Genomic DNA, 111,674 nt, shown 5'->3' with positions numbered 1-111,674 from the left:
TCAAACAATTTGAAAACAGCTCAGAATGCATCATACTAGGCGATTTCCAGTCATGCCCAACAACCCACCCATCAGGAAGAATCGGAAAACCAAATTCACTAACCGATCACCTAAACGAATTCATCAGAACATTTAACTTAACACCTATAGATATTACAAATGGTACCGGCCCATCATACACTTATCACCATGCTACGCTACCAAACCAGTCTTATATCGATCATATACTGGTATCGAATAACATCCTAGATAAAATAACAAACATCAACATACTACAACAACACTACCTCAATACTAGCGACCACCTACCCATAGCTTCTAACATGAAAACTGATTTCTCACCAAGCTTCAATCACGAAATAAATGACCCAAACGCCATTCCAAACTACCTATGGAAAAATGACATTTTTGTAAATAATTTCAAAGAAACTGTATCAAAGCACCTATACCGCTCCAAAAACTCAAACATCACCGAAGAGATAACACATCTACATGACACATTAAACAACTGTGCTATTGAAACTTACAATAACCTTAAGCTCTCTGACTTCCATTTCATTAAGACAAAACCGTGGTGGAACAAAGAACTTACAAAGAAAAGGAAAATTTTACAAAAGTGCTTTAATGATTGGAGAGACCGTAACTTTACCAGAGAACCATCAGACATCTCATATAATCGATATCTTCTTGCAAGGAAGGACTTTCGCTCATCATCAAAAAGGTGCAAAAACCAAACAACTACGGATCACTTCATCAATGTAGAGAAAATTAAAACTTTCAAACCACGTTCATATTGGAAACAAATCCGACTCCAAAATTCAAAGGATGACAAATTATACACCATCAACAACAAATCAGACGTAAACGATATCAACCAAGAGTTTAGTTCCCACTTTGATAACCTTCTGAACACACCCAGAACTGAAAACATCAATAACACTATTTCCAACAAAAAACTTCATGAGCTGCTAGCAGACCTTGAAAAGAACAAAACCTCCGACTTCTACGTATCAGCTACTGATGTTGAAGAAGCAATCATGAGTTTGAATAAAAACAAAACCTCCGATCCTTTCAATATCAAAGCAGAACACTTCATTCACAGCATTTCTACCAACATGCTATCCTACATTACACCCCTCATCAACGACATTCTCAATACAACCGATCTACCACCGGCATTATCAACATCGATCATCGTCCCAATTATGAAATCAAGCAAAAAACCAATCCAAGATCCAAACAACTACCGTGGAATCAGCCTGATCCCAATACTCACTAAAATCATGGAGAAACTAATCATAAACAAATGTCCCTCACTGAAAAACCACAAAAACTCTCAATTTGGATTTACATCTGACGCGTCTACCGTCCATGCGGAGCTTCTCATCAGAGACACTATCTCGTATTACAATGCCAAAAACACACCAGTATATATATGCAGTCTTGATGCTGAAAAAGCCTTCGATTGCTGCAACTGGCTACTCCTATTTGAAAAACTGAAAAGCAAAAACCTTTTGCCTGAAACTGTTTTAAAATTTCTAATCAAACTTTACGTCAACAGTGAAGCAGCCACAAGATATAGGAGTAACACCTCTCATCCCTTCCATTTATCACAAGGAGTTCGACAGGGATCGCTCCTCTCACCATATCTCTACAACATTTATACTGAGGATTTAATTGATATTGTACAGGATCTAAACCTTGGAACCTACCTACCTGGAAATATAAACACCTCTATCATTGTATTCGCGGATGATATAATCCTACTCAGCCCAACCCTAAACCAACTTCAAAAGATGGTCGACACATGTACAGATTTTGGATTTCAGAACGGACTCAAATTCAACATATCAAAAACCCAATTTCTCATTTCAGGGAAATCACCGATCGAACACCCCAAACTGTCCCTCAATCACAAAGAAATCCATACCAAGTCACAACTGAAACACTTAGGCTTCAACTGGCAGATGTTCAAAGACAAACTATCGCTAAGATACCACCAAAACTCACGCATTTCTGAACTCTGGGCAACTACAGCATCTCTCACCTCTTGTGGTATCAGGAAAATGCACCCAGCAACAATTGCAACAATCTTTCGATCAATTGTCGTTCCCAAAGTTCTCTACGGCATAGAGATTACAGACTGTACAAATAGTTTCATTGAAAACATAAGCAGACAGTGTCGCTCAGCACTAAAGCATCTCCTCAACCTATCGAAACATAGTAGCAATGATCTAATCAAATACTTCAACCTAGACTCGATCTCAAATGAAATTACTAACCGCCAAATCAACTTGGTACAGCAACTTATGAGAAACCCTTCAACGTCAAAATACCTTCTGACTCTACTAAATACACCCTACGACCTGCGCTCAGTATCAATTTTACAGAATATCTTTGATACATGTACACAGAATAACGTTGACATCATGGATATCCTAATCACCAAAAACAAACACAACAAGCTAAAAACATCCTCTACACTAACAACTAACAAACAAAATGAACTTAATCACTTACTTTCGAACTGGCATATATATGAAAACCGACTTCTACTAAAACAAATTTTAGAATCAAATATTCCTAGGACTTAGTGTTTAGTACATTTTAATTAAAAACAAATCCCTTTCCTTGTGAGTTTCTAACCCCTTTTTCTAATCAACACAATTACATCTCGTTATCTCAATTCTCTAGCCAACGTTGTTTACATTTTTGGTGATTCCCCCAAGATGGTCTCTAGCTTATGTTCCATTGTAGCCTCAGCTCCTTTTTCCGGGAGATTCCCTCTCGGGGAACTCCCCATACGACCTTCTTTTTTTTACAGCGGACGTCTTTTTAGGTAGTCTAATTAGGGCCTTGTCATCCTGTGCGCACGGAACGAACCTACTTATATCATATTCTTATGTTTAAAAACGAAAGAGAAATATTTTACTTTTTAACTGTACATACAAAAAACACTACTTTATTATACATAGCATAGATATTTATATACCATTTCTATTGGTGATAAAAGAGATATCAATAAAAAAAAAAAAAATCCTACCAAAGTTGCGCGGCCTTGAGCGACCCGCCTGGTTTTTACACAAATGACAGATTGAAACTAAAATTTACCGGTTAATTTTGAAAAATATATCAATCGTAAACAAATGAATTGCTAGATTCAATCCGTCATCAAAAATACGGCGCATATTTAAAGGCTTCGATTTTTCTTGCTTGAGAAAGGTTAGAGATTGACCTCTAGCCCTTCGGGCTTGAAACTCAATGGTTGGCACACTCATGAGCGCTATCAGAATCATAAAGACTGGGTCCGAGTTAGAGAGAAAAGACGGTGAATTTGAACTGTGTATGGGGGATATAAACAGAAAGAAATGAATTATTTCAAATTTCAACGATTAACCGATTTGATATGTTGTTACGTCACTACATAATGAATGAGTGAAAAAACGTTAGGCGTCATATTTACAAAGTGAAAAGAGAAAACAGGCATCTTACAGTACATAAATCGTTTTTCTAAACGAGTAACAAAATGTTCAAATGTCATTTAGAATTTCGCACTAAAAAGGTCCAAGTAGTTCAAGATCACAAGTTTAATACAAATGCCAAGTACGATAGATTGAATAAACGATTCTTTGGGTTGGGAGAAAAGACTAAAAAAGGAACCCAAGAATTCTAAGAAGTACCAAAAGAAGAAGCAGATTGGTATGTAACATGTGAAAAAATAAAAAATATAAAAAATCAATATTATCCGTTGATTTTAAGACCCGTGAGACGTTAAAAACGCAAATGTAGATCATTTGTTCATGCCGTAATGTTTCAATCGGTACAATCTGTCAATCAACGTGTTTGTTTCAAATTAAATTCATCAAAAGGTTTTGTTTTGTGGGGAAAATGCCAATTGCTGTCATCAAAAGAGCGATAGCAAGAGCTCAATCAACAATTGGCTGCATCTGTCTGTCTGTTTGTTTGTCGTGTATTGTCCAAACATGACGAGAGGAGCGAGAATCAACTCAAACCCAACTCGTTTACCAACTCTCCAGTTATTTATTCTTTCATTCGCATCGTTAAATTAAATTCAACAAAGAAAAGGTTTGAGGGAATTATTGTTGTTGCTGCTGCTGTTGGTTTCCACCATGGCCACCACGATCACCACGATAATTTCCACGACCACCCTCACGATTTCCACCACGGAAATTTCCACGTCCGCCTTCCCGGTTTCCACGGTAGTTTCCGCTTCCTCCACGATTACCACCACGAGCGCCTCGGTAATCACCTCGGTATTCCTGAAAAAGAAAGAACGTTTCATCAAAGATGAAAATGACAAGAGGTCGTACAAATTTACAAATTTCATAAAGATACATAAATCAGCAATAAAACTAACTAAATTATGAGGATGTTCTGTAATAACGAGAGAGTATCAAAGCTATGAAAAGTGCTATTACCCTGTTTCCACCACGGTAGTTACCAGATCCATCTCTGTTTCCTCCACGACCTCGGAAGCCGCCACCCCGACCTCGACCACGTCCACGACCTCTGTAGTTTCCTCCTTGATGGTTGCTGTGGCCGCTCTCAACTAGAAGAAAAATCAGTTTATTAAGATAAAGTTTATTAATATAATTCAGGGTGACCATGCTTATTTTAGATGCAAATCCAGCTTTTTTGGTCATAAACATCCTTCCCCCCCCGGTATTTTCAGCTTGAAAATGTACCTTTTTTCAGCATTCACCCAAAAAATCCGTACTTTTTTCCAGTTATACAAGCGAGTGCAAAATTATTACCAGTGGATACCGCTTTAAACCTGCAAAAATAGAAGTACCCTCTATCTGAAAATTTAGGTGGAATTTTAGGCTGAAACTTTTTGTGTTAAAAGTACGCTGTCTATGGTTCCTACAAAATGGTTTTTCTCCAATAACTTTTTATAAAAAAGTCATTTTAGACTCAAAATTTTTCCCAGTTTTTCCAGCATGTGTGGCCACCCTGTGATTGGTTATGCTACCAAATCAAAACAGAAAAACCAAATGAATGGGAAATTTCCACATCTAGGGATTTTCAAAAGACCAATACACATATTCCGAAAGTTGAGAAAAAGAGGGAGAAATTAACCAATAAGGTATTGCCTAAGCCTAGAATTGAATCTCCCATGAAGGATCCAATGTCAATTATTTCCTACGTTTATTGCACGGCCCGTCGTTTTCATTCAAACGCTGGATTGATAGTAACATTTACCCCCAGAATTTGAAAAAGTTATAGCTTGAAAGCAAAGAAAGTTCTAGAGTGGGCTTTTCCAGAAAAACAAGTGATACTTTTATGGACCTACCTGGTTATGCATTTAACAAATATAATTGATATCTACGTGAGCATGACCGTTAAACAATCATTCAGAACACAAATAGTGACGATCTATCAAAATTAGTCGTTTGTTTCTTATAAAAAAACGTTTAGAAACCAAAATTTCATGCTTTTGAAATAATCTTTCATATTCAAGACTTCGTGAGCAAAAAAAAACATCCATTTCATTAAAAAATTGAGTAATTTGGCTAATAACATTGATGTATGCTTATTAATAGTGATTCTTATAAATAAAGATGCGTTTTTTGAGCTGAAAATTCTTTTTTCACAAAAATTTGCTTGAGCCATCTTTTACCTACTTTCATGTATAAAATCAGAAAAAAACAATGATCTAATACTTCACAAAGTCCAAAAAACCGTTTTTTAAGCCGTTTTTTGGCCCAAATTTGCCCAAAACTTTTTTTCAAAAATCAGGCTCCGTCACATTTGAGGGTTTAAAGTTATGCATCTTTGTGCAAAAAATCATAAAGAATGAAAAAGCCAATCTCGAGTAAAGCTAATACCTAAGTAATTGATAATGTGCTTAAAAAAATATATCGAACTTCGCCAGTTTTTCTTTAAAAACACGCTAAGCAACCAAAATGTCATGTCTAAACACACATACCCTCTAAAGTAAGCCCTCATGAGCAAAAAAACATCTATCTCATAAAAAAATTGAGTAATTTGACTAAGAACATTGATGTATGCTTATTAATAGTCGAACGTGCGCACCGCACTGGGCTCAACTTCAGATTTTCCGTTATTAGAAGGCCCTGTTGTAATTGTAACATTTCAAATATTTAGTATTAGGTAGCAAATATATTTTGTCCGTTTTGGCTGAAACTCGTCCCCAGGCCCCAAAAATCAAAATTTTCAAAGAATGAAAAAAACACCCCCAGATATTCACCCAAGGAACAAGTGTGCCAAATTTCAGCCAAATCCGACCTTTTTTGAAGTGTCCAGGCTGCCAGCCTCGTTTTGGTGAAAAACTCATCCCCAGGCCCCAAAAATCAAAATTTTCAAAAAATGAAAAAAACACCCCCAGATATTCCCCCAAGGAACAAGTGTGCCAAATCTCAGTCAAATCCGACCTTTTTTGAAGTGTCCAGGCTGCCCCAAAGTTTTAGCCTCGTTTTGGCGAAAAACTTGTCCCCAGGCCCCAAAAATCAAAATTTTCATAAAATGAAAAAAACACCCCCAGATATTCACCCAAGGAACAAGTGTGCCAAATTTCAGCCAAATCCGACCTTTTTTGAAGTGTCCAGCCTGCCCTAAAGTTTTCGGACGGACATACAGACATACAGACATACATACAGACATTCTCAGATTATAGCTCAACTGAAGTTGAGAATAGTGATTCACATAGTCAGGGTTCAGGCAGACCTTCGAAAATAAAATTCCCTGAGTTTCCCTGAATTTTAATCAATTTTCAAAGGTTTTTTCCCTGAGAAATTCCTCATTTTAGCTATTTTTTCCCTGAGTATCAAGCAAACCATAAAAACTAAGCAGAGTCAAAAGAGATGTATCTTTAAACAAAAGGCACACAAATCAAATGGTAAACCTAAGGTAAAAATTAAAGCTACAAATACTGCATATGAATAAACACTTTAATACTAAAAAAACTTTTAAATCTGTTTTTTCCATTCATTCTTCAAAAAATAAAATTCCCTGAGTTTCCCTGAGCAAACTGGGAAAAAAAAATTTTTTCCCTGGGTTTCCCTGAGTTTCCCTGAGTTTTCTGAAAATTTATCATATTTCCAGGTTTTCCAGGTTTTCCAGGGTCTGTCTGAACCCTGATAGATAAACATGCCTTTTTTGAGCCAACAAACTTTTTTTGCAAAAATCTGCTTGAGCCATCTTTTACCTATGATGGTACCCTACTTTCATACAAAAAATCAGAAAAAAATAATGATCCAATTTTTCACAAAGTCGAAAAAACCCGTTTTTTAGCCGTTTTTTTGGCCCATATTGGCCAAAAATTTTTTTTCGAAAATCGGGCTCCGTCACATTTTGGCCACCCACCATTTTGCACCTTTGTACCAAAAATCAAATAATTCCTATGATTCAATCCTGAGAGAAGTTGGTAACAGACGAACGAACGAACAAACACAGGTTAATTTATAGGACCTCCACCGGTGTAGGTCCAAAAATTTAATATGGGGGGGGGGTAGAGGATATAACAATTTTCAGTGATTTACCCCCTGGACAACCTAAATTACCCCCCGGACAGAGCAAATTTACCGCTACCCCCCATGTACGGACATTTTCTGAAAGAGCACAATCATCCATCCCACAGTCAAAACCAAAGCAATCAAAATGACAAAACTTTACATGGCTTCGATGCCCCATAAACCTTTAAAAAGCTTGAAATGGGTTTATAGCCCTGTCTTCACTTCACTTGAATAAGAAAATGAGTATTACTTTGTTGCCAATCAGAATTGTTTGTTTCACCACCTTCAAAACCATCTTCAGCTGGGTTTTGCATTTTTCTTGGAACAAACTCGGGAGATACAGGGTTCAATGGAGCTTCTTGAACAGCTGAAAGTAAAATAATTATCACAATACAAGATAAATTTTCAAAAGTCAATCAACCAGTATTTACTTAGGCAGCACGCATCACATCATCTAAAATATTTCTGTCCCAACTTACCATCTTTTCTTTTTTCTTTTTGATAATCCGTCATAGCAATACAATGACTTCTTTTTTTCTTTGTTCAATGAATGAAAATTGATAATTATCAAAACAACAGCACAAGGACCAGCAAGGACTTCATTTTTTTCTTTCTTTGATTGGATGTGACGAAATTATGTAAATTTATGCAAATTTTGGTTACTCCAAATCTGAGGTAACTCTCGGACGAGAATTTCATACACGATACGCTTAATAAAAAGGATTATCATAACATATGATCATGGTGGATAGAGTGTCAATTACCTGCAGATATTTCTGATTCTCCCATGAACTTGATTCCTTCCTCTTCAGGAGTAGTTTGGACTTCTGGTGGAAGATCAACACCATTTACTGGTTCAACTTCAACTGGTGCAGTTTCAACTACCTATGAAAATTAGGAAATATCCCACACTAAAAATTGTTATGTTATGATGGATCTGGGTAAAGTGAAAAGCTGAAAAATATTTAATTAAGGTAAGTGAATAGATATAAATTTTCAGTGTACTTTTACTTTTAATGGCTGTCAAAATGTTTTTTCCAATTGGCAAAAGGAGCCTTACCCTGATGAAATGGAAGAAAAATGCCATTTTAGAATTTGATCATCTTAAACTAAATTTTCCACAGAAATCTTTGCTTGGGAAATTGAACCATAACTTATGAGGTACCTCTTGAACTGGAGATTCTTCGGCAACTGGAGTTTCTGGTTCAGGCTCTGCAACCACTTCAGCTTCAACTGGCTTCTGTTCTTCACTCAATGCTTCTGTCTCTTCAACAGCTGCAGGGGATTCAGAAGACTCTTTGTCAAAATATCCACATGTTTTAATCTTTTGTAAAATATCGTTAATGTCCTTGTAAGTTACTTCTTCAACAGCAGCTGAGTTTTTGCCTTCAACTAAAGATACAAGATGCTGACCAGCAGTTCTAGATCGTTCGGAAAGCTTCTTGCTTTTCTCTTCACTGGATGCAGGGTTAATAAGTTCATAAATCCCATCTAAGTTTTCGAGTTCAGTCTCAGTTAGTAAACAAGCACCATTAGCTCCGGCAAGAAAATCAGGTCGAACATCTTCAGTCATTTCTCCAAGAATAGCTTGTGCGTCAACAACATCAAAAACATACTTTTGGCTACGATTTTCCAAAGCATCCTTTTGCTCTTGTTTTTGCCTTTTCTGGTCTTTCTTAATAAGCTTAGCGTACTAAAAAGAAAGTAAGAAAAAAAACTTTGAAAGACTCAACATCAACTGAAAGGAGCTTTCAACAGTTTTTGATAAGATTCACAATTTCAGAAGATATCTTTTTTTAAAATGCAATGACAATCAAACCTCTCCTTCCAAGGCTGAAATCAGTTTCCGAACATCTTTGACAGCTTCCAAACCAAAGTCAACAGCTTCTAAGTTTTTGAGGGCAATCTATAAAAATTAGAGAATAGAAAATCATTATGGAGGCAAAGGTGTTAGATTTTAAACCTGCTTTTGAACAAAAAGTTTAAAACTGGGTTATAATTTTGCAAAATAAATCTTTTTACCTTCTGATCATCATTCAATTCCTCTCCTTTGTCAGCTTTTTTCTTTGTTTCCAAAAGTTTGAGCTGAAACAAAAAAGCTCAATGATCAATCAATGTTACTTTAGGTTGCAATGAAATCTACAATACTGAACAATACCCAGGCCATGTTACTTTTAGAAAGGCAAGACAGCGCCTGTTGGTGGCCAAAAAGGGCACTTTTCCAGCTTTTTTCCATTAAAAAGGCTGTTTTTACCAATATCTTAGTAATTTCAGGAGGGGCAGCGTCTGATGACCAGACGCTAAAAGGGCATGAAAGATTTTGAAATGTGCTAAAGTCCCAAGTGGGAAAACCTTCACATTAAAGGTACTTTTGGTTCATGCTACCACTAGACAACAAGAACACCGCAATCAATATAACTCACAAGCTACTTAAAATGTGTATTTTACTACAGACCTATACAAGATTAATCACACCAATCAAACTTTAATTTTTAATTGAGATATGTAAAATTAATCAAACGTTGTTCACAAATTTCTTAAAATATAAAGGGGGGTTGTAGGGGTTCGAAATACCATTTTCCCTTCAATTTTTGCTGAATAATAATAACACCGTCACACCGGTTTGTACAGGTTCAAATACCGGCACAATGACAAAAATAAGGCCAAATACCGTCACAGTCTGATTTTAAAATATTGTTCTCCTGTCTTTTTTTCGTCAAATCCTGTAATACAGTACTAAAAAAGGGCCAATCCCATCACACCATAAAAGTACAAACTCCCCTCAGGCTTCGGCATATGAGACGTGCGATCGCACGCGCACACCTCCACACGCACCCCAAAGGCACTGAGGCGTGCGATTCGCACTAGTAAATATGTAAAATCAATTCAGGCGTGCAATGCATCGCACTTGCAGAAAAACTTCTTTAAAAAAGAATGTTTCTTTCTCAATCTTTCCACGCTTTTCTCTCTGGCATCATAAAAGAAGAAACTCCCTTATTTGCTTGCCTTTTTGCCGAAGAGAAAATTTCTTCGTTAATTGTTGCTGAGTAATTTTTCTTTCTCTCTGGTTATTAGGTCATAACAAATGTTTGGTTCATTGCACATCTTTATTATCTTTAGTAACGAGTAACAAGTGAGTAGCACATGCGAAAAAATTCCTTTTACATTTTACAAGTCTAGACATTTATCTTCTATTTTGAATTTCAAACAGATAGGAATGTAGTTGTTTAATAAAGCGTTTTGATAAACAACTTTTGCATATTTAATTAATATTGTTCAATGTGCACTCACTCTCCCTGTATAACTATCGATCTTTTTAAAGACACCCCCTTCTCACAGACCCGGTGGGATTTTTTCAGCCAGTGGGGGTAAAAATAACGGACTAAAACTCGACGGGGATTAATAATCCCATACTCTTTATTGCTGGGGATTTCAATTCTTTCGTTTTCAAGTCAGAAGATTCAGTGGGGATGGGGATTTTACTTCATATCGCAAAGAGAAACACATTTTTAATCTGATATTTTATGAAAACGCTTTTTCCTCTCGAATTAATTCGTTTTTCTGTTTTATTCAATCTTTGATATAAGAAAGCTTCTATGTAAACTCTTAAAATTATATTAAATGAATCTTTTATACCCTGTCTCACCTTCTAATGAGAGATAAAATAACTAATTTTTATTTAAAACGTTCGCATGCCATCGCACGTCTAAATGGCTCAAAATTTTAATCTAGGCGTGCGACGATCGCACGTCATCTTTTTTCTTATGCCGAAGCCTGCCCCCTATAAAGGTAGATAAAAGAAAAAAGTTTTTAAAATAAGAGACCTTATAGCTAAGGCTACACTGAGCAATTTTTTCAGGCGAAATGAGTGAAAATGAGTGTAGCCAGGTCAAATTCTCTGCGATCTTTTCTGCAACGCCATAAAAAGGCAATTTTTTCAGCAAAAAAGTGAATACATTAACGCCGCTTAAGTAAAAATAGAAAGATTTGGCCCATTTTACGGCCCTTAATCACGCCACGCACGAGCCCAAAAATAACGCCAATAAGGGCCGGCGTAAAAAGGGCCGATTAGGTAAATAGAAAGAGTTGTGGCAAAAGCGAAAGAAGGAATAACAACAAATCTGTTTTTTTTATGAAAAAATCTACAAAAGAATTTACAAGTAATAATGAGGATTCTCTTAAAAATTCATTTAATCAAGAAAAACGTGCAAGTTTTCGTAGTAAACGCTAGTGACGAACGCTACCTTCTTAAAACATTTGTCATAAACCTAAACGAGTCGAATTCTACGTTTATAACGAACGCTTTGGAAAAGAAAGTCGCTCGAAAAGCATTAGTAATAGTCATTGTCAATAGTTTTTCTAATGATTTTCGTGTTCGATTGGTTTTGAACATGTACAAAATAAAAACATTCGAAACTAGAAAACGTAAATTTTGAATGGGATCTCTCCTTCAAAAATGGTGGGGACTGAACTTTTCACCATGTTTTGTTTTCGGAGAACAAATCTCACATACACCCCTGTCTCTTACTCTATTCTTTATCGAATTATGCGTGTTTCAAAGATCACTTTTATCAAATCGCGTTCTTCGAAACTTTTAAGAGTGTTTCAAAGATCACTTTTATCGAATCGCTATTTTCGAAACTTTTAAGAGTGTTTCTAGGATCACTTTTATCAAATCGCTTTCTTCGTAACTTTTAAGAGTGTTTCAAAGATCACTTTTATCGAATCGCTTTTTTCGAAACTTTTAAGAGCGTTTCTAAGATCACTTTTATCAAGTCGCTTTTTTCGAAACTTTTAAGAGTGTTTCTAAGATCACTTTTATCAAATCGCTTTCTTCGTAACTTTTAAGAGTGTTTCAAAGATCACTTTTATCGAATCGCTTTTTAAATATTTCCCGCTTTCCAAAAGGGAAATATTTATTAAAACGGGCTTTCTCCGTCATAATAATTTCCCGTGTCAAAACGCCTTCCGTACACCCTGACCGACGCCTGTTTTTAATTTCACAGCGAAAAATGCATCCAGTGAAATATAAGTAATGTATCATGATTCAAGCCAACTGATAAACTATATATATAATATATGTTACAACTTCCTTACGGATTCTCAAGCCCGGTTATAATAAAACTATTACATGTTAGTAGCAGACCCGACTGGCAATTGTTATGTAGCAGGTTGAAACATGAGTTTTTGCTAGAAAGATGCAGTTTTTTTTTGTTTTCAAGTTAAATCTTTAAAATAAATCAAACTGTGTGGGTTTCTTTACTTCCAAACAACCTACCAATAGTTTTGGAACACTCCATAATAAAGGAAGATGGCTGTTCTTGTGGATTGACTTTCTGGTTACCCCATAAAAACACGATTCAATGTGACATGAAATGTGAAGAGACTTGTTGGTTTTTTGATTTGTTGGTTTTTGTTTGATTTCTTGACTCATATCTCATGGCAAATGGGATAGCAAATGACTTTTCATGTATTGCTTGGCTCTACATATGATACCTCTAACTTTGAGCACCTCCAGAATGTTGAAAAAAGCATTTTATGAGATAAGTTTCGATTGTAATTTTTATGGAAATTTTTAATCGACAGATTTGACTTGGCGTCAGTTTTGTTTGGTTGATAAACCTTTAGCTTCACCATGACCGTGGGATGATTTTCAATAACTTCAATAACTTTTGTTGTTATACACAGTCACTCTACACATGATGACTCCAGTCATGATTGCAGATTGGTATCAGAATGTTGGAAAAAAAACATTTTACGAGAAATTGTCGTAGAAATTATATTGACTTATTTTTACAATTTTGGTGGTGTGGGTTTTGTTGGTTGATAATGTTTACACCGTGGGATCCTGTTAGGGTATCTTGATTGTTGTTTGTTGGAATTGATTACCAAAAAAAAGAGAACCTTTATTTTTTTCATGAACCGTGTGGATGGTTGACATCTTTCTCTAGTCTTGTAAACCAATGCAGTGTCTGTTTTCAAATCTTGAATTCTCTATACCTACTGAACTGAATTGAAGCTCTGACTAGCTCTGTTTAAAGCTATTTAAATGCTTTAAAACTTTGAGGCATATTTTTTTTTGTTGCTATTAAAGATAAATTTTTACTTTGTCGTAATGTAAATTTATTGTTTTAGTTTTTTAGTTTAGTTCATCTGCAGTAGTATTTTTTCAGTAATCCTTAAATCCTGTGAATAAAGTAACATTTAACCAGACTTATTGCCCTCGTTATATTCAAATTTGTATTTTTTTTAGGACTGATAAGTACATATTTTTAAACACCAAAACAAAGCAAACAACATGCCAATTCTTTCTGGACAAATATATATGTATACTTCATTATGTGTGCTTTGATTTCTATTTTAATCAACCCTCTCAACTGCTGATCTTTCAACTATCATTTAGGAGTATAGAATGGGCTTTCATAGTACCATTTTCTCTAAGTATTTTTTACCACTTTCGTGGATTAAAATATTATTTTCTCACGATTAAAGCTCTTGCTAATAAAACGCTAAGATTTTTGAAAATGACTTTTGAAAAAACAATCCAAGGTAACTTTAATCAGGCACACAAAATGTTTGGAGAGACTGCGTGTAAGCAGTGTGCTACTAACACATTTTTTTCAATATGTTGGACAAAAGTTTGTTGTGTTAATATTTGGAAAGATTATGATCTAGATCATTTTTTACAAAGGAGACCCAGTTTTATAAAAATACTGGAATTAAAAGATTTTTGTTAAATTATGAGCTTCCTCGGATTATTTTTGAAAATAATTACTTTGATATCACTGTCATTGGACAAGTTGATTTTTCTGTTGAAATACTTTCTGACAAATATGACATTATTGATAAAAACTTCCTTGTTATTGAAGGCAATTACATCTCAATTTCAAAATTGTATTTGTTTGATTCTCATAGTCGTAAACAAGAACTTGGAGGAACCTTTAGAATCACGTAACTTGTAACTCTCACCTTTCTTTTACTAAGGCTAATTATCCCTTTTTATATATGTCAATAATGACCTTCATTTTTAAGGAAATATTTAGTCGCAATTTTGCGATTCTTGTTTCGAAACTTTTAAGAGTGTTTCTAAGATCACTTTTATCAAAGCGCTTTTTTCGAAACTTTTAAGAGTGTTTCTAAGATCACTTTTATCAAATCGCTTTCTTTGCTTCTTCGCTTTCTTTTTTCGCTTTTTTCGAAACTTTTAAGAGTGTTTCTAAGATCGATTTTATCAAATCGCCTTTTTCGAAACTTTTTACTGATTAAAAACAAATAATTGGCGTTTCTGAGAAAACTGCTTTGAAACTTTTTTCTTGTAATTTTTTTTTTATATTTCGGATTGAGTTTCATAACTCAATCTTGGATTGAGTATTTTTGCCGGTATACGGTAGTTAAAAAGTGCTTAGAAAAATCCCTGTAAGAGCCATTTTTTTAAAGAGTCTTCAGGGTGTGATACCTCACCCGGTCATATCTTTAAGAGACTTCAAAAGCCCACTGAGATTTTTTGAGGCTATTAACTAAACCTACAAAGAAAGCCTTGCTGAAAGTTTCAAAAAAATTTGGTGCTGCCTTAAAAAGATACGCCATCTTGAATTTTGCTCCAGATCTGCCAAAATAGCAATTTTTTTGGTCATTTTAAGGTTACGAAGGTTATTATTTTTGTGGCCAAAACCCACCATTAAACCACTCCAGGTCAAAAGTTTGCTTCAAAAAAGTCAAAAGGACCATCAGCAGCCAGCTAAAAATGCTTCCAAACCCAGATTGCGCAAAGTTTGAAGCCTTCTACAGGAGGTGCTAGAGATTTTCGGGGGAAATTTTTTAAACTCAATTTGATTTTTTCTGATTCCCTACAAAAAGTTCTTACAATCCACTGTAAATCAGCTTTCTAATTTACTTGAATAAAAATTCATTGGCTTTCAAAGTCTGCTCCCCACCAGAGTTCTTGATTTTTAGGATTCAATTTTCGCTTAGTAGCCTATCTTTGAGACACTATTATCTGCAAAACTACTTGAGATATCAAGGTAAAATTTTCAGAGTCTTATTTTCTTGTGTGATAGATCATTTGGTCAAAATTTCATCAAAATCTAAGAGGGTGAGGTATCAGACTTTCTTTATTCTGAAGATTAAAAAAAAGGCTCTTAAACTCTTTTCAGGCGCGTGCAGCGTAATTGGCAACAATTATTGCATTGCACGCACATGAAAAATTGCTCAGTGAAGCCTTAGCTTAACAGTTTGATTAGCTTGGTAATACTAGTCGGATTTCATTAAACAAAATCTTGAGACAATATAAGTTGACACAAACAAGTTGAGGATCTGAGTTTTGATTGATCCTTGAAAAACGATAAGTAACCAGCGCCAAAATTGTTCAGCCTGAAAGTGGAAAGGCTATTATTTTGAGCCTTCACGACAGTCTTACCCAAGATTGGATTTGTCAACGGAGCCACTGCCAAATTTGTTGAACTATTATTGTTGTTGAACTTATCAAACTTTAAATGTTTAGTTTAAGCTGATTGAACTTTTGTCATTCTGTTGTTCTTAGATTAAAGGGGCAATAAGCCACGATGCAACTTCACTTGTTATTGGTCAGCCCCGATGACCCTTCAAGCCCCAATGACCCTTCAAACCCCTTTTTTCCAGCCGTCGCAACTTTGGCGAGTTTGGTTTCCCGATATTTGTCAAAAACAATTCAATATGGCTGCCACGGCGGTGCTTTTTCGTTCGTTCGTTGTTTTCTCTTGCCAGCTTTTATTTATACAATCATTATATTTTGTTGAAGTGGCTTTTAAACTTATAACTAAGGAAGATACAACACTGGAGTTAGATTATTAGGATGTTCTTTTCTTTAAAGTATGAAGATCTTAACTTATTTGCTCAAGTTTTTTCCTGAATTGTGTTGCGAGTTATTTTTTTACCTGCTAGACCTCATTGTTTTGTAGCATGAAAACATATTTTTTCATTTTGGACTTGAATATAGGATAACCACCAACAATTACTGGAATTTGATGGAGTGTATATAATATATCTGGACTTGGAGATAATATTGATAAAGCGTAAATGGAAATTGTTCAAGTATATTAAAGTACTGCTCCTCCTATGTGAATTTGAGAAAGACCAAAGTTTCTTCATCAAATTATTGATGCAAAAATGTTTTTTTTCTAGACTTGCGTTTTTCACTAGTAGTTACATTTTGTTTTTTTGGGCCGACTTATGGAGATAATTATGATGAAGAGTAAATGGAAATTGATCAAGCATATTAAAGTACAGCTCCTATGTAAATTTGAGAAGGAACAAAGTCCTTTATCAAATTATATTGATGCAAAAATGTTTTTTTTCTAGACTTGCGTTTTTCACTAGCAGTTACATTTTGTTTTTTTGGGCCGACTTATGGAGATAATTATGATGAAGAGTAAATGGAAATTGATCAAGTATATTGAAGTACAGCTCCTATGTGAATTTGAGAAAGACGAAAGTTTCTTCATCAAATTATTGATGCAAAAATGATTTTTTTTCTAGACTTGCATTTTTCACTGGCACTGGCAGTTACGTTTGTTTTTTGGACAGACTTGGAGATAATTATTATAAAACGTAACGTAAATGGAAATTGATCAAGTATATTAAAGTACAACTCTTATGTAAATTTAAGAAAGAAGGAAGTTCTTCATCAAATTATATTGACGCAAAAACGATTTTTTTCTAGACTTGCGTTTTTCACTGGCAGTTACGTTTGTTTTTTTTTGGACCGACTTGGAGATAATTATGATAAAGCGTAAATGGAAATTGATCAAGTATATTTAAGTACCTCGCCAAACCGGCGAACTCCGAAAATTAGGTGCTTGATTACCAGCAAAAACGACACCAAATAATTGCCTGCTTAAATTTTGTGTCTTTGATATTGCTTGGAGGGTCACAATTGACCAATTAAAATTTGGCTATTGAACACAATTGAATTTTAACACAATTTCCAGTTTTGAATGATATTCAATTATGTTAAATTGAGATTCGATTTAGTTTCATTGTGCTTGTTGAATGCGTTAAGATTTGACCCAGATGGGATCCAAACCCACCAGATGCAAAAAGATCAATGATTACCAAGCTAGAGCACTATCAAATGCCATTGCTTAGTTGCCAACCGTCCTACATCTCTTGTCCTGAGTTCTGCCCGCATACCTTAGATGTCCCGCATTTTCGAGAGAACTCAGAAATTTGTAAAAATATAGAAATGCTACAAAAAATATGTTTCCACAAGCACAAAGTCACTTCCTCGTTTTTTCTCTTCGCTTCGTAACGGTCCGTCCAATTGCGTGCGTCCGTATTCGATACATCGGATACGCGTTGGACAGAGATGTTAATAGTACTACATGATGAATCATGTCCAGTACACCTAATATATTTATTGAGGCTATTGCTATACAGTATTGCTCCACAACAGTGTTTTTAGAAGAAGATAAACAATTATCTGGTTGAATATTTTGCTTTATTTCTAATTTTGTATTGTTTTAGCCATGCCTATGTCATTTAAGGCCCAAAAAATTTTACTAGGGCGCTCTGCCCCCTAACAGCCCCATTGGGTTCCAAGCCCCCAGCTCAATTTTTCTCTCTCCCTTTGCTCGCTCGTTGTCCCGCATTTCGATTCTCATAAGTTGGCACCATTGGGTGTTTAAGAAAGATAAAAACGGCAATTATTGCTCTTTTCCGAAAACAGCAATTTTTTATTTTATTTTTGTTTTCAACTGGTTTCTGTCAGAATGCAGACTACAAAAATTGAGACATAATGTAAACAGACTTACAACAGGGGTTCTGTTTTCTCCTTCTAGCTGTGTTTCTTTTTACATCTCATTTTAGAACTTTTCATGTTATTGAGCTCTGACATCTTTGCCCTTATAAGGACAGCACATTTCTGTTAACTCGACATTTCATTGTTAAAAAAGTTGCCGCTTTCGGCAATGGTTGCCGAAAAGAGCAATAATTGTTGTTTTTATCTTAAATACCCAACTGCCTGCGTCATCAGAGCATGCCAAAACTCTGTTATTCAACACTCTTTTGTTGATACAGCGCCCTATTCATAAACACAATCACGCAACTTTGTTGTCACTCCCAGTCCTTTTAAACAAGCGCGTTTTGAAGACTTTGACTGTTTGAGATATTATATTCGTCAGATTGTTATGTTTTCAACCATCCCTTTTTAGAGCTTCAACGTGGTGGGCAGAAAACAATCACAATCTGATCTCAGGTTATCCTTACAGTAGAGGGCCATTGGCCCTATGATGGCCTTATGTTATAACTCTTGAGCTCCAACCTTAACCCTAGCTGATAATGATCCTCAAGCCCCCACAATGAGCTATCAGTAGAGTTTTTTCCCAGACTAGCAGCACCTTTAAATATCCAATTTTACCTGGGTTAAGCCAGGGTTCAGTGATAAAAGCATCTCATAAATGTTTAAATCAATATGTGAGAAAAGAACGGGGAAAGGTACCATGTAAGTGAACAGTGGCTTGTCAAGTATTTGTCGTAAGATATTATGATGGATATTAAAGATTATTTAAAAAAAACTTACTCTTCGCTTTTCCAAGTTTCTAAGCTTCTTATCAGCAACAGAAAGGGCAGACTTGATAGGTTCCTGGAGAATATCCACAGTGGCAACCTGTTGTTGAGATGCTTGGGGTTTTGATGAGGCGCTTGGCATTTTCCCTAACCTTTTTTCCACAGTTTTTGATGAATTCCACAAAGTTTCAGCACGTTTGAATCGAAGGCGACGCACATGAGGGGAGATTACATCATGCGAGAAAAGTATTGTGGGATAGATTGAGATGCGCGTCCTTTTAATTTTCCCCGTTTTTCCCGAAATTCCCCGAAATTCCCGAATTTTGCGCGCGAAGTTAATCGGGATGAAAATACAAAGCAGCCTGCTGTTCCAGTCTGCAGTTTACAGAGTAGTTAGTCATGCTCAAAAGGAGTAGGTAAGAAAACTTTGAGTTGTTAGATAGATTGCTAATGCTGATAGAGTTGGTGATTGATTGTTTTCAAATTGATGATTGATGCAAATTATATTTTCTGAATGAACTGAAATTGCTGTGATAGTGTGAAAGAGAGAGAGCTCATGAATATCATGAAGAGATCATGAACAACGGCACCTCATCTTGGATTATTTAGGCAAATGCAACACCCGGGGGGGGGTACTTAGGCAAATGGAGGGTACGGTATGTGCCGCCCTTAAGGGTACCTTTTTTGGACTTCCAAAGTCCCGCTCGCTAAGGGTCGGAAAAATCAGAAAATCAAATTTCAGTCCCACTAAGGGTCGAAAAATTGGAAAATTTAAACTTTTTACCCCCTGAAAGATCGAAATTTGGTCAAAATTGGTCAAATTTGTCCCGCTAAGGGTCGCAAAATTCCCAAAATTTTCCTTTGTTTTCTCCTTTTTAGTCCCGGTAAGGGTCCAAAGTTCGAAAGTCTGGCGTCACCCCCCCGTCAGCTCGCAACCCTAGTACCCCCCCCGGGATGCAACAGTAGTCTTTTGTATAACTAATTACTCCACACTTCAGTGGATGCAAGTAAATTTCTATTTCTATTTCTATTCAATAATTCATAGGGTACATACGTACAATTTCCTGAATGTAAAATAAAATGGTAATAAAATAAAATCTATCTAAATATAATAAAATCTAGAATTTAATAAAAAGGCAACCACTTTGGATTAAGAGGTAATTGAATATTGCAGAAAAAAGAACTTAGATTACTGAGGAATTTAATTGGTTACCAAAAAGAGCTACATGGCTGTATTGACATTGAAAACAAACTAAAAGGCTAAAAATGTGAACGATAAAAATATGTGAAGGATAAAAACAATTCTGAGTAAAAACATTTTATTAACTAATATATAAAACATAAGATAAATTGAAATAAATTAGATTGCAAGGTTGAATTGAATCACGCATCACTGAAAGAATTTTGAAAACTTGATAAGACAAGACAAGATTAATTAACACTGAGATTTGAAGCAAACTTAAGAAAATAATCTATTTGAGGAAGGCCACTAATTTATCATTAAATATATCTAACGACTCAGCATTAACCAGACCAGCTGAAAGCATATTCCATTCTTTGATTGTGTATGGGTAGAAGGAGTAGGTATACCGTTGAATTGCACCTTGGATTGGCTGAAATCGAAGATCATTGCATCTCTGAGGTTTAATGGTATTAGGAGGCATGAACTTGATTCCATGGTGAAACTGGTAGAGAGATGTTAAGCGCTTGACTGTACGCCTCTGCTCCAATGTTTGCAGGTCAAGGTTCTTAATCATACTAGTTGGAGAGGCTTCTCGTTGCCATTGATTAGAAATCCATCTAGCTGATTTTCGTTGTACAGACTCTATGTGTCGATTGAGTTTTAGATTTCCTACTGGGTCCCATACTATTGATGCATATTCGATTATGGGTCGTACAAAGGTTTTGTAGCATTGGAGTTTAACTTCCTTGTCACACATTCGAAGATTTCGTTGCAAAAAATGTCGACAGTTATGAGCCTTTGCAGACGTTGTTGTGATATGTTTGTTGAATGTTAATTTGCTATCCAAGATCACTCCTAGATATTTAGCTGATTTTACCAATTCGAGATTGTAGCCATGGATTGAATATGTTTCTTCAGTTTTTTTGTGTTTATTTGTAAATCGCAGGACTTTACATTTGTCAGCATTAAACTCCATGGACCAGTCCTTTTCCCATTGGGTAAGGTGGTTCATGTCATTTTGCAGATCTCTGGCATCTTTGATTGATTTGATGGATTTGTAAAGTAGAGCGTCATCAGCAAAAAGACTTATCTCTGAGGATGTGACTGCTAATGATATGTCATTTATATATACTAAAAACAGCAGGGGTCCCAGTACCGATCCTTGTGGGACTCCGGATGTTACTTTTCCCTCTGGTGATTCTACGCCTCTAACGAGTACTTTTTGGGTTCGGTTACTGAGAAAATCCTCTATCCAAGTCAACAAGTTGTTTTTGATTCCATAGAAGCTTAGCTTTAAAAGTAACTTGCGGTGACAAACTTTGTCGAAAGCTTTACTGAAGTCCAAAAGTATAGCATCAGTTTGCCCTTTTTCATTCAATATCTTGACTAGATCATTAACAGTTTTTACTAATTGTGTCTCACAGGATCGTTTCTTTCTAAATCCATGTTGTCGGTCAGTGAGGATGTTTTGCTGCTCTAAATGGTTGATTATGTGACTGTGAATTATGTGTTCGAGTGTTTTACATAGTACAGACGTTAGGCTCACAGGGCGGTAGCTTTCAGGGTTTGATCTGCTTTTGTTGTTGCCTTTATATAGCGGAGTAATGGTTGCTTTGCGCCAGTCATCTGGAATTTTTGATTGCTTCAGCGAAGCTTGAAAGATGAGAGTAAGGGGTTTACTTATTATATCAGCACACTCCTTCAAAATTCTGGTGGAAATTTGATCTGGTCCATTAGCTTTGCTGGGGTTGAGCTCTGAAAGTAATTTTTGAACACCATTTTGTGTTATTTCTAATTCACTGATGGGTGGACAGGTATTTCCTTTTATATCTGGTGTTCGGCCGTCATCTTCTGAAAAAACACTCAGAAATTGATTATTGAGGATTTTTGCAATTTGAGTGTCATCAGTAAAAGTATTTCCATTTGAGAGCAAAGAAGTGATTCCGATATTATCCTGCTTTTTCGATTTGATGTAACTGTAGAACTTTTTCGGATTTGATTTGTGTTCTGATAAAAAATTGTCGTTGATAAATTTATCACAAGTTTGTTTACAAGTCAATCTTGCTTTCTTTGCAGCTTTTATGTATTTGTTCCAGTCAGCTGATTGCTTTGTGCGTTTGTATCTATTATATAATCTTTGCTTTTTTCGAACAGCACGTCTACATGATTGGTTAAACCACCGTTGGTTGTATCGTTTAGTTGAATTTTTGCACGGTACATTGCTTTCTTGAGCAGTGGTAATGATATTTTTGAATTTTAACCACAAGTTATTGATCGGTGTATCGGTTGTTTCGTTTTCCAAGAATTGGTCTGACGCTTGTCTTACATCTTGCTTCATCTGGTCGAAGTTAGCACGGTTCCAGAGGTAGATTTTTCGTTGTACAGGTCGCTGTCTTTTAGGGTGGCAATAAACGTCAGCAAGAACAGCTGTCTGGTGATCTCCAAAACCTGGTGTTGGTCTGCAGCTTTCGATGAAGGACGGTCTGTTGGTAATGAGTAGGTCTAAGATAGATTTTTGTCTGGTTGGAAAATTGACAGCTTGGGAAAGACTGTTTATGTCAAATGCCTCAAGATATTGCTCATTCAGTGCTCGAGGGTATTGAGATCCAGTAATTGTGTATGACTCCCAATCAACATCTGGTAGATTGAAATCTCCTCCGATAAACTGAGGGTTTGATTTGAATTTTTTGGACAGGTTGTTTATTGATTGGACAAGGTCATTGTTTTCCTGAATTGAGCTGTTTGGTGATCGATAGCAAGATGAGATGATTATGGGCTTCTGGAATGTCTCCACTTTTACAGCGATTATTTGATGACTGTTAGAAGCCTTTATGGGTTCAGTGATCAAAGATTCCTTTGCGATGATGATAACGCCTCCGTACCCATCATTACGGTCACACCGATGAACAATTTGATAGCCTGTTTTTGGGATAAGCTCAGAGTTAAGAATGTTACAAGATAGGTGTGTTTCAGTCCCAATCAAAATGTCTATATCATTTGTAATGAGATAATTTGAAAGTTCTTCATTTTTGTTGTAAATACTTTGAAAGTTACAGATAACAATTCGAAGCTTACTGACTTTTTTCTTTGGAAGATTGTTTTCAATACTTGAAGCGGAACTGCAAGAAGAGATTGAGGTGTCAAAGAGACTGTTCGAAATATCTGCCAGTGCACAACCTGGACAAAGCCACTCCAAACTCTCCTCGTTAACATGACAATTGTAAATGTAAAAAGTAAAAGTAAAACAAGCAGGAAAATTGATATTACCTATATTAAGAAGTTTTGCTCAAATTGCAATTGGCACGCTATAACATTCTCCCGATCAAAACAAAACAAGAAGAGGCGAAATCAAAGATAATGAAAAGAAATCCCAAATCTGCAAATTTTACAAAAGTGGAACATGCAAGCATGGCCTAAAAGGAAAGGAATGCAACTACACTCACCCTAAAACGTGTCGCAAGTTCACACAACATGGAACAAGGCAACCAAGAGGATGTAACCTTGGAACTAAATGCAAGGACTTTCATCCAAAAATGTGTTTAGATTCCCTTCGGAAAGGAGAATGCTTTTCAGAATCCTGTCGTTTTGCTCATGTAAAAGGAACAAAAAGACAACCTCCAACTGTGAAAAGTAGTGTAGTGCACAATAACAAACAATCAAACAATAACAAACAAGAGCCTGGTCATTTTTTAGATATGATTCGTCTGTTGAAGGAAGAAATTCTGGAAACACTGGGACAGAAAATCCAAGACATTCAATTTCAAGTACAAAACCTACAACAGACTCATCAATTACCTCAACAACAGACTCACCAAATACCTCCACAACAGACTCATCTGATACCCCCACAAGGACTACCACTCAGACCACCATTCCAAATCCCTCAACTACCATTCAACCCAATGCAAACATTCCAGTAGTGAATAGCTTTGCATTTTTTAACATACAAGGGCTTTGTCCACAAACAGTACCCAGCAAAGTTCCCTTTATTAAAGATAATGTTTGTAATGAAAACCAACTTTTTGTTGGATTGTCAGAAACTTGGTTATATAACCATAAAGACGCAGAACTTAAAGTAGAAGGTTTCGCTCCCTTCCGATGTGATTCAACAAGAAAGAAGAAATCTAGAGGCAGATTTACTGGTGGAGTTTGTTTTTATGTCAGGGATGATATTGCAGCTTCATGCGAAAAAATCTATTCTCACTCCTCGCCCAGTGTACAACTTCTTTGCCTATACTCAAGCATCGAAAATCTGGCTATCCTGGTAGTCTACCGACAACCTGACGACAAAGCAAATGGTAATCCTTCAACCGCAAATGATTTTATCATTCCTATCAATGGTGTAAAAAATGCACTTTCAAAGTTAGAAACCGTACCAAATATCATTTTTGGAGGTGATTTCAACCTTCCAAAAGCAACTTGGCCTGAGGGCCTTCCAAAATCAGGATGTACTATCAACGACCGTCTTATTCTAAACTCTTTGAATCAGTTTTGCAACGAATTCTTCATGTCACAATATATCGATTTGCCGACACACAAGGACGGAAATACATTAGACCTTGTTTTCACTAACAACGAACAAATAATACACAGCTACACAACAGTACCTGTATTGCAAAGCACATCACATCACAAAATTGTACTTGTATCAACAACTCTGAAAGTTCAAAACTCCTTTCTGGACGACGATCAACAAGAGCCACGCACAAAATTCAACACACTGAATTATTTTGCTGATGACATTGATTGGGAAACTATTAAAGATGATCTCAAATATGTCAACTGGCCAAGTGAGTTCGATACTGAAGACCCAGATGTTATTTTGGAAACCTTCAACAACATGTGCTACAGAATATGCGAAAGCAGAGTTCCCGTGAAGGCCAAGATCATATCAAAAACGAAATCAAAAGCTGAGAGATACCGTCACTCTCTTACAAAAAGAAGAAGAAAAATTACAAAAAAACTTTTACACACCAACTCCAAATCCAAGAAAGACAAGATAAAAGATGAACTTTTACAAATTGAGAAAAAACTTCAAAAATCTTTTAATGAGTCAAAGCGTCACGTGGAAAGCAAAGTGATTGACTCAATTAAAAAGAATTCAAAATATTTCTTTACCTATGCAAAAAAGAAATCGAAAATTCGGTCTAATATCGGACCCCTATTGAATTGCAATGAAGAACTTACACAAAGAAGCAAAGAAATGGCTGATCTCTTAGCCGACCAATATGCTAAAGTGTTCAGTAAACCAAAGCAACCACAACCACAACCTAACCAAGACAAAACAAACGTCAAGATTGATGAGATTAACATAACAGAAGACTCCATCGTTAAAGCAATAAATGAGCTGTCTCCATCATCTTCTGCAGGACCTGATGGATTTCCAGCTATGTTTCTCAAAAAATGCAAAGATGAGTTATCCGTTCCACTGTGTTTACTCTGGAAGAAAAGCCTAGAAATAGGTCTTGTTCCAACTGAACTGAAAAAATGCACCATAACACCAATTCACAAAGGAGGAAGCAGATCTCTGGCTGCCAACTACAGACCTGTTGCACTCACCTCGCATGTGATAAAAATTTTCGAGAAAATATTGAGAAATCATATTGTAAATCACATGAACAACAACGACCTTTTCAATCCAAACCAACATGGTTTCAGAAGTGGGAGATCCTGCCTTAGTCAGCTTCTCGAGCAACACGACCTCATTCTTGACATATTAGATGAGGGTTTGAATGCAGATGTTGTTTACCTTGATTTCTCAAAGGCTTTCGACAAAGTCGATCATGCAGTTGTACTTGGGAAATTAAAGCAATTGGGTATATCCGGACCAATCCACAGATGGATTGAATCATTCCTTACTGAAAGATATCAAACAGTAATAGTAAATGGTGTCAAGTCCAAAGCCCAGAAAGTAATTTCAGGAGTCCCTCAAGGCAGTGTATTGGGACCTCTTATATTTCTAATATTGATTGGTGACATTGATGAAAAAGTACTGTACTGTGTATTGAAATCATTTGCTGATGATACACGTGCCACCAAATCAATCAAAAACACAAAGGATGTTGAAATTCTTCAAAAAGAACTAGAAAAAGTCTATGACTGGACTGAAGAAAACAACATGAAACTAAACGACACAAAGTTTGAACTTCTACGCTATGGTCCAGATGAAGAAATAAAAAACCAAACTCACTACAAATCCCCTTCAGGAGAAAATATCGAAAGGAAGAAATTTGTGAAGGACCTGGGAGTACTAATGTCAGATGATGCTGTCTTTACACATCAAATAAATTCAGTCATTGAGAAAGCAAAAAACTTGATTTCCTGGATTCTGCGGACTTTCTCTTCGCGTTTACCCCAACTAATGATTACTCTTTACAAATCATTGGTTATTCCAGTCACTGAATATTGCTCAGTCCTATGGAGTCCAAGTGCTGTCAGTTCTACCCAAAGATTAGAAGAAATCCAAAAATCATTTCTCAAAAGAATAACTGGCACTCCAAAAAACTATTGGGATTGTCTGAAAAAGCTAAAACTTTACTCACTTCAAAGAAGAAGGGAGAGATATCGGATCCTGTATACATGGAAAATAGCTGAAAATCTGGTTCCAAACATCAACAATAAATTTCAATTCAAGGAACTCCCAAGATTGGGAAGGATGTGTGTTCGCACCCATAGTTCAAAACTACATGATAGCACTCTTGTTGTGCAAGGTGCTAAATTATTCAATTCAATGCCCAAGAGTATTAGAGATATGAAGAATGTTACAGTCGAAAAGTTCAAAAACTCTCTAGACAGACACCTCAGTTCGATCCCAGACGAGCCACAGATTCATGGTTACACAGGGTGCAGGAGAGCCGACTCTAACTCCATTCTTGACATGAAAACTGTTTAGCTGCTGACATCCTTCCTTATTCAGGTTTGATGGATGCAGCATTGTGGTGTGAAGCAGAAAGTTTCTTGCCAGAGCATGAAGCTCGAAGACAACCAAAAGTAACCAAAAGTAAGTAATCGATGAATTAACATGCAATGGCAGTGAAGTCAAGTTTGAAGATATTCTTTATTAGAAAAACAGTTAAAAGCAGTCAAAACGCAATTTACCTTACCTCCTGAGTTTGTCTTTGTTATGCTAAAATATAACAAACCTTTGTCATGCTGTCTAATTACAAAAACCTCCAATCACTACTTCTCCGCCATCTTGTTTCACTTTAAATGCTGTGTTTCAGAATTCCTTAGCTACATTATATGTACGGAAAAGGTTTTCTCCAGGTTTTTCAATCCTGGGATTAAACTACGAAGGCGGTTCCGCCCGCTTATTTTTCTTTTGGCGTTGAGCCCTGGGATACTTAACAATTTTAAAAGAGATTTTAAGATTAATGTTGAAAAGCATATTTTTTCGATAAATTTAGCCGATACTCAACAAAAAATAAGGTGGTTTTAAACAAATCTTTGACAAATTGGCCTTTCTTTCTGTTCTAATATATGCAAATGACGTCGAAAAAAGAATATATTTCCGCCTTTACTTTCACTTTCGCTTTCGTGTTACGCGATTCCAATTGGATGAGTACCGCCCGCTAACAAATTCTGATTGGCTGTAAGTCTTTAGCTTTGGGATTCTGATTGGATCATTTCCCGCGTCATGGTTGAATTTTGATTGGTTGAAAGTTTCTGAGCGTGAATTCTGATTGGATGAATACCTGAAAAGTAAACAATAGTATGTATATAAGTATTTTGCTTATCAAAACCTAAAGAATTCCAGGGGGTTTTATTTACTTTGCATGACACTAATTAAGGCTACAAAACACCGAGAAAAAAACCCAACATAGAACAGGTGTATTTTGTAATGTAGAATATGATAGCGTCAATCTGTTTGAAACTCTTTGAGGATTTTTTCTCAATGCCCCGTAACTATGCCAGGGGCACTCGTTGTTAAGACCTTATGTTAAAAACGAAAGTGATTACGGTAAAAAGTAGCGATTTTTGTAATACCTCCAATATTGATACTTGACTGTACTGCTTATTTCCCCCCTATTTTCTACTTTCCAATCTTCTATCCTGATTTTCTGTCTTTCTCAAAGTGTTTCTAACTGTTTTCTAAGTATTTTTCTGAAATTTGCCCATATCAGTGAAATAGGTCTACGATCCCTGCATGAACCACCAAATGCAAGCACCCTTGATTTTCAAACCCAATGCCTAACCGCTTGCAGTTAAGGAAGCAATCCAGGATCCTGCCATTCTATTAGTTAGCAAAAACTAAATTACACTTTTAAATTTAAAGTTTAATACCATATTCCATCGAAACAATCAAAAACATTACTATTCCCAAAGCCAAGACCAAGGCAAATGATCTTCCTTGATGAGGGCGCCCTTTTGGATCTATTACTAACTCATTTAAAATGGTGGACAGAGTTGCGGAATGATAAAGGTGCCCGCTGCTTCAAGGGTGGTAAGGCTAAAACAGCCATTATGATCAGCCAACAGAAGCTGAGTTTGTTGCCGCACATGCACTCCACTGTAGCGAAAGCGCGAACAGCATTTCACAATTATATGAATATCTTATTTGCTTAATTCTATTTGACTTTGAGAGCTTCATTAAAGATGAAGAAGTAGAAAGATAAAAATGCGCTGATTAATTTTGTTCAAATAGGTGTGTTCTATCATTGTTGAAAGTTGGAGAAATTTCTACCGATGGAAAAAATTTCTACAGCCAATTAAAGTCTACTTATACCTACTACATTTGCTATGTCGTCTAGGCAAAAAACAGTGAAAAAAGATGTAAATGTAATTTTTTTGAGTGCGGTTATGATTTTTATGATTTTTATGACAAGACAGGCCAGAAAGCTGCTATTCACAAATTTTTATAGCGTGTAATTTACAGACCTCAATTGAATGCCCCTAAGAAGGCCTTCTGCCTTATACTGTGAGTGGTCCTAAATCAGACAGCCCTGCCTTAATGCCTAATCTTACAAATCATACGCAAAAGTGGACTTAAACCTCGCTCTTACCAAAGTTCAAAATCTTGGTATTGGTGGAAAAGTCTTGAAATGGTTACAATCGTTTTTAACCAATCGCTATCAAACCGTACTAGTGGATGGGACTCCATCTAACCCAACACCTGTCATATCAGGCGTCCCACAAGGGAGTGTTTTGGGACCATTGATTTTCCTCATCTTAATGGGGGACATTGATGAAAAAGTTCAACACTCTTCGACAAGAAGCTTTGCAGATGACACAAGACTCATCAAAGGCATAGAAATCGTTGAGGATACACAAAAACTTCAAGGAGACCTAAATTCAGTCTATGTATGGTCAGATGACAATAACATGGAGTTTAATGCTGTCAAGTTTGAGCTGCTGAGATATGGCCCAAACACTGAAGTTAAAGCTGAAACACACTACACAAGCAGTAGCAACATTGAAATCAAAGAATATGAATATGTCAAAGACCTTGGAGTACTGATGTCCAATCAGGGCCCGCGCCACCGGGGGGGCCGGGGGGGCCATGGCCCCTCCACTTTTTTGCAAAGCAAAATAAAAAATTTCTCTTCACCTAATTATTTTTTTCTTTTCCGTGTGCGTGCCAATAAAAACGTTAGAAACTTTCTAAAAGGGGACAGGTGGACACTTAAATAAGTCTAATTATACAAACTCAACTGTTTTCTTTCGGAAAATCAGAACAAAAAGGAAGCTGTTTTAGCCAAATAAGACATGTCAAAATCGAAAATTTTCCGGCCCGTCGGCGCAAACCATGGTTGTGCCTCCTTGCCTTAGTCACTATATTTTTGTTGGCCCCCTCACTTTCAAAATCGTGGCGCGGGCCCTGGTCCAATGATTGTAAATTCAAACACCACATCAACAATGTTGTTATCAATGCTCGTAAAACCTCATCCTGGATCCTGAGAACTTTCAGAACAAGAGCAGCTACACCAATGCTCACTCTCTGGAAATCTCTTGTTCTTCCAAAACTCGAATATTGTTCTCAACTCTGGAACCCATGGCTAATATGTGATATACAAAGTCTTGAAATGGTCCAGTGGAGCTTCATTCGAAAAATCATTCACCCCGAAAAATCATACTGGTCAAGATTGAAGGCACTCAAGCTTTATTCGCTAGAAAGAAGACGTGAAAGATACATGATCATCTACACGTGGAAGATCCTTGAAAACCTTGTGCCTAATATCAACCAGTCAGACGGGTTACGACCTGTTTTCCAACCCAGACTTGGAAGATTGTGCTTTGTTAAAGCCCGAATCACAGGAACATCAGTTGCCCTACAGTCAATCCGACATAATTTCTTATCAACCCGTGGGCCAATCTTGTTCAACTCCCTCCCTAAAGAATTGAGGAATTTAAGTGGATGCCCTGTGCTAGAATTCAAAAAGAAGCTAGACAAGTTCCTTGTTTTTGTTCCGGATGAACCTTCTGTTCCAGGTGCAACAACAAATGCTGCATCCAACTCAATCAAACATCAAATCAATAATCGGCAGGCGGACATTGGATTGTTCACCTAGATGGAAGACCATCGAAAGCACTTCCAAGTATTCCAAGTATAAGTAAAAATATTATAAAAATGAAAAAAATTAGAGGTTCTATACGAGGGTTGTTTATTTAATTATTACCTTAGTAATTACCAAAACACTCAAAAATTACCCCAGAAATTGCAAGATGCGCGAAAATGCGTCAGTATGCGCAAATAATCTATTTTACGAGCTGCGCGAAAATTAACGGAATTAAGGTGGATAAAAAAATACATATATATTGAGGCCAGCTAGTAAAAAGGAATGATTGGAAAGTGATATCAATACTTGGTGTTAGAGTTAGATGATAATTATGTAATTATCTATATGTAAATAACCTTTGCCAATTTCTAGATCCTTCATCCTTTGTATTACAAAATGTATTGATTTTCATTGCAAAGTGCGTTTGCAGATTGTATTTTAAAGGTTGGTGGTTACCCAGAAAGGGACACCCCCTACCGGGTTATTTTGCGTTTCATATTTTGAAATAAAGTGTCTTTTTGAAAAGAGCGTAAAGTAACATATCAATGAATCAAATTCTTTTATCAATTTAGATAGAAAAATGTTCAATTATCTGAAGGGGTTTTACCAACGCCACAAGAAGAAGATCATCACAACTGGAGTCCTTGCTGTTGGAACTTACGCCATTTCAAAGTATGTTCAATGGAAGTATGAAGAATGGGAGAAAGAAAAAGTCAAAGAATTCACATCATTTACCAAGAAACAATATCATTTCGAAAGTAATCAAAGAACATGTACTATGACATTCTTCTCATTTCTGCCAGAGATGCGTAATACCATTGCTGAACATTTAGACACAGAAACTTTGTTAGAAGCTCTTCGCAGTAAACCGTCAAATAAACTTGAGATTTGGGAACAACTAAAGATTTTAAGTATTACTCGAGTGATTTGTTCTGTCATATGTAGTGTTACTTTATTGGTGATTCTGAAAGTACAACTGAATGTTGTTGGAGGATATATCTTCGTGCAAACCTCTGAGAAAGATGAATCAACCCTTTCGAGTGAAATGAGTGAAACACAATTGAATTATATGAACAATGTTCGCCATTTTGTTTTGCAATGTATTCCAAACTTGATTCAAGATTGCTTGAAGCTTGTGCAAGGTATAATAAATTGTTTGTTAGTCTAACCTACACATTTTTTATAAGAACATTTGAATTTTTGAAGCCCTCCAATGTTCTTAACTTGTTTTCAGCCTAAAAGTGTCCTTTATATTATATGTTCATTTTCCTAAGAAATTGGATGTTTAACTTGTTTTTAATATTTTGGTTATTGAAGTCTTATGTTCTTATATAGTTTGTTTTAAAAAAACGTTTACCTTTTCTCCAAAATATGTAGAAATCAAAATAGAAAATCTTGCCACGCTGCAATAATATGTAAAAATTTAGTCAAGTTAACAGTTCACTAATTGGAAAGCTGTAAACAATTAAATTGTAATTGTTTTATTCTTTTTCTTTTCTTTCCCTTCAGCAAAGTTCCAAGACCTTTCATTGAAAGAGAAATTATCACATCAAAGGCTGAGAGAGTTGCTGGATGAAGTAATGAGTGAATTAAAAGGGGACGCAACGAAAGAAAAACATCACCTTAGCAAATATATGATCGATGAAAATTTCCCAAAGAATGAACAGACTGACGAAATGTATAAGAAAATGACAACAGAAACAATTTCGTTGTTTGAAAGTAAAGACTGCTCTATGGTTCTAAATCAATGTCTAGATTCATCTTTTGATTACGTCATGGACAGCCTATTAGATCATTTCCTTGGAAATGAAGGTATGCTTTTTAGTTTAAATTCTTTTTTTAATAGGGTTCTATTTTGATGCTTAATATAATTTTTCTCCATCTGTTCGTACATACATATTTTCTTAAACCTGCTCAGTTTTACTCGAAACAAACGTGAAACGTGTTAAAAAACATTGAAAATGAATTGTAGATAGTATTGCTACAGCTGTTTCATTTTAAGGACCCTTCAGTTATAAATTGTTACAGCTTTTGCTCTTGAAAAGTGATTACAATTTGATGTTTTTATAAGAAATCTTCAAACTTGAAATTATTCATCACTTTCTCCACTTCCTTGAATTGGAGTGTTTTTTTCTCATTGTTAATACAAAAATCATAGAAAATAATAATTTCACAAAAACACCTGAAGCTTAACCCAACGCTTTTTCTGGCAGATGGCCAGGTGACAAAATTTCGATTTTATTGTCTTAAAAATTAAAATTAAGACTCTCTAAGGGTCATCTGTGCCAAATTTTAAGTTTTTATCACCATCTGAAGTATTTTTGTGCTAACAGACCTCACTAAAGTTTTTAAGGCTCGAGCTATTTTACTTGATTCCCAAATTTTATCTCAGTTGTCGCGTACTCGAGATTAATCGAAAATTAACTTAAATTAACTGAAGACTAACATGATAAAAAAAAGAGGAAAGGGTTTCAGACTGGAAAAAATTACCTTAAGTGGATTAATTTTCGCGTGGACTTTTTTTCGCGAATCGAGAATCTAAAATTTTTGCGTGGACAAAATTTCGCGAATCGGCCTCTTTTTTATCTAATTTCTTTCATTTTCGTAGGGGTTTTTGCAAAAATTCTGATTTTAAACTTTTCGCGAGGACTAAATTTCGCGAAAATGGCCAAAATTCGCGAAAGTCGCGAAAATTAATCCACGCGAAATTTAATCCACTTAAGGTATCACATGTTTATATTTTCCCTTTAGATCCTGAAGCAGTGGTTTCATTGGATAACTGCGTCAAGTCTTCTTTTTACAAACAAATCGAATTACCAATCGCTAAAATCATTCCTTTGCTTAACAGACAGTTAGATGAGATCTTTCGAGCAGACTCTAATGGCATGCTAGATGTTTTATTCTCACAACCTCATTTACGAGACTTTTCAAGCAATATTTACGAAGCTTTCAGCAAAAAATACGATTGAAGTTTTACGCGAAGGAAAATTTACCAGGATGTTGACATTCGAGCAACTTGGACGATCAACATAATGTTGAATCAGCTCAAACTGGATTGATTCGAACTAATTCTGCAATCGAATTTGGACCCGGGGGTATTAGAATTGAGGGATGCTGTGTATGTGTGCTGGGCCTCCAAGACCCTTAGAGAGACTGATTTGTGCTGAAAAGGTTACCCTTAGAGAAACTTTTTTGAAAAATTTTCTTCTACTTTTGAAAAAAGTCTTACCATTTGAGAGACTTTTTATAATTTATTCTCTCAAAATCAAAAAAAAATTCTAAAAATCGTGAATTTTCCGACCCTTAGAGAGACTGATTTAAAAGTTTTGGATTTTTCCGTCCCTTAGAGAACCTTTGGAAGTTTAAAAACTGACCCTTAAGACACGTGCATACCCAGCACCCATTTTGCCTGGGAATTTAGATCGCCGTTAAATACAAAAGTAGAAACTTGAAAACTCTCCATGGAAACAAAGATGAGGTAAAGACTTATTGATTGATCCGTGGGAGTATCATTTCACATGTATTTAATTTATTCCAATTCATGGCCCACGTGTAATTAGAGAGAATTTCGCCGCAAAAGTCGATTCAATCATCTTCACAATATACAATCTGATAATAACTAAGGAACTCTGTATCATTCTTTTTTACTTCAAAATGTTAAAAGGTCAGAGTCATCCCATGAACATTATATGACTTTGTAATTAACCAGGATCCAAGGTTCCCAATGTTACAGGCCTAGCAAATGTGCACGTTTAGCAAAAGCCAGTTTATTGGGGGACTAAAAAATCGAAAATCTTGAAAATGTTACTTTTTACGCTACTTTATGGGGTCGTAGATTTTTATCGATGAATTACGCGGTCTTATTTAGGTTTTCAACATTCCTAGTGCCTAAATCACTGCTGAATTTTCAAAAGCTTTTAACTGATTTTCATTAATTTCAGGTAACTTTTTTTAGAATGCCATACCAGGATCTGATTCTTTTACACTACATATTTTGATGTTTTCGTGCTTTTTGAGACTGATATTCTTAGAAGGCAAATCTACTTGTTCTTTTAAAACACGTTTCCTATAAACAAGCGAAGCTTAATAAATGTCAATTCAAGACAGACGTAAGTCCATTTTTTTTCTATCTGACTTGAGACCATAACCCCCTATTTCAGCATACACGCTTTCCAAAAATGGCCTCAAATCCACAGAATTGTTATAGGAATTGCAATTAAAAAAAAAATAAGAATTTAGAATGTTCCATAATATAAAGTCCTGAATTTTAGGGTAAAAAGTCTTGAGACACCTTACTCTTAGGTGCCAAATAAACGGGGGGGGGGGGGGGTTCGAATAAACGGGGGGGGGTTGGAAAAAATTTTCAAATTAAATAAACGGGGGGTTGGGAAATGGAAAAAAACCCTAAAACGGGTCAAAATAGACTAAATTTAGACTTTTTAGAGTAAAACAAGGAACTTTCCTTTTGGTAGCTGGGAATTTTTTCGAAATTTTATAAAGGGGGGTCCTAATAAGGTCCAAGGGGTCCTAATAAGGTCAGGGGGTTGGAAAAAAATCGAAAAATTAACAAGCGGGGGGGTTTATTTGGCACCTAAGAGTATGTCCAAATTTTATTTTTCTATGAAACATTGACATGAAATGTGTAGCTATATGTCCAACACATCTGGTTGATGGACTTAAGGCATTTTAAAGCTCGATTTTAGCTTGAAACTTGGTTAGTATGAAATTCAATAAATGACATTTTAGAGCCTCTGGAGCAAGCTATTAAAACCTCTTTTTAACCACAAAAAGATAACAATAGTACCTCCATAATATCAAAAGTATGGACTATTGGCATTATTTATTTCTTAGTCATCAGCAAATGAAACCTTTTAAGTCAATTATATCTCAAAATAGAAAAAATGGACTTAAGGCTGTCTTGAATTGATACGGCGAAATGTGAGTAGAGTAAAGTTGAGTAGAATTTCCACATGTTATGATTCCCTGGGATTCCCCAAAACTTTTGTACTTAAAAGTAAACTACTGAATGGGGGGTGGGGGTGGACGAACCTTTTCAAGTCAAAAAAAAAATATTGGAGATGTGTAGTTACCCCCCTGGAAAATGGCAAAATTTGCAAAAATTCTTTTCATACCTTAAAGCAACGTAAAAGTGAGGGTGGACGAACTAAATTAGTCTTTTACCCCCTTGAAATTTAAGAATAACTTTTTAAAAAAACACCCCCTGGAAATTTTGCCCGGATCACCCTCTGGAAATGTTCGTCCACCCCATGTATAGATATAAAATGGAATGGCCCAATGTTTTGAGTTAATTTGGACGATTCCCCTGGCGAACTAAACTTATCGAAGTTGCATAAAAGTACCAGATCAGAGCTTCTAATTTTGGAAATTATAGAAATTAGTATGTTTTCGTGGTTTTTTTGGTTAATTTGTACTCAATATTCGGTCTACCTGTCAAATTGTCAAATTAGAATTAAACATGTATTTCTGCCAACAATGTGACGTGTCAGGGATTTTTTGAGGGTCAAGTTGATTGACATGTTAGGACAAAATTGTATAATGATTTTGTGTAGGTGTAATCTGGCTGTTCTTTAGAGCAAAACATTCCGGATAATAATTACACACCCTCGTCCCCATGACGATTTGCTTTTTCTATATGATATGTAGTCGTTTCGAAATGACCATTAAAATTATGAAAAGTGAGAATAAGGCCCTGGGAATGAGATTGAATAACTACGCACCCTGTCGAGAAAATGAAACCCAAATAAAAAGAATACACTAAAGAATACAATTTAACTAGTTTTTTCTAACATTAAACGGGATGAGAATTCGTTGCAATGTTGCAATACAGGCTAGAAAATAGGGTCGGTCGGTCAATCGACAAGTGACAACCAAAACATATTAAACTACAAAGCAAAGATTGATTAATTTTAATAATGTAATGAACCAAAATAGAAAATGAAAATGAGAAATTGTATGTACATCAAATTCTCGAAACTTGGAAGTTAATCAAAAAATTTGAATTTTAAAATCGGAAACAATTCAGTTGAAATATGGACTTCCAAAGCAAGTTCATGTGAAAAGCTGCAGTTGGTACACACCCTTCTCACAGACCCGGTAGGATTTTTTCAGCTAGTGAGGATAAAAATAACGGACTGAAACTCAATGAGAATCGATATTCCCATATTTTTTTTATTTTCAACTCCGAAAATTAGGCGGGGATGGGACAAATAAAAAAGATTTTGTAGTGAGGATTGGTTTAAAATTTGATTATTTTCAGTGGGAATAAAAATGGGAGGATAATTTTCCACCAGGGGCAATATTTTGGCAAATTTTTCCAGTGGGAAGGGGTCCCAGTGCGGTCTTTGAGAAGGGGTGTATTGGTCGAACCCGTAGAACAACTTATCGGAAAAACTCATGAAAAATTTTTATATTCATTTTATCCACTTACCCAATTCAATAAATTGTATTTTAAATATGATATTTTATGTACACAAGATTAAAGTTTTAAAAAAGAAATTGGGCTTTTCCAGAAAAAAACTGAATATTATGGGGGGGGGGGGGTGGACGATATAGCATTTTTTGTAAATTTGACCCCCGGACAAGCATTAGTTTACCCCATAGACAATCAAAATTACCCTCTAGCAGAGCAAAATAACCCCCAAAAAGAGCAAGTTTACCCCCCGGACACCATATCCTCCACCCCCCCCCCATGTATGGACATTTTCTGGAAGAACCCATTGCAGTAGAAAAAATATTATTTTGTAAAAAATAAACTCTGATTCAATTCCTTACTTTGGTCCATGTTCTTCTCTTACCAAACCGAAATTGCAATCTGGTTCCCGGGACTTTTTCCAATACATTTAACGAACAATAATACCTCAAAGAGCGTGATAATTTATCATAAGTCATATTTTTAGAGTTTTTCAAATATCCCCATTTACGTGAAAGTTCTGATGTATTTGTGATACGAAACTCGCCCTCTGATTGTTTGACCCATACCACATAGGTGACTTTTGGATCGTTCAATCCGTCTCGAATGAAGTCCCATAGGTGATAACAATTGTTTGCTAAAAAGAGAAAAAAGTGGTAAAGAAAAAAAATCCTCTCCATATTCATTTATTTGGATTTTGAAATTTTTGACTTCCAATTATCATAGAGAGACCTTTTTTGTTTTGCCGTTTATCTACTTTTTAGAGGATTGAGGAAAACAATTTAACCGTAAAAAGGTTTAGTCAAGTGAAATCGGTGAAATCTAATCATCGAAGTCTACTTGAAATCTTTTGATGGCCTGTGTGTTGAACAATAAATATCTAAATAAATATCTAAATAGAAAAAGGGAGATTTCTTGACGGAATTGCCAAAAATGAGGGATGAATCATTTTGTAAAAATTTACAGGATAGACAACAATTTGAGGGCAACAAGGAAAACAAGTTCTTTTGCTAAATATTCGAATTTTTGTCCAAAAATATCAACGTAAGAGGAATCACTAAATAATTTTCAAAAAACGAAAGGCAGGGACCACCAAGAATTTTTCGAAACCTCAAGGAGGGGAAATTGGGTGAGATTTTTTTTATGAACTTCCCTCAGTTAGAACACACTGTAAATCTAAGAAAAACAAGCTGTTGGCAACTTACGATGGTTTCGAGCTTTTCTTCGAACTTTTTTCGTTAGATTTTTCTTCTCCATTGTCCTTTGTTTTGTACATTCTTCTGAAAGAAATGAAAATGATTATGAGGTATTTCATTCTAGAATAGATCTCATTGCTCAGACCCGGTAGAAAGTAAAGCTCAGAGAAACTAAGAAAAAACACAATGAAATTTAAAATCAAACCCATAGTCTAGCAATCAGTGGGGTGTGGGTGAATTTGCTACACGGTAAATACCTAATTTTGTATCGTTCGTTGTTTGGTGAGGTAAAATCTTATCTGTTTCTTGCTTTGTCTTTGTATCGATCGAATTAACAAAGTCTATGATATTATTTTCTAAGCTTATTTGTTGTAAATATGAAGTGTCTTCGTTATAGTCTGTGTTAATGTATTTCCAAATGTCCTCTACATCAAAATCTGTCGGCGTTTCTGATAAAGTCTGTTCTTTAGTCGTGATTGATTTCTGAAGTTCCTGCATATCAATATGTTTAGTTTCGTTGAGAAGGAGTTCTGATGAGAGCTGCAAGTCTTCGATGTGAGGGAAGGCGGATATACTTTCAGGGGGCGTAGGCGGGGGTGTCAAATATTGATCCATCTCAATCATCAACGGATCAAAATGAGAATTTTCGAGTGGTAGCGACTCTTGCGGATATTCTTCCGATTTCATCCATGTTTCGTCGTTGTAAAATGAAGTGAAATCGAGAGATGTGAAATCCAAAATGGTAGGGAAATCTAATGACCAACCACTGTCGTTGTTTTTCATATTTGAATCCATTACGATTATAACAAAAAGAAGCGCTACAATAAGAAAAGCAGACAAAAAATTATATTTTGTGTGTCCCAGCATATTTGAAACAAATGTCTAAACAATATTCGTTGATAATCGTCAATAAGTAGAGGAAAAAGTGCACCCAATTTTTAAGCCAAACTATCTCACTACGTTACAAGTTAGTTCCTAGGGGTATCAATAATTAAAGCCTTGTTTTGGCGTACAGAATTTTCTTCAGGGCCAGGAAAATCAATTAAACTGCAAACAATATCCAGGCAGCGAGGTATAATAATTATTACAGCTTGCCACCTCAGGTAGTTGAAATCCGAAATTGTTTAAAATAAAATGTTCGGAAGCCAAAACTTTTATCCTTCCGCTAGAGATTTCTAGTAGACAAAACAAGCTACCTTAAAGATAACTGCTGACTCTTCACCAACTTGTGTGATATGTTTACGATTTCTGAGCTTCAATACTTTATAATGTTCACTTTTAAATACGCTAGTGTCCAACCTCCAGTAAGTTTTCTTTCAACGCATGATGACGTCACCAAAAACAAAAGCGTAAATCTTACAGACCGCAAGGTTTATGTCGACTTTTTTTCTCTGTTTTATGAACAACAGGCTTTTGCATGGATAGTCTGTGACCTGGAAGAACTAAGCTTAATGAGAGCTAACGGATAGGTAGCAAAAAGGTAAAAAATTCTTGAAAATGAAAAGATTTGCTAGGTCATAATACAAACGTGCTCTTGTAGAATCTAGACCCATTTTGACTACCAGAATGGCTTTCCTAGCCATTATTAGGATTTATGCATAGCTAAATAAGAAAGAATCGCAAAACAAAAATTACGTTTTCACGAGCACCGCGTAATTTTGGTTTTCTTAGAATTTGGTTTCATGCTTTCAGCTGGCATGTCATACAAAAATAGGTCACTATGAAAATATTGAGCAGAGTAATAGGATCAATCATCAACACCTGTACGTCATCAATAGTATGTTAATAAATCTTTTAACACAAAAACCTTGTTTTACTTGTAGCTGATATTTTTGTCTTATATTCATGATATTCATGACGTAATTTATACAAGTTTTGTCTAGTTTAAATTTGCCACTACTGGCAAAAACCGGGGTCTTTCCGTAGAAAACATTACGTCATGAATATCATGAATTAATTAGCATACTCTAGACTCTAGATTATCTTTCCAAAAATTATGTTGTTTTTACAATATTTCAAAAATAGAAGGTTAAAATCAAACACTTCTTGGGGGGGGGGAATACATGAAACACAGGAATATCACTCAAAATGACAATTTATCATCATTGATTGTTAAAAATAAAACTCTGTACTCTACTATCTGAATGATGAAACTAGATAGTTAGACACGCTTAAGGTTGAAATGAGATATCTCAACACGCTTAACAAATGTAATATTCAAGTCTGCTTTTGAGTGACGTCAACATGTCAACTAATGATGGATAACGTTTCAACAAAAAATTCCTCTTGTTTAATAATGTTGAAATGGGGCTGTATTACCGCACGTTTTATTGACTCATTGGTTATTCTGAGAATCAGAAATTTTCTTCAATCGAATCAAGTGTTTCTAGCTTTTTTCTTCCCTATGGTTTACTAGCAAAGAGTTGACTCTACGACTCCGACTCAGTACGTAAACTTGAATAGCAACTTTGCAACGACCCACCTAGTCTGAATCGCAGACCTCTGCAAAACCATAGGTAGCATAAGAAGCACGAATTCGTTAGAGGATGCAAGCAGCCTACGATCCACCTTAAAAGGACGGAAGCACAATAGCCCGGGCGTTTGTCACTAGTTTTATTGTTTAAATTCAAATTTAGTCGTAAACAGCCCTTCATTTTGAATGCTCTCGTATAAAAGATTACGTCATCAATATCATGAAAATCTTTTCCAACAAATTAATCAGATTTTAACAATGAGCCAAAGTGGAACCAACTTTTTCCCGTTTTGTAGAAGGAGAAGAGGGAATATTTGGCTTTTGTCCAGGAACTTCATCACATCAATTAGAAAATTTGAATGAAAAAGAAATTACCAACCAATTGCCACCTCTTGACATCCAAGGAAAACTAATAACGCAAAAAAATATTAATTTGAAAATGAAGATTATTTAATATTTACCGATATTGTGGGAGAGTCGATGAACGGCCAGTGATAATGAGAATAACATTGTCATGTCATTTGTACGTCTTTTGAATGTCTTGGTAAAGTTCTTAGAATCTCAAGAAAAAGATGTACAGTAGGCGTTATTTTCAAAGAAAACCAAATCATTCAGTGAAAAGTAGGGTTAAATGGTAGTCTCTTTCCAATTTTCTGAAAAACTGTGTGTCGCAAAATGACCAAGGTTCGAAATCAACAAACAAATCATTCTAAAACTAACCCTTTCACTGGCTTAAATTTTTTTTAGGGATTTCTAAGATCAGAGTAAAGGCTTGAAGACACGAGAAGTTTTTTTTGCGCTGGTGCAATGCAACATGCTCCATCCCATCAATCTGAAACGTTTTCTCTCGTTTCCACCCTATTTTCTTTCAAAATTGATTCGAATCAAGCCTTAAAGCTGGTGAGAATGGTTTTAACGTTTTTGCTATGTACGAGATGCTTTGAATCCAACGGCAGCCTGTATTTCAATTTTGAAACACTGTGACGGAATCTTCCAAAATGACCAGAGATCTAAAGTCGGTACTACTACATGAACAATGCAACTATTGCTTGAATGGGAAGGTGAAAATAACCCGAAAAGAAAAAATTCAGAAAAATTTTATCATTTTTCTGTTTCCCGTTTTGGTCAAGAACTGTTCATCGTCCCCGAACGGGAAATAGAATTTTTGTAAAAAAAGCAGATTTTTGTTTCCCGATCGAGAAAAATTTCCAAATGGAGAAGTTTTTAATTGGGAATGGGGAAAGTAGAATTAAGAAGCGATTTCTTAACTACCGGGTGAATATTATTTATTTTTCCTCCTTTACAAGAGGGACAAGTTTTAAATTCCACAGGCATTTCCAGAGTGCTTTTCCGATCGGGAAACTGGTGAACTTCCCGATTTGGAAAGTCTAGCCATTTTCGGGAAGTTTTCCACTTTCTCGTTCGGGAAATATTTCCCGTTAAGGCAATAGTTGGCTTTCCCATGTAGTGGTCCTGGCTGATCTAGCAGATTCTATAAGAGTTGAAAAAGTCAATTCATTATAAGCTGTTTTTGTTTTTGAGAAGGTTGGCGTTTTTATATAATGCTAAATACATTTTATCAGTTAGCAAAAGTTCACAGTGTGGGAGTTAGTGGTTATGTATGCCAAAGGTGGGCTTTTATTGATTATTTTTTCTTCTAATTTTAATATAGATATTTATTGGCGGTAGGCGAACTACTTTTCTTAGAAAATTTAATCATTATATATGATGTTCATCTACAAACTATTGTAAGATATATTATTAAAGTTTTGAAGAATTTTCAGCCTTTTAGAGTTATCTTTTATGTGTTCAAAATCTTTAAAAATAAAAAATTCTCCATTGAGCATACAGTTAAGCCTCTTTATAACCAATTTTTCACCGTATATTGACTACTTCTATACAACTTTACACTGCAGATAGACAAGTTCAAAAAGTGTTTCATTATATTTTAGAAAGCTCTGTTCATTTAAGAAAATTTTTAATCTATTTAAAAAGCTTTGGTAGAGGTCAAGTAAAAAAAATGACATTCCACGGCTAGCTAAATTCCACTGCTCTCAAAATCTGAACAAATTGATAATTTTCACTAAAAACTTGTCGCGGGATGAATCATAAGCATATAATAAGCATAAGCTATGCCTGGATGGTTTGAAAGCATATGCATATGGCCAGGCAAGGGGTATATACTTGCTTATAAAAAACATGTATAAAATAAAAATGTTAAAAACTTTGAAAATAGTTCAGGGTGAAAAACTTAAAGAAGCGTTTCAGAGAAGTTTCAGCTATCTGAATGAGGGTAAAGAATTTCATTCTAAAATGTCATCGATAACATTTTGTGCGGTTTAGAGAACTTCCCGAATGGAGCTCGACCGATCATTAAGCTCGACCAGGGTTCTTTCCCTTGAAATCTTACACGAATGTACAAAAAAATCTCATAAATATAAAATAGTTTTTTTGTCGTGTTAGTTCAGCTTCCGATCTTTTTTAGCCCTATGTAAATCTTTTGATTAAATTTCTTTTGATTGCGGGTGTACCTGGATCTATCACTCAGGTACAGTATAATATAATGTTCATCGTTCTACCAAAGCAAATGTTCTTTCCAAATCTCGATAATATTTGAACAGGGACAAATCTCTTCTTTTTTTCAAGTATCTTTCTTCTTTTTGAATCTGTCCAATGCAGATGCGGACGTATCAACTTGTTCCACCAAACTTTTATTATCATTCATTTGCTCTTGTTTTTTCTCTTCGATTTTTTTCGATTTCAATTTATCCTGTTGAACGAAAAGATGAAAGTTAGCATGCAGGGCTAAATGTCTGTATTTACAAACAGCAAGCTAAGTAATTTCGTTGCTTTTTGAGACTTTATAGACTGTGCGCATCCCCAGAATTGATTTTGATATAGGGGATACGGATCGTGTATAAAATTCCCGTCCGAGAGTTACCCCAATTTTGTAGTCCCCTCTTTCAGTTTCCTTAAAAAGCTTCAGAGATCCAACGCTTATATTAACCTCTAGCCATTCAAATTTTTAATTGAAATCTAATAAAATTTAAAGATCTCTTATATAAAACTTACTAATCAAGCTAATCAAGTTTCTAAAACTCAAAAACACAAAGACGGGGTAACTCTCGGACGAGAATTTTATACTCGATCACATCCCCTATATCAAAACATATCAGAGAGGTGTGCGCAGCCTAGAGACTTTAGGGTTGTTTTACCAGCATCACGTATTTTTAATCTGGAATACTCATTTAAACAGGATTTCTTTGAAAGATAATTTTAAAATAGTTTAAATGCATGTACTGCTGTACAACGCAATACGAATTCTTAAAGTCAAGTATTAGCAAAGTTCCATGCTGCCGCAATGAATGCCATGAGATTTGTTATGCCTTACGGGACCGAACAAAAAACTCACCCTTTTGCTTTCTTCGTCTACTCCTTTCTTCCGTTGGAGAGCTTTTCCGGAAGAACTTCTACCTTTCTTCTTGTGTTTCGGTTGAAAGGCCACATCCTCCTGCGAACAAAATACAGAAATTTGACATCATTGGGCTGTTCCAGTAAATTTCCTTACAGGGGGTGGACAAACCTTTTCAAGGCAAAAAAAATTCTTAGAAATGTGTTGATGGAAACTGGCAAAATACGCAAAAGAAGCCTTGGAAAAATTCTTTCCATACTTTAAAAGTGAGACTGGACGAACTAAAATCAGTCTTTTACCTCCTTGAAATTTTAGAATAACTTTTTACCCCCTGGAAAAAATAATAGTCCTTTATGCCCCCTGGAAATTTTTCTCCAATACCACCAGGAAATGTTCGTCCATCCCCCTGTATGGATATAACATGGAATGGCCCATTGTTATAAACAGTAACATCCTTGGTGATGATCAGATTTACGTTGACCAACCAAAAATTAAAATCGTATTTTCTTGATTTGTATTTTCATATAATTACCAAAAAGTTGCATGACAATTTAAAAAACACGACTATTATTAAATTTGCAGAGTCAATTATATCCAGATGGCAGAACATTTTTAAATTTGACCTTTACATCTTTTAATAGAGTTCAAATACAAAAAATACAAAAAATCCTAAACGACTTCAAGTTATGTTCAATTTCAATGATAAAATTCTACAACCGCCCATTACTGGACATGGTTGGACATGGGAAAGTACCTCACCGTGAGGCCTATTCACTTAGAGGTATTTTCCCATGTCAAACTAGTTAAATTCAAATTCACATCATTACTTCTTGCTTAAGGCAAGAGAACAAAATTGACTAACAGAAATCGAAGTAAACAGAAATAACGAACTGAGTTTCATTGCTTTGCGATTCTCAAAACGAAAACGAAAATTGTCACAAACCCTAACACTGCCAACTGAAAGTCTTTATACAGTCAGTCTCCTCTATCGCAGGGCCTTCACGCCCAACGGGCTTCTTGTTGAAATTCATATAAAACACATCTGTATCGACTGTTATACAATATAAAGACACTTGAAGCCATATTCAGACAAGATGATCATTCTACGAAATTCTATGGGGACGATTTCTCGACTTCCTAAAAGGGCTCGGGAGTGAACGTGTCAAGTCTAAACTCTAATTTAACTTTGCAAATTTGCCTTAAAATCTCAAGATTGACAAGTGCTATGACCTTGAAATGGCCTCTTCCAGAAAATTTTTGTACATGGTGGGAGGATATATTGTATATTTTGTCTAGGGGGTAGTGAAAAATCTGCAAAATTTCCTTGTTTTAAGGATAAGGGGTGATTTTGAGTGTCCAGGGGGTCAACTCCCCATATTCAAATTTTTCCAGTGGTAGATAGTAGAATGATGATTTACAAAATTTTGGTTCAGCCACCTGTTTGATTGTTAGTTTACAGATTCGCTCCCATTAGTATTTAGTACTTTGCAGACCGGTCTGTAAAATACACAGTGACCCTCTGCCGGAATTCACAAACTACTGGAGTTTTCGACTTGAAATTTTCACCATTGATAGATATTAACCATCTAAGACAGTGTTTTAGTCATGTGAGCGGTTGGTATTTTACAGAACGGTCCGCTTTTTACCTAAAATGCTCACTTTCAGCATAACCACCCGACCAATTTTGCTGAAATTTTGGCTGCAAGCTTGTATCATCAATACCTAAAACTTGTACACTATATACAGTATCTTAGGAAAAAAAGAGCAATTTTGGACCGGTCTGTAAAATACACGATACCAACAGGTGGCAAAAGATTAATTTATAGGACCTCCAGGTAGGTCCAAAAAAAAAATAAAAAAATTCAACAGTATACATGAATAAAATATTTATCAACAATGAATTAACACGGCTGTCAAAAAAATCCCGAGAAGTTAGTCATTATAACACCAACCATGACAACGCTCATTATTAAAAACAAAAGTTATTGCTTCTTCTGTTTTCGGAACATCATTTTCGCTTCCACCAGCCCCTGGTTCAGTCCAACAAGCTGTTTCCAATGAATGGAATATGCATTGTATAAAATATCACCAGCGTATGGGTATTCACCGTTTAGGTTCATATCAAGGCAAGCTCCGAACCACCATCCCGACTTGTATTTGCTTGCACAGTTTTCACTATTCAATAAGTCATTGTCGTGGTCAAATGTGGAAAATTTTCTCCCATTATGATTAAGAAAGCTGGCATGGTAATTCCCAGCGGAAGGATCAGATACGCTTAGCCGATATCCCGATGCTTCGTCACTGATTGAAAAGCTTTCGAATTTGGCAAATGCCTCCATACCATTGAAGCGTTTGGCATAGATTAATAATTCGACAGGTTGTTCTCTGGTGAACTGGTGAATGTGTTCAAGACCCAACCAATATTCTCCTGTGACGTCACCAAATCCCTCGGAATATTCATTCCAACTTCTAATGAAGCTTTCTGATCCATCAAATCTTTTCTGAAAGATGGTCCAACCTTTACCATGCGGCGTGACCATCTCGCAATAAACTTCAACAACTTTTCCCTCTATTAGGATTTTGTAAGCTCCATTTTCAGCAGTATGGTCACGCTCGTAGTGATCCATGCAATCTTGTGGCGGGGTCGATCTATTTTGAAAATCTCACTTCGGTTGTTCGGTCTCAAGTTGGAAGGCAAATCTTCGATAGGGTAAAAAATGGAACAAACCATATCTCCTGATTCATTTAGTCTGGTGATTTGTGTGATGGAACAGAGTTTGTTTTGACAAAGAAGAAAACATTCAGTCGAAGTAAACACCACTTGTTGGTGGATAGGAATTATGCTTTCATCGATGGAAAACTGGTCTGCAATTTGGATGTGTTGTTCATCATTGGCAATAACACCAGGTAGACTTTCCAGGAGGAATATTGCCAATAAATGAAGCCAGAGGAACATTTCTTCACAAAAAAACTCAGTAAAGAATTTTATTTATCACGAAAGCGGGCGAGAAAAAAACATGAAAACCTTTTGTGGTTGAGTGGGCCATTCTATTTTTATATCCATACAGGGGGTGGAAGAACATTTCCAGGGGGTAACCGGAGAAGAATTTCCAGGGGGTATAACGGAGTATTTTTTCATTTTTCTAGAAGGTAAAAGTTTATTCTGTAATTTCCAGGGGTAAAAGACTCATTTCAGTTCTTCCACCCTTACTTTTTAGGTATGTAAAGAATTTTTCCAATGGTACTTTTCCAAGGGTTCTTTTGCAAATTTTGCCATTTTCCAGGGGTATTCATATATCTTTATTTGCCTTAAAAAGGTTCGTGTCCAACCCCCTGTATGGAAATTTAATGGAACAGCTCAATGATAAAAATACTTTGAATAAAAATAGAATGTTGCCACTGTAACGAACCAATGTTTGAATAAACAATACTCATATGAAATGAATTGTTTTTTTAAAAATAGATAACGTATATATTTTTTATTTTTAGTTGCCTGAAGATTGTCCCAAAAATGGCATGAAACTGCCAGTAGCAGAATAAACAAGTGATACTTTTATGGACCTACCTGGTTATGCATTTAACACATTTATAATTGATATCTACGTGACGTGACCATTAAACAATCATTCAGAACACAAATAGTGACGATTTATTAAAATTAGTCGTTTGTTTCTTATAAAAAAAACGTTGAGAAACCAAAATTTCATGCTCTTGAAATATTCTTTCATATCAACGACTTTGTCACAATTAGGTCACTACTATTTTGAACCTTTGTACCAAAAATCGAAAAATTCCTATGATTCAATCCCGAGAAAAGTTGGTAACAGACGAACAAACGGACGAACGAACGAACACAGGTTAATTTATAGGACCTCCACCCCACCGGGGTAGGTCCAAAAAGTGTCTTTTATTCCTGAATAAACAACACTCATTTTCTTTTTGAATCAGTTCGTGACTGTAAAATTAAAAAAAGAAACGCTTGGAAAAACAAATCGAGCCATTGATGAATGTCATTTTTACGTTCAATGACAATTCAATATTAGAATATCACCATTGTGAAAAAAACTTTATGGCTTTGATCATTCATGCGAACTGGTTAGCTTATTTTTATACCATATTTCGAATCGTCAATTAATTTAAACCAATGAAGTAAATAAATAAAGAAATTGTTATGACTGTCTCAAAGAACATAACTTCTACTTCGAAGGACTTTTGATTTCAGCGAAGTTTAAATTTTTAGAAATTTAGAATTTCAAAATTTTTTGTGGAGTAGAAAAAATCTTTGCTTTTTTCATCTTCCCTTTCGAAATTTTTGAAAGATTTAAAATCAGAGGCGTATTTAGGGTAGGTCAAGTAGGTCAAGTGACATAGTTCCGAGAAATTGAAAAACATGAAAAATTGTGAAACAGGCAATCTTATTCCTCTTAGTGATACACAGTCCCCTTCGCAGATGCCATGTCTTGTATCAACTTTATCAATTTTATGCGTGCGGCAGTTAAAACTAACTAAACTAGACTGAAATTTATCTCCGCAGTATTACCTCCCTAATGTTTTGCGAGTGAACCTTTCGCTATTTAGAGACTTTTATTTTGATAATCCGAAACCTATCTAATACCGCCCGACCCATATCGTCCCGCTTGAGTGACTTAGCAACACCCTTTTTGACCTCTTTCGCCCTAGCAAATCGGGATCATATTATTACCGAGCTCAACTTCTCTAAAAATTCACGTGTAATGACCTTGAGTGACTGCTTATATATCTGGCCGCCGTTCATTTAGAGATAATATGAAGCCGAGAGTCATAGCTAGAAATGGCTGAAACGACCTAGCAAAATTTCTGAAAAAATCGGGGTAATAGCTATGAGGCTACGTACAGCTTCTCTGTCGAGTTTATTAAAAAACAATACTCAATTCACATTTCCTAGCTTATCTCTTTCACAGTTTTTATTGAGAGAAGCTCAGTTTCCAGAGCTGAAATTTGCTGAATCGACCCAGTTAACTTTTGAGTTTGATCTGAAATTTTGTGAAAGTCCAAGTAACTTTCACGTCTTAACTGTGATTTTATAGCTTTAATTCTTATGGATCGATTGCTAAGAATTGATCGTCAGGGTATTAAGTATCAGCACCAGTTGTCACTGCTTTAAGTTGAACTAATAATGTTTATTTTTTAACAAAAATGAAGCATTTTTCAATGTCTTTTAAAACTTTGTTTTTTACCTGCTTTTTGGTTGTTGTTGTGAGCAGAAATGAATATATTAGAATGATTTGACACCATTTAATTACCTCCTATTCAATTCAAAACATAAAAAATAATTTTAGGGATATAAAGGCCTATAAACTCAACTATAACTCATCTATATTTCTTGTTTTGGGGAAACGAACATTGCTCCACATCAGTATCTATTTTTTTACCACAAGCGGTTAATTGGCGTAAAAAGGTAGTTAAAACGTGAGACAGGGGTATACGTTGAGTAAAAAAATTCCCATAATTTGTAACATAGTACGAGTGGCGATACAAACTACGTCCGTCTGAACAAAAGTGGAATCTTGCATAGAATAACTCGGATAGCGATTAAACGAAAAATGATAAACGCCTTTCCAAGAACCAGACTTGAACAACTTGGCTTCAAAATTTTGACCTACTTGGCAAAATTCCTAAATACGCCACTGAAAATCGTCCACTTAAAATGATCTTTTTAACATAGTCATTATAAAAAACACTGGTCTGGCAATGTATTGTTTTAGCTTTATTGTCGAATTTTCTTTTGTTATAAATAAAAGGCAAGTTGGGATTTGCATACTTTTTGATCACGTTACCAAATTCTCCTTTTGGGATTGGTCTAAATTTCAATCACATGATCAAAAAGTATGCAAAATAAAGTCGATTTGCGAACACAAGCTCTATCTGTTAACAATGGAAAGAAACAAAAGCCTTCCAGACCGGGGTTTTTTATAATGACTATGTTTTTAACAAGGTATTCCTTTTATATATTTTCTCCTTCAAGAGAAATGTATGAAAACGTGCGCAGACTGTCAATTTTTTTAGAACAGACTTTAGGTTTGATTTATTGTGTAGTAACAACGACTCCTTTAACTTACATGTTTTTTATATAAGCATAAAAAAACTGAGTCGGAGACGCTTAGATCAAGAGATTGATAAGGTTGAAAAATGTTTATATTCTAAGCAAAATTTTAGGACAATGCCAGCTAAAATTTTTTAGGAAAATCCCAGTCAAAAACAACCAAAATCGGAAAATGTATAGGAGCCTGAAAGAGAGTTAATAAATTAACAAGATAAGAATAAAAATGAATGTGTCTCGGAGTGGTTATATGAGTTATCTAAATGGCTAAATGGAGTTGCAACCAGTTTGCCCATTTATTATTTACACATTTTCATTAATTTCAATATTTTACTGTACTGAGGATGGTTCCCTGTTGAGTACCGAAACGTAAACAAATAAATTTTAGAATAATGAAAAGAAACTGCTGTTAATTTTTTTACGATTAAAGATGTATGACGCGCCTTATGTTGCAAAACTGTGCATACTTTCGCTTTTCAAAATTCCTTAGAACTAGAAATCTCGCTTTGATAAAAATGGGAATTTCGCTTTGATAAAGTTTAAATCCTGCTTTGCTAAAGTTTAAAATTTTTTAATTTCGCATAGCGAAAGTATTACGATAGCCTTTCGCGGCGGTGTGGAGTAACATTTAGAAAACCAAAGTAGTTATTACGGTGGATGGACTCACTAAATTTAACTTTCACTTTACACGCTCGTATAACCACGGACGATTTTGGCGGGGTTTCTTTAGAATACCTCATAAACATGTGTGCAGCTTTCAAAGCTCGGAATTTTTCCCTTTTTTCTTAGAGGCATATACTTTATAAGAATCAAATCAATAACTCTATAGAACGCTATACTATTATCTTTCGGTAATAAGCTCTTACAAAGTAAACAAAGGACGGCGCACAATATGACCATATTTATTTTTCTAGTAAGCAATTACTTTATAAGAATCAAATCAACAACTCTAGATAGACGGTCATATACCCTTCGTTTCGATAATAAGCTCTTACAAAGTAAACAAAGGACGGTGCACAAGCATATTCGTCGTCTTGTTTCGCTTTGATAGAATACACCTTATCGGAAATTCCACCTCCTCGCGTTGCTGCTACGCAACACTTTTTGGGAGGTAAACAAAGCTCGATATTGCGGTTTTCAGGCAAAAAGCCTTACAAAACACCCAAAATGTTGATGCCAAAAGAGCCTCCAAATCAACTGAAGAACCACCAAAGTTGTTGTTTTTGTCTTTCTAATAGCTTCTGCTAGCATCTTGAAAGCTTTGTTTTGTTTGTTTTTTTCAAATTCAGTGTATTTTTAGGAACATAAACAAGCCAGATATAAGCAAATGAGTTCTTGTTTTACGCGGGAACTTTTATACAGGTCTAGAATTCATGTAGAATATTTACGTGACGGAAATGTAGTGTTGAAGCTGGGCCGTACTACGCGGGCGTACTCCATGGATTGCTAGCCATACCGTCGCTACTCGCGCTACAATTTATGTTTACCTCCCAATTTCAACGGATCCATTTTAGCGCAATTGTCTGTGTGTCACCACTTTCGTTTTGGCTTTGTTTGTGTTTTAAAATTATGACTTTTACTCTCTTGCTCCACAAACTTGTTCTATTGGATTCGCGCCATTTGCAAAAGATCGGATAGAGCTTGGTTTAGACTTTATTCAGCCTTTGTTTTGAAATTTAAGGCCCATCTACATTTAGTAATTTTAATTTTTGCCCAGACTTGCCTTTTTCTCTCTTCTTTTGTTTTAAATGTTTTCGAATGTATTTAACGATCGTATTTATTAATGACATTCGAATTCTTTTCAAAACAAAACAATCAAAAGTATATCAAAACATAAAAATCAAAAAGTTTGTGGACAACAACAGCATTCAAAGGGCGATATAAAGCAAGAGAAGAAATTATTTCACCTCTTCCTTTCTATAAAAATATTCAAGTCGTTGTTACTATTAAAAAGTGTGTACGTCATTTTTTATGTTTAAATTCGAAAAGTTATGACAAGGGATTTCAATCTTTATCAAAGTGAAAATTCAAATTTTATCAAAGCGAAAATTCAAATTTTATCAAAGCGAAAATTCAAATTTTATCAAAGCTAAATTTCTACTTTTTGCAAAGCGAAATTTCTAATTTCATCAAAGCGAGATTTAAATCTTTATCGAAGCAAAAATTCAAATTTTCTAGCGAGATTTCTAATTCTACTGAATTTTGAAAAGAGAAAGTATGAATAGTTTTTGCAATATAGGGCGTGTCATAAAGATGTACACAAGGATTTATTTATTTAATTAAAGGTTTTGTTTTTGAATAAGAGTGATATCGTTTGCTTACTCATCAATTTTAATTTACAAGCTTTTTCATATTGGATTGACACGTAGGTGGAACAAGACTGGTCAAAAAGAGAGAAAAAAAACATTTTTTGCTTCTATCAGCACGATATAACAATAAGCAGACACTGTCCTGATATGAAACAAGTGTCTGATATGAAACGGGAACACTGATGTAAAAGAAAACTTTTAACATATAGAAGATATTTTCAATTTGTATTTGCGTTGCTAAGTAATTTCTAATGAGATCCATTCAAGCTGAAAAAACATTCAATCAAATTTTCATAACAATTATTTTTCATTTTTATTATTAAAAATTATACTCGAAAGTCATCAATCATCCCTTGAAATATTATATATTATTTTGTTTCTCAGAATTTTTTGTGAAGAAATGTTGATCAGGCTTTGGCTTCATTTATTGGCAATATTCCTCCTGGAAAGTCTACCTGGTGTTATTGCCAATGATGAACAACACATCCAAATTGCAGACCAGTCTTCCATCGATGAAAGCATAATTCCTATCCACCAACAAGTGGTGTTTACTTCGACTGAATGCTTTCTTCTTTGTCAAAACAAACTCTGTTCCATCACACAAATCACCAGACTAAATGAATCAGGAGATATGGTTTGTTCCATTTTTGACCCTATCGAAGATTTGCCTTCCAACTTGAGACCGAACAACCGAAGTGAGATTTTCAAAATAGATCGACCCCCGCCACAAGATTGCATGGATTACTACGAGCGTGACCATACTGCTGAAAATGGAGCTTACAAAATCCTAATAGAGGGAAAAGTTGTTGAAGTTTATTGCGAGATGAGCACGCCGCATGGTAAAGGTTGGACCATCTTTCAGAAAAGATTTGATGGATCAGAAAGCTTCATTAGAAGTTGGAATGAATATTCCGAGGGATTTGGTGACGTCACAGGAGAATATTGGTTGGGTCTTGAACACATTCACCAGTTCACCAGAGAGCAACCTGTCGAATTGTTAATCTATGCCAAACGCTTCAATGGTATGGAGGCATTTGCCAAATTCGAAAGCTTTTCAATCAGTGACGAAGCATCGGGATATCGGCTAAGCGTATCTGATCATTCAACAGGGAAATACCATGCCAGCTTTTTGAATCATAATGGCATGAAATTTTCAACACCTGATGTCGATAATGATTATAATTGTGCGGATAGATTCGAAGTCGGATGGTGGTTTAAGCAATGTTTTGTGTTGGGAGCAAACCTAAATGGTAAGTACCCGAATGACGGTAATGTACACTATGAAGCCAATTCTATTCATTGGTATCACTTCACCAACGACCTGCAGGAAGGATTGCCCGAAACGAAAATGATGTTCCGAAAGAAAAACAACTGAAATACATTCTGCATTGAAAGATTGAGCCCAGCAGACACACAACGTTGTTTCAACGTCTATCTAACGTTCACTACGTCCACCAACGTATAACGTTATAATAACGTTTAAACAATGTTGTGTGCCAGCTGGGACTGTAGTCTTTTATAGGAACGAGAAGTGAGGTAATTGGAACTTGGTAATTGGAACTTGATAATTGGTATTTTTTGTCTTATGTTGAAAGCGATTTAACACATCCAAATCACCTGGATTGAAAAACTAATTTCCCTTAAAACAAAAACACAAGGGAACCGTCCCCATGGGGCCAGGCCTGAAAACAATCAGTTGTCCACATGGAAAGCAGTTCCAATGTGTCAAGGCTTAGGGTATTAGTCGAGACATGATCATCAACTATCAAAACCAACATATAGAGAATGAGACGTAATCATGGGATTTAATGAGTTTTTTTCCGTTTTTATTTATTTATTATTATTTTTATTAAATGATTTAAATCAGTAGGTTGATTGGTTTATGGTTTATAGCTATAGGCCGAGACAAGTGATGAAATTGGAACATTATTTTTTGTCATATGTTGAAACCGATTTAACACATCCAAATCAACCGGAATGTCCAAATTTTAAGACAGCTTTTACGTATAGAGGTATTTCAAGACCTTTCAGACGGTTTTTCTGATCAGGCTAAGAAATAACAACAGTGTTTCATTTCATTTTTTGTTAAGTAACATAACAATTTTTTCCTCTTGTTTTCAGATTCCGATTCTAGATATCCAACATTTCTGCAAATTTCACTTTTCTCTCTAGCATTAACACCTTCTATGGTTTTCGATTTGAACTTTCGATTATCTAGTACTTTTATTTAAGGTTATTCTTTTAATTATTTATTTAGTACAAACTTAAAAATTTTAATATATTATCTATAAAGTTCGTTTCCTTGCTCCCAATATCACTTATCGCTCTGACTTCTACCTTGGTTTGTGGAAATGAACTTTTTGGATAAAAAAAAAAATTATTATTTATACTTTTAATTTCTGTAAATATTTGTTTATTATCCTTTAATTTGTAGACAGAAGAACCCTATTTTATTTCAGGGAAGTCGATCTTGTATGATGTAATTAAAAAAAAAACAAACATAATTTCCTGTAATTTCTGCCATTATGGAAACAAACGTTCGAATCTGTAGAGACAATCCCTTACACAAATCGAACGTTTGCTTCCTTAATTGTGGAAGTCACTTAACTTAATAAAACAGAAAAAACTATTGCTATTTTTTGAGCCCGATCATCATAGAAAACCGTCTCAGAAAACAGCGTTTGGTCCAATAATGGGTAATATAACTTTTCATTATACACGCTTTTTTTTATAAGAATATACTTTATAAGAATGATGAAATTGGGCAAAAAATTAAGAATACGCTTATAATATCACCATAATGGAATATTGCAACTGAACCTTAGAATGCCCCTTTCAGAGAATTTTTATCTGTAAATTGCCAACTATCCCCCAGGAAGGCTCAAACCTTTTTAAAAAATGCCATTTTTGCTTCAGGTATGTATTTACATGTTAATTCTAGGTTTTTTTTGGATCCTAACCTAAGAATACCGTAAGAATATTTTAGGATGATTTTCCCCAAAAAGTTAAGAATATCCATAATGAAATGAAAAAACACCATTCTTATATAAAAAAAGCGTGTATTCATATATGTCTATCAATTCTTTTGTAAATTAATTATCAGTTTGTAAAACTCGTTCAGGCCCTTCTCCACTTTTGCGCGAAAATAATCGAAACATTTTTGTCAATCGTTTTTGCCTGCAGAAAAGATGAGGTCATTAAAAAAGTTGATAGAAGTTCATTTTTTTTAATCATTACGTCAGATTTGCCCAAAGGAATCGTATCATTTTTCAACCGACCTTCGCACGAAAGGAGACCGGCCTTTACTGTCATTGATTTCGATTTTTTCTCTTCAAAAATCAACACTCCTTTATTTATCGGACTAATAAATGTTTAGCAACCAAACTGACAATGATTTCGTTCAGCTGCAACAAGTGAAACTAGATGGGTTCTTATAATTTTAATGTCATTCAAAGAGACGTCGAAATGGATAAATTCTGAATTGTAAAGATAAGGTCATACATTTTCAATTAACTTTCCCGGCTCAATGAAAAATGAAAAATGGAACTTTTCAGGGCAACTTTTCAGGGCATGCTATTCTCCTTAAATACAACTTTAAGCAATCATTAAAGTATTTACATTTTTAGAAGGCAATTTGCTTAATTAATTTCTGTCTCAATATAATTTGTAGTGGAGACAAAAAATAATAACTTTTGATAGAATGCGAATTAGATGGCGGTTTTGTGCTTGTTCAAAGGAAAATCAGGAGTGAAATGTTGTCAAAAATAAAAATTAATTAAAAAATCGAAAAACAAAGATGAAAAATGAAGAAGAAGAAACTCAACTTTTCGTAGAACAATGCTATGATCTTCATTTTTAAATCAGCGATTCTTTAATCTTACAACGTCATAAATGCGAAAAAAAATTCATGAAATTTTCATTCAGTCAAAAAATACAGCTTAAAACTTTGCCCTGGTTAACTTGTAAAAGGGCTCTTTTTTGTCATTTTTTGATAATTTTTGAAGTCAATCAGTGATAAATTTTGGACTGCATCTTTCGATGGAGCAAATTTCTTTGAACAATTTTTTCACATTAATGACGTTCTAAGATCAAAGAATCACTCATGTAAAAATTATAATTATTAGGACGATAATATTAGATATATTAGATTGATAATTATAGGACGATTATTAAAGAGGCTGATTTTCTTCTTCTTCATTTTCCGATATTTTTTAAATTTTTTTTTAATGATAATATTCCACTCCTGTTTGTCTTTTCAACAAGCGAAAAACTGCTATCTAATTCAAATTCTGTCAAAAGTTATAGTCTTTTTTGTCTCCGCTGCAAATTATATTGAGACAGACTTAGGCTTGAATTCATTTCGGACTCAAATCATGAATTTCTAAACAACGAGTCGGACGCTACAACAAGCACAAAAGAAAGACAACATACCATATTTTCGTCTTTTTCTTCTTGCTTCATGATTGTACTAGCCGTGTCTACTTTTTGAATGTCTGACGGATCCAGGCTGATCATCTCTGGTTGGATCTGCATAAAGTAACAAAAAAAGTAGTAAAAATCTCACACATGACATTATAAACCATCGCTCTAGAAAGCTTAAAATCAAAGCTTGATCTTTGACAAAGAATGTAGGTTTTAACGTTTTTAAGTACAACACCTAAAAATTCCAAAAAAATCAAATTGTCATAAATTCGCAATTATGGATTTTAAGTCAACAAAATTTAGGGTTCTTTCTCAGTTCATTATTCTTAGAAAGGCGTAGTGGTATAGTGGTTATCATCCTTGAATCCCGCCTGGGAGGCCCGAGATCGATACCCACCATGTCTCTACGATTCACTTGGCAAGTGAATTTACCTTCGCCCGGGTCAACCCATGCCATGTGAGGGGAATAGGGTACCATTACTCTGATACATGAGTGTGGGTAGATTAGACAGACGTTGTGACGTGCCGTGGCACTCATAAGGTTCGGCCTCGCGTGAGCATCGCTCTCCCAGTCGTTCGAGTGTCATGGTATACGCCATGACTTGGCAGCTCGCGTCTGTCAAGTTGCAGTGTCTGTCAGCGCCGTGATTCCTACTCCTTCGTGGGTAGGACCAATCCCGAATTCATTCGGAGGGCTCATATCTATCTATACTTAGAAATATATCCAAATATGAAAAATCTAAACTATTGGACCTGCTTCAAACTACCCATTTCTTGAAAAAACTTGCTCTTAACTCTCTTTTCGATATGAAAACAAACCGAGTCACCTACTACACCACGAAAGAATCCAAAAAAAAAAAGTTTCAAACCTTCTCCAGAAGCATTTTAACTTCTGTTTCTGCCTTTTGCTTGCGACTTTCATACGGGTTGACTTCTAAACCATCAAAATTGGCCTCGCCAGCTCCTGGTATCAACAAACTTGTGAAACCATTAGAATGACCCACACCCAGTACATCTTCGTAAGGACAGAACTCGATGTCGGTGATATCAGCTTTACCGTTGACAATATGCCTCATATATGGGAGGTTTTGTCTTGTGCGGAACGCATCTTTAAAGACCTAAAAAGCAAAACCAAACGATATTAAATAACATTTGAAATTTTAAAAATTATGTGTTTTAGAAATGCATGTGTTGCTTTCTATGTAATACAAAAAAAGTGTTGCAACTCATGATATGCACCATTGAAATATGTCTTCTACGGACCCAACGGCTGATTGGTTGTAAATGACGTAAATTCGAAAATCGAATGTGGAACTCACCAAGAAACGGAATGAAAAAATCCCGGTGAGGTACTCGCTAAGCCAAAACCCGCTAGTGATAAGCTAGAAAGCGCATTTGAAAAATGAAAAGACTTACGTAGACATTTGAACCAAAGGCGGCAGCAAGCAGACCCTTTTGACTGACCGCCAAACAATGGGAAGCTTTGCCTTGAAATCGGTATTTATAAACAGGTTTGTATGCTCTGATGTCCCATACTTTTAGCATACCATCTTGCCCTGTAGTCGCCATGTACCTGTAGGAAATAGAAAATAAATCGAACCTCAATCTTAAAGAGATCAAAAAGTTTGTTTTGAGTAAGGGAAAGGTTATGGATTAAAAATAGTGTAAAGGATACCATTTAAGTGTTAGAAAAAAATTTGTTATGAGAATGGTCGCTCTTACACTCCTTGTCGTTCTGTTGCTATGGATAACACAGGACCTCGATGACATAACATTTTCAACAACGGCTCTTTTACTTTCGGTGCCCACATAGAAACCGTCCCTATAAAACAAAAAGTATAAAGATAAGTTATTAGTGCAGATTAGTTGAATATAGCGTCGTAAAAGATTAAAGTTTCGTTAATTTTTTCAAAATCTTTAAAATTACCTTTGGAAGTAATTTCTTACCATTGGCGTGGCCTAGTTGGACGACAGCGTTGTAAGGATTGGACGTAAGACAATCACAGCGTCCATGCGGTATACGTAACTTGCCGACAGCTTTCCCCGTTGAAGTGTCTTGGTACATGAGATGTCCGTTTTGGCCCTAAGGGTACCGTAAAGGTGTAGGGTTGAAAACAACAGGGTTGAAGAGTCACCCACATTATATTTACTACTTGGTGAGTTTTGGTTAAGGGTTCCACCGTAAACACGCCAATTTTGTCAGCCGATACAAAATCCTTAAAGATCTTAGCAAAACTCATACTAATCCAGCTATTCGGTGTACGCCCTTTAGAGACGATTTCACTTAAAAGAAACTATTGAATTATTGATCTTTCTTTTTTTCAACTTCAGAGCTGAAGTGCTTCAAATGTTACATAGAAATGCTTTGAGGGGACGCTGGAATACTATCCAGAGAACCTCTCTTAATAGTAGGAAGCGAACCAATACTATACATAGCATCTTTCCTGAGACACAACCACCAGCTATTGGTTCGAAAGCAGATAGGATTTTGAAAACCCGCGAATTAGGCCTGGCAAAACTTTTTATGGTTAAAAAGACTGACGTTACAGGCAAAACTCGTAACCCTTAAAATAGGTAAAAAATTTACAATTTTTTAAAAATGAAGTTAATACAAATGATTGATACCATTGGATAGAGCATCAAATTCTGGGCCGTAACTCTCGGATGGGAATTTTATAAACGATGCATGAGCATTCCCTATATCAAAATATATTAGAGGGGATGCGTGCAGTCTAACCAATCACAAACAGTTGCGTCCCACGAAAGATGCTACGGATCCTAAGGGTTGGACCACCATTTACTATATAAGGTTCAATAAATCACGAAAACAGAAACCAAGGAAAACACACGAGGAAGAATAAACAACGTACGACACTGGTGAGGAGGAAATGATAAGGTAGATAATGCACTCTGTTGACATTCCGATGTTCTTTCATAACGTGAATCTCACTCCCTGTGTGGTCGTATATATGCACGTATTTCTTGTGTGCCACTGCAAAAAAACGATCCTGGTGGAGCCAACTAGAAGAGGAAAGGAAATATAATTTACATCATTTCCATGTATACAACTTTTTTCTATTGTTCCAAGGTTAAAAAGTCCAGATTGTTCCAAGGTTAAAAAGTCCAGTGGGGATGGTTTTGGAGTGCAATCTTTAAGCATTGAATTTTGAATGGGGATAAAATCAAAGTCGATTTTCCAGTGGGGCTGAAATTTCTGTGTATCTCCCAACGGGGAGATTTTTTGCCAAATTTTCTGGTGGGGCTGGGTCCCAGGATTATATATCGAGGGAAGTACACACTGTAGACGCGATGTATTCTTTCATATACGGAAAAGATAGCTGATGATTCGATAAAGATGATCTTGATATTCATGACGTAATCTTTAATACGGAAACATCCAAAAAACAACAGGGTGTTTGCCACCAGTTTTGAATTTAAACAATGAAACTGGTTGCAAAAGCCTGGTGTTTTTCATGTGTTTCCGTATAAAAGATTACGTCGTGAATGTAAAGAATTCAAAGTCAACATATTTTGAAGCTTTGATCTTGATCGAGTATTCTTTTTGAGAGAACCATCTATATTATTATTGAAATACAACGGAAAAGCCCAAAAGACAGAAAGTTAGAAATAATTGACACAAGCTCAGTACTCTAACGGCCCGAATAAAAGTATCCCACGGTTACTAATTTTTGAAAAGTTTTTGGATCCCCTCGTTCATTTAAAAAAATACCGGGTGCCTCAGAAAAATCTTTGGACGTTTGGCGAGCCAATGAGGCCAAGCAAAGTCTTTTTTGAACTCAAAACCATTTTTATTAGAAAGAGGATAGTCGAACTTAAATTTTGCGGTATAACTTTTTAAGTTTGGTCAAGTAGTTGTCAAGTTATAAGCTTTTGAAGTTAAAATTCACTTTTCGAAAAGTGTGAAAAACACGTAATAAAAGGGTACTAGCCGGTACCCGGCGTCGCACGCCGGTTTAGCTGTTGCTGAACGCATTTTAAAGTCCTTTGTATGTTGGGAAGCTGGCTTAAAATACGATGAAGTCAAAATTAAAGGGAAAAATTATCTTCAAAGTTTGACTCTGTCCCTCCCAGGTCACGTATCTTTTAACCATATTTTGAAAAAGATTTTTAAATTGTTGCAAAATGATCAGAAAGGGCGTTATTCAAACTATACCATACCGGCGACCTGTGACGTCCGAAAAGGCTTTGCAATTAGATTTTTTTCTCGCTTCGCTCGCTTTATATTTGCCGTACTTGTTGATGATTAGGAAAACTTTGATGTCAAGATAAGAGGAGTGAAATTATAGACATGACACGAGATTCGTCGAAAAAAAGCAGCCCGTGGGTACTTAGGCAAGAGAAGGATACGGGCATGAGCCGTTCTTAAGGATGCATTTTTAAAAATGGCAGTCCCTGAAAGGGTTGGAAAAATCAGAAAATCAAACTTCAGTCCCACTAAGAGTCGGTAAAAAAAGGGAAAAAAATTCAACTTTTTACCCCCAGAAAGATAGAAATTTAATCAAATTAGTCCCAATAAGGGAAGTAAACTTCACAAAATTTCGCTTGTTTCTTCTTCTCTCTAGTCTCGCTAAGGGTCCAAGGGCCAAAAGTCAGGCAGCTAGGCACCTTCGTCATAACTTTTCGAATTCAACAATGAATGACTTAGATTTACAGCAATATAATTATCGACATAGATGTTTATAAGTCCCTTTTTACGAAGAAAGATCTCTTGTTTTTACCGCCTTTCGAATGTATTGTTAATGTTGCTGTTTAGTTGTTCCAACAAACTTGTCTTGTGATTCTTATGTTTTAAATGTTTTAAATTTGTTCTTTTCTAAAACAGATTTTGTTTGAAAGATTTTCTTTTGTTTTGTTTTGAAACGAATTCGAATGTCTCAAATCAAATAAGGTCGTTAATTACATTCGAAAACATAAAACAAAAGAATAGAGAGAATAAAAGAAATAAACCAGCTGCGCTGGAAGCTCCGGCTTTAGAGATTAAAAGATGTGAAAGATGAGCTTGTTGAGTTAGTTGTGTTCAAACGTTGCTCACAAACTACTAATCAGAACAGATCAGAAAGCAAAGCAATAAATCTATTGCAGAGTCAGTATGAGAAATAATCTTAACGAATAAATAAACCAGCTGGAAGTTTAGCTATTCTAAGTGATTACACATGCACTTTCTTGCTTAAATAACCAAGCCCATCCCCAGCCCACTCATCCTCAACTAAAAAGTTCAAAATTGGAGCTAAAGGAGATAAACATTTAGAAGTCAATATTTCCAAGTTCTTATAAATTTATTTCTTTCTAAACTTGCCAATAGCGAAGCAATGATGCGCCGTTGATTTGATTGTCCGGATAAAATTTCGTTAATGGGATAAACTTTCGCGAGGATTTAATTTCACGATTGGGCCTACCCGCGAAATTTAAAAATTTAGCAGGGACTTAATTTCGCGGGTGGCAATATTTTCACGATTTTGTGACTTAACTGTCAAATCGTGCATTTTGGGTGTTGAAATACACATTATTAGCACTTCTTTGATGCCAGTAAACATTCAAAAGGTATTTGTTTGACAAATTTTGAGTTTTGTTTAGAAATATTTCGCGGATGAGGCCTTTCCAAATTTCCATTGAGACTTAATTTCGCGGATGACACCCAAATCCGCGAAATCAGCAAAATTTAATCCCCGCAAAAGTTTATCCCATTAAGCCACGGGTTTTTAGCTAAGCATTATTTTTTCTGCTGGGATAATACTTGGAGAAGAGTAGGATAAACCAAATAAAATGGTTCAATAGTGTGTATGTAATAAATAGTGTTATTATATACCTGTAGGCAAAAACAGCCATTGAATAATTCCTGATATACCATGGCTATTATACCACGGTATAATTTTTTTTTCAAATTTTGCTTTCAAAGTTAGATTTTTTTGTCGCTCTTGTTGTTATATCAAAGAAATTCATTAAAATAAATCAATTGTCAATTTCATGAACAAATTTTATGACTCAAAGTAATTAAGAAAATCATTAAAAAAGAAAAACATTCGAACGTTCGATTATGGGAGTGTTTTATGTGAAACGTTCGGCAATTGACACAATTAATTTCTTTTGGTTTTTGCCTCTAGGTATATAATAAAACATATATTCAATAGGTTTTCGTTGGTTATTGGATTTATTAACCCTCGGTGATGTATATTCAACTCGGCTTCGCCTCGTTGAATATTACATCACCTCGGGTTAATAAATCTCAATAACCAACTTTTACCCATTGAATATCTGCTTATTATATTTGGAAAAAACCTGTTTCGCGTTTGAAAAATGTTCAAAAGGAACGGTCGCCCCAGCCAATGAAATTACGACAAAGTCCAAAAAATATCAGTTATATTTCAGTTATAACACTGTGAAAATTTCTCCGATCTTGTTCAAATTTACGCAGGAATTGTGTTTTAGTATCTTTTACTGGATTCTCATAGTGATATGTTTGTAAAAAATCTGTGTCGGGTTTGAAAAATCAAAAGGAACGGTCGCCAGCCGCGACAAAATTACGACAAAGTCCAAAAACGATCATTTTCAGCCATAATACTGTGAAAATTTCTCCAATCTTGTTCAAATTTACACAGGAATTGTGTTTTAGTATCCTTTACTGAATTCTCATAGTGATATGTTTGTAAAAAATCTGTGTCGGGTTTGAAAAATCAAAAGGAACGGTCGCCAGCCGCGATGAAATTACAACAAAGTCCAAAAATGATAATTTTCCGCCATAACACTGTCTGACTGTGAAAGTTTCTCCAATCTTGTTAAAATTTACATAGGAACTGTGTTTCAGTATCCTTTATTGAATTCTCATAGTGATATGTTTGTAAAAAATCTGTGTCAGGTTTGAAAAATCAAAAGGAACGGTCGCCAGCCGCGACGAAATTACGACAAAGTTCAAAACGATCATTTTCAGCCATAATACTGTGAAAATTTCTCCAATCTTGTTCAAATTTACACAGGAGTTGTGTTTTAGTATCCTTTACTGAATTCTCATAGTGATATGTTTGTAAAAAATCTGTGTCGGGTTTGAAAAATCAAAAGGAACGGTCGCCAGCCGATGATGAATACGACAATAACAAAGTCCAAAACAGGATCATTTTCAGCCATACATAACACCACAAAAAATACTGTGTATCAATGGCTGTGTGTTTGAAAGTTTCATTGTCAAGTTTGAAAATCCAAAAGGGACAACCACCAATTATATCATCATGAAAAATGATCAAAAGTCCAAAATAGATCATTTTTACAGCATAAAATCATGAGAAACACACGTATTTGAATTCAGTATACAGTAGCAGTACAACGTACATCAAACTTCTCATAAATCATGTCCAAAACATCATGAATAAGGATGAAAATGATCAATTTTTCACTGAGATTTGCCAGTTCCAGTATTCACCTGTTCACAGCCTGACAGCTCACCAGTCCACGACCTTTCGATAGCCCAGGATAGCCATCTTTTTCTAAATACTTTTCGGCCAATCAAATCACAGTATTATCGGAATCAGTGATCCGTTTTTGTTAAATCGGAATAGATCATCGGATTAGATAAACAGACAAAAAATGTCTTGACGATTGTCGGAAGAGAGAATTAAAGGCTCCTAGGCCGGAGCAAAAACATAAGAGGCGGGCTCGGGCACGTCTGGGCAGATATTATAATCTATCAATCAAAACAAACTTATCGAACAACTCAAAGTCTTTATAAAACGGCGCGAATATTGTTCAACACATTTGTGGAGCAAGAACTGGAAGTCATCTTTTGGAAGAACAAAAACATTGCATTAGAAAACGAAAGTAGAAAACACAGACAAACACACATACAGACTACCACTATTAATATATAGACTAGCCGGTACCCGGCGTCGCATGCCGGTTAAGCTGTAGCTGAACGCAATAAAAGTCTTTTGGATGTAGACGAATTTTTTGTTTAAGTCAAAAGTTATCAGGAAGAGAATCGTTTACTGTACCAGTGTCGTCTGAAACAACTCTGAATATGCCGTCCAGTTGAAATGACAATTCTTCAGGAAAAAGTGGGAAAGTCACAAAGAATAGTGCAACTCTTTGTTTTTATCAGATTGAAAAAATAAGACAATTCTAAGTTGCTTTTTTAAACCCTTGTCATAACTGGCTGCGTTTAGACCAGCCTGGCATTTTGTAATTTGTTCGGTTTGTCAAATGCCTAATGATGCCAGCGTTTTGGCATTTCGTTGGCATTTGAAATGCCATTTTGAGCAAAGGAATCCCCTTTTCTGGCATTTCAAATCAAACAAAGAAACCAAAACAAAGAGAAAAAATGACATTTTTGATTTTTTAAAGTATTTGCACGTTTTTTATTCAGTTCTTTCTATAGATTGTAAAATTTGCAACATTTGCCATAGCCTAGCCCTACGGCAAAAAGTTTCAGTCTTAATGACTGCAGTTTTTGAAAGATTCCATGCTTTTCATTGTTTGATCTGTCAAAGTTGAACTTGAGGGAATCACCTTTTCAGTAATGACTCTAAAAATTCCTTAAATGCCATGACAGAAAATACAATGGAAAAGCTATTAAAATCGAATCCCTCATGAGCAAATGCCAAACTACAAATGCCAGTTGGTCTAAACGCGCAGCCACTTTTCAAATTTAAACATGTAAAATGACGTACACACTTTTTGACAGTAACGACGACTTGAATGTTTTTATATGAAGAAAGAGGTTGACTAATTTTCTCTTTTTGCTTTTTATCGCCTTTTGAATGCTGTCGTTGTTTGGTTTGACAAACTTTTTGACTGTTATGTTTTGATTTACATTTGAATTATTCTTTTCTATAAAAGGAATTTGTTTTGAAAAGAATTCGAATGTCATTAATAAATACGACCGTCAATTACATTCGAAAAGAATTTAAACAAAAGAAAAGAGAAAAACAAAAAACGGGCATGCCTACGCAGAAATTAAAATTACTAAATGTAGACGGGCCTTAAATTTCAAAACAAAGGCTGAATAAAGTCCAAACCAGGCTCTATCCGATCCGTCAATCAAAACAAACTTACCGAGAACAAAACATTGCTTGCGAAATCGAAAGTGACACACAGACAGTAGACTGGATTCGTTTATAATGCGTGTAATACTAATAATACCAATACTAATAATAATACGGGATTTAGTTTGTATAAACGACTGGAAGAATCCGGTGTTCCAGCCTTATAGATACAGGGGCTAGCTACGCAGAAACTTGCGTAGCGAGAAAACAATTTTTCAAGCAACAACAAACTCTCAAAACGAAATCAACTCAAATGAAAAACTTTCAATACACAAATCCACACATATTTTTTTTCTCAAGAATTACTTTGAGCAGAAAAAAATTATAATTGCAATATTGACACTTTTCTTATTTTCGGAGTTAGTGCACAAAGGTTTCTAGACGACTAAAATTGTTCCATTCATTACTTTTTGCTTTATTTCTACTATGTATAAATTAGTCGTCTAGCTTGCTAGACTACGCAGACAGAAAACAGAAAACAAAATGACATACGCGTTATACTAATAATATATAGATTAAATTAAGCATTTTTAAGCGTTTTCGATAAGAATTTTTTCAAATATTTCTAAAAACTGACTATTTACTAAAAACTGACCATGTTGTAAACGAAAACTGTAAAAGTCGTTAAATAAGTCAAATACTGACCTTTTTTTACGTGTTTTTTACACTTTTCGAAAAGTGAATTTTGACTTCAAAAGCTTATAACTTGACAACTACTTGACCAAACTTAAAAAGTTATACCGCGCTCGCCAAAGGCACCCGGTATATATTTTCAGCTACCACAAGCTAAATTGCTTTCAATAGCCTGGTTTTAGCATTAAATTTACCTTATTTTGAGTTTTTAGAGATTCAAATCACCCCCCCCCCGCAATTAGGCCCCGATTATTATGCTTTGAGAAAATTTCGGACTCCTACTATTCGGGAAATGCGACACAGGTAAACATGTTGAATGGAGCAAAACGAGTATCTTACCATGCGTCCCTGTTGCTTTCTTGAGATTGGATTTCACATCCCAAATCTTTTGTATTCCAATTGACCGTTGCTAAGTGACTCTTTTGTCCACATAGCAACAAAAATCTACGAGAAAGAGAGCAATACCGACAAACGTCACACAAATCCACAATCCCTTTTCGTGCAATCTGATACCACTGTCTCATTCTACATTTCGAGCAATTTTAGATTCCTGCGCTTTCTTTTATTGAGATCATTAACGCGGACAAGCATTTAAAAACTCATTGCAAGTTTTTATTTGGAATTAATTATAAAGCAACCAAGAAAAAGTAGTACTGTCCAAGTTGAATGGACTTTTCTCAAAAAATATTGAAGAAATCTGAATGGGCGATATAAAGAAAAGGAAGGAGGGTGAAGAGGCTTTTGGGATTAGGGAGTATTACTCACTTTCCATTCCTAGTGTAGTTGATTTTGTATGGACCGTATTCTTGCAAGTGTAAATTGAAATACTGAAACAATGAAGAAAGAAATATTTCAAAATTTAACACATGGACAGACTTGGGCTTGCCGTTATAGACACTGACACCTGACTTAAGTAAACTTTAATAAAGGAATTTATTGAATTGGTTACATCAATAATTGAAATAAGTGGAATATGGAGAGCTCAGAACAATTTAATTCTTACTTTTTGTGCACTTGAAACGTCGACTGATTTTTCGATTGCTTTTTGACTGATGTTATACGTCTTTTCGACAGCCTCAACTTCAAGAAACCTGAAAGAGAGCAAGGAAAAATGAAGTGTAACTTTTTTCTCAGTTGAGGATCAAGAAATGACACTGATTGATGGAAAGATAGTCAATACTCTGAACTTCAAGAAACAGAAAAATTAGAATAAAGTGCTTGTTGTTTTGTTGCGATGCGGGAAATTTTAAAAACATTAGGGATATGTTTTATGTACGAAAACTTTAACACATTGGAAGGAATCGCCTTAAATAGACCATTTCATGGTCGAAAAATAATAATGGGTAATCAGGACCAATGCTCTGTGATAACGACTAAAATTTTGGATGTTTTTTTGTTCATCTAACTAACGGGAAGTCGTCATGGGAGCACAATCAGTCCTGATTACCCATCAGCATCATTCCATTCAACCATGAGATGGTCTATATAAAAGACAGCATTTTAAAAACACGTGATGCATACATACCCAGTTTCCTCAGTGAGCAAATATTCTGATTTTGCTGCTTGCTTTACAGCTTGTTTGTAATTCGCTTCTTTTTGTTTCAAATTTGATTTCAATTTTCGATCTTTCGTTTTCTATAATAACAGAAAAATAAGACAATAACAAAGGTGTCATAAAGTGGCTGAGCTTAGTAGCTCCTTTTCCACTCAGGCTTGGTATATATCTCTAGTGAGAAGGAAAGGTGACAACTCGAATTGTGGGTTTTACAGAATAAGCATAGAGAGAAACAATGGTAAAAAAATTCGAAAAAGAAATTGAAACAGTACATTAATCTTCGAGTAAGTTTCACGGAATTCAATTTCGCGGCTGAGAGGAATTTTTGTTTAAAATATGGCTTATTTTGCCCCAAAAACACCAATTTTTTAGATGATTTCTTAAATCATGAGAATATTTTTTTTCGCAGAATATAATTTCGCGGATTTGTCAAAAAACCGCGAAATTAAATTCCGCGAAAATTTGTTCCACCAAAATTTCTTCCCTTAAGGTAATTCAAAATAGCCTGATGATCTAAAGCTCAAAAAAAGGATGGCATACCCTGGTTTTAACACCACCACCTCGAGTATACTTAAGAATCTTCTCAGGATCTATATGATATTCTTCAGTGTTTGGCCTCTTCGACTTCTTTTTCTCACTGTTTCCGCTTAATTTTGTTACTGGTACTTCTTCTGATGGAACTGTTTCGATTGTGTCTGCCATTTTGTATTATTTTTCTTTTCTTTTTTTTGTAATCTGGTAAAATGAATATTAGTCATTATACTATAGTAATTGTTTTAGAGATGAGATCTATGTTTGCCTTAAAAGTTAAATAAATATAGGAGAAAACTTTGACTTTTTAGGGTTTTTACAAAGCAAAGAAAACTGGCTCTTTATATAACCAACTATCAAGAATCGTGTTTCATTTACCTAAAAAGTCAACACCACGAAGCACAATATATTGATCACATCACAGGAGGGGAAAATAAATTTTAAAAGCACTTTGAAATTAATCCCATAAATTAGTCTAATTTTTCTATCTACAAAAGGATACGGCTTAAAAAAAATTCAATAAACTGCTATAATTTCAATAAAACTTCACTAAAATTCAAACATCTAATTCTATGTACAAGGGAAGTGATTTGCAAAAATTCATAAATAGCTTTTCTCAATAAATAGAATAATTTAATTTGCTAAATTTCTAGTAAATATTTTGTAATAAATACAATATATTAGAGGGTAAACATAATTTCATTTTTTTTCCATTGGTAGCTGAAATGAAAAAACAATGGCAAAATGGTTACTAAGGATCAACATAGCTTTTTGATACAGAAATTAAATTTATCGAACAATTGAGTTGTAAAAGACACTTTCCTCTTTTGATTGGTCAACTAAGAATCAAACTTTGATTGCTCAAGAAGCTTTTAAAGAAACCATTGAAAGTGAAAGACCTATAAAATAATATTATAACAAAGAGAAATCGGAGCAAATCACAATTTTTGAAAGATCAATTTTTATACCTTCCATTCAAAACAATCTCTAACAATAGAACTTTCTCTTGAGCTGAACTGCAGCAGGTGACCTATTACTCCAACAAGTTGACGACTCTGAAAAAAAAAGTTTTTTGAGCAGTCAAACGTTTTGAATATTATTTGATGGATTCATTTATTGATTGTTTAAGCATTTTGGTGAAAGCCAGTATAGATAAAGTAGAGATAGAGAATGGTAGCAATGGCTAAAAAATCCGTCTGTCCTGCCTTATTAGAGTGAACAAGGATATTTTCATTGGAATGATTACAATTACCATATATAATTTTGGCTCACATTATGGAAAATTTGTTTTGCAAAGAACACTTTAAAGCAGGGGGATTTTCTCAGGGGTAGATGAAAGTAATATAAAAAACTGAAAAAAGCAACATTTGACATGATTATTTTTTTCTAGCCAGTATTACGCATTTTTTGTTATCTTATACTTTAAAATAATAGGAAAAATTTGACAAATCTACATTGCCTATTAGCAGTCATGAATCAGTATTGGTAAGGGGGATTTCTGCACTCGAGAAATAGTAAGAATAACAGACGCACCTGCTCATTAGTACTGCACATATATTTTAAAATCACATGCTTCAAGTACCTGAAAAAAGGTTGATAGAAGTTATGATTTGGTAGTCTGATGATTTGGTAGTCTGATTTTAAAGAAAACTTTTTTATAAAGAGTTTTTTAGTTGCTTTTGGAAAAATTCAGCTATTGGTCACAAAAGAAATGATGACTGGAAGAAATTACCTCAGGATTTTCTTAACTTAGAGCTTAGATCTGTTACATACTTGAAATTGACGTCAAGATATTCACGGTTTTCATCACCAGAAGCAGAAAGCTCCACTTGGTCCAGCATCTGATTATTCGAATCTTGTTTTTGTATGGTGTTCTAAAAATTAGGTTTTTTTCAATCGTTTTTAGTTATTTTCTAGATTTGTGTGATGATAAAAAGTTAGCCTGAGGTAGCATTATTTGATTTTTACTACAGAGTCGAATAGGTTTGTAAAAGTGCAAAGATGTTGCACTTAGTGCAAAGATGTTACATCTATCTATCAGCTGTATTCAACTCTAAACTACCAAACTCAAGGTAAATATCAAAAAAATAATCAATACACTAAACAAACCATTTGTTTTTGACAGTGTTTTTTCAGATCAGTGAGGTTTTGTTGAAGTTGTCTGATTTTTTGATTTGATTCGTCAAGTTCTGCATGCAGAGATCGATTTTCGATTTCCAGATTCTCAGCCTAAGAAAGTGTAAAGGTATGCCAGACGTTTTAGTTGGCAAAAATATTAGAAAAAAAGTTCAAATGTTCTTAGCGATTCAGCGAGATCGGTAACACATGACTTTAGTTGATACATAATGGCATGGTATTTGAAAAAAATAAAGGAAAAAAAATCATATATCTTAATTTTTACCTCCAGACTATCATTGATCTCTTTTTGTTGCAATTCCAGCTCGTTGATACGTTTTGTTAACTTGTTGATTGTACTTTGAAGCTCTGAAACACGAAGTGATGGGTTAGGGTTTCTATAAATTGTGACCTTTAAAGACCTTGAAATATAACTGAATTAAAAGATGATAAAATGTTACCTTTTTCATTATTAGACTTTGTCTTTCGAAAATTTACAGCTTTATTATTTTCCTTGAATTGCTGAAGCTAAAGATAAAAACAATTATTACTATTATTATTACAACGAATTCAAAGTTCAGGCACGCCGTGGGCCTCTAGAACTGGTCTTTGTTTATTTACAATAAATAGCGTAGTTCATGGTTTGCCCATGCTTTGTTTAAATTATTCTTGAACGATTTTATTGATGATGCTTCTGCCACGTATTTTGGAAGCGCGTTCCATGTTGAGATAGTTCTATAAAAGAAGGACTTGCTTTGTGCACCACGTACTCCATCGTCCGGGAAATTCATCTGAAGCTCGTGTATATGCTTTCTACATGGTCGCGTCCTTTTGATAAACTTTTTTGGTGTTGCTTTACTATCATAGATGTGGATATGCTTATACACCTGGACCATGTCACAGAAAAGTCTTCGAAACTCAAGGGATGGTAGCGCCAAGCGTCTTAGTCTTTCTGCATATGGTAACCGTGAGATTGGTTTTACTAGTTTTAATTACATATGCAGTTAAGACATCTTGTATTACACCTCGTAATGGTACAAAAGGGTTAGACGAGTTAATAAATAAAAAATCATTCAAAATTAATATCCACTCAACTAAATTTTCTATGTACCTGTTTTGAAATTTCGGCTAGTTCTTCGTCTCTACTTTGAATGACATTTTGCATCTCATCAATCACATCATCCCTAAACACAGAAAGCGAAAAATCAAGATGAATCACTGAATTCTCCTGGTAAAGGAACTACTAGAGAAAATAGTATAGTATGTTGTATAAATAGTATATGGCTAACAATTAAAAAATAAAATTAAAAATCAAAATGTACCTGTCCATCAAATCTTGTTCCCTGGTATTAAGTAATTCCTAGAAATGAAAATATAAACGGTTATTTTCCATAAAAACAGTGTATCTGTGTTCTTCAAAAAATATTTCACTTGGACGACAATAAACAGCTTAAGTAAAGTTTGCATTACCTGAAGCAATGAAATATCTTTGGCTGAACTCTCTGCTGATTGTTCCATCGATGACTCGAAAGAAAGAATAAAAAAAGAATCTTGTTAATTTGAAATTTCAAACTAGTAATAACATGGTGACCAGAGAGGGACCCTTGTTTATTTGGTTGAAAAGAGGAAAATTATTAAAAACGAAAATAATCGGCTTGCTTCAAATTGCGTAATTTCTTAACAAACTATTTTCCTAGCCAGAATGATGTTTGTTTCAATTTGCTTTCCCAGTACTAGGTCAATTATTATATACCTTATATATTCCTACTGAAAAAGGAAAACTTAAATATATTTAAACAACAAGAAGATGATATAGTTTTCAATGTGTTAGAAAGAGAGGGGCAAAATACCTCTCCACTGTCTCGTATGCAGCTGATAATTTCTTCTTTTTGTTGTAAGCTCTCTTGCAATGTGGAAATCTAAAACAAAATAATGTTTAATGCTTTGTGTTCTTAACTAATACTCCAAGACGCATGAAGTACATTTGATGTAGCACATACTGGACGTTAATAGACATAATGAAAATGAACTTTCAACAACACAACACAAAAGAAAAGTCTCGTTGCTACTTGTCAGAATCCCAACTAGTTAGATAGTTTCGAGCTAAGGTGAAACATTAGATACTGTGATAACATCTAAACATTGCTCAAAATATAAACGTAATACTAAATTCATCAATTTGTAATAACTTAAGTGCAAATGCAAATACTTCATCTTTGAGATCATTTGTATTGGTCATAGCTTCTTCAAGATATGCAGCAACATCTTGACATTCTGTTTCTTTGATTGTCAAATCATGCTGCAAAAATGGGAAAGGTCTATCTTGTTTTCCAGTTTTGGCAACTTTTGTAAAATTATCAGAAAAACTGTCAGGCAATGCCCGAATGGCTTGACAACACTCCACTGTAATTACCATATTACTTCGAATAAACACCCTAGACGTTGATTGAATTTTTTGGATTTTAGAAGGGGCTTTTATTTGATGGGGGTGTTTAAAAGAATGGAACAATTATTAAATAATCTTTAACCAACACCTTGATAAAGTGAATGGGAGGGAATCTTGTTTTGCCTATTCGTTTTCTTTCAGCTCAAATAAGTCTATTAGATATTAGTATTTAGTATTTTAGGTATTTAAAAATGGGTCAAAATTAGTTTGAGTGCTGAAAGAATACCATTATTAAAACACACATTTGAGTTTTCCTTCATATGATTCTCCCTTGCAGCTACTTGTTTCAAATAAACCCCCTCCTAAAGTGGAAGCGTTTATTCGAAGAGGGAGTTTAAAAGAAGGGGGCAATTATTTGAAGTACTATGGTTTCTGATAATATTAGCAAGCCAGCCTTAAGTACAGAAATACCAAAGAAATACTTTTCCAATAGGGGAGTTCGTTCAACAGAATAAAGAGGTATAATCCAGCAGTATTGAGTTCAACTTATGCATTACTTACATTCAATAAATCTTTCTCATCTTTTAATTCCTCGAGTTGTTCTCTGTATTGTGTTATGATTCGCTTTTGATCTTCAATTTGAGTTTCTAGCTGTTCCTAATAAAAGCAAAAACATCAAAACATGTTGTAAGATTAGGTAAAATACCATCATAACAAAATCATCCCTTGTTCTTTATACTATTTCGAAAGCGTATGTCCATGTGTCCAAAGTTTCAAAGGGTCAATATACACACCCCCTTCTGTAATGAAATAATTGTCCCCTTTTTTTTACAGAAAATCTGTAATGAAGAAACCTGCTCTATGCACCACCAAAATAATCAAAGAGTACAAAGTATACATGGTACCAACAATTTCACAATATAAATTTAAAATAGACTGTGACCGTTTGTATATAATTAAGTTAACTGAAATTTCCAAGCCCCCTTTTTTATCCCACTCACCAATTTATTTTTTTAGCAAATCTTGGTACCCCCCCCCCACTAGAAGGACCATCCTAAACATCCCCTATTAAAAAGGGGCCAGCGCAGCAAAATACGAAAATAATGTGGAAAAGGCACATACAATTTTCCGCTTCAACTTTTCTCCTTGAGATCTTCGATCCTCATCATATCTGTCCACAGACTCTTTGAACCTTTTATCTAAAAGTTTGTTCTAAATAAAAGACAAGGAAGGATAAAATCAAAAGGATATGATACACTTTTTCCAGTGTCCAGTGCTAAAGGGCTTGAAAAATGGCCTGCACCTTACACTCACAGCCTAGAGTTAGCTCATATACTATGCTTAGCATTAACTTTCCTCATTTTTTTCTTCAAGATCAATGTCAAGTCTAACCATTTAAAATGAAAAGTACATAATTAAAAATAACTCACTTGTGCTTCCAAATATGAACTTTTATCAGCTTTGATTTCGAGCTCCAACTTTTCTGTTTGTAATACAGAACATTTGGTCTCCAAGTCTTTGACCTTCATGAAAGAATAAATCACAGATTAAATTTATTGCAATAGAACCATGCAAAATTAATTTTAATTCAAAGTTTTAAGGGAATATTATAAACAGAATTTTTATACAACCCCAAATATGTATATAGAGCCGTGGTTTATGAAGATGACAAACCTTCTTTTGAAGACTTTCTACTTGTTTGGAATCAAAGTTTAACGTTCGAGATTTTTCCTCTTCTTGTACAAGTTGTTTGTTCAATTTCGCAATCTGAAATCAAAATTAAAGTTTTTCAAAACTGTTTTCCCTGATCATAGATGAGTGTCTAAGCTGGTTAAATGAAATTTAGACTGTCCAATTTGTGTTTTGTATCAGGAAAAAAAACGAAGATAAACTGAATAAAAGTGTGTACCTCGTTTTCGTAGTGCTGTTGTTTTTCATCCAAAGATGCAACCTAATTGTTTAAAATTTGACTGGTTAAAAATGATTATTTGTTTTTCAAGATTTAAAAGGTAACATCATTCTCCAGAAGAGTGTCAATCAAACCAATATAAAATACAGTTGAGTTGTGCTTGAACTTGAGTCAAGTGTTGAGCAAATGTTATCAAGAATTGAGAAAGCAAAAGTATTACCAAGGAACCCATTGTGGTGATCTTATCATTTGATTGTGTTTTCAATTCAATCAATTCTTCCCTTGTGTCTTGAAGTCGTTTTTCCAAAAGTGATCGCTAGAAAAGTAGAGAAGAAAAACCATTTTTCCAGTGTTGTTTATTTCCCTCTCAAATGAAACTAGTTTCATTGCATTAATAGTACTTAATATGTGACAAAATGTGATTAAACCAGAAATTAAGCAAATTAACTGCTAGACATTGCCAAACTAACTATGAAGCCTTCTTTTGAGAATTTTTACCCTTCTTTTTAATTTCCTTACTTCTTTTTCCAATGCTTTGAATTGATCATTTTCTGACAGTTGGCTATCCTTGATTCTTTGCTCCAAATCTCCAACTCTTTCTTTCAAGTTGTGAATGGTGGCATTTTTCTCATCAAGTTCTGATGAAGCCTATTGAGTTAAGCATATAAAAAACATAATAAAAACAAAAAAAAAACAATAATTTCTACAGCCAGCTGTCAAACTAGCCTTCAGAGAAGAGAAAAGAAACGAGACAAGATTAATAAATACCTTTGCTTTATATAAATTGTATGTTTGTCTTAGGGAGTTGAATTCTTCGTGAGCTCTGTCTGAAGAAAGTTGTAATGTTTCTAACATGCTTGATTTCTAAGGAAGTAAAGAAGTATAAGAATTTAATTTTCATTTGAAAATTGGACAAAGTATATCACCACACATACACACTTAATGAATAAATTATAAAACAACAAAATTCAATAACAAACCTGTGTCACATCAGAAATGAGATCTGACAATTGTGATTTCAATGCAGATTTCTCTTTTTCTAAAGTTGCGATCTGCATTGAGGTTTGTTTCTCCCTCATTTCAAATTTTGTTCTGAATAAAAAGAAAGAAATCGTAAGAGGATATTAGAACCTTATGGGTGTAGTCAAATGAGTTTCAATATGAAAGTTTTTCAGGATCTGCCCTGATCATACAAAACTTGTAGCACAGAAGATTTTTGTCAGATTTTGCCAGAAGATTTTCCATTCCTTAAGCATCCGGTTACCAAATGCTGCCCTCTTAAAATCGTTGTGGCAAAAACAGCCATTTTTGGCAAAAAAATATTATAAAAAGTACTCTTAGTGGACGCTGCCTTACTTTTTTTAAATTATGGTCTGTAAGACACAACAATAGTTCAGTAGTAACAAAGATATTCCACATTTGAATTGTTTTTGGAAAGTTATTTTGTTTCATAATACCTGTCTCTGGTTATCATGCCAAGCCTTTCTTCCATCTCACCGAGCTGTATCCTTTGTTCTGAATATTCTCTATCCAACATTTCAATTTTCTGGAAATAAAATAATAATATCATAGTTTTTGATAGAAACTTAAAGTTTGAAATATTTAAAGCTATCACAGGGAAGTTCTTTTGGAGTTTTTAATTGACAAAAAAAGGTGAATGAAATACCTTTGATTTTTCTATCAGTTCAGCAGTTTTGCGTGACATCTCTGTTTGGGAATGAATCAACTATAAAACAAAACAAAAAGGAGAGTTTCCGATCATTGAATTTAGCTTCAGTTGAAAATCATAATTTTTATCATTAATTTTTTCTCATTACCATGGCTTTCATTTTGGCGACCTCTTCACTTTGCAATTTGTGAAGTTCGTTTGCATCAAAAATTCTGCATCTCTCCTATAATGAAACAAGTGGTAAAAGGAACAGTTAAAAACAATTTTGATCCTGATTGATGGTTGAAATATAACAATCAAGATTTTGTCACTTAAAAATTAAAAAAAGCTTAACTTCATTTCCTCCAAATCAAACCTAGTTATTTCAAAAAAAAATCTTTTTTGCTCTAGTTATGTCTAGGTAAATTTCTGTAAAACCAAAGGATTTCATCTGAAAATTCTAGATTTGACCTGTAAAAAGCAGTGAATGGAATTTTTGAGCTTGCAATACCTCTTCATGCTTATTCAGAATATCTCGAACTTTCTTGTCTTTTTCATCCAATAGCCTTTTATATTTTTCTTCAACTTCCTGTATTGTATCAGTCATTGAAGTTTCTGATTGATTTTGCATCTCTAGAGAAATAACAATAACAAAAAGTGATAAGACCTAACCTAACATAAAGACATTCTTAGATCATTGTGTGACGCTCCTCATATATTTCATTTAGAGTCCCTGTTGATTAGATTACACTATTCTAAGCAACTCCAAAGGAAAAGTTAGCACGTCTAGTCGTTCCACTTGTACAGTTGTCCTGTTCTCCATGTCAAGAAGAGCAGCATTGGATAAACAGGGCATTCAAAAAGTGTTCTGTAAAAATTTCTTACCATTTCTTAAATTCAACAAACTTTCTTCAAGTTTATCTCTCTGCTTAGTTTGCTCCATGTATGCAAGTGCCATTTCTGCAAAATGAGATAAATTAAAAACAAAATGAGAGAAACATGCATTGTTATCAAATAAAAACCATTTTTGATTTTTTGAGTTTTTGAGTTTCTTTATATAGATTTTGTTGCCATCAAAAAATAAGAATAAGAAGATGATTATAATATGGAGGTTTTGCGCATTATTAGTCAAAACCTTATCAACATACCATTGATTTTGCCTTCAAGTTTTTTGACCTGTTCTGTTTTTCTACTGAGCTCTGAAAGAACTTCATCTTTTGTCGCAACCTCACGAAACTGAAAGAAACATTACAAATAGTTTTAATTCTACAAAAAATTTCATTCAGTACATTCCAATCCCCCCCAAAACCTCAAAATCCCCCCTCTACATTCGGTATATACAAAACTTTCAAATTCTACCTTTTGATATCCAAAAGAGTGTATTGTATAAGTATGTGGCTCTTGAGTAGCAAGATATTATGTTTAATTATTTGAATCCCTGTTTGGGACTAACTAGACCCACAACCTTACCAAACTTTAAATAATATAAAAAATTCTCTACCATTTTTTAACACTAGAGTCACAGCACAATGTTAACTAAAACTCACCCTTTCAATAATCAAAGGAGATTCACTTGGTGTATCAATTGTGGAATAGGAGCTTTCTGCAAATCCAGAATATGAGACACGTGTAAGAGGAGCTGTAGCTGATGAATCAAGACTGTAAAGGGATTCTCTTGAGCTTGTAAGACTAGCAGTTGTGCTTAATCTTCTTTTCTCCCACTTGTTTTCACCAATATTTTTATTATTATTAGTTTTTGGTGATTTACTAGACTTCGAGGTATTCAACTTGGCATTACTAATCTTGCGACTGTTAAATGGAGTAGGTCTTGAAGGTTTCTTTGGAGTTGATGACATGACTTGATGTGGAATAGGAGATGTGTTTGGAGATCTTCGATTGGCTTGCTGATGTTCTCCATCTTCAAGTCTTTGTTTCATTCGATGGAACATTATATTATTGAGTTATATTGATATTCATTCATCACATTGCAAGCATTTTGAACTCCTAAACAAAAGATTTTGCAAAGATATCATTTAAGTTCCAGTAAAATAATCTTATCTTAATCATTCTTAATCAGATCTTTAGAAGTTGACCAGAATGCTTTTTCTAAAAAAAGTACAATGTTGGCAAATATGGGTACAGGCAATAGACGATATCGGCTTTACATGAAAACTCAGATTTGACCCCCGAGAATTTCCCACAATGCTTTGTGCGGAAAGAGTTTCACCGTGAACTTTTTTCTGCGCAAAGCATTGTGGGTAATTCTCGGGGGTCAAATCTGTGTTTTCACGTTAAGCCGATATCGTCTATTAATTCATTTAGATGAAAACTTATCTACTTTAATGGTATTTTGTATTTTTCATTAAAAAATTACAATCTTTTAATAATTAGTTTTTGAAATATTCAAATTTTAAGTTTTATGACATCATCAATTATGGCGTCATAAAACACTCTTTCCCTAATTTTTCAAAAAAGGCTATAAATTTATTTCATTAAAAGGCATTTCTGAAATCCACACCCTAATACGCTTCTTTTAACATATAAACAACCATGTCTAAGGCCCAAAGCTTTCCGCGCCAAACTTATGCCCTTTTTGGACATGCCATAAGTTACACGAGTATACTCATTAGACCGATAAAAGATGGAATTTTGTAATTTTAAAAAGAGGAAGTATTTACAAAACAACAAAGGCGTTTTAGAATTTTTTTCTTACAGACATAACAAACATATTCTTGTTTTATTGCCAATAAAATATTCAACAAACTCGGAGTACACAAATCAAACTTTCAAAACATGCAGCATATTGAAAGCAGTAATTACATGGCGTCATATATTCTTTCACGTGCAAGAAAATATTGAAACCCCCATTTTGATAAAAAAGATCAAGTACAGGTATTGTGCAGGTATAAATGTTTTAATTTGGAATATGACGTCATTTTGCTGTGCTATTCTAGAATATTTTACCATCAGCTGAATAGGGATTATTTTTGCACGTCCAATGCTTCTTTTTCAGCTTGAGTTTATGTTATTTATAATGTTATGGTTTTTTGAAGTACTTGTTCTAAAAGATGAGAGGATATATAATTACTTATTTTATTTTTTTCAAGAGAAGCAAGTCTAATTTGTCTTCTACAAGATTACACATTAAAATATGATGCCAATTATACCAGACAATCTTAATCAAGCGGAATCTACGATCCAACCAATCAAACCAAATGTAATAAAATAAAATCAGATATTTTGTTTTCACACATCCTTTTAGAGCTTCAGCATGATGTGCAGAAATCAATGACGTTCTAATCTCAGGTTACACAGGGTCTGATATGTTAGAGAGTTGATTTTGTGTGTTTCCTTTAACGGGGACTGTCATTGGAATCTGAAAATCTTGGTAATATTCTATGGTGATTCAATTGTGTTAGGCATTCAAATTTCAATCGGTTGATTGCGTTTGACTGATTCAATTGTCGGGATGAAGTTTTATATTATTAATATTTTCTTGCATAGGTTTTGCTTATTTTCTTTTATTCAGACGGTACTTATTGAATGTTCGATTGTGATCGAAGTAATCAATAATGATCGATAATAATCGAAGGTGGTCAGTGACCACCTATAGATTTTATTGGTGATTGAATACTCACTCTACTCCAGATTATGGCATTTTCTTCGACCGTTTTCGATTTGTTCAATCATTTCGACTGATTTCGATTACTTTTCGATTACCTTCGATCATATTGAATGCCTTCGATTGTAATGAGTACTTTCCAGCCTTCGATTTTATCAAATATGTTTCCAGTAGCAGCTTGCAAAATAATCTGAAACCAAGTTTACTTCAGCCAATTAAAACACATAATTGACGCGCAAAAACCACTTTCGTTTTCTCCGACCAATCAGAATGCGCGATATGAGTTACTTGAGGAAACCCAGGGCGAAGGCACACAAAATGGCGACGAAAATGGCTGGGATATAAGGGGGTCAATCCTATGACAGGGCTTCTTTTTGTGCTTTGGTTTTAGGTCAGTTTTTTTGGTTTTTCTTAAAGATATATCATAGTAATTGGTTATCGAAGTTGTCAAAGTTATCGAAAGTAATCAATAACAATCAAAGTACTCGAACGGTTATCGAGTCTTCGAAGAGTTGTTAAGAAAGTGATCGAATACTCACAATTTTTTTGAAATTTTGGTACTCGACATTCGATTGTTAATCGATATATAAGTGGTTGTTCCATTACTTCGATCATTACCGATTACTTCGATAATCGTATTTTATTGATTAGTACCGTCTGGCTTTATGAAATCTGACTCCACCAAATTTTTTTTGTATATAATTCAAGATGACAAATGGAAAGGTCTATTGTAAGAGGCCTTGCCTTTTTCTAGATAGGTTTTCCAAATTGACCCCTAGATAAAATTAGACCAAACAAATAGCTTTTTTTCAAAATGTCAATAAAACCACCATTGAAAGACCTTTTGAAGGACGCAACCTCGTGCTTAAAGGGATCATCAGATGATTTTTGATATTTGGCTTAGAGATATATAAATCTTTTGACCCAATTGTTTTCCATCATCAATGCTGTAGTAAATTTTAGACCGTCTTTACCAAATAAATTTTACATTCCGTTCCAAAGCTGATAGATATTTGACTTTGAAATCTCTAAAAATAAGTCTTTACACAGTTCTTTACGTTGAATTTCTATTGTTTTCAAGTAAAAAATTGAAAAATTCAAAGTTGAATATCTCAGCTTTGGAAAATAATTGGGTCGAAAACTTTGGAGGCGTTTCCTAGGGCGGCAATCACAAATATCTTCATTTCACGTCCTGGTTGGGTCTAAAAATTGAGTCGGTCGGTCGATCGGTCGTAAAAATTTTCGGGTTTTCATCCATTCATCATCCATTTTTGGAGTGTATTCTTGAAGGAAACTGCCAGCCAGCCAGCAGCCAAAACAACCGCGTGTTATGGGTGGTTTCAAATTATGACCTTTGAACACTGTGACCTCCGACCCAAAATGGCGCATGTAATGATAAACAAAGACAAAATGCCCCGACAGTTAGTCACACTAGCGTCCCACCAAAATGCGTATCAAAGATTAATGCTGCGAAAGTGCTATATCGTTTACCTGACTCTCAAACAAAAAATGCGCTGCAAAATTCTAAAGGGGTTCATGGAAAAATAACCCGCGCTTTTAAATGAAATTAACGTTCTCAAAAACTATGAGAAATTGCCTAAAATTTGAGCCATAGGTGAAATAATTTGATCCAAGCCAACCTTGAGAACTAATTTGAAGATCAACTTCCCAAGGAAAAGATCTACAGAGGAGACGGAACCCACCTAGATCCTTGCGAACTTGATTCAGGTAACTCTCATCCTTGTTGTTGTAAATACATCCTGTAGATGACTGATGTTGTTTCTTCTAAAAGCTAGATTTCCTAGTGTGACTAACTGCCCGAATGCAATAGAAATCGCTTGCAAAAAATCGGCAATAATAAAATTTTTGAACGAAGGAAACGTCATCGACAGAAAAAGTCTGACAAATTTACCGACTCACTGACTCAATTCTACTCAATTTTCGAGATTCGGTCTGGCAACGCAAAACGAAGATATTTGTGATTGCCGCCTAGGACCATAAAAGGTATCTAAGCCAAATATTAAAAATCATCTGATAATCCTTTAATATGATTTCTTAAGACTCCAATCTTGAATCTCTCCAGCCAGACAGCAGCATATCAATGATAAGAAAATTTGCATTGCACACATTTCTATTTCCATCCATTTATTTGCATAAGCCTAAAAAAGCTAACATCGCAAACACAGCTCTTGTGTGTCATTGATTGTTTTTTTCCATTCTGGAGTTATAAATCATTTAACATAACATACATCAGTCAGGCACATCCTGGCAAATGAACGGGGTATTTTTCACTTGCAACCATTGGCAAATGAACGGGGTCGAAAACGAAAGTGACGTAATAGCGCCGAATACCCGATTTAATTGAACCGGGTTGGAAATATTTTGCTTTATTTCAAAGAACTGCATAGATGGAATTTTTTTTCCATGGGTCAATTTTTTCTTCGAAGATTGAAGAAACTTTTGATGAAAAAATAAAGTTCCCAGTTTTCTTCCTTTTTTCCCTTTTTCAGTTTGAAGTTCATTTTTATTCATTTTCACCCTTTTAGCCTGAGACGTCCTATCTCCTTATTTACTACACTGGGTGACGAATACCCCATGCAAATGCTCACCCCGTTCATTTGCCAGGATGTGCCTGACTGTACATGGCAACATTTCCTACAAAAGGACTATTAGTACAATATGTCCTACAAAAGGTCTATTACATAAAAAATGTCTAATTTAGCATTAGAACTCAATTTCTTAGCTAAAATAATAGAGCTGGCTTTTTGTTTTGAACTGTTTAGTTTAAATTTTAAAAAAAAAATCAGCTAATTTGAACTTCATAAATCAGTATGATATTGTTTCAGTCTTGATTTATATAATATTGGGAATTTTTAGGGTGATAAAGATATGATATTGAAATAGTTTCTGCTGTGCTGTCTGGCTGTGGTTTAAGTTTTAGTTAAAAAAACTCCGCCGTTCACGGCCACACATAAACTCTTTACTGTTTACAGGTAATTGGCTGGAAAAATGAAGGGTATGATAACTTAAATAAAAAAAGCAAGAAAAAGGTTTAACTTACCAATGACCAGCGATGCAGAAGGTGTGCTCTTCTTGAAATTGTTGAACAGTAAACAAAACATTTCGAACTGTCGAACAAATTAAATAAAAAATCGAACACAAAAACACGTGCGAAGGTGGTTTGTTTATAAAATTTTCTCATGATTTCTTGCAAAAAGACACGAAAATATTTTGGGGATTTTTATAAAAATTCAAAGAATTTACCTAAATTCTGAAGGATTGCATTGGAAAAAATTTTCATTTAATAATAGAATACAATAAATACACTTTAAATATAGCTAAAATATGAAATAAACAAATATGTATCATAATAAAAATCGAGTTTGGTCTAAAATCACATGATAGGACTTTTGGCCATCACTTCAGCCAACCTTGAAAAATTTAGTTTCGTTTTCAGTTTTTTTGCAGAAAGTTTGCTGATTTTGCTGAATTTTTTTCAATTTATTTCCTGTTTTTTCTAATCGAATAATTTGTATTACCAGCGTTTGTTGCTTTTATTTCCTTTTTTCTCTTTTTATCCCAGTGCATGTTTTTAGTTTTTTTTCTATTGGGGGTAGTTACATTGCATAGACCTTTTTTTAAAGAGGCAGCCATGATGTTCAGTAGGACCCTGCCGACGCACCGGACTTAACGAACACCGGACACGCGAAAGTTCGGTGTGAAATGAGAATTTTTTTACCACCGGAAAATTTCTACACCGGACTTAAGGAAGTCGGAAGTCCGGTGTCGGAGAAGGATATTTTTTCCCACACCGGACAATCAAAACACCAGACATGACCAGTCTGGTGCGCCCAGTGTTTCTAAATTTTTTGTTTCATAAATGTCCGGCGTCCAGAATTCCCTGTATGCAACACCGGACTGGCACCAGACTTATTGCGTCCGGTGTAGCGAAAGGATACTTTTTGCCACCGGACAAATACACCGGACAGACCGGTGCGGTGCGTCGACAGGGTCCTTGTTCAGTCAGGCACATCCTGGCAAATGAACGGGGTATTTTTCACTTGCGATGGGTGGCAAATGCAAGGGGTCGAAAACAAAAGTGATTTAATAGCACTGAATACCCCACGCAATTGAACCGGGTTGGAAATATTTTGCTTCATTTCAAAGAACTGCATAGCTAGATGAAATTTTTTTTCCATGGGTCAATTTTGTCTTCGAAGATAGAAGAAACTTTTAACGAAAAAATAAAGTTCCCAGTTTTCTTCCTTTTTTTCCATTTTCAGTTTGAAGTTCATTTTTATTAATTTTCACACTTTTAGCCCTGAGACGTCCTATCTCCTTATTTACACTGGGTGACGAATACCCCATGCAAATGCTCACTCCGTTCATTTGCCAGGATGTGCCTGACTGATGTTGAATAGTTATGTACTCCAGCATAAAAACAATGATACAGCCATGCATAATTACTGTATCATGCATATTTTAAAAATTATGCATGGCTGTATCATTGTTTTTATGCTGGAGTACATAATTATTCAACATGGCTGTCTTTTTAAAAAAAGGTCTATTGGCAGATTGGCTGGATGAAAGGTCCCTGAAAGATCATCAGGTGGTGAGTAGCCAGCAGTGCCCAGTGGCGGAATTTTTCAAAATATCTGTTCTTTTTTTTTCAGGAGAGGGAATTTTGGAGTAAAATCCAAGAGCCAGCTATTTTCGAAGGACTTTAAAAAATCTACGAAAGAGTATGAAACATCTGTTCCTTAATTTTTAATATAAACAAAGATAGCTACGTTTGGGCCATTCCAGAAAAAAAAAATTACCCCCTAATGGATGACATCAATTTTTGAAATAAATTTTGACAATAAATTTTACTTAATTTTGCATTAAAGTATTGGAATTCCATGATTTTTTTAGGTTACAGTAACGGAATTCCACTGTTTTGATAGGTATTTTGTAAATTTGTTACGGAAATTCCGGACTTTCTTGAAAGCAATTTGCTACGGAAATTCCATGTCTTCCATTGGGGGGTAACGAATAAAAACTGGAATTGCCCTTTATCCAGAAGTCTGGCAAGAAAAGAACAGATTTATTTTTCCAGGGAAAGTTACCATTTAGGACAGATCATTTGTAGTTTCTAGCCGTTGGCTGCTCTTGGTTATAGCTGGGATCTATTTTCCTAGTGCCTCTCTGTTTTAAAAACGACCGGGGGAGGGTACTTGGGTTTGCTTGTTTTTTATTTGACGCTCATGAAAATCTTTAATTTTAGGTCCAACTTTGACAAGCAATTGTTCTTTGTGTAGTTGAGCTATAAAATTAATTATTTTTGAGTAATTTAGAGCTTTCTTTTAGCTTTCCAACCATATTTAAAAATCATATTCTTAATTAGGATTGAAAAACAAAGGGATAATCCTAATTAAGAAAGTCTGTGCCATCGAAAAAAATATGCTTAATTAGGATAGAACTCCTGACTGTATAATATGCAGGTGTAATATTTTACACTTTTGTCTAAAAATTTGTTCCAACTAAGGCCATTTTTAGAAAAATTAGATCTGCGGACACAAAAAAATTCACAACTCATCTTTGATTTCAAAGCGCTGCGGAGGAAAAAATGTTCAGACAGTGAAACTTTCCATATTTATCAGAAAATACCTGAGAAATCCAATGGTGCTAGGCTCTGAAATTAATTCTTTCATTAAAGTTATTATTTTTTACTTTTCATACTTTGGCAAGCATTTTCAGCCTGAAAATGAGGACTAGAATTATAGAGACTGATGGTACCACTGAAAAATTTGACCCTTTTCCAGCCTAAAACAGTTATTTATATGCCATGGGGAATTTTTCCTCCGCAGTGCTTTGATTACAAAGATAGGTAGGTTCAGCAATTTTAACTTCCGCTTTATAACTTTTTTATTGTTTCTTGCAATGCAATGTCTTCTTTTTCAAAAAAATGTCTTTTCATTTCTTCCTTGAAGTGTTAGCAAGCCATTACAAAAGAATTTGATAAAAGTCTGTAGTCAAAATGAAGATATCTGGATTTTTTTTATTGGATTTTGAAATTGGAAAACCATCAAAAAGTGTATATTTCAGTGCCATTTTATAGGCCATTTCTAGGCTAAATTGTCAACCTCAAATGTCTAAAAAGGTGCTATTTTAGCAGAACCAAAATCTCAATATCTCCGGAACCGCTTATCATTAGGAGGTGTATGACCCCTCATTTTTTTTCTTTTTTGAAGCTCTACAAGATGAACTAGGTTTGATTGCCACCAGGATAGTTTCAATTTGATCCTGGAATGGCTAACTTGTGGGTAAAAAGGGGTACCGGATGTGCCACTGGCCAGGGTACCTTTTTTACGTAACCCGAACATAATACATGTGCAGACCGGTGTTGGGGCCAAAATAGCAAAACATTTAAATGACCCAAACATTTAAATGTTCGGGCTGGTTCATCAGTGCTTCACAAAGAGCGATATTTCGATCGCACGGAAGTGCTTCAAAACACCAGCTTTTTTCAAGTTTTGTCTTGTTTACCCAAATGCTTCGATCTCGCGTAGGCTTAGGTGTCAAGATTAGAACCCCCAATATGAGACATTTGCCTGACCGAAAAAAAATCATCATTATCAATTTCGTTAATTGTCTGAATCGTTTACTAACTGGAAATATGCAACTTTTTAAAGAATCTTTTTTTTTCGGTTGTGCTTCATTTAAAAAATATCGAAGATGAAAAGTTACCATCAATTTTGTGAGTAAAAGACGCAAATATATATGAATAAAACTGACGAAATCCTTTCTTTTTATGCTTAGGTGACGTCACCATCGATCCTGAATTTACAATGGAGAACCAAATTTAGCAATGCATAATTATTACAAGTGGCCGGAAAAGTTTGTGTAACGCAAAAATTGCGCGGTCAACGAAGCACTAGAAAAACGCCCACTGAAAATTGAAACTAGGAATTTATTGAATATTTCACTAATGGAGTATCAAACTTTTTGTTTTTTGTAATTATTATAAATTCATAGTTTTTAAATACCATTTTTCAAAAGTCAAAGCGCAATTAAAGTGAATTTAAGATGATTGGGTGGATATTGGGCGGATGGGCGTTTTGCCAATCTGGAAAGTAAGGCATGTACGCCGGATATCTTCGGCGCAGACTTTGGATTTCATAGGCTTACACAAAGGCTACGCCAAGAAATCTCTGGCGTAAATATTCTCTTCTTTCCAGACTGGGCGTTTTGCACGTCCCGAGATCAGAAATTAGACGAGAGTAAAAGACAGGACGTTTCTGTATGTAATATTAATTCATTTATAATGTAGTATATTATATTTGATTGTCAATGCCAAAAGATATTTCTTTACTTTACGAATAATCTGCTATGTTGGTTCGCCACTTACCCCCAGATTGTTTTAGTAGGCACTTCGGTCACGTGAATAAAAACAAGTGTACATGTTGAACCCGACTGTGGACTGACAGAGATTGCAATTACATAAATTACTGTGGAAGTGAACGCCTGAGACAAATGTTTGGGAAATCAAAAAGACAACTTTTGTAAGGATGTTGAGTTTTAGTTATATGGCACTCTGTGACGGACTGTTCATCGGGCAAAAAGCGCTGGTTGGTTAACCATTCCTTCCAATTGTCTGACCTAACCCAAACATCGTATGCAAAAATTTTAAAAAAAGTCTGGAATAGGTACTTGTACCATATATATACCGTGAGATCGGGTATGTCAATGTCAGGCTAACATGCATAGTCATCAAAATTTGAGTCACATTAATGACCTGGTTGGTCATTTAAAATACAAAGTTGAATGAAAACAAAAATGGTAGAGTAGAGCTGCCTGGCGACCGGAGCTGCATAGTTTGTTTTGAAATTTTGCTGCTTTGATTGGTCAGTCATTTGATGGCTATGCAAGTTTCCCTCCACTGATGCGAGTTACCCAACTTCACGGTATTGTGTATTAGATGCAATAGACAGGTTTCAATGTTTTGATTTTGATTTTGTACGGGGGGGGTGTGGGGATTAGGTGGGTGGGCGATTGTGCTTGATTATTGTAGGCAAAAAGACTTACGATTTTATATGGAGGGAGTGAATATCAATCAGTTTTTTTATAACTAACAGTCATATCTCTTTGAAATTTATGAAAGGTAAGCCTATATACCCCTGAGAAAACATGCTAAAATTTCTTTATCAAAAGTTCTACCAGAGAATTTGTCAAAACAAAAAATCTGCTTGCCTCCAGCTAATGTTATGGTCTTTTTGCCTCCAAAAAATTGGGCTGTAAGTCACGTGAGTCAGGCCATATTTTAGAAAGACAAGGCAGCGCCCGTTGGTGGCCAAAAAGTGCACTTTTCCAGTGTTGTTCCACTAAAAAGGCTGTTTTTACCAATATTTTATAGTAATTTCAGGAGGGGAAGGTACAGCCCCAAACAGTTAGTGGAAGTACCTCGATTTTAAGCATGTTCAAAGTTCACAATAACAACTTTTGTTTTATTGCAAAAAACAAACGAGTGAGAAAAAGTCATAAAACTAAAAGTCAGCGCTCTGTGGTTGTGACGTAGTTTACGAAACTGTTAAGATAAAATGACATGCTTTTTAACAACTTTTTTCTACGTCATTTTTTTGAAGCCTCTTCATAGGAGAATGTTTCTTTTTTATATGTAAGGAATTTTATAACACTTCATGGCAGATTAAAAATACGATCAGAAAACAAAAGCTTCTTCGTTTTTCATTTTCGCATTTATGGGGAAGAATGAAATTTTCAGAAGATTTTATTCGATATGAGGATTCCCATTTCTGAAAAATCGCAATTCCCCATGGTTGCGAAATGGTGGCTAAGGGTACTATTCCTTTGTTCTTTTGCTATTTTCTTTTGTTCTAAGTGACGTAAAGACGCTTTATAAATCAGTACTTCCACTAACTGCCAAAGTTTGCGTAAAAAAAGAGGTGGTAGCTTAAAATCATAGGTGAGATGTGATAAAATGTTTTATTAGTTTTATCTCTCGTTAGGTGCAAGCTCACACTTGAATGAAACCCTATTTGTGATGTAATCTCGACCTTGCGGTATCTTGAGTTCACTTTTTTCGCGATTCCTTCAGTGATTTGTCTTTGAGACGTACCGTAAGATGGGGTGAATTAAATAGATTTCTAATGTTTTTCAAACAATCTGATCTACCAAATGAAACCAAGTATATACATAATTAAACCACAGAACTTGACGAGTGGGGTCTAATTAGACAATTTTGTTATTACTGAATTCTTAATCTTTTACACAATTCATTTGTCAATCAATTCTTCTAGATAAGTAACTGGACTATTCCTATTTCAGAAAAATTAAAATCCAGATCTTGGCTACAAAGCGCAGAATTTATTATTTTTAATAAATTCATACTGCATAATAAAATCACTTGATAATTAATAACAGTGAAATGTTTTTTGGATCAGACGAAGATGATGGAAGTGGATTTTCCTTGGGGAAAGGGTAATTTGTGTTTTATTTTTTACCTTTTACCTTTTTATTTTTTTTTATCATGGATTTAGCACATGCTGACTTTAAATATCTACCTATCAATTCAGGGCTTCAACAACTAGACCATTGAAATCGTTTACAGATCTCTATTTTCTATCTGTTTAACTTTTAGGTCAAAATTGTCCTCTCTATTTGGAGGGAATCCTTCATCAGGAGGGAACGAATCATTGATGTATCAATCTCATAAGCAACCAACTAAACCAAAAGGTATTTTTTACAGTGAGGCTAATTTTCAAAGATATAGAAGCATCTGACAGTACAAAGAATTAAATATATTAATTTATAAACCAACTGCATGTTGTATCTTAGAATAACCCCATAATAATTTATATATAAACCAACTGCATGTTGTATCTTAGAATAACCCCATTGGATTTGAGATTTCATAGTCAAATGGGAACTCTCACATAGATATCTGTTAACTCTATATTCTCCAATTATCAGTGCTGTTCCCTTAAGAGTACTGCGTCTAAAAAATGAAAATTTAAAGAAAACTGTAGGACATGAATGAATTTTGATGATTGATTTTTATTACTTGTTGAACTTTTAATAAGTGTAATTAAAATTTCAATACAGTTTTTCTCATCATTACTTTCTCTTTCAGAAACACCAAAACCTGCAACAGGAGATGCACCAGCTCTACTTTTTGCAACAACTTGTCATGCTTTTAAAGTGCAAGTGAAAGAATTTTTAAAATCAAAGAAAGAATATTTATTTATATATAAAATATTTATTTTCATTGCTTTCATTTCTTATTTTTCTTTATTTTGAGCAATGCTTATAGGTTTTAGGCTTTCTACTTGTGAGTAAATGCTTAGATATAACGCTATCCTAAATTTTGAGATTTTATTTTGTTCTCCTTTTTAGTGTCAATGGTCAATATTCTTCTCAAGGCAAACTAGGAGCTGCTGTTTTGGGGAACTTTGAAAAAAAGGATGTAGGTGTCAGAAATTACTTCTATGTTATTGATAACTCTCACAAATTACAGAAAAAAAAATTTTGAAGCTACTCTCTCTTCTTCTCTTGAACGTTCAGGGTATTTTCCAAGCACTTTTCCTTACCACTGTTTTGGTCTGTATTAAATGTTGCCCATGGTTGGGCGAGGAAGAAGATTTTCGTAAATAGGTGTTTTCATGCATCTTAATAGCCTAAAAATCCTAACTGTAACTTGATCATAATAAAGCAACCTTTATGTTATGGAGTAATTTAATGTGAATGTTGGTGTTACTCTTTATCTTTTGATAAAAGCAAACTTTTATTTTGAACTAAATAAACTAAACAAATCTCATTTTCGTATCATGGAAGAAGGTAAATTTGAATAGGACTTAGTTTCATTGCAACCAAACTATACTTTCTTTGATGTATCAAATAATTTGCTAAATTAGCAATAAATAATAAAATCAAAAACGATGAGAGTCACAAAAGTTTAAACAGAAATATGCAAAGGTTAATATATAAATAAATGCCCAAATGCAAAGGGATCATTTGATCTTGTTTTATTAAAACGTTTGTCTATAAATCAAAAGGTGTTCCTATTTATCAGAGTTATTTTAAAATCTTCTCCATTGATGAAAAATTCTTAATGCATTGTGTTAATTCTATCAAAAATTAATCAATAATTAAAACTTATGCGAAGAAGAGAGGCAGGGAGAAATGATGATCCCACATTCGAATGTATAAAAGCAGAAAAAAAAGAATAAAGATTTAATCAATCTATTTAAAACTCAATTTTTACCTTCGAAAACTACTTTTTAGACTCATTGCAATAAATTGAGTTGATTTTCCTTCAAGTTTTTGTACCGTCATTTTCTCCACTTTGCATTATTTACCTTTCCCTTTTGGTTTGCAAATTGAGTTTGAAAACTAAAGAAGTGCTTGAAAAATGCCCTGACGTTGAAGCATAAATTCTGTTTGACTTTTAATAGTCCATGGTATAAATATGGTGAATTATAAGCTATTTCTGTTTTCATCTTTTAGTACAAAATCTTGATTTATGGTCCACAAAAGAAACCAGTCACTAATGCAAGGATCCATCAATCATTCAAGTTCACTGTAAGCTTTACATCATAATTTTCGCATCAATCATTTTTTCAGTCCCTATCTTTCACTGTGAGGGAGTCATTTACATACCTTAATGGAACTAATTTTGTAGGAACTAATTTTCGTGTTTTTGGGTGTCTATTGCAAAAACTGGTCCCCTGATATGCAATTTTTACTACAAATCCTTGAAAACCCCAAGGAATATAAAATAATTTGGCAAGAAGTAGGTATTGTACTGGAAAACACTAAATCATGATTCTTTTTCCTGTGTCATCTAGATCCAAAAGAATAATTATGCGACATTTTATGATGATCAGTCTCAAAGTTGGTCCATATGTTTTGATGGTGAATCACAGCTTTTGGAGTTTGCAAAATGGGTAAATAACTAGAGGCTTATACTATATCTTGAGAATTAGATTAAATCTGAATATCTTAGTCCAATTAATTTTTGTGTTCATTTTGTGCAGAAAACACAAGCAAAACTATAAGGCGTGCTAAATAACCTATTTTGGTGCACTTATCTGTTAGTTTAACTTTGCTGTACTGCAAAGGTAGAGCTAAGGTTGTGCAATCCTCATCCCGATAGCTATCAAAATAGAAGCCTTTGAGTCGCCTCTGACTGCTATTGCAGACTTATTTACTTAACTATTTCCTTTCATACAGATTTGCTTGGCTTGCTACAATGCCACTTCAGGAGGGTCATTGATAGCACAAGATTTGAAATTTGTTGATAATGGACAAGAAGTTGCAAAAGGAGATACTGTCGAAATGAAATATACTGGGTGGCTTCATGCAGGAAATGCCTTCGGAAAGGTAAATATGTTGTTATCAAGCAGTTGATTAGCATGAATGGATGTTTTGAATGAAATATTATCTGTTGCTTTTTCCCGGGACACACAGTACACAACCAGATGAATATACAAACGAACATTCAAATAGTAGCCGACTGTACATCTTTCTTGCTTTATTGGCCTCAACAATGTGACTGGTGATTCAGATCCCAAATTAGTAAGCATGATCATGTTATTCTAAAACGAATTGAACCTATTTTCTTGTCAGGTATTTGATAGCAATGAAAACACAGAGAAGTTCTTCAAATTCAAAGTTGGAAAGGGAAAAGTCATCAAGGTATTCATATAAAAAAACTCACATTTGGCTTTGTGCCCCACTTTCTCCTAAAAATCATCAAATCAAGTAACTTATTGATCATTTCGAGACAATATTTTCTTTAAAGTTTTGTCCATTGTTGTTGATACACTATTTAACAGAAAACGATACACTTGATTTACAGGGCTGGGATACAGGAGTTGTGGGTATGAAGAAAGGTTCCAAACGTTTGATGGTCATCCCACCAGAACTGGCTTATGGCGGAAAGGTAAGAAAAGAATTGTTGACTTCTAAAAGTTCTTTATACTAAGATACGTTTAGTCCAATAAGATAAAGAAAACTTGAAAGTTCTTTGAGGTTTATTTTCAGTTTTATTAGTAGTATTATTAATATTTACTGTGATTATGTATTTCTATTACTTTTATTATTAGTATTTCATTTCACTAAGCGGAAGTGGCTTCATACTTTTACATTTTTTTAGGCTGTTGGAGATCGTGTCCCTCCAAATTCCACATTGATTTTCATTGTTGAACTGACAAGGGTATGTTTCATTTCATTCTTTATTTTTAAACTCAATCTCGATACCAGATTATACTTTAAACTCAATCAACCAATGTAGGTTTAGTTCCATGTCAATTAAAATTAATGGTCCCATATTTTCCTAGTTTTTATGAGCAGATATGCCATAACCAGTAATAAGTTAAACCATCTTTGGTGCTGGCTCCAATAAATTATCACTCTTTTTTTCTCAGGTGAAGTTCAGCAATCCACAACCTGACGCCGACAGCATGTCAGTAAAATCGATGGACGTTTCAAGCAGCTCTGCAAAAGACACTTCTCAATCCACACCAATCCCACTTCCTCAAGAAAGAGCTTCCACTCCTGATGAGGGAAATGACGAGAATATAATGCAAAGAACCAAATCTATATCTGAACAACTGTCAAAGGTGAGTGATCTTAATTATTCATAAATGTTCATTGGACTATTCCAGAAATAGTCTAGCCTAGGTTGAGGAGGTGTGCCGTCCAGGGTGGTCTGGAAAATAAAAAAGCCAGGATTGGTCTGGTTTCTTTAATGAAAAAAATCCAGGATGGTCAGTAAAACCGGGTTGAAAATCCAGGGTGGTCAATATAACTAGGTCGAAAATCCAAGGTGGTCCAAAAAATGGTAGAAAAAAATCCAAGGGGGTCCTGAAAAATTGGGAAAAATCAAGGGGGTCACCTTTTTAAAAAGAGACCCCCTCAACATAGGGGTACAATTTTTTCTGGAATAGCACATTGTTTGTGTGAGCTAGTGTGAGTGTATTTGTAAAAACTCACTCTCACAGTATTTTTCTCCAAGTTTCGTACAACAATCTTCACACCAGAAAATATATTAATGGCAACACTATTTCTTTGTAGACTCCAGACACAAAGACTAAGTTGCTGGAAAGGATGTCAAAAATGGGGCAAGCCATGATACCAAGTCCTGCAAGAAGTGTTTCGCAAGAAGAAGAAAGCGTGGAAGAAAAACATCATCCACAGGTGAGTGTCGTTTTGATTGACTTCAATATATATATACAAGATACAGACTAGGGAGGCAAATTTATCTTATATTTGGCGGCCGTCCATACTAAGGCTATAAATGAGCAGGCCAACTATCCATCCGAGAGGAATGATGGTTCAAGTGCCCTTGTGCGTAAGCTTGAAAATATTTCAGTCGGACTTGCTAATTACGGAAAACAAGGTGGTTCAGAGACCTCATGCTACAAATTCTGTGAGGTGGTTTGGCCTAATTTCCTAATCCAAATCTTCCTGTTTTGGAAAGTTTTCCCCAATCTTCAAAGCTTTAGCCTCGCGGAAGAGAATCTACGATGACAAGTAGATACAATTTCTTTTAGAAGACTAAATTTTTTGAAAAGGGCTCTCTTTAAAAAGGAGGCATCAAGAAGGCCTTCAGGTGACTCTGCTGAAAGAATGGTTTTAACGTCTGAAAAACCAACAAACGCACCTCAACTGCTCTCAAAACTCAAAATTTTGCTAACATTTTTTTTCTGTGAAAACGGGTAAATATGTAGCCTATCTCTATCCCAACACGCGATTTTTTGATCACTCTGTTGGTCTATCACTTGTTACCACTTTCGCGTCTACGATGGAGAACTTGACCGAATTTGTCGACGCCGTGTTTTTTTATAAAATTCGACGTCACTAGCGACGAAAAAAGATGGCGGCCGAAAACATAAACAAAGAAGGGCGGGTGGAAAGGAAAAGAAAAATCTTGAATGTTGAGTTGCAGAATTTTTTTTAATATTGTGAGGTGTGTTGCTGTGTCAATTGTACAAAATGTTACAAAAATTAAACACAACAAAAAATGTATTGAGTGTTGTTTATAAAATATCGCTGCCTAAAAAGTAAAAAGCAGATACTGTAAAGTAAAATCAATAAAAGCATTGAAAATAAATTGCTCAAATTTTTTGAAATAGAAAATGTAAAGCTTACCACCATACATAAAAACGGAGGAATACAAGAATTAAAAAAAAAATTTATGCACCTAAAACGACAAAAGATTCCTCTTACCACTTTGTAAAAAAATATGCAAAATTCCCTTGAAAAAAGTATAAAATATTATATAAATAAGATTTCTGGATTTGTACTTCGCATATATCAAGCTGAAAATTTTTTGATTTTTTCGAAACTTTCAAATAATTATTTCTTTACTCATAGTGGTCTCCGGTAGAATCCGGGGGCAAAAGGAAAGAAAAGGTATCTTTTGAAGGTCTCCTATCTCGAGGATTATTCTGCTAAAAATTAGAAATAAAATAATGCAGAGGGCTTGGACCATCAGCCACATTTCCTCATGATTTCATCAAAAATATTTGGTGGACCTCTCGAATTGTGCTTGCCACTACACCACGTAACATATATTCTCTTTGGTAACATTTCTCATTATGAAATACACCACTTTGCATTCTGTATGTCCATTGTTTGAATAGAAATAGAAATGTCCACGATAGACACGATCTGACAAGTGATTAAAAATAATGTTACTCAAATCTTTCGAAAATGAAAAATAGTGCTTTATTTTGGTAACAAAAACAAGGAGTACTCCCCTGTACTTCCAAGTTTGTTCGAAGCGTGGATGATCCACGGCATCCACGGAGCAATCTTTAACAAAAACCCAACCACTATCATTCCAGCATACAGATATGTTTGATTACTTTGTGTGTCTCACCACTGTCCATTCTTCAACAAATTCATAAAACTAATCGTCAATCTTTGCCCATTTTACCAAAATTAAAGTCTTTATGTAACAAAAATAATCCAACATGAGCAGTGCTCCAGAGAAAGGTTCTTGAAGTCATTTTTCTGCTCTTTCCCTTTATAAATTCGTCTCTATTAAATTCTGGAGAATTCTAAACAACTAGTGACTAGCCATTCCAAAAACATTTTGAAGAGTGACTCTTCAAAGTTCAAAGCACAAAATAAATAAAAACACAACATTCTGCAACATTTCGAACTCTCTTGGTACATTTTAGAATGTTTCTAAAGTTACATTTTTTCGAATGTTTTGGTTCGAAATGTAGCAAAGCATCAGTTCCCACTTTCCCGCCTCTGTTTTTGAGCTTTGTTTACAAAAACACTCCTTCGCGGTGACAAATTTTATTGGTAGAGTTTTTGCTGCAGTCAAAAGCTACGGTCCTTTGGCTTGAAGCCGATGATTTTTATTCCCCCACGAATCTCTGGGGGAATAAATGTAACAAGTTACAGACGGAACGGTGTCGAGGAAAAAGCCGTGGTCGTCTTGTACAGGCTAGTAAATATGGGGCGCCAAAAACAAAATATTGGAATATTTTTCCGCAAGTACCATAGGCAGAAATCGACTCTACAGTTCAATAACAATAGCCTTGGAACTGCAGACTTGCAGTGTTATGTATATTGTTCCTTGAAAAATGGATTTTTCAATGTGTTTTTTTAATCTGTGATGAAAGAATACTCATTTAGCTAGTAAAATGTCACATTTTTTTAAGTCTGTAATCCGACACTTTTTTTAATACCTTTAAGAAAAAGTTTTTAAGTCTGTGTTGACCTGTAAATATAGTTTGAAAGAATTATTTGATGTTGTAATGAGAAGTGCAGCTACTATGAAATTGGTAGGATAATCTTTTGGTATGCTTGTTTTCATCTTTAAAGTATATCGCTTAACTTTAGTATGTATTCTTGCTAAACAAAATGTTTAATTTTCTTCATTTGTTCAGCCTGTAACTCAGGATGAAGATAGCTCAAGTCATCAATCAACACCCTCAAATAAACCAAATCTTCACCCAAAACCATACACGGACACCCCTGACGCCCATCCTCCGCCTTCGCAATATCAACAACACCCTTCTCAAGTCAACCCAATGTTTTATCAACAACAACATGTGCCATTACAAGGGTATCCAGGGCAGCCGATGCAAACACAAAACCAAATGTATTTACCGGAACAACAACAGATCACTTTGTACCAGGTTAGTAGCTATATGTTTTTGAACAAATCCTGTGTTTTAGTCATCTCAAACCTCAACTCAAACATAAACAAGAAGCCGAAGCGATGGCCTTCACGCCTATTGATTATCCGTAATTATTGTTACAAAACGTCGTTTCTTCGAACGGTCGTACAGCACCAAGGACAGCGACATACTTAAAGGCCCGAAGCTGGGCCTTAAATAATGATAGATAAAGTAAGATATCTTTTAATATCAGGTAAGTATTGATTATCTTCCTCTTAAAAAACAGTTATTTCCCTACCTTTAAGTCACCTCAAACCGTCCAAAACGCAATGCTTCGATTACCGTCTCACCTTGCGGCACCACAACAAACCGTCCAACCACAACCAGTGGCTACACAACCGCCGCAATTAGCTTCCACCGCAAACGCATCCTCGACTGAAATCAATCTCTTGATGACCGAAGGGAAGTTACACCATAACGAGCTAAAGGGAGACTTGTCGCGTATCCTGGATAAAGTGGACAGCCTGCAGGCTAAAATTGTTGCTATGGAAACGAGTAACAAACAGTTAGCCTTGCAACAAGCTCCTGATATGGAGACAACGATTATCATGCAGAATATTACGCGTATCATTAAGGTATTCTTTTGCATTCAATATGGTGTCACAGACTTTCGCTTTTTGTAACTTTTCAAATATTTTTTATTCCAAATGTTGCCGACACGCGTTCCAATTAATGTCTTTTCGACCTTATCACAGCACTAACTTTATAATATTGGATAGAGTTGGACAAATGAGAGCGAAGAATTTAAGTTAAGTTCCTTAATCTCCGAACATACAAGTGTTTTTAAGTCCTCAAAGCCTTAAAATGTTCTTAACTTCTTCTTAACATTTTGGCCAGCGAAGCCTTATGTTCTTATATAGTTTGCTCTTATAAAAAAAACGTGTATCCTTTGTACTTTGATGTTTGTAGGAAAATGAAAAATTGAACTTGGAATGTATGGAAAAAGGCAAAAGGATTGAGAAACTCAATGAAAGCATGACTGACTTATTGACGAAAAACCAAAGGTATACATTCCCTAATATTCTGTTTTATCGCTCCTTTGAAAAACCATATTATTGTAAAGGGGTTTGCAGTGTATTTTCGTGAAAAGTCAATTCTATAGCCAGAAGGTGTAGATTAAAGACAATGGATTTTATGTGCTACAATGGAGTCTCCATAACTCGAACACGCACGGGGGACACACATTTGTTTGAGTTAAGGAAACAATCAATTATTGAGTTAGGTTTATAAGGGTTTGTTGATTTAAGGGACCGTAAAACTTATTCAAGTTGACGAGATATTCGAGTTAGAGAGGTTTGAGTTAAAGAGACTCCGCTATATCAAACTCTTCGCCATCGAGAAACCGTCCCTGCTGGCTTACCAAAGTACTTCATAGACCGTTATCAACCCTTCTCCTACCTTTAATCATAGTTTCTTCGAGAAGAGCAACCAATTACTTGCCAGCCAATCAGATTCGATGCAATCAAATGCAGCACAAGCTATGGCTAAAGTATCTACTCTTGAACAACGAAATGTGAGTACGTTATGAGACATGATTCTGTATACTTGCAAAAATCAGTCTAGTACGAGGCGTTTTTAGCTGATTCACTTTCCTCACTTTAAAAACTTGCTTGTTTGTCACCCGGAACAACTTTTCACTGTTCGTATTGAGATGAGCTGGAGTTTTTATAAGGTACTTCACTAATTGGTAACATGAAATAATCTACACCTGCGAGGACATCCGTTCTCCCGTGTAGTTCGAGTGTCATGGTATACGCCATGGCTCGGCAGCTGCTTGCGCTGTGATTCCTACTCCCTTCGTGGGTAGGACCCATTCCGATGCATCGAAGGGCATATCTATCTAATTTTCAATTTGTGTCAATTTTCTACCGATTTTCACAGATTTTCACACTTTTCTCTTTCCTTGCTACAGATCCAATTAGACTCTGAACTCTCGTCAACCCGAACTCAACTTTTACTGGCTACAAAGAAAGAGGAGACACACGAGAATAAGATCGCCGAGTATACCGTCACGATTGAGAATCTACAGAAAGAGTTGAAGAGAGTTAGAGAAAAAGCTGACTCGGCAGATTCTAACAGTACAGGTAAAACTTTAGTGGAATTTCCAAGGAAAAAACTGTATATGGTAGGTTTTCAGGATGGCGGATATTCAAAGGTGTTATAGGCTGCTGTCGTCCGCTTGCAGTCTCGTAGAGGCCTGCGATTTAGACTAAGGGGTGTGTCAGCACCAAAAAGGGCCAGATATCACTCGTTACAATTCTTTTCTGGAAAGGCGTATTATCCTTAAACAAGGTATGTGGGCAAGAATTAGTGACAAATTGAACTTAAATTCATTTGTGTCTGAACAATGCGAATTCTTAATATGCTCAAGTCAAGATTATTATAATTCTAACGGAAGTAGCCGTAAAAAGCCGGATTTTGACTACTGTCTTACTATTTTTAGTAACAGACAGTGGTCAAACCCCGGGGTTTTTGGGTATTTCCGTTAGAATAATAATAATCTTGTCTTACGCACATCAAGAATTTGCTCTGTTCAGACACAAATAACAGTGGTCAAAATCGGCTTTTTCGGGTATTTCCGGTAAATAAAATGACTTACACATATTATAAAGGTCACATTTTCCACTTACTTGTTGTACAGAACATGAGGCATTGGTTGAAGATTTACGACAACAAATCAAGAACGGCAAAAAAGAACAAAAGCAAATGAAATTGAAGCTGGATCACTTAGAAGAAGAACTCAATGACTTGAAACTCGAGAATGAATCCTCTGCAAACTCTTTGAATGATTCTAAAAAGAAAAGGAAAGAAGAGAAAAAGAAATACGAAGAGGAAATTGAAGACGTTAAAAATCAACACGAGGTAAAGATAGTAACCCTCTCTGTAACTTTCCAATATTAGTTTAGATTTTGAACAGTTTTTTGACCTACTTTTAATTCAAAATGTTTAATAAATATGATGTTGGTTATTGAGGCGTTACTCTCTTTTTAGAGTCTTTGTCCATTGTGGATTAATTTTGATTTGGGAATAAGTTTCTGTATCCAGCTTACTGGACTCTAAAATTTCAAATGTCTATGTAGAGCTAGAACTTTATATAATATACTTTAACTAATCTATAAAATTAAGTGATCTCTAGACCTTGCTGGGTTGCAACACGAAGCTTCTTAACATAACGTAAAAGTAAATGTTATTCTATTCTTTCATTGTTTTTATATAGGAAGAATTAAAGAATTTGAAACAAAGATACAATAAAAATGCAAGCAGTGAGACTGAAAAGGTACATGAGAGATATACTTCTTTGTTTGAAGTACGCTTTTCGAAACTTGGCTCTAAGTTTAGACGGTCGACTTTCTACCCTGGCTATTCTATCTTTAAGAGTAGGCAAAGAGAAAATATTTTAAAAGATTGAACGAAGTCAAAAGAGGGCAATGCATTGACTTAAGGCAGGCTGTCAACTTCGATTTTCAATTAGGGTATGCAGGGCAAAAAGTGGATCGTCTAACCAAAGGTTATTGACTCCAGTAACGAAACGTTTCAAATGTTTCGTTATTTTTGTTGACCTGTAGCCCTTCAAAATGTATCTTTCAGCCAAAATTAGACTTATTCAATATGGATAAGGTATGTATGGACATCTAGCGATAGATTTTAGTTTCAATCCGGTGTTTGTGTAAAAACCACGCGCGGGCGTTCTGGATGGGAAACAAGTAGTGGCTTCATTTCCCATCCAGGAGTCTCGAGTCTAGCCCTTTGGGCTTGGAAGTCAATGCACTCGCCTCGACCTTTTCTTTTCTTAGCTTAACAAGATTGAAGAAGAACTTACTTCAAAATTTGAAAAAGAAAATAAGAAGCAAGTTAAGAGCTTGGAAGTGAAATATGAAGAACGAATTGAGGCTATAACGCAGGAAAAAGATGAACTGGAAAAGCAAGCTAATGCTACAAAGAAAAAGGTAATTTTGTTCTCACATTTCATGATATTATTTCAAAATGACCAATGAATCAAAAACTTGTTGATATACAACAATGCGCCTGGTAAGGTACCGATCATAAAATCATTCTTCGCAAAATATTTGAAGGAACTTGTTAGAAGACGAGCAACGCAAGTTCTAATTTGAATATTTATTAGCGAGTTTATGTATTTGCACTTTTGAGGACGGTAGAGTGACTGAAGCGATTTGGAAAAACCCGCAATTCCGCCCCGCAAAATCGAGGACGCTAAAAGTGCTGATTTACCGTCGTCCTCAGCTGGTCAGGATCTAGTCAAATTAGAACCTTACCGTCCCCGTCGCTGAAAAACACACATACATACTCGCTATTGTATACTAATAATATACGTTACATTTTAGCTGGAGAAACTGCGTGACGAGCTTACCGCAGATTTCGATCAAAGGCTTCAATCAGATTTGGACGATGTGAAGGAGAAACACCAAAAACAACTTGATGACGTCAACCAAGAAACGCAACAATTAAAAGACGCTTTACAAACACTTGAAAATAAGGTATTGTTTTAATTTAACATATGCAAAAATCTTTAAGGTACAAAAGGTCCTGGGATACTTCATGATGCCAATCCTCTTAGAATTGTATTTTCGAATTTGCCCGGCATTTAAGGCCACTACCAATCCGTATCCAACTATCTGGTTCGAGTCATACTGTCGTACCGTCTCCATATCATTTTGCAAACTATAGTACATTAAGATGTTGAAGGCAAGATGTATTTGTCATCTCTTTAGATCAAAGAAGGTTCTGCTGCGATGGATGACTCACAAACAGAACAGCTTCGATCACAACTTCAACAAACTGAAACTCAAAACCAGCAGGTGAGATTTTCATGAGGAGATTTGCTTGACTAAAACAGTAAATAATAAGGGCCTTCGCTCCAAAAGTTGCTTACAATGGTTATTTGACGTCCAATGTCCAGCTTGCTAAATCATACAGAAAACTGGAAATGTCGTCATCCTGCCCTTGAACCCAGTCCCCTTGTCGGGAGAGTTTTAGATAGCTGTATTTCAAATATTTTACGTCATTTTTATAATACTGGCGTTCTAAAGTTCTAAGGCCTGGTCTTAACGATGAAATCCCGTGGTCTCAAAAAAAAAGAGATGTTCCTGCATTGTGACGTGAAAAACGCCATGTTATGATAATTATATTGCTATTGCTATATAGTTTAATGGGAGACCCTACAAATCTTTATTTTTACGTGTTCTTGGTTTTCAATTTCAGCTTTTGAAGACAAAGCAAGAATTAGAAGAAAAACTAACTTCCTTCCACGAAAACTCGAATGAAAAAGTTGTAGAAGCTGAAAGATTGAAAACGGTAGGTTAAGTATGGTGATTTATTACTCCCTCTACCATTGCCATGTTAACGATTTTGATATAAAACAAAAAATGGAAAAAAGTTGAGCGTAAGACGTTCCAATGCATGAAAAAATGGCTTTTATATTATTGTCCCTTTCACAAAAAGGTAAGCATTTTGCTCAACATATATTACCAATACTTAGGCTACGGACGAAGCATTCAACAGAGGCTTGGAGGAAGGTCGTGCAACCATCAAAACAGTCTCACAAGCTTCTTATGATCGAGGCTTCAATGAAGGCAAAACAAGCGTGCAACCTCAAACAAGCCAAAGTGGCGAAGCAAATGTTTCAGATAGTGTAAGTGGATCTGTTCTATTCGTTCTAAGTGCCCGAACCTCAAATCAAAGATTTATTATACACTGGATAAACGACTCATAAAACGATGAAGAGCGATCATTGTATATCCTTTATTTCAGAAAACAATTGATGTTCTAGCTTTGTCCACAAAGGACAACTGTCATGGCGGCTCGAAGATGTCTGATTTTTAAAAATGTTTATCAGTCTTATTTTTAAAAAGTTCTCTAACTCTAGCTCTTTCTTTTTGTACATTTGCAGAAAAAAAAGTTTGAAAGTAAGGCTAGCATTCTAAGCCAGATACATTTGTGAAATCTAATGTGAGAAAAACATCATTAGACAAGAAATTCAGACAAAATGCTTATAGTGACACAAAATTTTCAATTGAAAATATTTTTCCAAAACTGTCCTTAGAAGAGCTGAAATTAACATACATAAGACTTGAGTGTCTTGGCTCCACTGTGGTATGAAAGTCCTTTGGAGGCACGTGGTGGCAAGGTGGTTTTTTTTAGGTTGAAGTTTGAAAATTTCCGGTGTCAACATTAAATTTCTTATACACGACACGTCTTTTGCATCTCTCTCAAAGCTTGAAACGTCTTAACGATTTATAATTATCAATTAAGTGGAAGAATCTAACTCTCACAGGAAAGTTGCAAGTCTCTTTTGGGAATTGGATGAGTGATTTTCGATAACAAATGCAATAAAAATGCTTCGAAAAATCATTTGATGAGGGAAGGAGAGTGAACAATAATATCATTACTGGGAACATAGCTAGTACACGAGAAATCGGCAAAAATCTGTTACTTGTATATCCAGTGTATAATAAATCCTTGCTCAAATTATGAAATGAGAAGATTGGTCTAGATTTTTCATTAGTCTTTCTTCGCCTGAAAGTGTTGAGATTCCACCTAATAGAGTATTTTGAAAATTTTACGTTGAAAGAACATCTCTACCGGTACAGGTTGTTAACGGCCCTGGCCGAAACATGCTGGAAATTTCTAGTATCTAATGGTACTGAATGGTATTCTGTCTCGATTCCACGTTCAATATATGTCATGCCATCAATATATGAAATTTTCTTTTACTGTTCAAATGAGACTGTTAAGACGCTCTGTTAATGTTCGTTAAGACTCTAATGAAAGTCTTCATATGAAAGTTATTTTTCTTCTTTTGTAGGTGAAAAAGGTGATGAACAATGTTTTCTTCCAGTTGAAAAACGAATTCGAACCTTCGGAGGAGTATCAAGGAAGCAATGTCGTCAAAATCATACTCGGCGTTGTCAGGGTTGGTGCTTTTATCGTATTTTTCCAGTGAATCCAATCCAAAGGGATGCTTTTTTCTCTTTTTTAAGTCTCCTGGTGTAACAACATGTAACATTTTTTCCACAACTTCTAAATAAGAACTTAGGGATTTCCTATGGTAATTTTATAACAAGGCCTTTATGAAAAGCTTTCATGACGATACGATTAACTGAAAAAAATTGCGTCAAAAAATCTAGGGGTGTGGTTTTTTCAATCACCCTGTATACATGTATACTGTGTTATGAAACTTTGCGTTACAATGGAGAAGAGTTAAATGTTAAGGTCGTTAAAGATGCATTTATTTTTTCTCACAGGACGTGACTTTGAAGATGACAACCAGTACAACAACGAACACATCGAAGAAAGAAGACGAAGAAGCCACTGAAGAAGAAAGCGAAGAAGAAGAAGAGAGTGAGCTTTCTGAAGATGAAGAAACGGAAAGTGAAGAAGAAGAGGAGGTTTGTTGTGTTCCTCTAACCTCGCTGTTTTATGAGCCCCTCCCCTCTCAATGTTTTTATCCCCTTCTCTCGCCACGCTACCTCCTTTAAAAGTGTTTTGTTAAGCCTCCCTCACAACGTCTTTTAGCTACCTCATTTCTAAATGTTTTTCACCCCTCCTTTCTGAATGTTTTATACCCCCTCCCCTGCTCTAAATGTTTTTTACCCCTCCCAATGTTTTTACCCCCTCCCAATGTTTTTACCCCCTCCCAATGTTTTTACCCCCTCCCAATGTTTTTACCCCTCCCTCGCAATGTGTTATAGGGCTTGGGTTAGGGTTAGGCCTGACCGTGTGATACAGTCGAAAAGGTGTAATGAACCGAAGGTAAGAAGTAAATCATTCAAATTGATATTTACAGACTTAATTTACCATTATTATTATTATTATTATAGAGTGAAGAAGAAGAAGAAAATGAAGATGAGGAGTCTGCCGAAGCAACGCCATCACAAACGTCTGCTAATTTGCCCGTTGACCCAGCTGTAGAAGGAGGTATCTCATAATTTCTCTCTGCCAGAAGTGTTATTCTCTTTTCTTATCTGTTATAGGAGGGAGAGGTATATTGATAGTTCATCCTTTCAATTACTTTTTAGTCTATTCCAGAGAATCTTTTCCTCTAACTGTTTGCTGAAGTTTTATTCTCAGTTACGTAAAATTAAGCCCTCTTTTTGGGACCTTGGGAAAGAAGTTTTTGAAACTGGAAGCCTAATTGCGCGGTATTTCATTCAACGCAAATCTCCAACGAATCGTGTCTGGAAGAAAACGATGACCCATCAATATTCTGAATCTTTTTTACAGGCCCCAAGAGTCCAGAAACTGGCCTTGACGTCACGGGTGCTTCATCTTTCGACGAGGTGGACGAGCATAAAACGCAAGAAAACACAGCGAAATTACTCGAAGATTCCGTTGATGGTGAAGTCAATGATACGGAACAGGGAGTTTCCGTTGATCAAAATAATGCAGAACAAGATGTCAATGTGAACCAGAATGAAGGAGAAAATTCGACTTTAGTAGAAGAAAAAGATGCAAATACGGATTCTTCGAATGATAATAATGTGGAACAAGGTATTTCCGTTAATCAAAAGAACGCGGAAGAAGGCAGCTCCGATGATGACGAGGAGGATGATGATGATATGAGTTTTACTTCCGCGACTTCGGAACCCCTCAAAGATGCAGAAGATGCAGCGGATGTTCCAAAGAACGATAATAGTGAAGAGGGAATAGTTGCTGAGGGACAAAACAACGTTCAAACGCCTTCACAACAACAAGATGAGGATGGCAATGATGATTCGGTGACACAACAGACGGAAGAGGAAGAGACGAAAGTATTATCACCTTTGGAACAGGTTGGAATCGACAAATCCATCTTTGGTGAGGATACAGCTGAAGAAGAGACACAGGAAGATTCTTTATCAAAGACGAAGAAAGACGAACCACCACAAGAGGAAGATGAGAGTGCATTGTTCTTTGGCGACTCATCCTCCTCCGCCGCAACAACCACAACGGTTGACGATGCTACGGCGGTGAAAAAAGAAAATAAAGAAGCGGAAACAAAAGAGACATCGTCCAAAAAATCGTCGTTGTTTTTCGAAGATGACAGTGACGAGGACGATTTCTTCGGTTCAAAGGTGAGAGAGATTTTCCCTTTTTCTTCCTCTGACACCACAAAAGTTATATGTGTCACTTCAAAATTCGGTAAAAATATTCTTTTTTAAATATCTTCTGTTTAAAAGGACATCATTTAACGTTTCCCTACCATTTTCTTACACCTCAATTTTAAGAGAAAGGAAAATTTTTACCCCTTCCCGCGTTGCGCGATCTGCTTCGTCAGCGTAAAAGACACGCCTCCTATATCTTATAGAATATCTTTAAGCTTTTCAAAACCATTAACGTTACTGTGCCAGGTAAAATCTTATTACGTCGTTTACTGCTTTCCTCACTATTATTTCTTCAATTTAGTCTTCCTCCAAATCAACATCGAAAGCGTCCGCGTTTAGCCGCTCACCACCGCCTTTGTTTGAAGATGACGATGATGACACGAACTGGATTTGAGGGATTGGAAAATACGTTTTTAAGATGTTTCGATATTCTTGTTTCTAGTTGACGTTAGATTAGTTTTTGTAATTTTATATATCACACCTCACGCACAGCTAGTATGCTCGAGCTTGCTTATCACGCCTCTCTGGTAATTATTTTCAAGTGACGCTCAAAGATCTGACTTACAAATTTCTTCAAGATCACAGATAATAATATACGCGCTTTTTTAGAGGAATACTAGAAGCCTAGAGAACACTTGCCGGAGCAATGATAAAAATATAGAAATTTCTTCTTTTGGAGTTATGCACGGGATACTCTTTCACAAATATGTTGTTGTAGGTTTTTTAAATAATTTTTTGAATTTTTTTTATAGAAAATTAAGATATTGTATAAATTATGAATTATGAAATTTGTTGATTATGTTATGTGTGGTCTTTATAATTAGCCCCTCCGATTTTTCATTAGATTTTCGCATTTTAGCATTGCCTTATTACATATTCATCTCTCTTTTGATGAATATACGTTGGTTTACTTTAGTTCGGTTTCTCAGGGGCAAATAACAAATATATTGATTTAAATTCCTATAGAAATTGTACATAATTATAACCGATACAATTGTTACAGTTTTTTTTTCAAAGAATATATATTTTTTGTTTCTCTTTTCTAAACAGAGTAACTGTCTGTTACAGTTGACATACCTATTACCTGGCACCCGAAGTAGCAATTTTCTTCCGACACGTTAAACCTCTGACGGTCGAAAACAAAATTTTCAACATCTTGAAGAGTTTGGAGTACGGGATTTCGCTAGACTGCGTCTATGATTATGGAGCAGGGAGCCTGAACCTTAGTCCAAAGTTTTTAGCAGGTTAAGCCAAAATATTTTTAGGCTTAAGTACCAGGGGGGTTGAACCCGATTGAGAATGTGGCTCCGATTGGAGAAATCAACCCTTTTCCTTAAGAACTTTAGCGTGGGTGGCCGCCAATCAACCATCGAAAAATCAGATATTGTAAGCCTTTCTTAACGTTTTCAACATGGTGCTACTTTTATAGTATACAGTTTGTGGAAATTTATCGCTTGTTTTATCCTCAGACTTTTGTTGTTTTTTTTAGAAATAAACTAAATGAAACAATTAATGAATAAATGAAAATGAATGAGAAATGTTGCAGAAATTATAATGACATGATGAATGGTAAAATGTGAGAATGCTCTGGCAATTAAAGAAAGAGACACAGGCTAAAAGGTATAACTAAAGTTCGTTCGCTTTAAGCGTGCAACCTTTTTTGTGATCATGTGAAAACCATGTCAGCGTAATAAGAGTAATCCCCCTTGAGAGATGTTTCCCCACGGTTACAATAAAGAGCGCACAATAAAAATATATTGAGATTTAGTGTATTTAACGTTTAACGTTTTTCAGAATTTAAATTTCGGGTGAGAATTGCTATTTTAGGACTTCAACTCTCTTTCATTGAACATTTCGATTTTGGAGGGGTTCGGTGGCTTCAAGGCTATATTCCAAGCCTTATTGGAGCAAATTTGAGCTTTTAAATCCTGAGGTCCTAAGGCTTAAGTCTCATTTTAAAACTTTCCAACTTTAGTTTAACGCGCTTAAGACTTATTTGTGGCGTTTAAAATTTCGCAGGGAAATCCCTTTTGTCTCAAATATTTTGTCCATGATTGTAGTTAACAGTACGTTAATTCAATTTTCAGTCAATACAGGAATTTAAAAGGGAACATTTACGCCCCTTCAACTTTATTACAAATACCTTCGATCTACTTTGGGGTTTGTGACGTGAATCAAAGTAACTGTCTACATCTTTTCGTCTTAATCGAAAATTCAAATTTGTCAAAAAATATAAATTACAAAATTCTTAGATGTTTTAGAAAACTACTTTAGTCCATCCCATTTTATACAACCCCTTATATATGGTATATACAATTTTAGGTACAAAACTATTAATTTATTACTTTTGACAACGTCAAGTTATATTATATTTTGGCTAGTGTTCTTTTAGTGCGAAGATCCTTTTAGAACCTCGTTTCAATCCACCATTTGAATTTTAAGCAACATCAGAATGGGCTCTTCCAGAAAATGTCCGTATACATGGGGGGGGTGGAGGATATAGTGTCCAGGAGATGAAAAATCTACAAAAATTGCCTTGTCCAGGGGGACTTGCTCTGTTCGAGGGAAATTTTGATTGTCCGTGGGGTCAACTAATGATTGTCCGGGGGGTTAGACCTACTGTCCGGGAGATCAAAAGTCACAATGTCCAGGGGGTAAATTTCCAAAAAGTGTTATATCCTCCATATTCAAATTTTTTCTGGAAAAGCCCAATCTTCAACTTCTCCAAAGAACTTTTGGAAACTCATCAGTGTTAATGAAACCCTCCTTATTCATATCCAACTATATTTTCATTACAAATTACAAGTTGTATCACTGACTGAAATTTTCGGTATTTCATGAATATCACAGGACTCAACAATCGTGTTCAATTCTCGGCTTTCGTTCGAATCGTCTTCCTGTCGTGTCTTAGCGTACGTAGAGCGGCGAAGTCCTGCGTCTAACTCTTCCTCTGCGCTTCCTGCCACGGAGCCGTATTTCTTTGGGAAACATCTTTTCAATAACGGGTCAATGTAATGTTTACCTTCGTTCAACAAAAATGCAACAAGTGTCAATAAAAGAAACGTTAAAATCACTCCAAGTAAAAAGAAATCGGCTTTCGCTTTGTCGGACAGCGCCATTCTTCTCGGCTGCCGGCAATCTGTTCTTCTTTGTTTTATTTTTTTTAGCCTGAAAGTCAAGGGTGGAAGATATGATGAACGTAAATATTTGGGGGAAAGATTCTCTACAAGTTTTAGAGACTTCAAAAGCCAGAGAATAAAGTATGTACCACGGTACCTTTAAAAACAGTTCATAGTTTTCGACCAATTTATGAAATTGAAATCAAATCAAATAAGATAGAAAAAAATTATCCTTGGTTTAAATTAACATACAACCAAAGGGTTTCTTATAGAAGGAATTCTCATCCCGCGAATGTGGGACTGTCACTATTTTCTGACTATACCTTATAAGTCATTTACCTCTGTATAATCCAGCTATAAAATTCTAACTAACCCATTAAGCAGAAGAACTTTCGAACAAAATTACAATGAATATTTTTTAACACTCTTATATAATGGTGTCACCTTATCATGGGAGAGTTTTAACATCTTTTAACAACTTTTTTAACATGTTTTTGAAGAGTTGTTAATATTCAGATAATATGCTTATCCTCGCTTGCGCATGCGCGAAGAAGGTTTTAAAAACCAATCAATCGTATTTTCTGAAACCGCTTTCTCAATGATAAAGAATTTTAATCAATTCCAGAGTTGAACAAATTTTTAATCAAATCAAGATTCAATTTGACTTTATCTCTTTCACTCAATCAGCTTACAAATATTCTTTCAAATGATGACTTTTAGATTCGTCTCTTATAATTTTTCTTCAGTTTTCAATTTTCATAACTGTATATGATTCACTCAGATTCCTGAAGACCTTTTTGAGGGCTTCTGTACGCCTTTAGGGTTTTCTTTTCTCCATCTCTCTCCTAAACTCCTTCCTTTGTCTAGGCTACACCAAAAAGCCTTACTTGCAACTTTTACATGCATTTTATCTTCCTTTTTCCGAAAGCTCAGTTTTTATCAAAAGAGATTATTTTGTTTGCTTGCTAGATTGTAACACCAATTTTCTCACATTGAATTATATTGATTTTAAACGAGACTTATTTGATAAAGACTTCGAGCAAATTAAAATCTGATTTAGTTTTCATTGAAAGATAAACAGTACCTGTGATCTCTTCAAACAAAACATTGCTTCATCGAAAGTTATGGCTCTTGAAAGTTCGCTTTATAGAACACCCCCTTTTCACAGCCCGGGTGGAAATTTTTCAGCTAGTGGGAGTAAAAATAATGGACACAAACTCGATGGCGATTGATAATCCCATGTTTTTTTCATGGCTGTGGATTTGAATTCCATTGTTTTCAAGCCAGAAAATTCAGTTGGGATTAAAAAAAGAGCACAATATTTTGCAGCGAGGATTTGCTTATCTGATTATTTTCAGCGAGTATAATTTTCCACTGTGTACGATATTTTGGCCCGTTTTTGCAGTTGAAAGGGGTTCTAGATCTATTGGGTTTGTGAGAAGGGGATGTAAGATTTTAAACATCATTCTTTTCCAAAAGAGTTTGTTCCACACCAGCATGATATTGAAATCAGGAAACTTAAAAATGCGTGTACAAACTGACCATGAAAGTCACCGGAAAAAAGAATTCTGAATTATGTTTCAAATACCAAGCGTTAAAAGCATACTCCTTTTCACCAGGTTCAGTCACATATCAATTATACTTTGAAATATGCACATAATTCTTCGATCTTTCTAACGACACAAAAAGCTAAAAGGCACATAAAACCAAAGCACCTAAAAAACCGCCACACGGCTAAAAGGCGACCACAATCGAAACCAAATGGTC

At 35.1% G+C, this 111,674-nt stretch overlaps 7 protein-coding genes across 10 annotated transcripts in view; 3 read left to right on the top strand and 4 right to left on the bottom strand.

Moving 5' to 3' along the window:
* Nucleotides 1–3,383: 3,383 nt before the first annotated feature.
* LOC136798695 (caprin-1-like) lies at nt 3,384–19,281 on the bottom strand. The gene is made up of 8 exons (XM_067055351.1): nt 19,051–19,281; nt 9,519–9,581; nt 9,316–9,402; nt 8,662–9,189; nt 8,261–8,381; nt 7,747–7,863; nt 4,440–4,570; nt 3,384–4,280 (listed from the first exon to the last, which is right to left on the bottom strand). The coding sequence occupies exons 1-8, from the start codon at nt 19,177–19,179 to the stop codon at nt 4,098–4,100; spliced, it is 1,359 nt and encodes a 452-aa protein (XP_066911452.1). The 5' UTR covers nt 19,180–19,281; the 3' UTR covers nt 3,384–4,097.
* Nucleotides 19,282–19,394: 113 nt separating this feature from the next.
* On the top strand, nt 19,395–34,339 carry LOC136798694 (peroxisomal biogenesis factor 3-like). Its single transcript, XM_067055350.1, has 4 exons — nt 19,395–19,453; nt 31,289–31,858; nt 32,226–32,528; nt 33,468–34,339. Exons 2-4 carry the CDS (start codon nt 31,297–31,299, stop codon nt 33,683–33,685), a joined length of 1,083 nt encoding a protein of 360 aa, XP_066911451.1. The 5' UTR covers nt 19,395–19,453; nt 31,289–31,296; the 3' UTR covers nt 33,686–34,339.
* Nucleotides 34,340–37,418: 3,079 nt separating this feature from the next.
* Nucleotides 37,419–39,578, bottom strand: LOC136798693 (ETS homologous factor-like). 2 transcript variants are annotated; one of them, XM_067055348.1, is made up of 4 exons: nt 39,539–39,578; nt 38,600–39,160; nt 38,352–38,426; nt 37,419–37,783 (listed from the first exon to the last, which is right to left on the bottom strand). In XM_067055348.1, exons 2-4 carry the CDS (start codon nt 39,135–39,137, stop codon nt 37,497–37,499), a joined length of 900 nt encoding a protein of 299 aa, XP_066911449.1. In that variant the 5' UTR covers nt 39,138–39,160; nt 39,539–39,578; the 3' UTR covers nt 37,419–37,496. The 2 variants fall into 2 exon arrangements, with proteins under 2 accessions (XP_066911449.1, XP_066911450.1); XM_067055349.1 differs by having other exon boundaries at nt 38,352–38,423.
* Nucleotides 39,579–43,244: 3,666 nt separating this feature from the next.
* LOC136798692 (uncharacterized) lies at nt 43,245–69,012 on the bottom strand. Its single transcript, XM_067055347.1, has 13 exons — nt 68,816–69,012; nt 68,246–68,355; nt 67,724–67,811; nt 67,486–67,547; nt 67,060–67,164; nt 59,908–60,058; nt 58,985–59,120; nt 58,760–58,859; nt 58,454–58,610; nt 57,907–58,155; nt 57,047–57,142; nt 44,228–44,326; nt 43,245–43,585 (listed from the first exon to the last, which is right to left on the bottom strand). Exons 1-13 carry the CDS (start codon nt 68,975–68,977, stop codon nt 43,457–43,459), a joined length of 1,644 nt encoding a protein of 547 aa, XP_066911448.1. The 5' UTR covers nt 68,978–69,012; the 3' UTR covers nt 43,245–43,456.
* Nucleotides 69,013–69,263: 251 nt separating this feature from the next.
* On the bottom strand, nt 69,264–83,871 carry LOC136798691 (golgin subfamily A member 1-like). 3 transcript variants are annotated; one of them, XM_067055345.1, is made up of 30 exons: nt 83,751–83,871; nt 83,548–83,614; nt 78,412–78,868; nt 78,013–78,100; nt 77,750–77,824; nt 77,376–77,497; nt 77,034–77,108; nt 76,883–76,942; nt 76,674–76,762; nt 76,197–76,308; nt 75,985–76,080; nt 75,736–75,864; nt 75,437–75,532; nt 75,217–75,258; nt 74,982–75,074; nt 74,738–74,830; nt 74,430–74,519; nt 73,869–73,964; nt 73,131–73,220; nt 72,772–72,840; nt 72,392–72,445; nt 72,244–72,281; nt 72,033–72,105; nt 71,383–71,449; nt 71,208–71,290; nt 70,916–71,035; nt 70,580–70,680; nt 70,340–70,388; nt 69,775–69,861; nt 69,264–69,526 (listed from the first exon to the last, which is right to left on the bottom strand). In XM_067055345.1, exons 3-30 carry the CDS (start codon nt 78,811–78,813, stop codon nt 69,506–69,508), a joined length of 2,610 nt encoding a protein of 869 aa, XP_066911446.1. In that variant the 5' UTR covers nt 78,814–78,868; nt 83,548–83,614; nt 83,751–83,871; the 3' UTR covers nt 69,264–69,505. The 3 variants fall into 3 exon arrangements, with proteins under 3 accessions (XP_066911446.1, XP_066911445.1, XP_066911447.1); XM_067055344.1 differs by lacking the exon at nt 83,751–83,871 and having other exon boundaries at nt 83,548–83,688; XM_067055346.1 differs by lacking the exons at nt 73,131–73,220; nt 83,751–83,871 and having other exon boundaries at nt 83,548–83,646.
* A 5,911-nt stretch (nt 83,872–89,782) lies between these two features.
* LOC136798690 (FK506-binding protein 15-like) lies at nt 89,783–107,835 on the top strand. Its single transcript, XM_067055343.1, has 29 exons — nt 89,783–89,963; nt 90,124–90,218; nt 90,616–90,685; nt 90,879–90,948; nt 91,989–92,063; nt 92,330–92,428; nt 92,715–92,864; nt 93,111–93,179; nt 93,343–93,426; nt 93,640–93,699; nt 93,911–94,105; nt 94,560–94,682; nt 97,394–97,645; nt 97,933–98,262; nt 98,597–98,691; nt 99,098–99,200; nt 99,600–99,771; nt 100,329–100,549; nt 100,905–100,964; nt 101,482–101,634; nt 102,031–102,183; nt 102,418–102,504; nt 102,908–103,000; nt 103,185–103,337; nt 104,511–104,618; nt 104,950–105,093; nt 105,526–105,622; nt 105,929–106,758; nt 107,090–107,835. Exons 1-29 carry the CDS (start codon nt 89,911–89,913, stop codon nt 107,180–107,182), a joined length of 4,287 nt encoding a protein of 1,428 aa, XP_066911444.1. The 5' UTR covers nt 89,783–89,910; the 3' UTR covers nt 107,183–107,835.
* A 440-nt stretch (nt 107,836–108,275) lies between these two features.
* Nucleotides 108,276–111,674, top strand: part of LOC136798689 (F-box/LRR-repeat protein 18-like) — a 36,863-nt gene continuing 33,464 nt past the window's right edge. Inside the window, exon 1 of the mRNA XM_067055342.1 lies at nt 108,276–108,408. Coding sequence (XP_066911443.1) covers nt 108,371–108,408 — 38 coding nt within the window. The 5' untranslated portion in view covers nt 108,276–108,370. The remainder of the gene's footprint in view (nt 108,409–111,674) is intronic.

The sequence above is a fragment of the Clytia hemisphaerica genome, unplaced genomic scaffold (assembly GCF_902728285.1).
Source record: "Clytia hemisphaerica strain Z4C2 unplaced genomic scaffold, Clytia hemisphaerica genome assembly, whole genome shotgun sequence".
In the NCBI taxonomy this organism is placed as follows: Eukaryota; Metazoa; Cnidaria; class Hydrozoa; order Leptothecata; family Clytiidae; genus Clytia; species Clytia hemisphaerica.
This window is presented reverse-complemented; position numbering and strand designations above follow the sequence as displayed.

Coding starts and splice junctions, on each gene's coding strand:
- LOC136798695 (XM_067055351.1), bottom strand. CDS start 19,179: ATGCCAAGCGCCTCATCAAAACCCCAAGCATCTCAACAACAGGTTGCC. Junction 9,582..19,050: donor GAAACTTGGAAAAGCGAAGA/GTAAGTTTTTTT, acceptor TTTTTGTTTCAG/CTCAAACTTTTGGAAACAAA. Junction 7,864..8,260: donor AGAATCAGAAATATCTGCAG/GTAATTGACACT, acceptor TTTTACTTTCAG/CTGTTCAAGAAGCTCCATTG.
- LOC136798694 (XM_067055350.1), top strand. CDS start 31,297: ATGTTCAATTATCTGAAGGGGTTTTACCAACGCCACAAGAAGAAGATC. Junction 31,859..32,225: donor TTGCTTGAAGCTTGTGCAAG/GTATAATAAATT, acceptor CTTTCCCTTCAG/CAAAGTTCCAAGACCTTTCA. Junction 32,529..33,467: donor TCATTTCCTTGGAAATGAAG/GTATGCTTTTTA, acceptor TTTTCCCTTTAG/ATCCTGAAGCAGTGGTTTCA.
- LOC136798693 (XM_067055348.1), bottom strand. CDS start 39,137: ATGGATTCAAATATGAAAAACAACGACAGTGGTTGGTCATTAGATTTC. Junction 38,427..38,599: donor AACGAACGATACAAAATTAG/GTATTTACCGTG, acceptor CATTTCTTTCAG/AAGAATGTACAAAACAAAGG. Junction 37,784..38,351: donor AAGAAAAGCTCGAAACCATC/GTAAGTTGCCAA, acceptor TTCTCTTTTTAG/CAAACAATTGTTATCACCTA.
- LOC136798692 (XM_067055347.1), bottom strand. CDS start 68,977: ATGGCAGACACAATCGAAACAGTTCCATCAGAAGAAGTACCAGTAACA. Junction 59,121..59,907: donor ATTTCCTCCTCACCAGTGTC/GTACGTTGTTTA, acceptor CGGTACCCTTAG/GGCCAAAACGGACATCTCAT. Junction 58,156..58,453: donor CCTTTGGTTCAAATGTCTAC/GTAAGTCTTTTC, acceptor TTTGCTTTTTAG/GTCTTTAAAGATGCGTTCCG.
- LOC136798691 (XM_067055345.1), bottom strand. CDS start 78,813: ATGTTCCATCGAATGAAACAAAGACTTGAAGATGGAGAACATCAGCAA. Junction 74,831..74,981: donor TAGAAAGTCTTCAAAAGAAG/GTTTGTCATCTT, acceptor TCTTTCATGAAG/GTCAAAGACTTGGAGACCAA. Junction 71,036..71,207: donor AGATCAATGATAGTCTGGAG/GTAAAAATTAAG, acceptor ACACTTTCTTAG/GCTGAGAATCTGGAAATCGA.
- LOC136798690 (XM_067055343.1), top strand. CDS start 89,911: ATGTTTTTTGGATCAGACGAAGATGATGGAAGTGGATTTTCCTTGGGG. Junction 90,949..91,988: donor GGAACTTTGAAAAAAAGGAT/GTAGGTGTCAGA, acceptor TTCATCTTTTAG/TACAAAATCTTGATTTATGG. Junction 98,692..99,097: donor TTATTGACGAAAAACCAAAG/GTATACATTCCC, acceptor CTTTAATCATAG/TTTCTTCGAGAAGAGCAACC.